Source organism: Notechis scutatus, chromosome 7 (genome assembly GCF_049901735.1).
Source record: "Notechis scutatus isolate UNSWTSFEM ecotype Mainland chromosome 7, rNotScu1.2, whole genome shotgun sequence".
Classification (NCBI taxonomy): domain Eukaryota; kingdom Metazoa; phylum Chordata; class Lepidosauria; order Squamata; family Elapidae; genus Notechis; species Notechis scutatus.
This window is the reverse complement of record NC_142015.1, coordinates 13,953,707-14,080,803: the sequence shown is the minus strand read 5'-3', so window position 1 is coordinate 14,080,803 and position 127,097 is coordinate 13,953,707. Positions and strand designations below refer to the sequence as shown.

The 127,097-nt window shown below is 40.3% G+C and overlaps 2 protein-coding genes and 1 long non-coding RNA gene across 5 annotated transcripts; 1 reads left to right on the top strand and 2 right to left on the bottom strand.

The window, feature by feature from the left end:
• The first annotated feature begins 12,192 nt into the window (after window positions 1-12,192).
• LOC113414410 (interleukin-36 alpha-like) lies at window positions 12,193-19,919 on the top strand. Its single transcript, XM_087969668.1, has 5 exons — window positions 12,193-12,430; window positions 16,720-16,849; window positions 17,601-17,720; window positions 18,560-18,687; window positions 19,317-19,919. The coding sequence occupies exons 2-5, from the start codon at window positions 16,795-16,797 to the stop codon at window positions 19,527-19,529; spliced, it is 516 nt and encodes a 171-aa protein (XP_087825794.1). The 5' UTR covers window positions 12,193-12,430; window positions 16,720-16,794; the 3' UTR covers window positions 19,530-19,919.
• A 44,572-nt stretch (window positions 19,920-64,491) lies between these two features.
• On the bottom strand, window positions 64,492-115,446 carry LZTS1 (leucine zipper tumor suppressor 1). Of its 3 annotated transcripts, none has more exons than XM_087969988.1 (4): window positions 114,704-115,446; window positions 73,594-74,087; window positions 71,699-72,520; window positions 64,492-67,200 (listed from the first exon to the last, which is right to left on the bottom strand). In XM_087969988.1, the coding sequence occupies exons 2-4, from the start codon at window positions 73,942-73,944 to the stop codon at window positions 66,532-66,534; spliced, it is 1,842 nt and encodes a 613-aa protein (XP_087826114.1). In that variant the 5' UTR covers window positions 73,945-74,087; window positions 114,704-115,446; the 3' UTR covers window positions 64,492-66,531. The 3 variants fall into 3 exon arrangements, with proteins under 3 accessions (XP_087826114.1, XP_087826113.1, XP_026527143.1); XM_087969987.1 differs by lacking the exon at window positions 114,704-115,446 and adding an exon at window positions 108,207-108,468; XM_026671358.2 differs by lacking the exon at window positions 114,704-115,446 and adding an exon at window positions 107,563-108,170.
• Window positions 115,447-116,597: 1,151 nt separating this feature from the next.
• LOC148130035 (uncharacterized) lies at window positions 116,598-122,263 on the bottom strand. Its single transcript, XR_015750329.1, has 6 exons — window positions 122,221-122,263; window positions 120,814-120,822; window positions 119,841-119,872; window positions 118,631-118,709; window positions 118,437-118,551; window positions 116,598-117,852 (listed from the first exon to the last, which is right to left on the bottom strand). It is a non-coding gene; the product is annotated as an uncharacterized LOC148130035 (long non-coding RNA).
• Window positions 122,264-127,097: the final 4,834 nt, after the last annotated feature.

Here is a 127,097-nt window from a genome sequence, read left to right as displayed (position 1 = left end):
TACCTCAACCAATCCACCATCACCCAAGACTAGGCACGCACGCCCCTAACTACCTCAATTCCAACTACTGCTGGCCTTAAATGCAAGCTACTCAATGCAAGAAGCCTTGCGAATAAAATACCTGAATTTTTCCTCTTACTAAATATGGCTAAATTTGACATTATATTTGTCTGTGAAACATGGCTCAACGCATCTCTCCCTGACTCCATTACCACAGTAAGAGACTATCATGTTTACCGATCAGATCGTGAAATTCGTAGAGGAAGTGGTGTTGCTATCTTCTATAAAAAGTCCTTACATCTAAAAAATATCCAAGTTACCCAGGAGCTTGCTCTTCCTGAGGCCATCATCTGTGAACTATCCTTAAATACCACATTTCGATTCTTACTATGTTACAGAGCACCTGATTATGACATCGAACATGTAAACAAGCTAAATACACTACTAACATGGGCAGCATCATGCCCAAACCCTTTTATCTTTCTTGGTGATTTCAATCTACCTCATATTGACTGGACCCAAAATGAATGTACAACTGAAACCATACATGCAACCTTCTACAATGCTGTTACAAATCTGGGACTGGAACAAGTAGTAACCAACAACACTAGACTAAACAACTGCCTCAATCTCATCTTCTGTAATAGTTTGAATTTAATTTACGGAATACAAACTAAAGAACCCTTTTCCAGCAGTGACCACAATATGATTGACTATTAAATCTATTAAATCTGTTTTGGTAATGAGATAGCAATAGCAGTAGCAACAGCACTTAGACTTATAGTATATACCACCTCATAGTGCTTTACACTCTGGGCATTCTCTGGGCAATTTACAAAGTCAGCATATTTCCACCAACAATCTGCTTCATCATTTTACTGACCTCAGAACAGAGGTGGTATTCAGCAGTTTCTGACCAGTTCTGGAGAACCAGTAGCGGAAATTTTGAGTAGTTTGGAGAACCGGCAAATACCACCCCTGAATGGAGATTTTACAGTATCCTTCCCCTGCCACACCCACCAAGCCCACAGAACCAGTAGTAAAAAAAATTGAATCCCACCACTGCCTCAGAAGGATGGAAGGCTGAGTCAACCTTCCGCTTATCAGGATCAAACTGTGGGCAAAGTTATAATACTTTACGATGTTATTACAAGGATGTCCAAACTTAGCAACTTTAAGACCTGTGGATTTCAACTCCAGAATTCTTCAGCCAGACAAGTCTTAAAGTTGCCAAGGTTGGGTAGACCTGTGTGATTCCATATTGTTAATCCAAGACCTGTGGATTTCAACTCCAGAATTCTTCAGCCAGACAAGTCTTAAAGTTGCCAAGGTTGGGTAGACCTGTGTGATTCCATATTGTTATGCCACTACCATCTGGTTCATTGTTTAAAAAGAACAACTCATGTTCTCCATTGGATCATTTTGCAGATGATCCAATCTTCCACAATGGGAAAGGGTGCTTAATAAATTGTATAATGAGCATTATTTAGCAACTTCAGATATTGCAAAAGGCTCCTTAGGAAACTAATTGAGTTTAATAAGAGAACCAACCACAGATGCTGCAGTACAAAGTGAGAGGAAGGTTAATTTGCTCCATGCTCTTGTCAAATCCTGAAAAAGTTATTCAGTAGGACTCCCATTAACTTTTGGCTTGATGCACTCCTGATGAAAAAGTTTCCATCATCATCACCTTTATCATCATTATTAGAATTATTATCAAACTACCTTCTAGTTATTCTTCCATTATAGTGTGATAAAATAGAGAGTATATCTACACTTTCTCTTTGGCCCAATCTGCTTTCAAACAGTAGGATTGTTTGTCCATGTGAATTAAGTTAGTTAGCTGAGAAGGAGAGTGATCTTTTGGTAATGAGATAGCAATAGCATTTAGACTTATGTACCACTTCATAGTGCTTTACAGCCCTTTCTAAATGGTTTACAAAGTTAGCATATTGCTCCCAACAATCTGGTTCCTCATTTTACCGACCTCAGCAGGTTGGAAGGCTGAGTCAACCTTGAGCTTGTCAGGATCAAACTCCTGGCTGTGGACAGAGTTACAGTACTAGTAACAGTGCAGTAAGATGTTATTCTAGGAGTGTTCAAACTTGCCAACTTTAAGATTGTGGATTTCAACTCCCAGAATTCCTCAGCTAATCAGTCCAACAAGTCTTAAAGTTGCCACGGTTGGGCATATATCGATTATTTCATACTGTTATGAGAATCAGTTTTCTCTACTACCACCTAGTTCATTGTTTTAGATGAATGACACTTGTTCTCCAGGGAATGGAAGATTTTGCAGAGGATCCAGACTTTCACAATGGGAAAGGCTGCTTAATAAATAATATAATCAGCATTATTTAGCAGCTTCAGATATTGCAAATGGATTCTTAGGAGGCCAACTTCATTTAATAAGACAACCAATCACAGATATTGCGGTACAAAGTGAGAGGAAGATTAATCAGCCTCCAGACTGTCAGTCTTGGGCACTGCACCCCATCCATGACCAAATATGAACTTTCTCCAAGAGCCAAAGAACCCCTAACTCAGAGCCACTCCATATCGTCAGGGTTCAGTTTTAGACTAATGCTCCCCTTCTAGACCTCAACAACCTCCAGGTACAGGTAAAAGGAAAAACAAAGCATTGCTTAACTCATCTTGGGCAAAGATGTAAATACTGATGATATCTGAACCCATGGTGACTGATGACCTCCCCAGTAGTTTCATGTAGGTGTTAAACAGTAGCAGAGAAAGAAGCAAAGGCCAGGGAATCTGACCTCTCTCCCCTGATCAACACTGACTGAGAATGGCCTCAGAGGAAGAAATGAACCAGGACAACACAGTGACCTCCATCCCCAATCCCTGAAGCCATTCCAGGAAGCTGTCATAATTCATGGTATCAAAAGCCACTGAGAGATCAAGTAGAGTGAGAATAGGTGCGCCACCCTCCCATCTCATTTTTATCTGGTTAGTGTCATTAGTACTTTTTCCCATTTCATCATCTCCTGCTCAATTCCCAAGTGGCATCAATAGATTCCTGTAATCTCACACTGCTGGAAATGCATTTGTGTGAAAGAAGGAGAAAACAAGTCAGCCTTTGGGGAAAAGAAAGGTGTGGCTTGTCTATCTGGTTAGGTTGCATTCCACTCACTTTCTCTTCTGCAAAGTGAGAAGCAGAATCTGTGGAGGAGAAGGAAGAGAGGAGGGTAGTTGGCTAACACTCTGAAAGACATATGCCATTGATGGCTGCAGTACCAGGAAAAAATGGGCGTCTCCAGCTGTACCTCGATTTGCATGTCTTGGCTGTTTTCAATATCTAATTGCTATATTGTCATTGGAAGCATGAAAGGAGGGCAAGAATATCCCACAGTAGGTGCAGCATTTTCCATGAGTATCATGAAACTTTAGCTTGGAAGAAATCGGGCAGAATTTGTAAGATGATGCTTGAATAGATATGAAGCCTCTCTTTCCTATTTGCATGGGAGATATTTACCATTAAAGAGAATCATGTATCTCTTGGTGCCCACATTTTATGACTCTTTGATCAGAAAGACATGTTTCATTGTGTTGATAGTTAACTTCTGTTTGATCAATAAAATTCCATTTGAGAGAAAGACTTCTTGCATTGACAAGTTTTGCCCCAGTACAATTGAAGTGTTTGATTTATTAGGACGCATGGAAGTAAAAAGCACTTAGGGAAAAAAGAGTGGTTTGGTAGCAACTGAACGAAAGGGGAAAATTTAGGAACATTTATGAACAAGAAGGTTAAGATGAAGATCTCATGCACCCTAAAGAGTGTCTGCATAATACAAATTGAATTCCTCAAGAAAACACATCTCAGGCCGATAAATTCAAACTCAGTGAATTAAGGAATGCAGTTGGAAGACTTCTACCGATTTGTGACTTATCTTAAGTAATATCATGTCCAGTTCATGTGGAACTTGCAGTTCCCCATGTTTAATTTCATGTGTCAAGGAAAAATTTAACCTTTCCCTCAAATCACTCATAAATATAGAAAAAATAATATGATATGCTCCTTGTGTGTCCTACAATTAAATAAGGCTTTAGGGTGTAGCTTAGAGTGGCATGAAATTAAATACCGTATTTGCCGGCGTATAAGATGACTTTTTTGCCCTGAAAAACATGCCTCCAATTGGGGGGGTCGTCTTATATGCCGGGTCGCCTTATACGCCGGCAAATAGTAATTGGGAAGCACTGCGGCTGCCCGCGGCTGAGGCACTTTGCGCACCGTGGAAACGAATCCCGTGAAGCCGAAAGGAGCAGCCAGCCTTCTCCCAGCTCCCAAGGAAACGAGGTTCGCACCGCCCGAGCTCCGCTGAGGTATCCGGCTGGGGCTGTCAGGAGTTGTTACCGCTGGCGCGGCTCCGCTGCTCCAGTCCCGCGTTGCCTCGGGAAGGGAAAGGCAAAACCAGGAGCTGCTGCTGCCATTGCAAAGCGCCGCCATGGCTCTTCCTTTTTGCCTTTCCCTTCCCGAGGCAACGCGGGACTGGAGCGCACGGAGCCGCGCCAGCGGTAACAACTCCTGACAGCCCCAGCCGGATACCTCAGCGGAGCCCGGGCGGTGCGAGCCTCGCTTCTTGGGAGCTGGGAGAAGGCTGGCTGCTCCTTTCGGCTTCACGGGATTCGTTTCCACGGTGCACAAAAGTGCCTAAAAAAAAAAAAGTGCAAAAGTGGAAGGCGTGCGGAAGAGGGGGCGAGTATATAACAAACTATATTTTGAGTGGAAATGTTGGGGGGTCGTCTTATACTCCGGGTCGTCTTATACGCCGGCATATACGGTACTTGCTTTCAGACTGAATGCTTTCATCATATCAATCCATCCTGACTAAGTTTCAATCCTATTTAAACCCTTCATGGAGATGAATGTTCAGATTTATTGCTTGTGACCAAACCATAACCATAGGAAATGAAAGATTGCTTCTGGACGACAAGAGCTAAACTGAAATATATGAAGCTGGGGATGGTAGGAGTTGGATTGTGACTCTTGACCGCACCTGAGCCTCAAGGGACAGTGGTGTCCTCCATTGTTCAGAAGATGTTGTACAAACCATGCAACCCATGCCAGTGTTTTCCGGCTCAAATTCAGAATGGATGCGTTTGGCCTGAACTGCCTTCATCTTTATGGGTTGATGGTCTCCAGGCTTTTACCACAATCTCTGATTGACAGCAGGGTCCATGCTCATTCTCTGTATTGGAGGGTTCCTATCCTGTGCAGCCATTTGATTCTGGGCTGCCAGACTGTTATGGTCTCTGCTGGATGGCAGTTGCTGTTTTTTGTTAGAGTAATTTTTCAGGTGATTCACTTATGGCCTGTTAAAATCAAAGACCCTTTCTGATGATCCCTTTGTGTTTCTGTCCAAGATGGTAAAGCATGTTCCTTATTGCTTCCTTGCCTAATCTGTAAAGAGACTTTTAAAGAGTCCTGTAAAGATTTCTTCCCTTTGTCTCGCCTTGCCTTGCCTCATCTTGTCTCATCTTGTCTTGTCTTGTCTTGCTGTCCTATCCTATCCTGCCCTGCCCTGCCCTGCCATATCCTATCCTATCCTATCCTATCCTATCCTTCCTTTCCCATTATTTTAGCATGTAACAATTTCCAGAGGACGGTCAGTGTACTGTAAATCTGTTGCAGCTATGAATTAACTCTCTCCTCTCCTTCTCTCTTTCATCTATCTATCTATCTATCTATCTATCTATCTATCTATCTATCTATCTATCTATCTATTAATCTAATCTAATCGTCAACTCACGAAACATTCCTGACCTGCTCATGAGTTGCCATAGGCAGGGGGATGTGGAATTGAGTCTTGCAGCTGCATTGAGGAACTTGCATTTCAATCAAAACAAAGCACATTCCAACCATCAATGTCAAGGTCACCTCCATGGAGATCAACAGTGACCAGAGGAAGTGACTTCTACAACCCGCAAAATTGCTTCGTTGGGGAATGTGACACACCTCATGACACACCTCATGACACACCTCATCAGTTGGGGATGGGGAAACAGGGTCAGAGCCAAGGCATGGATTAAATGTGGTCAGTGGTGATTTAATGTGATTTAATGTGGTCCTTAAATGTGGTCTGTGCTGACATGAAGATCCTAATAAATAACTGGATTTATTTGGAAGCTTGGCCTGAGACTCATGATCTGATCTAATCTAATCTAATCTAATCTAATCTAATCTAATCTAATCTATCTATCATCTAATCAATCAATTGCAAGGTAGAAACATGACTACTATATAAAAGCTGAGCTATTAATTTTCCATGCTATAGACATTCCCTGGATTTACAGAGGATTTCCTAGTCCTTTGATTATTATAGCATCAGAACAATGGCAGGGTGGAGAGCAGAAGAAAGGATCAATGTCAAAGGAGAACATGAGAATGGAAAAGAGACAAAACTCCCCAAACCTTCCTAAAATTGCACATACTGGAATCTACTCTGTTACTGTTATTTTAAACACAGACTTCATTCAAACCATGGAAGCAGAAGAGCACCAACTCAAGCCCTTGAGGGGTGTGCACAACAACTTCAGTGCAACTCCAGGAAACCTCAAAGGTTTTTGCAAATTGCAATACAATGGAGAAATTAGGAAATACATAGCTGGAAAGTGTTCCATATCCATAGACTTGAAACCCCGCATTCCCATTGGTCCGTTTAACCGTTACCTGATTGGACAGCTTGGACAGTTCTGATTGGCTCGCTAAGAGTCTGCCGCGATTGGCTAAAACCAAGCACGGCAGATTTGAAGCGGCCGCCTAGCCGCAGCGAGCTCTATAAAAGAGCCGCCGCGGCTGCTATTATTTTGAGCTTGTTCTAGCCGATAAATAAAGAGCTGTTGTTACTGAGCCGAAGTCTCTCGTCTTAATGAACCCGACCTTCCGAATTTAACACTGGCGACGAAGGTGGGATAGAGAAGACAACGAGACAACCCAGCACGTGGTAAACGGCGCCAAACGACCATCAAGATGGCCAGCAGCGCCACGCCACCCACTCCCTTTAACCTGACCACTGAGGACTGGGAGTCCTACATCGATCGGTTTCAGATGTTCTTGGAATGCAGCAATCTGAAGGACGCCAACGGGAACCGGAAACGGACCGTATTTTTAACACACTGAGGACCCGCCGTATTTAAAATGGCCAAGGCTTTGGCGAAACCGGCAGACGTCAAGGCGACGGACTGGGACGACCTCGTGCCCATCCTCTGAAACCACTATGCTCCAGCCGTGCCCATCCTCATCCGCTGGCACGACTTTTACCGAAGAGACCAGCGTGAGGGCGACAGCATCAGCGAATTCGTAGCTGATCTAAGGGACCTAGGAGGTTTGTGCGGATTCACCGACCTAGAAGAGGCCATGCGAGACCGGGTCGTCCTTGGCCTAAAAGACCCCACACTACAGAGCAAGCTGATGGCAAGGGGCAGTATCTCCCTCGCCAACACCATAGCCGAAGCAACTGCCGCAGAAGCCACCCGCAAATCAGCGGCTCGAATGCGGCAATCAAATGGAGATGACCGCCACCCTGTCAGCGAAACAGCTGCACCAGCAGAGAAACACACAATCTCCACCCACCATGGCAACACTGAATCCCCCTCTGACAGCGACTATGAGGAGGAAGAAATCCACCGGCTCCAGTTGGAACGTGATCGACGAGACCGGCGGGGTCGTAAGTCGGGGTTCCAATGCACCGGATGCGGAGGCAATCACCCCGCTCTGAATGCCGTTTCCTTGACGCCATTTGTCGGCATTGCGAGAAGCGGGGGCACATCGCAAAAGTATGCCGAAACAAACGCAACCTCAGCCCCCGGCGTCGAGGAGGTAGCCCGAGACGACGAGACGGCACCCCCCCAAAGTATCGGGACCACCAGACTGACAGCCGATGGAGCCGAGATGGCCGGACCAAGCGATTCAATGAGGCATCGCGGAAGGAAGAGACCCATCAAATGGTTGTCATCGGCCACTCTTCTACCTTAGACGCCCGAAAAGTACACATAACAGTAAACATCGAAAACCAACTGTGCTCCATGGAAGTAGATTCTGGATCCTATCTCTCCATGGTCTCCTGGCACACCATCAAGCGCCTAATACCCAGCATACGCCGACACGAGCTAAGCGACCAAAAGCTGATCCTCAGAGACTACCAAGGGAACCGCATCGCCGTAACCGGCATTGGGCACTTCAAAATCTCATTCAAAGACTGCACCAACATACTGCCACTCACCATCGTGGACAAAGACCGTCCCAGCTTGCTCAGGCTACAATGGTTCGAGCCGCTAGGGATAGAAGTGGCCGGTATCCACCACACCAACGAAGAAGATTGGGAAGTGGCACTTGCACGGGACTTCCAAGAGGTCTTCGACGACACCTTAGGCAAGTACAAGGGGTCCCCAATCTCCTTCAATCTTAACCCAGATGTCGCCCCTATCCGCCTCAAACCGTGGCGAGTGCCATTTGCACTCAAGCCCAAAATAGACGAGCAACTAAATAAGCTCATCGCCCAAGGAGTATTGGAACCTATTGACCACGCACATTGGGAAACACCTATAGTCACCCCCATCAAACCGGATGGCTCCTTAAGAATCTGTGGTGACTATAAGGCCACCCTCAACCATGCCCTGCAGCAAAGTGCCTACCCCGTACCAGTAGTCCAACACCTCCTGCACTCCCTGGGTTGGGGGGGTCGGGTCTTTGCAAAACTTGAGCTGGCACAAGCCTATCAACAGCTACCGGTCGATGCAGAAACCGCCGATGCACAAACGATTGTAACGCACTGAGGGGCATTTAAATGCAACCGCCTCCAATTCGGCGTCAGCGTAGCGCCCGGGGTTTTTCAAAGCCTCATGGGAAGGATGCTGCCAGGCATTAAGGGAGTAGTGCCATACTTTGATGATGTATTAGTGGCAGCGGCCAATAAAAAACGACTAGAAAAATGCCTAAGGGCTGTACTCCAAAAATTTAAAGACTCTGGGTTGAAAGTTAAAAAAGAGAAATGTCAACTAAGGCGGAACCCTTGCATAGACTACTGGACAAAACCGCTTCCTGGACTTGGGGAAAATGGGAGGAAAATGCCTTTCAACAAATAAAAAACCTTTTAACTTCCGACGCAGTCCTCATCCAGTATAGTGAAATTCTACCATTAACGTTGACATGCGATGCATCTCCTTTTGGAGTAGGGGCAATCCTCAGTCATACCTTACCAGATGGAAAAGAGGCACTCATTGCCTTCTTTTCACGAACCCTGTCCAAGCCAGAAAGAAACTACAGCCAGCTGGACAAGGAAGCCCTAGCGATCATCTCCGGAGTGAAAAGGTTCCACGAATATGTCTACGGTAGGACCTTTTCAATCATTACTGATCATAAACCCCTGCTAGGCATATTGGCGGGCAACAAGGCCACCCCCAACATTCTATCACCTCGCATGACGAGGTGGTCTGAGTTCTTGGCCGCCTATAACTACCAGCTCACACACCGCCCCGGCAAGGACATTTTGCACGCCGATGCCTTAAGTCGCTCACCTCTCCCAGACGTGCAAGATGACCCAGCACCCACGTCCCACGTCCTCCAAATAGAAACCCTACCCAGCCCACTCCTCACTGCGCCAGACATTGCCCGCGAGACAAAAAAAGATAAGCGGCTGGCGCGAGTCTTGAGCTGGGTAGAACGAGGTTGGCCGGAAAATGACAAAGACGAACACTCTAAAGCTTTCAGGAACCGGCAAACTGAACTATTTGCCCAAAAAGGGTGCATTCTTTGGGGAGATCGGGTGGTGATACCAGAAACATTACAAACAAAGGTATTGGACATGCTGTACGAAGGGCACCCGGGCATTGTCCGGATGAAAGCCTTGGCAAGGAGTTACACGTGGTGGCCGGGGATGGACAGACAGATCGAAACATGGGTCGCTGCATGCAACAGTTGTCAACAAACGTGATCCACCCCCCCCCCCACAGCACCCCCCCTGGAATGGGAAACACCCAGAGGTCCCTGGTCGCAAATCCACCTTGATTTCGCCGGCCCCACTCATGGACACACATTTCTAATAACCGTTGATGCCTATTCCAATTGGCTGGAAGTTTGCACCATGAAAAAGACAACCACTGAGGCCGTCATAGCTAAACTCAACAAACTTTTTGCCACACACGGGTTGCCTGATGTAATAGTGTCCGACAATGGGCCACAGTTCACTGCATTGGCATTCGAACAATACCTAGCTGCCCGAGGCATCAGACATGCATTGACATTGCCCGCTCACCCGGCGGCGAATGGGCGAGCAGAACGAATGGTTCAGTTTACCAAAAAACCATTCAAAAAATTGAGGACGGTGATATCCAGGAAAAAATCAATAAAATGCTGCTGATACAACACATCACGCCTAACTCAACCACTAACAAATGCCCAGCAGAACTGCTCATGGGCAGAAAGCTCCGCTCTCCACTAGACCGTTTGCATCCCACCTACAATCCGGAGAAACCCCCAGGCTCCACTAGCCGACATCGCGCATTCAACATCAGCGACACCGTCTTCGCGAAAAGCTTCACTGGGGACCCTCTCTGGGTACCCGCACGCATCACCCAAATAACCGGCCCCCAGTCCTACCACCTAGAAACAACTGATGGGCGTAGCTGGAAGCACCACATTGACCAGCTACAATCAAGGCTAGCCAGTCCAGACCATAATAAAGAAATCAGAGGGGGGGGGAAACCTCAAACATCGAAAACGGAAAAAACTCAATGCAGGCAGAACACCCCCCAGACAAAAACATAAACCAATCATACTCACCTGAAAATGCAGAACCGTTGCAGACAGGTGCTTCACCTGAAAGGAATGGCCGGACAAGCTCGACCAGCCCAGAAAATCCAGGTGGGAGCAGCAGAGCGAACAACTCGACCAACCTGGGCGAACCAGGCGGGAGTCGCAGCTATAGGCCCGGCTCACCCTTCCAGGCGGTTCCATCAGGAGTGTTGAGAGCGACGTGGAGCCCGGCCGAACCGGCCGACGACCAGAGACTAAATGAAGTGTGCAAGTCAAGTAGGCAGGTACGGAGACCTGCCTACCTACGTGACTACGTCGATACCAAGAGGGGAGGGGTGTTCCATATCCATAGACTTGAAACCCCGCATTCCCATTGGTCCGTTTAACCGTTACCTGATTGGACAGCTTGGACAGTTCTGATTGGCTCGCTAAGAGTCTGCCGCGATTGGCTAAAACCAAGCGCGGCAGATTTGAAGCGGTGTCATTGGCCGCCTAACCGCAGCGAGCTCTATAAAAGAGCCACCGCGGCTGCTATTATTTTGAGCTTGTTCTAGCCGATAAATAAAGAGCTGTTGTTACTCAGCCGAAGTCTCTCGTCTTAATGAACCCGACCTTCCGAATTTAACAGAAAGTGCCATACTTCCTTCCTCATCATCAGAATTGTAAACAGTTAATCCAAGGAATAAGAATCAAAGAGAGTGTTGAGTATTTATTATGAATGAATATTACATAAGAATTCCAGCAAGGGCGCTAGTTTCAGATGAGACACTTACACATCTCACAGACCTATAACAAGGCAATTTAGTCAGCCAAACTCTTGCCAATTTCCATAATCTCTTTTGATGCAGAAGGGAGGTGTCAAGTCTCTTGCAAAGGCTCTGCTTCTGTTCCTTGTTATCAAAACTGCTGCACCTTTGCTCTGTAGGAGAAATAACTCCCCAAAGCACTAATCATATTAACCATATTTCATTTGACTTAACTTTACAATAATGAATTCAGGTTTTATGCACATCTACTACTATTTTGGCCTATGACACCGAAAAACATGTGTTTTTCAGAGTGAGTTTTTCTTAATATCAAATAAAGATTATTGAGGCACCCATTACACAAGCTTCAACTTTGCAATGGTGAAAGACAACTTGGCAAATCTTCAGTGTTGAAAAAATAAACAAACCTGTGATAATATTATCCAGATTGCCCTTGTGACTACAGAAAAGGATAGACAGAACCTCCTACTTTCCAGATGAAGCCTTACTCATGGGGAAGAATCCATGACTTACTCACAGATGTCTTCACCTTTAATTTGTTGTAGTTTCATGTTTGTGTGGGATCCCTAAGAAACACAAGAGGTGTGGTTCCCAAACTCTTGTCACGTCATAAGACTTGACTGGTCTTATGTAGTATCTTCTGAGGAGATGACAGGAAACAAACCTTCAGATCAAGGCAGAGACATCTCCAGAGGTACTGTTTTCTGCTGTATCTTTGTAGACTGGTTGTGAAAAAAATATTTTCTTCCAGGGCCAGATTACTGAGATGACATCTGGGTTTAGTCCTATTTGTAGTTGATTTATTCCTGCTGGTATAGGGAGCGTTAACATAGCTATTTACATCTGTGGCTTTGTTCTCCAAGTTGAATAGATAATCTCAACAGAAAAGAAACAGGTGAGTTTTTATCCCTGAAGGGATCATTTTTTTCTTAATAAATCCCCTTTCCCATTCCCTGAAGGCTGGTGTGAGTTTCATGGAAGAGAAAAATACTCAAGAAACTATATAGTATTCCCTTCCATGTATTTTTTTAAATCAAGTTTCTTTGCCTTTTCATCATGCAATAGCACAGGAGTATCAAACTCGCGTTGTCATGGCATCATCACATGACGTATCGCTACTTTCCCCCCCTTTGCTAAACCAGGCATGGGCGTGGCCAGTGAGTGTTGCATCTGGCCCATGGGCTGCAAATTTGACACCACTGCAATAGCACTTCAGGATTCAGAATTTGATTCAAAAAATTGAATTTTTTAAAATGTATGGATTCTTAATTAAATGTATTAATTAAAACATATTTCAATTTTAATTTTATATTAGGATGTCTTTCAAAATATAACATTTCTTTCTCCTTCCAAACTGCCTCTGAAATGTGATCTCTCTGAGTCCTTTTCACCTATCCTTATAGCAAGAGATGCCTAAGCATCAGAAATTGGGACAGTAGGAATAATTGAATATACTGATGAAATACTAGCTAGTCCATACCACATGGAAAATGTTTTGATCCCTTTTGCTGGAAAATACTTCTGGTCAACAGGCTTTTAAAATTGTACACTATACCCATTGTGGTAGTATTTGATAAGAGGAAGATTTAATAAGTAAACAAATTAGGTGGGAAAACTTTGGCCAGTAGATGTTATTCTGTGATGTCTCTGCAGCAATGTCCACATTTTGAGTGAAGATGGCCTATAATGGAAAGGAACGTCTCCATTTCACTTTGTCAGAGGCATAAACCTCTTCATGATTAAAACTCCCAGAGCATGTAAATAAGCTTCTGCAAATGTTACTGGTCTCACCTCAGAGATTTGTTCACCGGTCTCCTAACACAAACTTGCATTATGGTAACTCGCCTGAACTTTGCTGGATAAAATTATTTCTCTGCTGGCTCTTCAATTTGTTGTTTGTTGACAAAATTAGTTGATTTTACCAGTGTAATTTGCTTTCTCACTGTATAGTAAATGCAGAATAAAGTTCATTTGGCTTTTGCTGGTCAGTCCACCAGAAAAGGGAAGTGATAGATAGGAGATTTTAAAATACCTGCAACTTGCGTAGTTTGGTTTGCAGCAGTGAAAATGTATATTGTTTAAAGAATAGGGTTATTTTTTTAAGTTAGAGGCCAAAAAGTGATTTAAATTGACATTAGTCTGACATGGGATATGTTGTGAATCAATAAAAAAGTAACTAGCCCAAATGCAAAGCAGGTTTTGGAAGCCTGCACACCTGATTGGTCCTTAAACAACGAACAAGGATTGGTCCATAACAAGTCCCTGATTGGCCAATATTAGGACACTTCTTATTGGGTATTAGTTGAACTTGTTGCACATATTATTGGTTAATAAGGTAGCAGCCAACCCTATAAAAGGGTTACTGCTGCCCATAGCCTTGCTCTGTTCTGTTCTATCTACTGTTATTAAAGAGTTGAAGTCACTGGTCAGATGTCTGGTCTCCATTATTCTCCAAACTTAACAGGATAATTGAACGTCAGGAAGCAGGATCTATTCTGATGGCAAATAACATTTGCAAAACAAAGCATAATACATAAATTCAAAAGACTATTAGTCAACTGAGAAATGAGGAGTTGATTGGATGACTGTACCTCTAGCTTTAAGATATATGCTTGTAAGTCAAGTGGGAAGTGTCCATCAGCTGTCAAGGTTCCAAGTAACATACCCATAGCAAACAAAACTCCAAGGCAGGTAGATTCCTCAAAGAATAAGTTTATTGGATATGTTATATTGGCACAGGCTGTGAAAACTGACTCTGAATATTCCCATGGTTTTCACCTAATTAAAAGTAAAAGTTTTTTGCCTTTGGGCACGACCACCACATATGGTAATATGACCTGGTATCTGATTACACTTCCAACATTTAGCTGATAAATTTTCATACACCTTTGCTAGTCATGCTGGTGGTAGCTGCCACCTATAAAACATTTTGTATAGATTTTCCTTATATGCTATTGACATTGTTAGTTTCTTTTTTTTTCCACACATTTTTTTTATTTTTATTCTTTAAGCATCTCTTTAAGTGAACAATGTGATTCCAGGTTATAGCATACATACATAATCACAATTACATTTTCAGCTTTCTTATTCAGTTTCATATCATACCATTACCTATTCCATTTTTCTTTCAATATGTTTTTCACTTCATGTTATTTCATTCATTTCCAGGATAAAAAAAACAATTTCATCCAAAAATATATTATCCAATAATTATCCCTTGTATTGTCAATTCAATTTAATTTTGCCACCTATTTTTATTTTATGTATTCTCCCCATTTTACACTCTTAAACCCAATATATAACAAATAAAAAAACTAATATCAATATAGCCATTTTAAATACTACCTCCTGTATTAACAACAATGATTTCCTCTTTACTGTTATATATTCATATATTTCTCCCCCCCAATCATGTTTCACATAGTATTCTTTCCCTATTACACAATAAATATTATATGTATTCCAAAAACATTCATATAACCATTTCATATTTCACATTTTGTTTCTATTTAACCAATTGTAGATGCAAGTAACAACATTATACTTTGATTTTCATATTCTATGTTCTTTTTCTTCATCATCTTACTAATTATGATGTAATACTCTTATTTCAAATTCTTATTTAACAATATAATCATTAATTTCCATACTCTTTGTTATTCCAATAACATTTATATAGCAAATTATATTTTCTATTTCATTCCCATTTAGTCCAGTATAAAAAATTAGTAACAGTGTAATCATTTTTAATTCTCTTACTCCTTCACTTTCCTCATCATATAATTATATCTTAGATAACATTCTTACAATAAATTCTTATTTCCCCTTCTATTCAGATTAAATTTATTTCTTTATTTTTAACAATAATTTCCAATAAACTTTAAGTTCCAAACTCCCTAACCTTTAGATCTGTTTTCTAAAAATACCAAGATACATTTCCATGTGGAATCCCCCTTCTTTCATATCTCTAACCATCATCTCTTGGTCTCTCAGCTATATAATTTCTTCTAATCTTAGTTTGCTTTTCATTTTATCTTTTTTAGGTCCTTCCTCTTAATTCCTCCTTTTCCCCCCTGTTATTCTTCTTGGTTTCACCTCTCATTTGCTTATTTTAACCTCCTTCCTCTCCTGATTGTTGCTTTGTAATTTCCTCTTCTTTAACTTCTTCTGTTTAATTTTGAGAGATTTTTCCCTTTATTTGTTATATCCATCACTGAAGTCTTAGATTTAATTCCTTTTTTGTCCTTTGGTAATGTCTGTTGTTCTCTTTGCTCTTTTAAGCTGGTTTCCTCTTTGTTTAACTCCTCTCCCTTGAGCTTTCTTTGTTCTTCTATGATCTGCATCGCCATTTCTAATTTTTCTGCCATAATGTTCTATAGTTCCAAGCTTTCTTTTATTATTCCCCTCAAGCTTTGCAATTCTGATCTGAGTTTTTTGCATACTTCATTTACTATGACTTTACACTTTACTTCCTCTTTATCTTCTTTAATGTTTATATCCAATTAAATTGTCCTGTAGTTTGTTAAAGCCAGCATCTTTTTACGTTAATCTTTACCAACCATGTCCATTTATCTTAGTTTTCTGTTGTTAGTTCTTCTATTTCTTTATTAAACAATCCCAAGTCCACCAACCAGTCCCATGATGTTATCTTCAATTATCCCTTTATTGTAGTATTTTAATATTCCAATTTCTGGGATTATAGTTATATTAAAACTTTTCATTTCATTTCAAATTCACATCTTTACTAGACCAGAAATTTTCCATAGAGTCAGAGAAAAAAATCATTTTACCATTAAGTGGCATTCTTAAATCAGTTTTCATTTCCACCTTTTAGCGTCCACTTTTTAAAGCTTGTATTAACTCAGCTAATTTCCAATCTTTAGATGTAATTTCTTTTAAATATAGTCAGTTCCTGCATTCTAATCAATGCCTAATCAATGCCAATTTCTGTATAATTATCCAATTCAATTTCTTAATCTGTTATAGTTAAAAGTCTTCTCTGAGTAATATCACTTCCATTTAAGTCTTTTAAAAGATCAAGTGACTTTTTAAATTTACTAAATATTTTAAAACATTAAAAAAAAAGATAAATAAATTGTTATTTAGAGTTTTATGCTTTTAGTCTGCTGGGAAGGAATCGTTTTTTTTTAAAAAAAACCTCTTTCCATGTTTATCATTGCTAAGAACAGAACAACCTGAAGGCCAAGGAAACTTAAACAGCTTGAAAAGGGAAGAGACGTGGCAAATAAATTATATAAGATGTCATGGGAGAAGCAAATGGAAGATTTATTCAATGAATTCAAGCAAACACAAGGTAATTTTTTTCATTTTTGTTGTCTTTGAAGTATTTCCAAACCAAGAATACTCCTTAATAATTTAGTCAATACAGAAGTGAAATGTATTTTCTTGGTTTATGAGACATATTTATTTAATTTATCAAATTTATTTGCCACCCATCTTGCAGTTCAGGTGACTCTAAACTGAGATTAGGGATTAGAGAAGTTTGGTCTTAAATTACTCAGAAAAATTCCTGTGTAGAACTGATACCAAATATGATTTAGGCATGCATTCTGATGTCATCTATTTTTTTCAGTTTGTAGTTCTGAGTTCTGAGTGTAACTGAGTGTAATTCAAAGAGTTCTTTGCAATCAATTTTAAGCAATCAACTGTACATTGCTTAAAACTGATTCCAAAAAATCCTATGAATTGATTCTTTCATCTCTTCGGAAGGAAGCCAATTCAAGGCATCAGTTTTTACAGAGAAAGGGGACAATAGAGAGTTTGCATTCTTGTACATATTAATATCTTGTTAGAAGATTATTTATGAATACATAAATCTGTAGTTGTCAAAGGAATAAAAAGGAGAGGAATTGTGAGAGAATCTATTTTTACTTCTTCTTCTTTTTTTTTTTTAAACATTACTGTTTTTCCTGCAATGTCTCAAGATTCTTCATCTGTATCTTAAGAATATTTTCCTTGGAATGTTCATTGGAATAAGCAGCATCTGGAACATTCTATTTGCTTTTGTTTCATATGTTGATATGTACATATGCATGTTCCCGTAGAATCTACTACAGCAGCGATGGAAAAGCCCTGGAAGTTTAAATTTTGGGATATTAGCAATAAATTTCTTAGTGTGGTGAACAACGTGCTGATAGCAACTCCACAAAATTCAAATTCACCAGGTAACAGTAGAATCTCTTATATTTTGCTGGAATATTTAAGTTCTAATAGTAGCCAATTATTGATGGGACATCTTTGATGGTAGTAATCATTGTAGTCACCAAGATTCGGATTGATCCAAAGGACCATCATAACAATGATGGGACTGTCAGGATTTGCTGTCCAACTGTGAGTTAGTAAAAATTTAAAACCATAGTTTCAAGACTTCCCTGAATGGTCCATTCTCTGATATTTCATCCCCAGCATGACATTGTTGGGCACCCATTTATCCTTGGCACCTGCCTTTCTGCCAACCTGATTCCTGCCCTTAAAAAATAAATAAAAACAAAAGACTTTTTTCAAAAAGGTTTTCATAAGTTTGAGTATTACTTTCAGTAGATTTGCAATATGTTGTAGTAGATTTATTGCTTTCATATAATTTAACCACTGTCTAATTCCTATTAGTTCCTTTCTTGTTCCTAATAAGAAAGATGTTTTCTTATGATCGGCCTTCTCCCACCACTGAGGTGCCTTACACACACACACACACACACACACACACACACACACACACACAGGCAAGCAGTCTAATCATTTTCAGGAGCCTCTACAATATTCTTTGAACATTTCCACTAGGTCTACACTGATCTAAATAATTTGGAACTCCCAATGTTTCTTTGTGTCCTGTCCACCTTCTCCTACTCCACCTCAACTACTTCTATTTATTTTGGTAAAACATATTGTTAGCCTTCTATTAGTGGTTTCTTGTTCAAGATTTCCAAATCACTGAATGGATGAAATGAAGCTATTTCACTTTGCCACAAATGCATGACTGTGTTTCTTTCATATTATTTTTCCTCAGGGAGTTCTTTTGATGTAATTCCTAATAACTCATTAGATTCAAAAAGGAATCCAATCTTTATAGGTGCTAGTAATCATGTTGTGTCTTGTATAAAGTCTGGTGATGGACAGCTTCAAATGCAGCTCAAAGTGAGTATTCCATTTGTAATCATTCTTTTTTTAGAATACAATGAATGAACTAGAAGGAACCTGGAGGTCTTCTAGTCCAGCCCCTCTGCTCAAGCAGGAGAACCTATACTATTTCAGATAAGTGACTGTCTAGGCTCTTCTTAAAACATCCAGTGATGGAGCACCCACAATTTCTGGAGGCAAGCTGTTCCACTGGTTATTTTTTCTAGAAAAATAACTGGTTTTCCTTTTTCACTAGGATTAGTATTGTGTCTGATCTGTGAGATAAAAGGATTTACAATCTGCTTGTAAACAAACATATGCCAGATTATAGAATATGCTACCTTTCTCTGTCATTGTTTCTCCCTGATATAATTAGTGACAGGGGTTTTTTTGTGTGTGTGTTTTACTTTTCACAAATAAATTAAATTGTAGTTCTGGGCTTCATGGCATGGAAAAGCAAAGTACTGCTGCGACTACTACACATGTAATTAAAAGCTTCCTATAATGCCAAGTTCTAAATCAACAACAGTGATACTCTTTTAGTGGGAAGAAGCTTTCTGCAAGGCCGTTCTCCCTTAATCTTGTAGCTATGATGTCATGTGATATAATATACTTTGTTTTGCTAAGGAAGACTTCCTTTTTTTTAGGAGGAAAATATCATGATATTGCATAAAACAACAGAAAAGCTCAAGAATTTCACTTTCTACAGTAAAAGTGATGGCAGGCCAGAGATTTGCACTTTTGAATCGGCAGAGTTCCCAGGTTGGTTCATAAGCACTTCATCTGAGCCAAACAAGCCTATTGGTTTAAGTCAAAAAGGAGGACCTGAAAATGTCTTGTTTTATTTTAGAAAGATATAAATCAAATTTATAAATGGAGAAGAGTTATTTTGGTGTAGGAGGAGGACAGGAAGAGCCTGGAGGTGGAGTCAAGAAAGGATTCAGCTTAGAATTGTTATGTTCCCACAAATGGTCCAAGTCCAACCCCTCTTGATTTTCATTAACTCTTGATAGCACCAATTTAATACTGACTGTTGTTAGGTAGATTCTTGTAAACTAACACATTTTGCACCGATCTAGGAATTTGTAAAAATTATCATGCACAAAATATACTTTGCAACTAATGCCATTTTCCAGCTTGTGGGTGAGATTTTTGCATTAACCAGTGAATTAATTTTTTGCATTTCTTTTGACTCACATTTTGTACATGGAGCTATTGCCATTTCTTATTAATAAAAATATGTTTCACAAGTGTGTTTGGTTCTTTATCTTGCTAATAATTTCCTGTTGAAAAGAAGGATTCTCATTTAGTGTTCACTTGATTCCATTGAAACTGCTAGCTCCTGTTTCACTCATGCCTGTACTGTTTGATGTATGGATGCCAGGACATGTGACAGCTGAAAACAATGCAGCAACATTGGGTTTTAACTAGAAAAGCAAGGTTAAAATGACACAAATCCAGCACACCAAAGAGAAGGGGAACCAGTGGTGGTATTCTACCAGTTCAGCCTGGTTCTAGCGAACCGGTAGTAAACAATGTTACCGTTCTGCCAAACCAGTAGAAAAAAACAGTTACCGATTCAGCGAACTTGTATTTCTTTTCTTTTAGAATACTTTATTGGCCAAATTAAGGAATTTGTCTTGGTGTGAATACTCTCAGTATACATAAAAGAAAAGATACATTCATCAGGAGTCGAGAATCATAAGGTACAACACTTAATAATAGTCATAGGGTACAATAAGCAATCAATCATACTAGGATACAGTCAATATAAATTGTAAGGATACAAGCGACAAAGTTACAGTCATACAGTCACAAGTGGGAGGGGATGGGTGGTAAGGGGTGATGACAAGATTAACAGTAATAGTAGTGCAGACTTTGTAATAGTCGAACAGGGTTGAGAGAATTATTTGTTTAGCAGAGTGATGGCTTTCGGGGGAAAACTGTTCTTGTGTCTAGTTGTTCTGGTGTGCAATGCTCTATAGTGTCGTTTTGAGAGAAGGAGTTGAAACAGTTTATGTCCAGGATGTGAGGGGTCTGTAAGTATTTTCACAGCCCTCTTTTTGACTTGTGCAGTATACAGGTCCTCAACTGAAGGCAGGTGGGTAGTAATTGTTTTTTCTGCAGTCCTAATTATCCTCTGAAGTCTGTGTCTGTTCTGTTGGGTTGCAGAACCAAACCAGACAGTTATAGAGGTGCAGATGACAGACTCAATCATTCCTCTGTAGAACTGGATCAGCAGCTCCTTGGGCAGTTTGAGCTTCCTGAGTTGGCGCAAAAAGAACATTCTTTGTTGTGCTTTTTTGATGACGTTTTTGATGTTAGGTGTCCATTTTAGGTCATGTGATATGATAGAACCTAGAAATTTGAAGGTGTCTACTGTTGAAACGGTGTTGTCTAGTATTGTAAGAGGTGGTAGTATGGGAGGTTTTCTTCTGAAGGCTACCACCATTTCTACGGTTTTGAGTGTGTTCAGTTCCAGATTGTTCCAGTTACACCACGAAGCAAGTTGTATAACCTCCTGCAGATTCATAGTTGTCTCGAATGAGACCAATTACTGTTGTGTCATCAGCAAACTTCAGTATTTTAACAGATGGATCATTTGAGATGCAGTCATTGGTATATAAAGAGAAGTGGAGAAAGCACACAGCCTTGGGGGGGGGGCCCTGTGCTGATTGTACAGGGATGTGATTGGATGTGATTCTGTCTAGTTTCCCCTGCTGTTTCCTGTCTGTTAGGAAGCTTATGATCCACTTACAAGTGTGTTCAGGTACCACTAGTTGGTTTAATTTACTTAGAAGAGTGTCTGGAATGATGGTATTGAATGCTGAACTGAAGTCTACAAAGGGGACCCTTGCTTAGGTATTTGGAGATTCAAGGTTTTGTAGGATGTAATGCAGAGCCATGTTAACAGCATCATCTGTTGATCTATTTGCTCGGTATGCAAACTGCATGGGATCTAACAGCAGATCCGTAATGGTTTTCAGGTGGGACAGCACAAGGCTTTCAAAGATTTTCATAACTACATATGTTAGAGCAACCGGTCTGTAGTCATTCAGTTCCTTGATGGAGGGCTTCTTTGGCACTGGGATGATAGTAGAGCGTTCTTTTCTTTTCTTCTTTTTCCTCCTGACAATCAGCTGTTCCAATGATCAGCTGTGCTGGGATTCCCCTCTCTGTCTTACTGCTTCACCCAGGAGGCTTCCCTGAGGCCCAGGAGGAAAAAAACCAGAGTGTGGGTGGGTGGGGTGCTGCAAAAAAAAAAAAGAAGAAGAAGAAGAAGAAGAAGAAGAAGAAGAAGAAGAAGAAGAAGAAGAAGAAGAAGAAGAAGAAGAAGAAGAAGAAGAAGAAGAAGAAGAAGAAGAAGAAGCCACACCCACCCAGTCACAATGCCTACCTACCCACCTAGCCATGCCCACAGAACCAGTAGTAAAAATATTTGCATCCCACCCCTGAGGGGAACCCTCTAATCAGTGTTTCTCAAGCTTGGTGACTTCAACTCTCAGAATCCTCAGCCAGCATAGCTCACTGGGTGATTCTGGGAGTTGAAGTCCACCCATCTTCAAGTCGCCAAGTTGAGAAATACTGCTGTAACTGAAAGGAATGAGGGTAATTTAGGCATGCGAAGAGTAGCCGACAAAGATGTGGAAACGATAGAGCTCCACTTCTACTCCTTTATATTGTCTTTGACAGGAGAAAATTTCTTCTTCCTGACCTCCTTGTCTATAGCTGAGGTTGAAATTCTGGTTTGAGGAGAGTTGCTTAGCACAGCAACACAGATAAGTGGATATCTTATCTGATTATTTAAGTTCCTTAAATGGGAGTATAAGGAAGGAGAAAATAAAAACGTCCTGGCACATCCAGAGCTAAGGGAGGGATCTAACAAAAGCTAGAAACATCAGAAGCAATGTAAGACCAGACGAGTATAACTACATTCCACTCTGGGAAATGAATGGCTCTTAGTCAGTTATGATACAATGGGGGGGAAGAAGAGATACAAAGTTTTGAAAATGCCTAGTTAATGAAAAGAAGGACTAGGGGTGACATGATAGTGTTGCTAATATCTAAGAGGCTGCCCCAAAGAAGAAGGGATCAACCTATTCTCTAAAGCACCTGAAGGCAAGACAAGAAACAATGGATGGAAACTAATCAAGGAGAAAATCAACCTAGAACTAAGGAGAAATTTCCTGACAGTGAGAACAATTAATCAGTGGAATGATTGGCACCAGAAGTTAGGGTGCTCCCATCACTGGTGATTTTTAAGAAGAGATTGGACAACCATTTGTCTGAAATGGAAAAGGGTCTCCAACTCTTTTATTCTATTATTCTGAACCTCAAGCCTAATCTCTCTCACTCACTCTGTGCATACGTATATACATCCATACATATATACACAGTATATATGAATGATTGTCTGTCTGTCTGTCTGTCTGTCTGTCTGTCTGTCTGTCTGTCTGTCTGTCTGTCTATCATCTATCTATCATCTATCTATCATCTATCTCTGCAGTAAAGTAACCTAATAGAGATATGGGCTCTGAATATGTTCTTCAGATTTTGAATTTTGGTTTGGGTGAAGTCTGACCAGATAACAAAGAGAAGTATTCAACTGTCTTAGTAAAGCCAACTTGTTGGATTGGTTTTGATTTAGTATAGTAGTTTTGACTTTATTGTCATTGTACTTTGTACAATGAAATTAAATGCCATCTTCAGTGTACATTAAATATAAGGAAATTATAAAAATAAAACAACACACATATCCTTCACATTCTATGCAATTGAATTGAAAACCCTTGATATCGCATTAATATTGCACTATACAGTAGAATTCAATATAGTTATTGCTCTGGGATAGAAGCTGTTTTTCAGCCTATTTGTCTTTTTTTTTTTTTTTGCAATATTTTTTAAATTTTTGTTCCAACAAACATATCATTGTGTAAACAGTGTTGTTCTGGAGTGTCTTACATTTTAAAACAAATATGACAATATTCTTCCTATTTAATATAGTTGACAGTTAATATTAATATTAACTACATCTTTTGTTAAATTATCAATCTTAATTATTCAATATTACAATGTCTTATTTTTATGTTAATCTCTATATTCTTGGCATCACTCCTTTTACTTTAGATAATATATTAATAATCATATTTACAGTGTTTAACAAATTATATAATTCTAATAACAATTCACAAATTCATATTGAATTATAATTTTCCATTATTTATCCCCTTCTTATGCCACTATTATATTCCCCTTTCTAGTCACATTTTGATACAAATAAAATAGTGTTCATCATATTTATCATATGTAAATATTCATCATATGTAAAGCATATTCATCATATGTAAAGCTGTTCAATACCACAGACAATACTACTACCCTACAAAAAGACCTAGACTATGTATCTGAATGGTCTAACATATGGCAACTCCAAATCTCAACAAATAAATGCTCTGTCTTACATATTGGTAAAAAAAATCAGAAAATAAAATACAAGCTGAATAGTCAAGATCTTGTTGATGACCCAAGCTCTGTAAAGGACCTGGGAATACTCACCTCTAATGATCTAAGTGCTAGAGCTCACTGCAACTACATAGCCAAAAAGGCATTAAGAGTTGTTAACCTAATCCTACGTTGCTTTTTCTCTGGTAATATCTCACTACTAACCAGAGCATACAAAACATTTGCTAGACCAATACTCGAATACAGTTCATCAGTCTGGAATCCTTATCACGTATGTGATATTAACACAATTGAGAAAGTCCAGAAGTATTTCACAAGAAGAGTTCTCCACTCTTCTACCCGTTGTAGAATACCTTATGCCACCAGACTCGAAATTCTAAAACTAGAAAACCTCGAATTACGCCGTCTTCGGTCCGACTTAAGCATGGTATATAAAATCATACATTGCAATGTCCTACCTGTCAATGAATACTTCAGCTTTAACCATAACAACACAAGAGCACACAACAGATACAAACTCAAAGTAAACCGCACCAAACTTGATTGCAGGAAATACGACTTCAGCAATAGAGTGGTCAATGTCTGGAATACTCTACCCGACTCTGTAGTCTCTTCCCCAAACCCCAAAAACTTTAACCTTAGACTGTCTACTATTGACCTCACCCCTTTCCTAAGAGGTCTGTAGGGGGCGTGCATAAGCGCACCAACGTGCCTACCGTCCCTGTCCTATTGTTTCTCTTATTCTTTTATTTTTCTTATATGTACCCATTTCATATATTCACAACTATGTATACACTTGTACTTATTATCTTGTAAACAATTGACAAATCAAATAAATAAATAAATAAATAAATAAAATATTTATATTTATCAAGTTATGCAATTCTAATAATAGTGCAGTTACTTTTATGAAGTTGTAATCTTTCATTATATTAGAATAGAATAGAATAGAATAGAATAGAATAGAATAGAATAGAATAGAATAGAATAGAATAGAATAGAATAGAATAGAATAGAATAGAATAGAATTCTTTATTGGCCAAGTGTGTTTGGACACACAAGGAATTTGTCTTGGTCCAAATGCTCTCAGTGTACATAAAAGAAAAGATGCATTCGTGAAGAATCATCAGGTACAGCACTTAATAATAGTCATAGGGTACAATAAGCAATCAAATCATATTAGAAAACAGTCAATATAGATCATAAGGATACAAGTGAAAAAGTTCCCTTTCCTACAATAAAATATTAATAAACATATTTATTACATTTAATGATTATATATCTTAACTAATAATACACACATTTATGTGGAATCACAATATTTTTTTAACCATCATCTCTCACTCACATTAAAGATTTAGTTATTCATTTCTTAGCTTGTCTCCCATATTCCTCTCAAGTTTTCGTCTCTTGTCACAAGGGACAGAGACCATTCCTCTTAAACATTCCTCCCTTCTCTATGTTCCATTGTCTCATTTTGAAATTATCTACTCTTTCTCCTGTCCTTCTCCGAAGAAATTCTCCTGCAATTTCAATTCCTGTTTAACTTCCCTTGAAATACACTTCTCTTGGTATGTTACATCAATCATTATCATTTTTATTTTTATTTCCTTTTTGTCATTTCTTTTTGCTTGTTGTTTTGTCTGTTCTGTTTTTCCAGCTATTCTTTCAATTGATTCCTCCTCTTCTTGGACCTCCTGTTTGCTTTTTGTTGTTTGTATCTCACTTTCTAGATCTACAATACATCCATGCTCTATATTTTATTTCCAATGTCCTCATATCTTCTTGTCAAAGTGTCTTTAATATCCTGAATTTCCAATGCAATTTCTTTGCAGATTCCAGTCAGCTTTGTTTTTATTTATTTTATTTCTTTCTGTCCAATTGTCCAACAATCCTTTATTCAAACCAAAGCCACTTTTCAGGCAAAAAATCCAATGGAGTCTTTGTGTTCCAATATTAATTCAATCTGTTCTTTTAAATAATCTTATATTATAGCTTACAGGGATCTTTTAATAATAGAATTCTCTTATTTCTCACTTTTAGTTCTCCATAAACCAGGTCTTATCAGAACCTTGGGATTTGTAGTATCTTTGTTTGACAGCAGGTGGCACTCTTAAATCAGTTTTCACTGTTCTTATCTTCTTTATCAGACTTTACTGGTATATTTGGTATATTCCAAAAATGAATATTATATTCATTTTTATATAGGTTTCAGCATTTTAAAAATCCAGAGCCAATGTTTGTCCAATCTAAAAATCATCTTGGTTGCCTCTTCTTCCTCCCATGGTACAGAGGGCAAAGATAGCCTCTGAAGGCTCTGCAGAGGAGTGTGTTCTTCCCTGGGACCTCATAGGACATTCCTCCTTGGCTTTACTGCCCTTCCAGGGTGATTTTGGCTTCTTCCAAAGCCCACAAGCAAGAAGAAGCCAGCACAGAGAGAGAGAGCTCCGTTCCCTTGTGGCTGGTATCATGGCATATCGTTGCGATGTCACTTCCGGTCCCAGCCTATTTGTCCTTGTCTTTATTGTCCTGTGCCACCTGCCAGATGGTAATAGTTCAAAAAAAGGGTGCACAGGATGAGATGGATCTTTAAGAATGTTTTGAACTTTCTTAAGGCAGCAGGAGCTATAAAGCTCTTCCATAGAGGGGAGAGGGCAACCAATGATCCTCGGGGCAATGATGTTAACCCTCTAGAGCACTGCCCTATCTGCCACTGTGCAATTGGCAAACCACACACAGGTGCAGCAAGTTAAGATACTCTCTATGGTGCAACGGTAGAAGGTCACTAGCAGTTTTTCATTCAATTGTTGTTTCCTGAGAAGTCTCAGGTAGTATAATCTCTGCTGGGCCCTTTTGACCAGGGCTGCAATGTGAGCACCCCAGGTCAGATCCTCTTTTATGATAACACCCAAAAACTTGGGAAAAATTGCCTTAACTACCATACTAAACTGGCTCTTATTATGAATATAGCAGATAACTAGATATTTGAAATAAAAACAACAAAGCTCATCTGTCTATTTAATCTAGGAATGATAAAAGCAATGTCTTTTATTCCCAGCTTCATGCCAACTCATGATTTGTTTTGCTGCAAGAAAGAAAGAAAGAAAGAAAGAAAGAAAGAAAGAAAGAAAGAAAGAAAGAAAGAAAGAAAGAAAGAAAGAAAGAAAGAAAGAAAGAAAGAAAGAAAGAAAGACGAGAGAGAGAGAAAGAAATAGAGCCATCATGGTAAAATATGATAATATATATGTATATGGACTGTAAAATATGATAAGAAAAAAGTTGGTAGGAGGAATGGTAAATTTATAACAGAAGTCAGAGCAGTAAAGTATAGAAAGAACAGAATCTCAGAAATGGATCTACTTTGCCTTAGTTTAACCTCCTTCTTTCTTCTTATGGAAACCTACATTTGTCTGAAATGATATAGATCTCCTGCTTGTTTCAAGTGTTGGACTAGAAGACTTCCAAGGGCCCTTCCAACTCTATTATTCTGTTATATGCAGACATATGGTTCAGCCTTCCTCTTGTCTTGCAAGGTAGCTTGATGCCAGAATCCTGAAGAATTCTGAGGTCCACCAAATTCATTTTTCTCCTATCTCATTTTCTCCAAAGACTACTTTCCCAAAACATTATCTAGTTTCAGTCATAACCATAAGTGACAGTATCATGCATCTGTATCATGCAAATTACATAACATGTATGGGGATGTCATAATGTGTCCAATTCTACCCTACTGCTGAGACCTCTGAGTACAATTTCTTAAGTTCAGGCCTTGAGTCACTATACAGGCAGTCCTTGACTTATGACCACAATTCAGCCCATAATTTCTGTTGTTTAAGTAAGACATTTGTTAAGTAAGTTTTGTCCCATTTTACGACCTTTATTACCACAGTTATTAAGTGAATCACTGAAGTTGATAAGTTAGTAACTTGCTTGTTAAGTGAATCTGGCTTCCCCATTGATTTTGCTTGTCAGAAGATCGCAAAAGGTGACCATATGTTTCCAGGACATTGCAACCATCATAAATATGAATCACTTGCCAAGCATCCAAATATTGTTCACATGACCATGGGGATGCTGCAAAGGTGTGAAAAACGGTCATAACTCACATTTCTCAGCACTGTTGAATGGTCAAATGGTCACTAAACGAACTATTGTAAATCAAGGACTAACTGTACTACTACTGACATTTATGAATTTTTATTTTCTATATCTTTATATCTTATTTCAAAATGGTAAAATTGCTTGCATCCATTACTACTCATAAAGGCTTCTGGGAGTTGTATTTCCATGAAATTTAGAGAACCACTGATCATTGTATTATTCATTTTCTCATACAACGTATCCCATATTTTCATTAGAACTGTACAGTATGTGCTCATCACAAGATGAGACATTCTAAAGTACTTGAAACTTTTCTCAATGTTTTTTGGCAGTTTGGTTGATTTCAGTAAATGTTTTTTGGATTTGCATTAATTTCTTTTTTATAGCCACGAGGGAAAAAAAATCAGGCTGCCCTTAAAGTTGTTTATGTATCTCTCAATAAACCGATGGGAGATTTGGCCAAATTGAAGTGAGCAGCTTCTTCTTTTGAAATGAAGTAAGGGTGGAATGCTACTGGTTCTGCCCAGCTCTATAGAACCAGTAGCTCTGAAGAACAGCGGACACTGAACCTGTTCTGTGTTTGTTGCTGTTTGGCCCACATGCCCTCCCGGGCTCTGTCCTTTATTTCCTGCTTTTTCAACCTCAGCTGCTTTGTGTGGCACAGCTGAGGTTGAAAAAGCAGGAAAAAAGTGGCTTTTCAAACATTGCGCACCTGCGCGCAGTGCTTTTCAGCTGTACGGGCGGCACAGCTTTAGGTTTTTTACACGTGCATGCAAAATGTGGTCACCAAACCAGTAGTAACACCAGTTGAATCCCACCCCTGAAATGAAGACATTTAATAGTAGCAAAGATGAGTCACTTACCAAGCTTACTAAGGCCTAGTTTACTTAACTAAAGTGTGTTGAAGAAATTGCAATTGTGTGGTTTTATAGAATGGCTTTTGCCATTAATTTGACTCAGGGTGATCTTATGTTCTGTTTTGTAGTTCTATACTGTGGGTTTTATATAGTATGTTTAATGTAGGTTGCTGATAGGTTATAAAGAATTTGACTGACTGGGAGTGGGAAGGGAGAAACAGTGGCTGTAATTTGTGGTTCAGAGACAAAAATGTGGATCTTTATGCAGTGCATTTCATGTCACATATGTTTTGGTCCATGATGTTCAGTAGACTGAAGATTTAAATACAGAGAAGAAATTTCTCTTTTGTTCCACAGAGTGGAGGTGTTGTTGAACTATTTACTCAACAAACTGAGAGCCAGTTTGGTGCAATGGTTAAGATGCTAGGCTAGAAACTGGGAAACTGTGAGTTCTAGTCCCACCTTAGGCACATAGTCAGCTGGGTGACCTTGGGTCAATCACTTTCTCTTAGCCCTAGGGTGGAGGCAATGGCGTACCATTTCTGGAAAATGTTGCAAGAAAACTGCAGGAACATGTCCAGGAAGACTCCGAGAATAAGACACAAATGAACAGAAAGGGGAAAAATGATATAATGAGAAGACAAAACATTTTCTGTTGAAATCACTCAGTAGTAGTAACTGCGAAAGGGATCTTGTAGTCCCAGTGGACAATCACTTAAATATGAGCGAGTATTCTATTGACCTATTAAATGTCCTCTTTTACTACCTGTTAAAATGAGCAAAATAGATTTAAAGCAAGTAAGTAACCATTTGTTCTGGCACAAAGCAATTAACTAAAGTATATTTGACCCACTATTAACTCTAGAGCTCAGCATCACCAACTCAAAGGGTTGTAAAATTACCTATTCATGCCAGCTTGATTCAAGAGCTTGAACATTATTTTGGATGGTAAGGCAGTTAGTAAAATGAATACTGGTGAAGTACTATGGAGATCACCTAGAAAGAACCTGAACTTGCTTTTTACTTTGAAAAACACCCTTCCCATTTGCAAATTTAGAAATGTGGACTGCAAAATTCCAGAAGACAGCAAAATGCTCTTGGGTGCCCTAAGGAGATCATAGGTACTTGGTTACCATGGGAACAGGCCTCTATACATACTTGTTCCTATGTAGCAGGGTGAGTAATTGCTGGCTCAGGAATTCTGGGAGTAGACGTCCTTAGGTCATAAAAGACCATAGTTGCCCACCCCTGCGACAAAGCAATGCCAAATATAGACATAGGGTATTGAGTTTAATTGGGTAACTATTTAAGGCAAAGAGGGCAGTATTACTATCTGACAATTTAACTCTCTTGCTCAAGCAGGGGGTTGGACTAGATGACCTTCCAAGGTCCCTTCCAACTCTGTTATTCTATGATCTATAGCTACCCAAAGACCCAACCAATTCTTCAGAAGTAAGCACCACTTGCTTGCCTGATTTACTCTACTCCATTCCTCAATTTGGAGGATGAGGATCATGGCCCTCCAGATCTCAGAAGAAAGGCCATTTTGTAGGATGGGCACTGCAATAGAGAAGGCATATCTTCTACTAGAAGGGCAGTTTCATAGAAGGAAACTGGAGGAGTTGAGTTTAATCCATTTTTGACTCAATAATTCTCCAAGTATGAGTTTGGCTTCTTTAGGGGGCCAATAAACAGTGGCCGATACATTTTTATCTACCTGAATTTCCTCAGCTTTTTCAGCTTTAGAATACTTGAGGCTAAATATAGGCAAGTTATCTGATGAACTTTATAAAGAAAGGATGAAACTGATAAACTTTACAGATAGACCTTGCTTTACTTGTTTAGCAATTGTTCAAAGTTATGGTAGCACTGAAAAAATATTTTTTGAGTTTGGCGTGCGGGAGAGATGAGGCAGAGGTGAAAATAAAACTAACAGGCTTTATTGATAAATTGTTTCTCAGCTGCGGCTAGCTGCGAGCTTGTGGCAGCAGCTGAGAGACAGAGAGACAGCTGATTTCGTTTGACAGCTCCTTTTATACAGAGCTGTCAAACGGCTCAGCCAATCAAAGGCTTCTCTGGCTCCCGCTCAAAAAGCCTTGCTGGTCGCAACAATAATTATGGCCAGTCTTTGGGGTTATGATAGTTGCGTGTCCCATGATCACATGATTGCCATTTGTGTGCTCCATAGCCATCTTACAACTAGCAGTCAATGGAGACAGTAAAATCACAAGTTGTAGTCACATGAAGCCTCCCCTAATAGCTATGCCGTTTAGCAATAGAGTGCTGGTTCCAGTTGTGGTTGTTAAACAAGGACTATCTATATTCATTAAGTAAACCCATTGCTTTCCACCATCTAAGAATGTTTAGATTTCTATCTATACCACCTGCCCACCTAATAATGGATATTGTTTGAAGCCCACATTATCAACTTCAAACTGAACCTGGCTGCAGCCATCTTTCTGTTCCTCAGTTGCCACACAGAGGGGGAAGGGGGGAAAGAAGTTGGAATCAAGGGTGGGATTCTCCCTGGTTGGACCAGTTCTATAGAACCAGTTGTTATGATTCTGCCCAGTTTGGAGAACCAGCAAATCGCACCACTGGCTGGTCCTGCCCCTCCCATCCCCGCCCACTCACTCCTTACCTGGCATGTGTGCCATCAAACTTGCCTGCATTTGGTAAGTTGCTATTTTTCCTCCCCCCCGAGCAGCAGCTATTCTGCTGTGCTGTGAGATTTAGAGTAGCTAGAAAGTAGGAACTCGTTGGATTTCTTGCTTTCTAGCTAATCTAAAAGCAGAGCTGAACCTTCCTTAGGACCGAAGCTTCTATTTTTCAGTGCAGATTCAGGTAGCAGATTGCAGAAAGGTAGATCTCTGAGTGAATGTGTGATTCTGTGAACAACTCAATCTGCCTGCCTGCTTTGCCTGATTTTGGGTAAAAGTTGCTATTTTTTATTAAAAAATCAATATTTACATAAATATTTATAATATTTACACACAAGCCATGCCCAGCCAGTCACATGACCACCAAGCCACACCACAAATTAGACCACGCCCTCAGAAACAGTTAAGTAATTTGAGTCCCACCCCTGGTTGGAATGCATTACTAGACACAACAAAGAGCTTTCTCATGAAAACCAAGGTCATCTCTACTGGCAACAGATAAGGTTGGGGAAGGAGTCCCCGAAGAGCCTGCCAATTAACTCAATTGGTCAATGTGACCTGTGACACTTGGGGATGGGATTATTTCCTTGTTTAATTATACTGAAACTGCATGAAAGATTTAGATTTGGTTTTCCATTGAAGCTATGCCTATATGATGAACTCATTAAAGAAGACCTTTCAGAGTGAGCCAAGTCTCAGAGTTCTGATTTGCTTGAGTTGGTTAATTGGAGCCTTGACATTAAACCAAATCTCATAAACTTACCCCAGGGTGGTCATCTGTGCTGATGTCACAGCAGGACAGTTGTGACGAGTGGCACTCCATGAAGCATAACTGATTTCTGCCTGTCTGGAGGCTCTTCTGAGCCAGAAGTCACCTCGAAGGTGTGACCAGATAGGAAGGGCTCCTGTAGATCACAAGTGGATGGCAGTCCACTTTGCTGGACCCAGGGAAATCTTCCTGACAGGCAGAGAAGAAAACGACCATTAATGGCTGAACCGGAGCTGTGATAGCTGGAACTAAGAAAGCACAGAGAGAAGTGGAAAAGGAAACAGTGTACTGGATCTGGGTGGGGATCGCCTAATTCAGGGGTCCTCAAACTTTTTAAACAGGGGGCCAATTCATGGTCCCTCAGACTGTTGGGGGGCTGGGCTGGATAGGTGGGTGTGGCTAAATGGTCATGTGACTGAGTGGGCATGGCTAGGTGGGCATGGCCAATTTAGCAGTTCATTTTGCCTTTGCCCTTCCTAAGCTGTACTTGATGAATCCAAGGCATTTATTTATTATTTTAATAAGACATCCCCTCCCAAGGGAAAAAGACCAGAAACTTTCTTGCCACTTGCCTAACTTCAGTACAACAGTAGCTTCAGGCTCCTTAAAATAGGCCATTAAAAAAAGAAGAAAACAAACAGGATTTCTTTCAAAATAACTTCTGATCTGTTTCAGAAGACCACACAATAAACCAGACAGAGAACTGCACTAATTAAGACTGTAACTAAAACTCCCAAGATTTGGGGAAGAGAACTGCTCTAAAATCCATTAGCATTGCATTTCTCTGAATGCACCACATACCTTTATCTTATGTATTGTAAATTGATTTCTGATGCATTTAACTCATGGAATGACCTTTTGTTACTACTTCCAGCAATATTAATCTGCATTTCTTAATTTATTTAAAATGAACAGATTTCAAATTACAGTATATAAACCCCATTGAGATTGTCTGTAGGCAAACACAAACCCCATGGATTTGTTCGCTCACATACATACCCAATCTGCTTTGAAAGGTAAATATTATATATAAAGTAAATGTTACAGGCAATATATTAAGGAAATGCTGATTAAATCTAAAAGAGGCCAAATCAGGAGGACTGACCAGAAAGTAACTAAGGACAGGTCCTCCTCAAGTTTCATTTTGTTTCAGGAAATGACAAGACTCAGGAATCAAGAATAGTTGCTTTTATTTGCGCAAAGGTTCAGAGCTATATAGCTGAAGCAACATCTAAACAACTTCCTATAGATCTGACTCTCACATATATACACTTCAGAAGTAGTAAACCACGGAAATGTAACTTGTCATTCATCCATTGGATACTTTGAATTACAGCCCCCTGTTGCTAGGCTAGAGTAGCTAGATGTCACAAGAGCCTTGCTAAAGCATCTAGCTTCCTGCAGTACGTTAGTGGTTTTGTTGCAAATGATACATGCGGTTATCTGTAACAAAGCTTCCTGCTTGACAAATATGAGTGACCGACAGATGAACCTGTGATCTGACATTTTCACTATCTAGAAGAATCATGTTAATATCTCTCTAAAATCAATATATTTCTTCTTTTATGTCCTGCCTCAGTTTAGAATTGGTGACTGAGAAAGAAAAGAGAAGCTTTTAAGTTAAATAGGCTTGCTCTGGTAATTACACAGCTAATCAATTTAGGTTCTGGAACACAGGCAATGAAACAACAACCCCCCCTCCCCCAGTCTTCTCCTTTCCCACATGGCTGCTTTTGAACTAAAGGCTACCAAATGAGCAGGGAAGCCAGAAGATCCTTAGCAAAATGTTCATCTCAGCAACCTTAGTAAATACACGCAGAGGAGATGAATCCAAAGTCAGAGAGCCCCAGTCACTGCCTCCTCCCTCCCACCTCCTTTTCTTCCGACTCCAAAAGAAAAAGCACCCAGCCCAGAAATGACACTCCCAGAGCTGGAGAACTGCATTGTGAAGCAAGTAGGAAGAAAAACAATGCAACTTTAAAAACTTAGGGAGAAACTCCTTCCTCCTGGCTGCTTCTGAACTAAAGAAGGCTAGCAATTAATCAGGGAAGCTAAAGTGGGAGAGATCAAATGCCAGCCAGTCAATGTCAGTTCCAGGGATATCTACCTCATATTGACTGGACCCTAAATGAATGTACAACTGAACCCATACACGCAACCTTCTATAATGCTGTTACAAATCTGGGACTGGAACAACTAGTAACCAACAACACTAGACTAAACAACTGCGTCGATCTCATCTTCTGCAACAGTTTGAATTTAATTTACGGAATACAAACTAAAGAACCCTTTTCCAGCAGTGACCACAATATGATTGACTTTTGCCTCAACATACGTCCACACAAATCTCATCACAATGACGTAATCCCCAATTATAACTTCAAAAAAGGCAACTATGATCTTATAGACAACGATCTCTCATCCCTTGATTGGCAATCTCTATTCACTGGATGCAATACTGCTGAAGACCATTACAACATATTTTTACTTGAAGTCAAAAGAGTCATCAAACTATTTGTACCAACAACTCCCAAAACAAAACAAAAAAAAAAACAGATTACCCATAACAATAAGGAAACTTCAATCCAAAAAGAGATCACTCTGGCAGAAAAACAAATCTGGTCACGTTGCCAATTTCAAAAGCCGATACAAAAATTTATGCCACCAGATAAAGACTGAATGCACCAATTATCACATTAAACAAGAGGAAAACCTTCTAGGCACCAATTCCACCCGCGCTTTTTACAATTTTGTAAACAACAAACTAAAAGACTCAAGGTCCATCCCACCCCTGATAGGACCTAATGGTAAAGACTGCAATGACGACACCATTAAAGCCAACATCTTTAACACATTCTTCAGCTCAGTATTTGTAAACAGCAATGGATCATGCCCAGTATTTCCTAGCCAAACCACAGACAACTACAATGATCTAATACATATTGATTTTATAGAAGACAATGTTGAAAAAGCACTATGCAATCTAAAACCATCTCTATCTATTGGACCAGATGGAATATGTGCCTACTTCTTAAAAAAGCTATCCACTGCCATAGCAGAACCTCTAAGCATAATCTTTGAAAAATCTTTCAGGACCAGCTCCTTGCCTTACCTATGGTCACAAGCCACGGTCATCCCCATCTTCAAAAAGGGAGACCCCAGCCTAGTTGAAAATTATAGACCAATCTCCTTATGCTGCGTCACCTGTAAAGTCATGGAATCAATTATTAACCAATCCATTATCCTCCACTTAGAGACAAACAACCTACTCTCCAATAAACAATTTGGTTTCAGGAAAAAACTATCCTGTAATCTGCAACTCTTACACTGCAAAAACATATGGACTACACAACTTGATCAGGGCAAAGCAATAGACACAATCTACATAGACTTCTGTAAAGCCTTTGATTCAGTGGTACACGACAAACTACTCCTAAAACTAAAATCTTATGGTATCTCTGGACAACTGCATAACTGGATAGTAGCATTCCTGTCAAACAGACAACAAATGGTCAAAATTGGGAGTGTCCTATCAAATTCTGTACCTGTCAATAGTGGTGTCCCCCAAGTGTTCTAGGACCAACTCTCTTCATACTCTACATAAATGATCTCTGTGATCATATTAAGAGCAACTGCGTTCTTTTCGCTGATGATGTAAAGCTGTTCAATACCACAGACAATACTGCTACCCTTCAAAAAGATCTTGACTATGTATCAGAATGGTCAATCAAATGGCAACTTCAAATCTCAACAAATAAATGCTCTGTCTTACATTATTGGCAAAAAAAAATATCAGAAAATAAAATACAAGCTGAATAGTCAAGACCTTGTTGATGATCCAAGCTCTGTAAAGGACCTTGGAATACTCATCTCTAATGATCTAAGTGCTAGAGCCCACTGTAACTACATAGCCAAAAAGGCATTAAGAGTTGTTAACCTAATCCTATGTAGCTTTTTCTCTGGTAATATCACACTACTAACTAGAGCATACAAAATATTTGCTAGACCAATACTCGAATACAGCTCATCGGTCTGGAACCCACATTACGTATCTGATATTAGCACAGTTGAGAAAGTCCAGAAATATTTCACAAGAAGAGTTCTCCACTCCTCTACTCATTGTAGAATACCTTAGGCCACCAGACTTGAAATTCTAGACCTAGAAAACCTTGAATTACGCTGTCTTCGGTCTGATCTAAGTATGGTATATAAAATCATACATTCCAATGTCCTACATGTCAATGAATACTTCAGCTTCAACCATAACAACACAAGAGCACACAATAGATACAAACTCAAGGTTAACCGCACCAAACTTGATTGCAGGAAATACGACTTCAGCAACAGAGTGGTCAATGTCTGGAATACTCTACCTGACTCTGTAGTTTCTTCCCCAAACCCCAAAAACTTTAACCTTAGACTGTCTATTATTGACCTTTCCTAAGAGGTCTGTATGGGGCGTGCATAAGCGCACCAGCGTGCCTACCATCCCTGTCCTATTGTTTCGTTCTTTTTTTTTCTTATATAAGCTTTGGCTTCTCCTTTTTCTCCCTTCCTTCCTTTCCAAGAAGCGGCAGGAACTGCGCTTGGTTTGCAGGGTCTGAAATTTACTTTCCCTTTCCACCTTTGCCCGGTTCCCAGTCAAGGAATGCCGCTTCTTTTGCTTCCTCCTCCCCACAAAAAAAACCCTCTTTTTCTTTCTCCTTCCTTCTTTCCCATCTTCCTTCCTTCCTTCCTTCCTTCCTTCCTTCCTTCCTTCCTTCCTTCCTTCCTTCCTTCCTTCCTTCCTTCCTTCCTTCCTTCCTTCCTTCCTTCCTTCCCTTTTCATTCAAATGGGTGCATTTTTGGTCTTCCGGGACATCTGTGTGGCCCATTTTTGGTCTTCCTGACCCCCAGAAGCCTTCTGCCTGCCAAAAATTGGCATGTTTTTGGCCTCCCCCTGCCTCCAGTAGCTCTCTACCTTACCTTCCACTTCCAGCTCACGAAGGTAAGTCCTGCGCTTGGAAGAAGTGTGAGAGCCAGCTGGTAGGCAGGGCAGCCTTGTGATCCCATGCAGACTGGATGAATGGCCTTGGCAAGCTGTATCTGGCCCACGGGCTGTAGTTTGAGGACCCCTAGCCTAATTTCTACTCAGAAAAGTACTTTTGAGAAGAAGGGAGACTCCAGAGAGAAGGAGGGAGGGAATTTTATTTATTTATTTATTTATTTATTTGGTTTGTCAATTGCTTACAAGATAATAGGTATAAGGTAAAACATAGTTATGAATACATGGATACATATAAGAAAAATAAAAAAATAAAAAAGAAACAATAGGACAGGGACAGTAGGCACATTGGTGCGCTTATGCATGCCCCCTACAGGCCTCTTAGGAAAGGGGTGAGGTCAATAGTAGACAGTCTAAGGTTAAAGTTTTTGGGGTTTGGGGAAGAAACCACAGAGTCAGGTAGAGTATTCCAAACATTGACCACTCTGTTGCTGAAGTCATATTCCCCCTCCAATGGAAAGCAGTGAGTGAAAGTTTTGAGCTGATTATACATCCACTGAAATTGAAAGAGAAATAAATGAATAATTATTTTTAAAATGAGAAGAGAAAGACTTGGTTGAGTATTTTAACAATATAAATTTAATCTAAGTTAAGGATATGGATAATATGTACCTCTACTGAATTATTTTCCCTATGTTTTTCCCCCCTCTTCCTTGACTCCTAAACTTATGGTGGAAAAGGAAAAAGAAAGTAAGGATGCCACCTACTGGTCAAAGATAGTATATAAAAATATTTTGGAACTGGTTAAGCTAAATAAGAGGTTGACAATACTTAGTTTTGAAGACTGCTGCACCTGGTGTTTAGAAATAGACTAAAGACTAATTTTGTTTTGGAAACTATTGTGGGAAAAGCAAGATAGGTGGCAGTTACAGAGAATCTTTGTGGATTATAAATACTTTTGGCTGATGGATGGAAAAAGTGGACATATATTTATTTTGAAAACATGGGAAGAAGACTTTGGGTTTAGTTTGACATTTTGGAACATTGGAGTATTAAGGACTGGGGACACAAAAGGCCTTGTGGATTACAAATACTAATTGATAGAAGACAAGATAAAACAGTATAAAAGACATTCTTAAGGATAAATATTTTTCCTCTTTCCCTTTTTATTTTCTGATTTTCTTCTTATAAAATATGGCCAGTGTGGATTGACCCTGTGAACTACTGGAATATTGAAAAATCAAACATTGTGGTTACAGCACATATCCTTAACTTAGATTGAACTTATCTAGCCTCCTCACATAATTCGTGTGTATTCTAAAAGTTTCATCTATTTCTTCTTCCATTTCCTACTTATCCATCCCCAGAGCCTTCTTCTCTTCTATATTCTGAAATCTTGGTTAGTAAGCACCTTTTTCTGTTTCCAACATTATCATGGTGTTTTCTAGCTCTTTATTCGCTTGTATCAGTTTATAATTCATGCCATCCATTTTTTTCTCTACTTGTTCTGATTTCTCCTCCATTTTCTGAATCCTTTGTTCATTATGGATAATATGTACCTCTACTGAGTTATTGTAAACTTAGTTGATTTTGACACTGAAATACTGAGATACTGAAGACTGATTGAATTTGAATTGGATGGAATTGAATTGGTTCTTATCTGACACATGGCATATTGAAGTGTTGAGGTGCAATTGGTGGTTAGCTTTTGGTTTTGCTCTTAGCTATTAGCAGGACTGGTGGGTGCACCTGTTGCTAGCTTACAAATAGAGGAAAGAAAAGAAAGAAGGAATTAATATTATGCTGTTGAGATGTCAAGCACCTCAAATTTAACCAAAATAGAGAAGAATGTGTAGCTGTGTCACTACTTTTTTTGCCTTCCTGAATTAAAGGATCCCTTTTCTGGCTGCTGGCTTCTCTGTCTAGTTCTTCTCAGCATCAGAGACTGCTTCCCAGCTGGGAAACAAACTCAGGAAATTTATTCCAACACTGGAAATAAGGAGAAACTTGCTGATAATGAGAACAATCAATCAATGGAACAGCTTGCCTTCGGAAGTTGTGGGAGCTCCATCACTGGAAGCTTTCAAGAAGAGACTGGACTGCCATCTGTCAGAAATGGTGTAAGGTGGGCGGGGGTGGTGGTGTTGGACTAGATGACCTACAAGGTCCCTTCCAACTCTGTTAATCCGTTAAAGAAAGCATCTTCTACACCATCATCAGCTTCCTCAAGTGCATCTAATCAGAGGTCAGAAATAATACCTTTTTTTACTACAGTTGATTAAATACAATGTAAACTTTAGATGGCTAATACCTGAGATAATAGTTACTTGGCATGAAAAAAGACATAGATTGGACTCATTGGACAAAGCAATAGAATTTTATGATCACCATTTCAACATAGAAGAGGAACAAGAAATGAGAGGTTAGGGTGATGGTAAATGGAGATATGACAGAGTAGGTTGCTATTTAAAAAGGTACACGACAAGGATGCCCCTTGTCTCCCCTATTATTTATATTGTTGCTGGAGGTATTAAATAGAAATATTAGACAAGATATAGAGATAAAATGTCATGCCCTTGTCAGAATCTGATTCGGAGGGGGAGGCCAAGCAGCTGACAGAGAGTGTGAGTGTAGCTCTGTTGCCTGTGGAAGAAACTGGGGAAGGGCAAAGGCCGGCTAGGCAGAGCAGGGGAGAGGTAGAGCAAGGGAGAGGGAATCTGGAGGAAGACCCAAGCCCACCCCTTCTTCATCCTAGGGCACACAGGGAGGAATGAAGAAGGGAGCAATGTGAGTTGTGTGGCTTGTGGGGGAGGAAAGGGCCCTGATTCCCTTCATTAGCTGCAGCTGGGAACACAGTGTTTAGAAAGGGAAGCTGTGCACAGCAAAGTTGTTGGGAGCAAATTGTGAATTATCTGGTATCATCGAGGCTTATCTGGGTTCCTGGCATCTTCCCAACTATGTGTGTTTTGTTGGTGGGAGGTGGCCAGAGGGATGTCAAGTGCTTTTTGGCTCCTGAGAGGAGCGGTGCAGGAGATTGCAGCATCAGAGCCCTTCCCAAGTGTTCCCTGGCCTGTGAAGGGAAGGCATGATCTCCTGCGCCCCTCCCCTCAGGAGCCGCAAAGTGCTCGCCACTCCTCTGGCAGACACCAAGCCTCTTCCGACTGTGCTTCTCTTCCTCCTTGCCAGAAGCACTCATACACCCAACAGATGAATGCTTTGTGGCTCCTGAGGGGAGGGGTCGAGCCTTCCCCTTGCAATATCTTCACCTGAGGGCATCGCTCAGCCTCCTCGATGCGCAGAGGCAGGAGACAACACCAGTTCAGAGGTTCCTTCCCCCCCACTCCCTTTTAGGCCAGGGAACACCCAGGAAGGGCTCTGATGCCACGATCTCCTGTTCCCTCCCTGTGCGCATCAGTCCATCCACCACCGATATCACCCCTGTTGCCCCACCTCCCTGCCAGCTATCTGGTCTTCAGCACATGGCTTGTCAGCCTCCGGACATCAGATTTCCACCACCCAGCATCATTTCAGAGGTTCCTTTCCCTCCACCCCCTGGAGACAGAGAGAGAGGGGGGGAAAGAGGGGGGAGAGAGAGAGAGAGAGAGAAAGAAAGAAAGAGAAAGAGGGAAAAAGGAAGAAAGAGAGAGGGGGAGACAGAAAGAGAGAGAGAGATGAGAGAGAGAGATGAGAGAGAGAGATCCTGGAGAGAGAGAAGCGGGTCAAATGAGAGTATTTGATTGCAAAGAGTAGAGATGAGACGCCATCCCCAGTGAGTCAGTTTTGTTTTCTGATTTTTATTGACTGTTTCCTAGTATGAAATTGGTTATACAATTGAATTAGACAAATGGCAAATATTGTGGGACAGGAATTATAAATGAACAATGTCAACTGCACATAAAGAAAATTTGTATAAGATGTTTTATAGATGGCATTTTGCACCAGCGTGGTTGGCAAGGATGTTTAAAGACAAATCAGCTAAATGCTGGAAGTGCCACCAGATACCTGGTCATATTATCATATGTAGTAAATTTGCTCAAAAGCAAAAAATAAATAAAAAAATACTGGACTAAAATACATACATGGTTGGAAAAAAATGATAAAACAACACTTTGATTTAAAATCAGAAATATTTCTATTGGAGATTCTACCCGAAAAATACAGTCAGGAAAAGGCATATTCATATATTCATATATATTCACATATACTCATATATTAACTCTGCTAGAATTGTATTTGCACAAAATTGGAAGAGTGAAGAGATACCTACAGATGAGAATGTGATTAGGAAAATATTAGAATTTGCAGAAATGAATAGATTAACACTGGAAATTAAGGAGAAAGAGCAAACTGAATACTATATGGTATGGGATCTATTTTACCAATGATTAAATAATAAAAATGGAAGTTAGAAATAGGGAAACAAAATAAAGAAAATATATTAAAAGAGATAAGTAAATATTATGACTAGTATGTTGAATATTATTATGTTAATATTGTAGAATTAATATGTGGGATATTATTATATTAAATATTGCAGAATCAATGTTAATTTAACAAAGGATGTTGTAATTTTGATCATTGTTTAACATAGATATTTCTACCCAGGCAACACACTGTTCAACTGAAGATGGAATGATTATATTAAAAATAAAAAAAAATTTAATAATAAAAAAGAAGCAAGGAGAGAAACAGTGTATAAAGGACAAGAAGTGCCAATGACAGAAGAAAAGTGCACACAAGATGAAGCAGAGAAAAAAGTACAAGCAGAAAGAGAAGGAGCAACAGCAAAGGAACACAGAGAAATAAGAGCAACTAGGAGCATAAGACCTATATATAAGTTTAACAGATTTAACAGATAATCAGAGTTGGAAGGGACCTTGTAGGTCATCTAATCCAACCCCCCACTCAAGCGGGAGACCCTACACCATTTCTGACAAATGGCAGTCCAATCTCTTCTTGAAAGTCTCAAGTGATGGCGCTCCCACAACTTCTGAGGGCAAGCTGTTCCATTGGTTTATTGTTCTCACTGTCAGAAAGTTTCTCCGTATTTCCAGGTTAAATCTCTCCTTGTTCAGTTTCCATCCATTATTCCTTGCCTGGCCTACAGGCATTTTAGAAAATAGCTTGACCCCTTCCTCCCTGTGGCAGCCCCTCAAATATTGGAAGACCGCTATCATGTCTCCCCTGGTCCTTCTCTTTACTAGACTAGCCAAGCCCAGTTCCTGCAAATGTTCGTTGTATGTTTTAGCCTCCAGTCCCCTAATCATCCTGGTTGATCTTCTCTGTACTTTTTCTAGAGTCTCAACATCTTTTTTATAATGTGGTGAACAAAACTGGATGCAGTACTCTAAATGTGGTCTTACTAAGGCTTTATAGAGTGGTATTAGTACTTCCCTTGATCTTGATTGTATCCCTCTGTTAATACAATTTAGGATTGCATAAGCTTTTTTGGCTGCTGCTGCACACTGCTGGCTCATATTTAACTGGTTGTCCACTAAGATTCCAAGATCCCTCTCACAGTTACTGCTATTGAGCCTGGTTTCACCCAGTCTATATGTATACTTTTGGTTTTTCTTGCCTAAGTGTATGACTTTACTTTTCTATACATTGAATTTCATTTTGTTAGATATGGCCCAGTATTCTAGTCTGTCAAGATCCATCTGGATCTTGAGCCTATCTTCTTGGGTGTTAGCTATTCCTGCCAGCTTAGTATCATCTGCAAATTTAGTAAGTTCCCCTTCTATTCCCTCATCTAAATCATTAATGAAGATATTGAAGAGTGCTGGGCCTAAGATGGAACCTTGTGGCACCCACAATGCAAGAAGAAATAAATATGCTATCAGTTAATATAAATGAACTGAATTCCCCTATGAAAAGAAAAAGAAGTATTCATAAAATTACAAAGATTAAGATTAGACATAATATCACTACAAAAAGTACATATTAAAAAAACACCATAATAAATTATTGGAGTACCCTAAATTGGGGAAATTTTTCTCCTCACTATCGCAACAAAAAAGGAGAGAGGTGGTATTATATATTGAAGAAATAATGTGCTAATCAAAAATTTAAAGATAAAGAAGGGAGAATCTTGATGGTGGAAGTGATCTTAAATTCAAAACAGATACCCTTAGTTGCTATCTATGCAGTATGGACAAGAAGAATTTTATTAAAAACTTCATAAGAAGATACTTGAAACAGAGCATGAAAATATTTGTCTCTTAAGAGATTTTAATGCAATAGTTGATACAAAACTTGACTACAAAAGTAGCATAAACAAAAAACAAAAAAAACAAGAAATATTCTACCCAGAACTTTTTAAAAAAATGACAGAACTATCTATACAAGATACATGGAGAGAAATGAACACAGGGAAAAACCAATACACATTTTACTCAAACACACATCAATCTTGGTCTAGAATGGATATGATTTGGATGACCTTGGAACTAAATACAAATGTGCAAGAGGTAGAAATAGGAACAAAACTATGGGCCAATCATAATCCAGTTAAAATTAGTTAGAAGAGTAAGAGAAGAGTAAGATGGACTTTAAATCAATCTATACTAAAAGATAAAGAATTTATACAGAAAGAGAAATGGGATTTTTTAAAAAAGAGAACAGGAAAGAGGAGACCTCACTACAAAACATGTGGGACACAGCAAAAGCTTATATTAGGGGATTAGCTATAACTTATATAGTGAGGAAAAATAAGAAAAAGAAACAATATCAAAAGACTTTAGAAGAATATAAAATATTTGAAGCAGAGTTACAAAAAAACCCCCACAAAAGGTAAATCTAAAAAAAACCAAATTGAGATGATTTAACATAAGTTAAACATAATGGAAAAAGAAGAACTGGAATAACAAATAAAAAGAGCAAAACGAATTTTTTTTGAATGCCACCTCAGTGAAAAGTAGCAAATCAGCCCAATTGGTTTGTTGGTATCTTACATCGCACCTCAAATACTGCATTCACACCTTCTACTGTCCCATTAATACTCAGATAAAAAGCTGAGCTAAGCCCCTGGGAAGACGCAATTGACTTTATGAACTTCCTCCAGAATTTAGCTGTAAACTGGACTCCCTGATCAGATATGATCCTCTTTGGGACTCCATGCAGTCAGTAAATGTGCTTCAGGAATAGCTTAGCCAGTTTATAGGCTGAATAGGGAGGCCAGAGCAGGTGATGAAATAAGCCTGTTTGGAAAAAAGATCTATCGCTGTCCAAATTATGGTGCTTCCTCCACTTTCTGGGAATTCCACAATAAAGTCCATTGCTATTTCCTCCCAGGGTCTTGATGATTCAGCCACTTGTAGCAATCCTGGGGGTTTCCCAGGTCCTTTTTTCATAGCCGTGTGTGTTGCACATCTTTTACATAAGTTTTAGTGTCCTTTTTCATTGCTGGACACCAAAATTGTCTCCGGCAACCGAGGGAACTTCAGAGGAAATTCCACTTCAGTGGCCTTTGGCATCTACTTATGCCTGGCACCGACCTCTGCTTGATAAAGGTGCTCAGTGGCTAGGGCCTTCTTACCATGTCACTGACTTCTCAGTCCTTTTCACATGGACCTTCATACTGGCCACCAGTGGAAGGGCTGCCTCACCGGAGTGACTTGCCTGCAGCACGACCCCAGCTGGGGTAGTGCTAGGGTTAGTGGTCGCTTCCCCCATCTTCTCTATCTCTGATCTTCCCTGAGTCTTTTCTACCTGTCATGCTCCTGTCGGAGTCTGAATCTGAGGAAGAAGATGAACAGCTGACAGGGAGTGGGAGTGTGGCTCTGTTGGCTGTGGAAGAAACTGGGGAAGGGCAAAGTCCGAGTGGTGGCAGGGATGGCTAAGGGAAAACTAACATATCTGCATCTGGTATTTTCCAGATACTCCTCACTAACTAGTGGGGGAGAACCAACTGTCAACTTCAGACTGGACCTGGCTGCAGCCATTTTTCTGTTCCTCAGTTGCCACACAGAGGGGGAAGGGGGAAGGAGTTTGGAATGCATTACTAGACACAACAAAGAGCTTTCTCATGAAAACAAAGAGCTTTCTCTACTGGCAACAGATAAGGTTGGGGAAGGAATGCCTGAAGAGCCCGCCAATTAACCCAACTGGCCAATGTGACCTGTGACACTTGGGGTTATTTCCTAGTTTAAATATACTGAAACCACGGGAGAGATTTAGATTAGGTTTTCCATTAAAGTTTTGCCAATATGAAGTACTGATTTTTCAAAAGGAGCCAAGTCTCAAAGTTCTGATTTGCTTGAGTTGGTTAGTCGGAGCCTTGAAACACACTTCTTGAACCAAATGAGATGATGTTTTTGTGACTTGCATAATAAGGTGGACAATATCCAAAGGAAACCAGGAATTTTCCATAGGAAAAGGACCTTAAAATAAGCAAAACAAGAGGACCTAATTTATCCCTGGCAGAAATGCAAGGGGGTTTAGCCAAGTAGTAAAGATGCCTTTTTTCCAGATGGATGCTGTTAATCCATCTGATGGACTTAGCATCCCATTAAAGTGCCACACCACTGTGTTTATTCTTCTTCAAGATTACGTGTCAGTATGTGATGACAGCTTCCAGGGTAAATGGAAGCTTTCTCTTTTTTCCTCTGTCTAAAACTCAGAAGAATAGTCTGAGCCTGTTCTGTCATGTTTTGATTGCCTCAATGGACCATGTACACTGTGCACAGGGCACTTAGCTGGGTGCTAAATAAACAGCCTAATCTGTCATGTCATGCAGGCAAGGCAACAGGTAATACATTAAATGGGACCCACAACCCTCCCAGCTGCTGCCCTGACACATTTCCCCACTTTAAGTCTTAATTTTTGCCAAAGTACCAATTAATGAGGACTGCCCACAGGGTCTGTCCTGCTACCATCTGATGTCAGTCCCTCTGGGAGATGAAGAGCAGCTGGCTCTACATTAAAGGGACAGAGCAGAACAAACATTTATTCTTGCCCCACACCTTCCCCAAGGGGGCTGATGGGGCCAAACTGGCAGATGCAAGGCAGGGAATACTGTTGGAGGAAGTGTGCCGAGGGAGGAGATGGGCTGTAGAGGATTTGCATGTCAAAGAGGAATTTGTAGAAGAGGAGAGTAACATCCCCCCGAGTCTCTGATCAAGATGACTTCCCTTTGTGTTAGCTTTTTAAAGCAGCCGTGGGGCTTTCTTGGAATTAGGGATGATAGTTAGGGGGGTCCTGCAAAACTACTGTTTCTTATATTTCAAATGACATCTCATGGCCCACTGAGATGGGGCAGTGAAGAAGACTCTTTTCCAGCTGGACAAAGTTCTGTGTCTCTCACTTTTCCCCAGAAAAGAATCCTTTCAGTTGAATTAATGAAAAAAAAAATATTGAAGTGGCCCATTCAGTTCCAGTATTGCTTGCCCATGCAAGCTAAAACCATGCAAAACAAGTATGCAATATGAGTTCCCTTTTCCCGATCTGTAACCCTTCATGCGTGTTACATTCATTTGGAATTGAGCTGAAGGCTGGCTTTTCATCAGATAAAGCCGAACAGGCATGGGTGGCATCATCTGAGGCTACTTTTTTTAATTTTAATTTTATTTTTTAAGACAAACATATACAGACAAAAACATAGATACATAAAACCATCTTCCAATTATATACATACAGTGTATATATATAACAAATCCTTTGTGCTATTCTTTCATAGTCCTTACTCACAAGTTATATAGATCCTCAAATTGTCAATCTAGGATATGATTTATCAGTTATTAATCATTCATTTGACTAAACTATTATTCCATCATTTTATATGAGATATTCTAGATTTTATTATAAATTTATATTATACATTTATCCAATGGTTATATATTTTATATTATATTCTATATCAATCTATTGATCTTCTATTAAGAAACTTAGTCTATTTCATTGCCATGTCTTTTTATCCAGCCATTGATAAAATAAGTCCCATATCATATCTTCTTGTTCTCTAATTTCAAATGTCAATTTACTCATTTCAGCACAGTCCATAATTTTCTTAATAAATTCGTGCATAGGTATTTTTTCATTTTTCCAATTCTTAGCAAATACAATTCTAGCCACTGTTAAAACATTTACAATCAAATATTTCAATTCTTTGTTGTATATTTCCGGTATAATTCCCAGTAAAAATATCTCTGGTTTAAAGTCTATGTGTTGTTTTATCATTTTTTCCAACCATGTGTGGATTTTAGTCCAATATCTTTTTGCATACAAACATGTCCACCACATATGGTAATATGAACCAGGTATCTGATGACATTTCCAACATTTATCCGATTTGTTCTGAAACATTCTGGCAATTCTCGTCAGGGGTAGATGCCACCTGTAAAATATCTTATACAAATTTTCTTTATAAGCAGTTGACATTGTCATTTTATAATTTTGAGACCACAATTTTTGCCATTTCTGTAAATCAATCCTGTATCCAAAATTTCCCCCCAAGCAATCATCATTTCTTTAACTTGTTCTTCCTCAATTCTAATAAATGTCCATAGAGTTTTTAAATTACCTTTTCATCAGTACCTATCAAAATTTTATCTAAATCAGTCAACTTATCATAGAAACCTTCTGTTTTAAGATCTTTATCAAATCTAGATTGTATTTGTGCATATGAAAACCAATTCATTTTTATACCTTGTTCTTCCAGTGCTTGCATAGATTTAAGTTCACCCTTTTCATTCAATATCTCCTGACCAGCCTTAGAGATTTCTTGTGGTCTTCAGTACTATTTTCTTCAACAATAGCCTAATTCATCTACCTTCCTTTGTTCCTCAGGTGAAGACCCCACTTACGACATTTTTTCCAACCATGTGTGGATTTTAGTCCGGTATTTTTAGCATCCGCACAAGTCCACCACATATGGTAATATGAGCCAGGTGTCTGATGACATTTCCAACATTTTTCAGATTTATTCTTGAACATTCTTGTTATTCTTGTCGGGGGAAATGCCACCTGTAAAACATCTTATACAAATTTTCTTTATATGCTGTTGACATTGTCATTTTATAATTTTGAGACCACAATTTTGCCATTTCTCTAGATCAATCCCATATCCAAAATTCTTCCCCCAAGCAATCATAGTTTCTTAACTTGTTCTTCTTTTAGTTTAATTTCTAATAAATATCCATACAAGTTTTTAATCACCTTTTCATCACTACCTGTCAAAATCTTATCTAAATCAGTCAGTTTATCATAGAAACCTTCTATTTTAAAATCTTTATCATACCTTGAATGTATTTGTGCATATGAAAACCAATTCATCTTTATACCTTGTTCCTCTAGTTTTTGTATAGATTTAAGTTCACCCTTTTCATTCAATATTTCACCATATCTAACTGTTTGTTTCTTTTTATATGTTATTGGATAAGAAAAAGCTTTGATAGTAGATATCCATGATGGAATTTTTAAGTAATATTGTTTTTTTAATCTTCTCCCAGTTTAAAAACAATGCCCCTCGAATATAATGTCCCTGTTCCTTATACCAAAGGAAGGCTTGCAATTTGTACACTTCCTTTTTAATTTTAATTCCTTTTATTTCTCTTTCTTCTCTAATGTTTCTATTCAGCACTTCCAATGTCAACACAAACAACAGAGTCAACAGTGGACAGCCTTGTCTAGTCCCTTTTTTTATATCTATAGAATCTGTTAACTCTCCATTTATCATAACCTTTGCAGTTTGCTTATAATATATCGTTTCTATGGCTAGAATAAATCTTTTACCAAAGCTCATTTGTTCCAGTTGTAATAACATAAATCGCCAACTCACATTGTCAAAGGCTTTCTGTGCATCTACCGTGTTTCTCCAACAATACGGCCTCCACCAATAGGAAGGCCCAGCATTTTTTTGGGCATAAAATCAAATTAAGCCCCTCCCCCCAAATTTAGGCCTATTTTAAAATGTGCAAAATATGGGGGAAGGGCGTTAGGAGCGCAATTCCTCACCACCAGCCGCTCCTAACGGGTGATCATGGCGAAGCGCAGAGAGCTCCCTACTCTCACCAAACACCTTTGCTGCAGACCCAAGACCTTTGGCACCTGCCACTGTTGCTTTCCCTTCTGCCCATTCCGCCGCTACGTTTGGAGCTGCCACTTCCTGTTTGGAGTGCCGCCGCCATTTGGAGCTCCAAACACGGTGGCAGTTCGAAACGCGGAAGCGGCAGCTCCAAACATGACGGCGGGCGATTTTTTTTGGTCCGCGCAAAGTTCAGAGCGAGCAAGATAGGGAGACTGCGATGCCTCCATCCGAGATGGCAACCTCACTAGTGGATCACAACGTGGCTGGAAGCCCGAATCGGTGGAAAACAATGGCGATCTTTTTGGAGCGAGAGGAAAGGGAGAGAAGAGTTGCGAGGCGTAATTTGCAGGAGGAAGTGGGTGTACCCCCGGCAGGGAGCCCAAGGAAGAAGGGCTGGTAGGCAATGGAGAGCATCCCGTAGCTCCGGAAGCAGCCTAGAGACGCGCCCGGGAAGAGGCGCAGATGCTGCCTTGTAGTCCCCAAACCAACTGCGTGCACCATCTTTAGTTATGTGCGCTCCGCGCTTTGGGCATCTCCGTGTGATTGCGACCCTGTCCTTTCCACCTGGCGCCCTTGCTGCTTTCTGGCTCTTTAGCAACCGGCTTCGCGTTTGGAGCACTGCCGCTGTTTGGAGCTCCAAATGGCAGCGGCGGCAGCTCCAAATGCAGAAGCGGCAGCTCCAAACGCGAAGCCGCTTGACATACATCAAGGACTTCCGGTTTGTCGGCTTCGCTAGCGGCAGGGATTTGCGATCCTGCGCGATCCCTGCCGCGCTAGCCGCTTTGGTGTCTCCGATCCGAGGATCTGGAGGCTGGGGCTGCCACGAAGAGGCAGCCGAAGATAAAGGGGAGCTGGTGAGGGGTTTGGGGGTGCTGCAGACCCCCTTCCCAGCCAGCATAACCCCTTTTTCCCAAGACGGTCGAGCAGCGGTCTGCAATGGCCGCCTCAAAGAAGCCGGCAGCTGGGCAAGATTGAGCAGGAGGAAGAGAGGAGAAAGTTGTCAAGAGAAAGTTTTTTTGGCTGACCCAGGATTTTAAGAGGCGTTTAATCCTGAGAACTATGGTTTTTTGAATAACACTTCGTTTCCAGAGGAGGATTATAAGCGGCAAAATTGAGCTCTGAAAGGGAAAGTTCACTCTCCTTCCTTATGGAATCAACAAATGGCCATTGAGAAACCTGTTGTTTTTTTATAAAAGGTAAAAACTTGGCTTCTTGTTTTAAGTGGGAAGGAAGAGGATATATATATATATATATATATATATATATATATATATATATATATATATATATATATATATATATATATATATATATATATATATATATATATATATATATATAATTAAGATTTTGTTGGAGGGGATGCCTTGAAGATTTTGAGACCAGAAATTAATTGCAATAAGGCTTTAAAGTATAGATTGGAGGTTTTTTTCCTCTCCCTTTGATACCTCCCCAGGAAGAGAAAGTGAGAACTTTGTGTATTGTTTGGACTGATTGACTCTCTCTGGATTTTTGGGGAATTGCTCTAATTTTTGAAACATTTTGGTTGCTTTAAGAAGAAGAATAAAGAATGGCTTTATCTGTTGATGAACTTAGAGAATATGAAGAAAGAAAGGACGCTGTGAAAGAAGCCTTTCTCTTTTTAGAAATGGCGCTTGTTAATTATCAAATACAACAACAGATGAAGGAAATGGAAGGAGAAGAAGAAGAAGAAGACGCCATCTTCAATGAATCTAAAAATTTAGTTAAGAGAGAAAGGAGAAAGAAAGGAAGGAAAATGAAGGACTTAAGACTTAAAAAAATACTTAAGAAAGGAAAAAATAAGATGCAAAACCAACTCAATGTTAATGTTATTGAGCAAAAGGAGAAAGGAATACAACAGAGAGAGGAAGCTAAAGGGGGAGGGGAAAAGGTTAGGTGGGATAAGAAAGGAAGGGAAAAGGGAGGGAAAAGCCACAAAGGTATAAAACAAGATGGGAAAAAAGGAATTTTGTTTAGGGATAAAGGGTAATGTATAATTTTTTAAAAAAAGAAGATTCTGCAAGGTACATAAGATGGTATTGTAGTATTCGTATTAGAAATAGAAAACTAGAATGTTATAAGAATTAACAAAAGATTAAAATGTTGAAATGTTTAGTAATGATAGATTTTAAAATTTAATAAAAGATTAAAAGGAATGTTTAAAATATTGAGTTTAATTAAAAAGTTTAATTTACTGTTGTTTTGATCTCATTATTGTAGCACTTGTTTCTTGAAATAGATAATTGGAATGTTATAAGATTTAAAATTTAGATTTATTATTTAATTATATTAATTATTATGGATTTATTATTTTCTCTCTTTAGAGGTTAGTAGGTTGAATGTACTAAGCAGAATCAGATTGGGAATTTTAAATATTTTTAGGGGAGGATAGAAAGGCATCATACCTTGATCAGTGATTTCAGGGGAAATTCTCTTTTTTTTAATTTGCTCTAGGGAATGAGATAAATGGATAATTTGGAGAATGGACAAAAAATATAAATATAATGATTTAAATTAAAATGAATTAAATAAAATAGAAATAAGGAGAGTGAAAAGCGGGGAGAAGTTATATAGAAGATATAGAATGGTAAATAAGATAGGTAATGGTATATAAGATGAGCACGAATTTAATTGAAGTCCATACAAAGAGAGGTAATCTGGGGCCAAACTACTTTCTTAAAAGAAGTTTTTATGTTTTTGTGTTTTGTGTGTCTATGTTTTCTTTGAGAATTAATAAAACCTCGGAGGAATGTTGGATGAGAATAATGTTAAACAAGACAGAGAGGAATGAAGATGATATTGAAATGGTGAAAAACAGAATGATGTTGTATAAAATAATATTTTATTTGACTTGTAAAGTTAATAATGGAGGATTTATGTATTTAAAGGTTAACTATGGTTTGTTTGTCTTCAAAATCAATAAAATTTGTTTCAAAAAAAATAGACATACATCATGGTCTAGAATAGATATGATATGGATTTCAACAGAATTATTTTCTAACATACAAGAAATTGAAATAGAAACAAGTACTTGGGCAGATCACAATCCAATGATTGTTACATGGAAATGACAAAAGAGGAGATCTAGATGGACTTTAAATAATATATTAAAGGAAAAAGACTTTAAAAACAGAAAATTGAGAGAGCATTGGTTTTCTTGTATAAAGAAAATAAAAAAGAGGATACATCTTTACAGAATCTCTGGGACATGATGAAGGCCTACACAAGAGGTTTGATAATAGACTATACAAGAAAAAGAAATATAAAACAGAAAAAAACTTTTAAAACACTGGAAGATGAATATAAAACTGGAAAAAGAGTTACAGAAATTTCCACAAAAAAAGATATTAAAATTAAAATGGACATAACTAAACATAAAATGGGACTAATGGAAAAAGAGGAATTAGCACAAAAAATTAAAAATGCTAAACAGAATTATTTCGAAGATGCAAACAAACCAGGCAGATGGTTAGCTTATAAATTGAGACAGGAAAGAGAATCAAGAAGGATAAACCAACTAACAGATGAACAAGGACATGTCTGCTATGGAAATGCAGAGAAGAAGAAAAATATACAAGATTATTATGGAAAATTGTATTATCAAGAGAATATTCAAGAAGAAAGAATTAAGCAATATTTACAGAAAGTGAATCTACCCCAGATACCCAAAGACATTGAAATAATGTTAGAAGGCAACATAACAATGATGGAACTAACAGAAGCTTTAAAAAACAAAACACTGGAAAAGCACCAGGTCCAGATGGGTTGCCAGTGGAATTCTATAAGACATTTCAGGAAACACTGAATCTTCAATTACTAGAAGTTATGAATGAAATTATTTCAAAGAAGAGAATACCCAAAACATGGTCAGAAGCATACATTACACTTATACCGAAGGAAGATACAGACCCACAGCAAGTTAAAAACTATAGACCTATATCCCTATTAAACTTGGACTCTAAAATCTTTGCTTCAATTTTGGCAGAAAGACTGAAAAGATATTTAAATAACTTTATCCATCCTGATCAAAATAGATTTCTGCCAAAGAGATAAATTAAAGATAATATGAGAATAATTACTGATACTTTGGAATATTATGAGGCACATCCAGGCTACTTTTTAAAAAAGCTTTCTCCAAACATTGCTTTGTTTTGGGATTCTTTTGAGATGGTGGGCTGTTAATTAAAGGACATATTTCTAATCTTTTTTAAAATTTGTTTTATTTGTCTAACATGTAAAAATTCAATTTCAATCAAACAGTGTGTTGTCTGGATTCAAATATTTTTAGGAAATCATAATCAAAATGTTTACAATAATATTCATCACATTGATATTAATTCAACAACAACAACAATAAATAAATAAATAAATAAATAAATAATAATAATAATAATAATAATAATAATAATAATAATAATAATAATAATAATAATAATAATAATAATAATATACCTATCTACTTTAACAAATCTTCTTTATAACATTAGTCCTTTTTGTATCCCCATGTTTCTAACTTCTGTTTTTATTATCTAACCATTGGTAAAATAAATACCATGTCAAGAAATATCCAATTCTTTCTTTTTCCTTAATTGTAAGCATTAATCTGTCAATTTCTGCACATTCTAATATTTTAATTACACTCTCATCTGTCGGGATTTCTTCGCTTTTCCATTGCTTTGCAAATAGAATTCTGGCTGCAGTTAGTACATGTAAAATCAAATACATATTTCTTTTGTCATACTTTTCTGGTAGCTTGACAAAAATATTTCTGGTTTCAAATCTATATGCTGCTTTATCATTTTTTCCAACTAAGTAAGTATTTTTGTCCAATATTTTTTGCCTTTGGGCATTTTTTTGCCTTTGGACATGTCCACCACATTATGATAATATGAACCAGGTGTCTGGTTACACTTCCAACATTTAGCGGGCATGTCTTTAAACATCTTTGCCAATTTTGTTGGTGAGAAATGCCATCCATAAAATATTTTATACAAGTTTTCTTTATATGCAGTTTATATGTTTATATGTTTCTAATCTTTTTACAGTCCACAGTGCAGCAGGAACAGGGGAGCAGAGCAAAGGGTAAGAAATTAATAAGTCTGGAGCTAATTCATACAATGCTATCTTTATCTCATCACTCCAATATCAGCAAAAACTTTAACCATAGATGGAAAACAAATCAAAATAATGCTGGAAAAAGACTAGCATCAAACTTGAAGTATTTTGCACTGTGTAACAGTGCAAACCTGATTTTGCCCCTGATTATCAACTAGTAGGACCAGGAGATTCCAAGTGAACAACAATCTTTGATATAATCATGGTTTCCATGGATATGGAACTTCCAGTTCAAGGCAATTGCTTTCTCTGAAACTGACAAGCCATATAAAAGCATAAATGCAGTAAAGGCAAGCCTTCTGAGAGGGGAGTTTCTAGTCAATTTCACCCTTAGGTTTACTAGATTACAGTACAGGTAGTCTTCCATTTACAACCATTCATTTAGTGACCATTTGAAGTTACAACAGCATTGAAAACAGTGACTTAGGACTGTTTTTTATACTTACAGCCATTGTGGCATTCCCACGTTCACGTGATCAAAATTCAGACACTTGGTAACTGGCATGTGTTTATGATGATTGTAGTGTCCCAAGGCCTTTTGCAACCTTCTAACAACCAAAGTCAATGGGGAAGCCAGATTCACTTAACAACTGTGTCAGTAACTTAATGACTGCAGTGATGAAATTTTGGGCTCAATTGTGAACATAAGTCAATGACTACTTGTACACAGTTACAAACAGAAGAGCTCATACCCATCTTGGGAATAAATAACAGAAAACTTGGTTATGTGAAAGTGTCCCTAATCAGTCTTGAAATCTGGAAGAAATTGCTTCTGGTAGCTCTGAACACCTCTGAACTTTTTGGATCTCATTGCGACAATTTATTCCTTGCTCAAATGATGCCAGTGGAGGAAAAATGATCTGCTGCTTCTCAGGAATCTAGACTTTCTTTAGAACTGTATAGACCTGTCCTCCCTCTCCACTTCTATATCACCTCCTAGGCCAGGTGTCCCCAATCTGTAGGCCACGGTCCACTACCAGTCCGTAGCCTCTTCACAACTGGCCTTCACTTGCACTCATGTCGCAGGTGCTTGCAGCCCCACACATGAGTGCTTGCGGTCCCATTCAGGCAAGCATCACACGTGCTCATGGCTCTATTTGTGTGAGTAATGGTTGCTCACCTGCCTCTCCCACAAAACCATCCTCTTTCCCACCTACCCTTCTTTCTCCAGGCTACCAACCCAGAAAGGTTGGGGAACTCTGTCCTAAGCTATGATACATATGTCACCATTTAAAAATCAGTGCTAACCAGAGAGCTCTCACAATAGGAAAATGGGCCTGTTGATTTTGATCATGCTTGTCTAATTGGGTTACCTCTCACTTCTATAAAGGCTGCTAAATACTTGGATGCCTATCATTAAGACTGAGGAGAAAGACAATGATAGGGTCTAAGCACCATGCAAGTGTGTGTGACAGGCAGCTGTGGCACATGATGCATTTATGCTCATGCAAGTATGCATGATGAATGTCAAAAACTAAACAAACAAACCCACCAACCACCAAATGGGAGAAGTAAATGCAAGCCATGCTCCTGCTTTAGTGAGAGAGCAAGAATGCCTTGCTTGTCCTAAATGTCTATGGAGATTCTCAGTCAGCCAGGTCATGGTTGTCCCAAAGTGCTTTTTCAAGAGGCAACTGGACTTTGTTTTTCCTGCAGGATGTTTCACTTCTCACCCAAGAAACTTATTCAGCTCTTGCTTGTTCTAGACTAGAGTCACTTAGTGATACTCAAGGGCTGAAACTCAGGTGAATTAAAATTTAGCTTAAGAAATTAAGTGTTTAGCCACCAATAAAAAGAAACCCAAGGCTTGGTTTCTTAGCTATGCTGGTTAGAAATAATGAGAATTGAAGTCTGAAGAGCATAAGGTGAAATTGATCTGAATCACATCTTCATTTAGATATTGAACAGATCCCTGAATAAGATACTGGGATTTTTGTTCATTGGTTTGTTTAAATAATGAAATTATTCTGGTTCATCCAGGGCTTATTTCCCTATAAATTGGCCAGAGGTAAAATACTACTGTTCCCTCTGTTCTCCAAGGATTCTTCCAGTCTGATTTGAAAAAAAAACAACCAGAAAAAAATGAAGAAGAGAAATTAGGTTACTCCCCACTCATCATATTGTCGAGGCAGTAATAGCCCAACACAGTAGCAGGTAATCTTTGTGCAAAGGTTTCCCAACATTCTTGAAACAGTTTGCTCATTTATCCCATAATGGTTTTATAGGTAGCAGATGGGCTCCTTGCTTTATTTAGTGTGAAGTTTCTTTTTGTGCTGAGTGATAGTTTCTGCAGGACAGAAAGAATTAAATGAAGGAGCCTGTGTGTGTAGGCATAAGTTATCTGCAATAAATGAGGAATCTGAGCAACTAAAGTATGGGAGAGGAAGGGGGAGGAGGAGGAGATATCTAAAGCTTTTGTCACTTTCAGTCTTATTAGAAGAGCTTGCTAGACTTGTACTGTACTTTCCCTTGCCAAGCCATAATGTCTTGCTAGGTTTCCATTTCCCATTCACACTTAATATGTTAATTCCTGTTCCTTCATGTCTTCCTTGTCCTTCATGCTGTCGTGTAGAACAGGGGTCCCCAACCGCCGGTCCGCGGACCGGTACCGGCCGCGGAACAAGCCTTACCGGGCGCTGGTTGCTGGCGCCGCCATCTTTTTGGTAAAAAAGCAATTTTTTGTCAAAAAGATGGCGGCGCCAGCTTGGTGAGCTTTTCCGGTAGAAAGCCATTTCTACCCGAAAAGCTCACTGAGCGCTGGCGCCGCTATTTTTGATTAAAATCACTTCGGTGATGTCACCGGAAGTGATTTTTCGTCAAAAAGATGGCGGCGCCAGCTGACGCCGGAACCGGGCCGCGGCGCCCAGCTGACGCCGGAACCGGGCCGCGGCGTCGAAAAGGTTGGGGATCCCTGGTGTAGAAGATGAGATAATTAGGCAAACAGATTATCCTGGCATATAAGCATAGGGTCTATTCCAATTCAATGGATGGAACATCTTTCCAACATCTTGACTCTGATTTTTACATATTTATTTATGCATAAAAAACATGAGTCCATTTACATTGCTCACCAGAAATTACATTTTAATACACAAAAAACCAGCAATATATATATATATATTGAAGAAAAGACAGTATGATGAGAAGAACAGTACTGTGTATAGCCTAAATGGTGATTTCTCCCACACATAGTGGAACAAGGCAAGCAAGTGACATGCTAGCAATACATATCGTCACGAATCAAACACAATATTTCTGCAAAGGTAGCAGTCACTGTCACATTAAATGGGGAGGGGTCCATATGGCTCATGAGATGCGCCCCCTAATGCTTCAGAGGACTGGAACAAAGTCATGGAAAGCTGAGTGGCTTCCTTAAGAGCTACTGTGGTGAATTATTTGCCTTTAGTACCATGTAACCTCCCACGAAAGGAAGCAAAACAAGAAGCAGATGGAGATGTCATTAGACATCCATGAAGTCTATGATCTGTGGAAGGTCCATGGCCAATTTTGGAGCTTTCTGGCCATCCTATTTTTCTGCCACTGGGCATCATTGCCCTCTTGCCACATCCAAGCAAATTTTGCATATTTTGTTGCTTCTGTCCAGATCAGTGGTCCCCAACCTTTGCACTTGGCGTCCTGGGTGGGGGAAAAAGGGGAACTGGGCCATGCAAAGAGTGGGCTGGTGCAAGTGTAACTTGACTTGCATGAGCAGTGGCCCAGTGCGCTGAGCTCAATTTGCACAAGTTGAGTTGCACACACCAGGCCATCGCTCGCGCGGCCCGGTTCTTAATAGGCCATGGACCAGTAGTAGGCTGCAGCCCAAGGGTTGGGAATCTTTGGTCTAGATCAGTGGCCACCAATTCCTGACATTTTCCATATTGCAAAAAGAGCAGTCTGGCTAAATTAGATGAACTAGACCACAGCAACCCACAATATGGCTTGCCCATTTTTTGCAAACAGATTATATGATATGAATCCAGCCACTGTGATTTACATTGCAGGGGCCCAACTACTGTGGTTACTCAATGAATCCTAATCTTAGTGTGTTTTATGACCCAGCTCTTGCAACTGTCAACAAAGCATGTTTAAAATAAATTATGGTTTAGCAAAATTGTGTGAACTTGGGCAATTAATTGTTTAGATGGATAAATAGAAGAAATCCAGCTGGTTTGCTGACCAGATTCTGGAATTATTATATGACATCCAAAGGAAGAGGCTCAATTGATTGACTCCATGATGTAGAATGTGTTAGATGATGTTTGTCATAATTATTAAGTAATAATTACTAATTATGTATCCAGAAGAAGCCAATGGATAGGTAGAGATCTTTGTCCACTGCCATGTTGGTAGCAAATTTGTGGGCCTGTTTTATTATCTGCCATGCTAATGCAAATGTGGGAAACTATCAAAATTCCAGTCTGGGACTAAGGACAAGAATGATGGAAAGAAACTAGAGGATGGGGTTTGTAGAGTATTGGAGGATAAGGAAAGGGTTCAGTTCTCTTTGAAGTGGCCTCAGTGAGTAGTACCTACAGAATTAGGTGTTCATGTGGAAATCTCAATGGTATGGAGTAGAGTTGAAATTCCACTCTACTTCGCCAATCACTTCCATATCATGTCAAGAAAATATCATGGATGTGTCCACATATGTCTTCAGGGATTGAGTTTACATATTATCCTGCATATTTTCCCATGCCCTTGTGTTAGCACCATGAAGCAAACAGAGATCTAGACTCTCTACCAGACATTAATTTTTAAAATTCTCATTCATTTGTCATCTTTTGGTGTCTATTAGCACTTTTCCACTTCTAAGGCTGAAGTTATTTACTTTTTCAAAATCCAGGTTGCATTATATCTCAAGTTCATAACATCATGTTATCAGATTTGACAAATTCAATTTGCTAAGCCATCACCACATACATGTAACCAAGCTTAAAATTAACCAAGCATACTGTCCTGTGCAAATACAGGTGAAACTAAAAAAATTAGAATATCGTGCAAAAGTTCATTTATTTCAGTAATGCAACTTAAAAGGTGAACATAATATACGAGATAGACTCATTACATGCAAAGCAAGATGGTTCAAGCCGTGATGTGTCATAATTGAGATGATTATGGCTTACAGCTCATGAAAACTCCAAATCCACAATCTCAGAAAATTAGAATATTGTGAAAAGGTTCAATATTCTAGGCTCAAAGTGTCCCACTCTAATCAGCTAATGAAGCCATAACACCTGCAAAGGGTTCCTGAGCCTTTAAATGGTCTCTCAGTCTGGTTCAGTAGGAATCACAATCATGGGAAAGACTGCTGACCTGACAGTTGTGCAGAAAACCATCATTGACACCCTCCATAAGAAGGGAAAGACTCAAAAGGTAATTGCAAATGAAGTTGGATTTTCCCAAAGTGCTGTATCAAAGCACATTAATAGAAAATTATGTGGAAGGGAAAAGTGTGGAAGAAAAAGGTTCACAAGCAGCAGGGATGACCGCAGCCTGGAGAGGATTGTCAGGAAAAAGCCATTCAAAAGGGCTGGGGACTTTCACAAGGAGTGGACTGAGGCTGGAGGCAGTGCATCAAGAGCCACCACACAGACGGATCCTGGATATGGGCTTCAAATGTTGTATTCCTCTTGTCAAGCTGCTCCTGAACAACAAACGTCAGAAGCGTCTTACCTGGGCTAAAGAAAAACAGAATTGGTCTGTTGCGCAGTGGTCTAAAGTCCTCTTTTCTGATGAGAGCAACTTTTGCATCTCAAAAGAGGAAGAATGGAGAGGTACACACTGCAAGATGCTTGAAGTCCAGTGTGAAGTTTCCAGTCTGTGTTGATTTGGGGAGCCATGTCATCTGCTAGTGTTGGTCCACTGTGCTTCACTAAGTCCAGGGTCAACGCAGCTGTCTACCAGATTTTGGAGCACTTCATGCTTCCTTCCACAGACAAGCTTTATGGGGATGCTGATTTCATTTTCCAGCAGGACTTGGCACCTGCCCACACTGCCAAAACCACCAAAACCTGGTTCAATGACCATGGGATTACTGTGCTTGATTGGCCAGCAAACTCATCTGACCTGAACCCCATAGAGAATCTATGAGGCATTGCCAAGAGAAAGATGAGAGACATGAGACCGAACAATGCAGAAGAGCTGAAGGCCGCTATTGAAGCAGCCTGGTCTTCCATAACTTCTCAGCAGTGCCACAGGCTGATAGCTTCCACGCCACGCCGCATTGAGGCAGTAATTGCTGCAAAAGGGGCCCAAACCAAGTACTGAGTACATATGCATGCTTATACTTTTCAGAGGTCTGATATTGTTCTATGTACAATCCTTGTTTTATTGATTGCATGTAATATTCTAATTTTCTGAGATTGTGGATTTCGGGATTTCATGAGCTGTAAGCCATAATCATCACAATTATGACAAATCATGGCTTGAACTATCTTGCTTTGCATGTAATGAGTCTATCTCATATATTATTTTCACCTTTTAAGTTGCATTACTGAAAAATGAACTTTTGCACGATATTCTAATATGTTGAATTTCACCTGTACAGCAGTTAAATCTTTATCTGAACCAGTTAAAATCTTCTGGTTGGTTTGATTTAGTATAAGATACAAACCTAGTAAACTGATTAATTCAGTAAATACGTTTACTGTGCTGTGTGAACTAGCCACTATATTTAAGGATATGACCTGTTATTAGTAGAATGCCTCAAACTCAAGGTAAGTTCACAAATCTGTTTTGTAGCAGTCTACAGAATGTAAGACAAGGGTCTTCAAACTTGGCAAGTTTAAGACTTGTGGACTTCAACTCTCAGAATTCCTGAGCTAACATGACTGGAGGAGGAATTCTGGGAGTTGAAGTCCAAAAGTCTTAAAGCTGTCAACTTTGAAGACCCCTGATATAAGAGATGACAACTGCTTTGACCCAATGAACCAGATTTTTTCCTAAAGAAAATAGTCACTGATGCAGACAACACCTCATTATGGACAAATATACACACAGTTGGCTGGTCTGGTGAAGACCAGGTGACCTAATTTCATGCAAGTGATGGAAAACATAAATGTGATTTCTCACAATTTGGGTGGCTCTACTTTATTTTGGGCCAGCACATCATCCAGACAATTGAATGTCTACGTTTATCTAAGGCTTATCGGTTATATTTCCCCTAACATGCTTGTCTATAGTTATCCATGGTTTATTGTCTTAGAACTCAAGTATTTCTCCATATCATGCAGTAAGACCAGCTGAAGAAGTTCTGCTCATAACATTGATTTGTACCAGGACAATCAAAGGTGGGACCCTTCTCATAGATGCCAGTCCTGAAGATGTATGGCTGATTCCATCTTCTCAAATGAGAATTTAAGACCCACCAAAGAAATTATATATAGGTCTCAATTGCTCAATTATAGGTCTCTGTCTGTTCAAACAGTTTTGAAAATATGAATCTTGTTTCAAGTTTTGCTGTTTACTGTCTTTTAGATGTATTGATAGCAGTGTCAGATTGAAACTGTTTTAAGGGTGAGGGGTGGGTACATTGCTCTAGAATGCTTCCCAAGGAAGAGCAATCCAAAAATAAGTCATTGTCCCAATTTACTGAGTATACGCAATCCACTGTAGTGTTGAATAATGACACAGCCTAGCTCTACACGCCAGGTTAGGTTAAAATGTGACAGGCAAATTTATACTATTTATTGGGTCATACAAACTGACATATCTGTCTTGTTTAGAGATAAGTAATTCTGCACAAGAAAGAAAATCCACTGTAGAAATGAATGTTATGTAGCTGCAGTCCATACAGCTCCCCCTTTTTTTGCAAAGTCCACTAAATAACCCATTCCCTTCCTTAATAAAGATGTATACCCTGCTTTACAACTTAACAAAGATTAAGAGACAATATGTTCTCCAAATAGAGGATTCTAATGAATCTTGATACCAGGTTAGCAGAGATTTCTTGGGGTTTGACTTGGAGTCTGGAGAAGCAAAGACTTGAGTTTGTTGACAGAATTTGAAGACAGAGACAAGAAAGTAAACTTTATTGGCTACATGAAGGTTTTCTAAAATTTGGATCTGTGCTAAGGGCTTTAATATATGTTTACTGACAAAATCAGATTGGTGGGCAGGGCACCAGCTAACACTTCTTCTTACAATTAAAAGTGATATCCAATTTTTCTTCACTATCCCCAAACAGTTCACCACAGAAGGTGAAACTTTTCACCCAATAGATTATTTGTGGAAAAAACAACATCTCCTTTTAACTGTGCCTATCAACAGCTGGGTTCCTGCCCCAATGGAAAATAAGTGGAAGAGCAAACAGAATGGAGAACTTTTATCAGCTCAGCAGGAAAATGACTACTATCATCCAGACTCCCTCCCATTCAGAAATAATTAACTCCCTGGGCACCACCGGGTATTCCACCAGGGACAGGGCTGGGGTTTAAAACTGCAATTAACAATGCAAATTTTGCTAATCAGAAACATATGTGCACAAACCCAATTAGCTGATTGGCAGGCAGGGGGATGACAAATGTTAAGACTTAATATGCAGTGACACAAGACTGTTTCGCAGTTTTTAACTACATAAAGAAACAGGATTCTTAGTCACTTGGGCAAGTCCCAGGGATGCTGGTTGCATGCAGGACAAAAGATTTGCAAAAACAAATCCAAGATGCATACATGTATTCTCGCTGAATGGAAGAAAGTCATACATTCTGACATTTTGGAAATTCTCCAGCATTTTGGAACTTTGAGTTTCTCAAAGTTCAAAAGGTACAGAGAACAAAGTGAAAAATGCTTTAGGCCTTGTTCACCCAATACAATGTTAGTTAAGGCAAGATTTTGAGAATGTGAGAATCTCCTGAATATGAATAGGATTGGGGGTGCTGCTGTTTGCGTCATATACTATTTCACAGGAACAGTAGAAAAGAATTGGGTAGTCAACTAATGTTTTGAAATCTCTACAAAAGGATGCTTATTGTGTTTCCTCACTATACAGACAAGTTAAATCCACCAAGCTAAACCAGTGCCCCACAATTCTGTATTTCTCTCAAGGACTGCATTTCAAAGAGATGTCTATAAGTCCTACCATAAAATACCAGGGATTGAATTTGAAGCTTGAGACCTTCTGCATGAAAATCATGTCCTGACAATAGATTATAACATTTGAAATGTGGCTTTGTACATATTTTTTTCAGGATCAAAATAACTCAACCATGCATCTTTTCAGGTGGCAGTAAAAAAGCTATTGCTATTTAAGTTCTGAACTCTGTTAATTTCTCTTTGTTTGAAGCCAGATTTTTCTTTTCCCTTTTTGCATTTCTATTTTTGACATGGGATTTTATTGTAAATGATGTTTCATGGCAGGTTTCTCTAAAGGTCACAAGGAATGTTGTTGTGCAACAGCATGACATGGTGGTGGGATGGTCCATTTCTGATGTCACACTAGCATCTAAAATAGTTACAATGGGGGAGGGGGTTGTATTATTATCATAATACTAACAAGGTTCTTTTTTGTGTCAGGAGCCAAAATAATTTGGCTGCCCTTTAGTAGCTACCTGACACAAGTCCTTTGCTGTTCTGCTTTCTTAAGCTGTCATTGGCAAGGCATAGGATGGTAGCCATATTTTCAATCTCTTTTAGTTTTAGATCAAATAACTGTGAAGACCTTTATTAATTCTACAAGGAACATTTCTCCTCAGTGGGAAGGAGAAAGTCAACTACCTAAACAGAAATCAGGTGTCAAGATAACTATTTTTCAAAATTATCTTCCTGGCTATTTTGTTTTGGGGCTGAAGGTAGGGAGTCTTAAGTATCCAAAAATATTGAACACAGAGTCAAATAAATACTTGTTTATTAGGGTTTACCACGTATAGTAGCAGTTTCAAAATTGATAGAGAACAGGACCTTATTCCTGGTCACCCCTTTAAAACTTCTAGAAGTAAGAAATAAACTTTTCTTTTTAGTAAGACAGTCTATTCATATATTATTGTTTTACTGTAGTTATAACAATTTTACTGATGTTTCTTCTTTTAATCATTTCTCTACAGTTCTCTTAATCCCTCAATATAATAAGAATTGACATTGTTCCCTGAAAATACGACTGACGCCCCCCCCAAAACAAGCCCTAGCTCAATTTTCACACCTTTGCCTACTATAAGCCCTACTCCAAAAATAACCCCCAGTTAAGCCCCCCACCCACCTTCTGGTTGTACAAGGTGGGACAAAGTGCAGGCATAAAAATCAAGGTAGGGTGACGGTGAGATGGAGCTGCCCTATATTCCCTGCACCTGCTTACCTTAGGAGTGCTGCAGTCAGATTTCTCATGCTCTGACACCTCTCACACCACTGCACAACTTCTTCTGCAACCACTTGCAGCGGCTCACGGCCTGACTCCATATGGCACATTGCAAAACACCGCAAGGCTCATTGAGCCGGTGCCACAGCTCATGGAAGAATTCCACAATTCAACAGTACAATGCACCCCACTGCCTCCTGCCATGAGCAGCGGCACTGGCACAACAAGCCACAGATCTGGCTGCGAGCGGCTGCAGAAGTTGGGCAGTGGCATGACAGGGAGGTGTGGCTGCAGTGGTCCTAGGTGAGCAAGTAATACATCCCCCGAAAATAAGACCTGGTGCTTATTTTGTGGCCGAAAAGAAAATAAGGGTCTTATTTTGGGGGAGAGGTGGTATTTGAAAATTGTTTACTAATAGTTTTAGTGTTGTTGTTGGCTGCTTTGAACTGGTGTTGATTTTTTGCAAGATGTATGTTTTAAATATATAAAGTTAAATGCCTGCCAATACAGTATACTCCTTGGTTCCATCCAAGCTCTTTGCATGACCTCATTTACTTTTTAAAAAAGGTTTTGATTTTTAAAACACGGAATGGGAGCTAGCTTGTTTCTAAAGAAAGCATCACTTTGAGGCAAATCTATATTTCCAGTAATATCTATAGACACAATGGGTTTAGAAGACCCAATATATTTCAGGTCAAAATAGGTAATGTGGAAAAATAAATGCCAGATATTTGCAAAACAATAATACATAGATACAAATATTCACATTTTAAATAAACAAGTTTGAACATACCTGTTCAAAAACACAAGGGCATTTCAAAATCCAATTCCCATCTCCATTATAGACATGTGCACTCACACAATAAATAAAAATATACCTCTCCCAAAGTTCAGCTTATTCAGAAAGGGAGGCAAATGCTAAAAGAAGGGTAAAGGATGAGGAAGATCCAGTGGTTGACTGACAAATTATGGCTTTCAGGACTCTAGAATATTAGCCCATCATTTCTGAAGGAGGCAGATCTTTCACAGACAAATGATGGTACAATGCTATTATCTGTTCCATCTGATGCTTAAATATTCCAGTAGAACACACCATGTTCAGCAAAGATGGAATGACTGGTTACCTTTGAGGACCATGATGACCAACTCTTGCTGGATGTGCAAGTCCTTAACTAGTCTTAACTTCCTTACCAGTCTAATGGGTATGCTCTCATGGGGGAATTAAGAGTCCTCTCATGGGGGAATTAAGAGAGTCTTAGAATACAAACAGGTCTTATCTCATATTATTAATGGCTCAGAGGTTCTTGCATCTTTTCTACCAAAGCTGCTCCTATGTTGGATTATGCCATGACAGAAAAAGTCAGTTGGGAATTCTTCTGTTCCCTTTTCTCAGTGGGTTGCCCTACAACAGTAGTCAGGTACACCTGGGTACAGAAGTTGGGGGTGAAAATGCCTGGACAATGGCCAATGACTTGTTCTGGCCAGAGAAGGACCTACATTAAAAATGCTCTGTGAAGTTACACATAACCCCAAGTCAGATCTTTCGGCAGTGGGCAGGAAAACACAGCACCCTTCAGATTCAGATTTCAGTGGCAATAATGTCCTCATAAGGGACATCAGTTCCATGGAGATCAAGATCTAAGGGGTCTTTACCATCCTCCCCAGCAGCCAGCTGCTGAAGCATCTTCTCCAGGTTTTGATTTCTTTTGTACAAATGAAGGTAGCTTTGCTGCAGCTGCTTCTGGTACTGGATCACTTTCTCTTTCTCCTCCTTCCAGGTTTGTCGTTCTTGCTGAAAGCTGACTGTGATCTGCTTGTTGCTGTCCTGTTCCTCCTGCAGTTCTTTTTTTAGCTTCTCTATTTCCCTCCACAGGACTTGGGCATCCTCCATTAGGCTTTTCTCAAGGCCCATGGAAACCACACCACATTTCATCTCCTCCCTGAGGATGGTCAGTTCAGTTCTCAACTCTGCAATCTCCTGTTCCAGCAAGTTCACTTTCTCCCTTAGTAGCTCTGACTCATTCTTCTTATGTTGGAGTTCATTCTCACATACCTCTAGTTCCATGGCTTTGGCATGCAACGAATCCTCCAAATCATGAATTTTAATCTCCAACAGTTCCATCTTGGCCCGGAGGTCCTTCATCTGAGCCTTCAGATTGAGGACCTCATTGGTCTTGCTGTTCAGCTCTGTCTGGGATTCTTTCAGTTGCTGTTTCAGGAGCGATATCTCACCGGACTTCTGACAAACCTATTAGGAAACATAAGACTAGAATCAGGATCACATCCAGATATCCACCTGCCAGAGATCTAGATTGTATTGCAATTCAGTCTGCTGCACACAGCAAAATGGGTGGTGCTAAGTATAGAGTATCTTTATTTCAGGTCAAAGACTGCTTCTCTTCATGGATCAATCATGAAGATGAAACTATCCTCGCAGGCAGCTGAGGGAACAATCTCATTGCATGAGAAGGTCTCTAAAATCAGAGAAAGAAACATAGATTGCTCATGCTAGAAAAAAATCATTCAAAGGAAACTTCCAATTTGTTTCACTTTTATCTAAAATATCACTGCAGATGTCAGCCTCAAGAATTCTTCCTAAAAAGTATATTCTGTCTTCTAACTATTGCATATCTGCTGCTATGCTAATTTACTTCTTTCGGCTGTCATGAAACGGTGGGAGGGGGGAATCTTGGAGGGAAGAAGGCAGGAGGTGTTTTGCATTCCTTTGCTGGGTTAGCAAGGGGAGGGGGGATTCTTTTCTTTAACTTTCCATTTCTTCGCTAGTCTCTGTCCCTTTTTGCGCAACTGCGAACTTTTATCAAAATATGTCAAGGTCAACTGACAATAGCCTCATCACCACCTGGAGATGACCACATGATCATATTCAGAAGTTTTAATTGGAAGAATCATCTGAACTTTGGGGGGTGGGAGCAATTCTATTCCTTTGTATATGTGTTCTACCCGCCAATTTCTTAGTTTCGGAATTGGCTCTGTCGTTTCCACTTTATCTTCCAGTAAAAGAATAATTCTGCTCTACACCATGGAGTCTGAGTATTTTTTTCTTGGGATTTAGAGGGAGCACAGTCTGACATTATTTCGAAACTCAACATCAACCCACCCGGAGAAAACAGCAACTTTTCTTCCGAGGGGGTTTCATCTCATATTGTCTCCAGCCAGCGATGAAGATGACCAGGGAGCTGCGGAGGGGCAGCCGATGCTACTACCAGAGATGCCGGCTGCTGACCTACTGGCCAACCTGACTCTGGAAGAAACCCCAGCTGAGATGCCCAGATGGTCGTTGGGGGTTGGTTGGAGAGATCTTGAAGACCCCCCTCCTCCCAGGATCACTGTAAGACGAAGAGGTGCGAGGGAACGGCTGTGGCAAGAGGGGGAGGAGATGGAATGCAGGCTGGATCAAGGCGGCAAATTCCTTATGGACGTTTCTGAAAAGCCCGGCACGGCTCCAAGGTATGAGGGGGAAGAGGGAGCAAGGTCAGCCCGGGGAAGTCGAGCTACCCCCACCCCCCTAGCCCAGCCTACGCCGGCGCAGCCGCCTGCCGCCGCCCAGGGAGCCCCAGCAATAGGTGTGGTTCCTGGAAGACGCCACCTGCCTCCCTTAGATGTGAAATTTGGAGGAAATCCCAGAGACTTGGGTTTTTTCCTGGTACAAGTTGGAAGTTATATGGCAGAATTTGAAAGGGAGTTCATTTCTGAAGCAGCCAAAGTGAGATGTGTTACCAGAACCCTGGAAGGGTTGGCAGCAGACTGGGTGGTGACTTTGTTCAATGATAACTCCCCCCAACTGCGAAACCTCAATGTTTTCATGACTGCATTGAGGAGAAGGTTTGAAGACCCCCTGGCAGAGAGAAGGGCTAGAATCAGAATGAAGACTCTAACCCAAGGGGGAAGATCGGTTACAGACTACACTCAAGAGTTCAGGCAGCTGGCATACCACCTCCGAGGTTGGTCCCAAGGGGCCCTAGTAGAAGCCTACAAAGATGGCTTAAATGAAGATGTATACCACATGTGCATCTCCCGAAGGGACCCACGTGATTTGCAGTCGTGGTACTTGCTGGCGGAAGAGGTGGATATTGATCTAACTCGAAGCAGATGCAGAGGAGGTCCAATCTGGAGAAAACCACTCCCCCCACGTTTCCGAGAGACCTCCACCTCCCAAAGGGGAGGGATGGTGGCAAGGGCCAAGACCACAGCCTGTTTCTGTTGCGGGAAGGAGGGCCACCGGATGGCGGATTGCCGGGTCAAGTCGGACCCACCAAAAACACGGGGCCCAGGGAGGAAGCCCGAAAACCCCTCAGCCAAGCCTTGCGAAACCGGGCTGAAGACGAGAGAGGTTGTAGAGGTCGCTTTTCAGGCAGGAGAGGAGCTGGGACCTCCAACCCCACTTGATGAGAGCAAGACCGACTCGGAAGATGACGTCCCGGTAAGTCCTAACCAAGGGCCCATGACCATCCCCATAAAGTTAAGGGAGCCTACCTCTGGGGCCGAGGGAGAGATGTTGGCCTTATTGGACTCGGGGTGCACGAGGTGCGTAATTAACATGAAAGTAGTTAAGGATCTGGGCATTGGACTGATAACTTTAAGAACGCCCATAGCTTTCTGTCAACTGGATGGATCTGTGGCGGGAGGTTGCCCAGCACGTTTTATAACGGAACCCTTAGAGATGACCATGGGAACTCACCGCGAGATCCTATGTTTTATTGTGGCCCCTGGGATGGAACAGCCTCTAATATTGGGATTACCCTGGCTTCGGAAGTGGAATCCCCAGGTGAACTGGAGAGAGGGGTGGATACGCATCCGCACCGATCGGCCACCGGAAGGGGAGGAGCAACACTATCCAGAAGGGGAGGAGAAATGCCATCCGAAACCGCAAGTGCCGGCCGAGGCAGCTTCCGCAGGGGCTCGAACGCGTGGAGGGGGAGGAGAAAATCCCAAGGAGTACTGGGACTTAAGAAAGGTGTTTAGTGAAGAGGCTTCCAACGAGCTCCCTCCCCATCGGTCAACCGATTGCAGTATTGAATTTCTACCGGGGTGACGCTCCCAAAACCGAAGCTGTATTCGATGACACCGGGGATCTGGAAGAACTGAGAGCGTTTATCGACAAGAACCTGAAGCGTGGTTTCATCACACCTGCCAGACCTCGAGTGGCGGCCCCTGTGATGTTCCGCGAGAAGAAACATGGTGCCAAACGCCTGGTGGTTGATTACAGAAACCTGAACGCAGTGTCTGTGGAGAACGTGTACCCCCTCCCTCTGATGAAGGACATGTTAGCCCACTTGGCAAAAGGGAAGATTTTCACAAAGTTGGACTTATGGGAGGCGACATCGAATCCGGATTAAAGAGGGGGACGAGTGGAAGACTGCAGTTCAACTGCCCGATGGGTTGTTTCCAGTTCAATGTTCTTCCTTTCGCCTACAGGGGCGCCTGCTGTTTTCATGCAAATGATCAATCAAGTGCTTCACGAACATTTATACAAAGGGGTTCTAGTCTACCTTGATGATATTCTCATCTACACGGAGACCAGAGACGAACATGTGAAATTGGTACGCTCTGTGTTGTACAAGCTGAGGGCAGCCAAATTGTACGCCAAACTGTCCAAGTGTGAGTTCCATCAAGAAAAAAATCGACTATTTGGGATATCGATCTCCCCGAGGGCATTGAGATGGACCCAGAGAAAGTGCGAGCTGTATTGGACTGGGCCCCACCGAGAACCCGTAAACAACTTCAAAGTTTTCTTGGATTTGCCAACTTCTATCGGCAATTCATCCCGTCTTTGCTAAAATAGCCATGCCCATCACCAACCTCCTGAAAACAAAGGGGGAATTAAAACCAAAGCCCAGCCAACCGTTGAATTGGACCATGGAGTGCCAAGCTGCATTTGAAAAGCTTAAAAGACTTTTTGCTGCAGAACCAGTACTGAAACACCCAGACATGGACAATAGCCTCATCACCACCTGGAGATGACCACATGATCATATTCAGAAGTTTTAATTGGAAGAATCATCTGAACTTTGGGGGGTGGGAGCAATTCTATTCCTTTGTATATGTGTTCTACCCGCCAATTTCTTAGTTTCGGAATTGGCTCTGTCGTTTCCACTTTATCTTCCAGTAAAAGAATAATTCTGCTCTACACCATGGAGTCCGAGTATTTTTTTCTTGGGATTTAGAGGGAGCACAGTCTGACAGCAGGCAACATATGGCAATTCAAAGGCTGTGACATCTCTGTTTTGGGAATTACATCTAGCATCACCATCATACGTCTTTGTTTTCTACTAAAACATTTTTAGACCGGTATTAATTTTAACTAAGGGAGCAGGATGGCTCAGAGTTTAAAGACGCTGAGCTTGCCAGCTGGAAAGCTGACAGTCTGGGTTCAAGACCTGAGCATCACATGAGCAGGTGAGCTCCCATCCTTGCCCCAACTCCTGCCCACCTAGCAGTTCGAAAGCATGCAAATGTGAGTATCGAAATAGGCACCACTTTGATGGGAAGGTAGCAGTGTTCTGTATATTATATATCCTTCAGCATATAGTCATGTTGGCCACATGACCACGGAAATGTCTTTGGACAATACTGCCTCCCTCAGCTAAGAAATGAAGATGAGTACAGCCTCCTAGAGTTGGGCATGATCAGACAGGGGAAACTTTTACATTTATCTTTAATTTTAACTAAACAATACAGAAGACTGGAACAGGTTTCCCCTTTACTAAAGTGCAGTAGAGTCTTACCTCCCACTGTGTTTCTTCTAGTGCAGGAGCAAAGGTGGTCTTCTCTTTCTCGTAGGTCCTCAGCTTGTTCTCCAGAAGGTCCTGCTCCTTCATCAAGTTGGACAGCTCCTCTCGCAGCTGCTTCTTCTCCTGCTGCAGCTGGAACACCTGCAGTTGCAAGAGTTGTTGCGCCCGCTGGTTCTTCTGTGATGTCTGCTTCAGTTTGCTGTTGCATTTCTGCTTCAACCCTTCCATCTCCTCCCGGCAACGCCTTTGCTTCTCTTCGTAGCTTTGGCAGGAGGTGATCTCTTTCTCTTCAAAGCTGCACTGGAGCTCCTGCAGTTCACCCTCCCGCTCCATCAGCTTCTGCTCCAGCTCCTGAATGGCGGACTCCTCTGTGGAGATGGGTGAACGAACACAAACATTGTTCTCAGTCATATGGGGATGAGTGGAAGACTTGCCCGGGTTGAGGATCTTGGTGCCCCCATCGGAGAAAGACAGAGCTTTCAAGCTCATCATGTTACTCTCCTGAAGGATGGCACACTGAGTAATGTTGTGAGCAGAGCCTCCAAATCGGCTAATGGGGCCAACAGGAGTAATCAAGGGGTCCAGCTGGTAGCTGCTGGCTGTACTGTGTGTAGGCAGGCTGGACATAGAGTTTCTCCCCGAGTCTGAAAGTCCTCCAGAACAAAGAGCATGCTTACTCTCCAGATCTTTGGCTTTGTCTTGGGTTGGGAACTGCTGAGCAGCATTGCTGTGATCAGGAGAAGAATGGAGAACTGTATTTGAGTGAGGGATAACTGATTTGAAAGCAGTGGCCCTTGCCACACTCTTCTCTGTAGCCTGGGGAGAAGGAGAAAATAGTTAATGCAATTTCCTCTATGTGACCAGTTGCTTAGCAATGGTTTGAAGTTACAATGGCCTTTCCTAAGAGTACTTCCAACCCAATTTTGAAGCTATGATGGTCAACCCTGCCGACTCCAGTCACATGCAACTGCACTGAATTTATGGCTATTTGTAGAGTTCCACAGCCATGTGACCATGTTTGTTAAAGGAATATTTCTGATTTTTGAAAAAAATGGCCTATGGAGAACTACTGGTTCATTTAACAAATATGGTGTTTGCTCACCAACCACACAAAAAAGTTCACAAAATCAGGTTGATCACATGGGTGATCTGATTTACGGCCATCACAAATTATGACCATGATAGACAGGCACCATTATGGTTGTAACTTGAGGACTACCTGTACTACCACTGGTTTCCTACGTGTTAAAAACAGGTGGTGCTTGATTTTGATTGGATGAGAATGGGGAAGCACTGCTGTTTTCTTTTGCATTTTTAATTTTTTCATCCTTACATTTTTGAAAGTTTTCCCCTCCAGCCCTTTATACCTCAAATCCTGTTTGTAGACTTCTCAAATGAAGCAGTTGTTGTGTTTACACAGCATGCTGGGCCAAGTAATTTTAAAAGTTTTTTTAACTGCCTAGAATATTATATTTGAATCTAGCCCATCTATTTAAATTAAAGATTCAGATTATACAAATTCAGAAAACTAGTTAATTCAATAGTCAGCTTGTGTTGTTTGAATGACTGACTGACCCATGGGATAAATATGAGGATATTACCACATCATAATTTGATTAAAAAGACCAAAAGAGGTCCTTATACAGAGGCTGCCCTTAATATAGTTTGAAGAGTAAAGACTACAATTTTTTTTTAATGTTGATATGGCCACTTTAGGTCATATAGTTTCCATATGCGTCTTCAAAATACTTGGAAATTGGTTTTCCAATCAAGCTGATTAACGAGGGCTCTGAAGTCTACAGAAGGGATGGGAGACCCTGGAGTCTTACATATGTTTGGGCTACCAATTTCCTGCTCCTTAATTATAGTGATCAAGTTTAACAACTCACTAGTTCCAGCTGATTGGAACCTGGCTTCAGTTTGGAGGGTGTTGGGGTACCATAATCCACACTACTTGTCCCAGCCTGACCTTCCAGCTCACCACCGGAGAGTGGTGCATAGTCTGTTCGGTGTGCCTTCTGGTTCACTTTGATGTAAAAGAAGTCCTCGTTCTTATTGCCTTTGGAGCTGGACTTATTGCCTTTGTGGCCAGTTTCTTGAGAGAAGCTGAACTTCAGCAGACCATCAGAGTACCTGTTCAGCTTCTTCAGCTGGGATGACTTACGCAGCTTGTACTGAGAAGCCCGACAATGCTTACTGTGGAAGTTGTGTCCAGAGATAAGGCTACTGACACTTCCCATGATTATAACCTTGAATAGAGAAGGAAAGAGACTGTCCGAGGGATATTGTCCAAGGACTGGTTTTTACAAGGCTGGCCTGACTGATGGGAGGCAAGGGTGGTGTGGTCATAGCCAAAGTCTTGCTGTGCCAAAAAGCCGCAATCCTGAGAGGATAAGAAAAGAACATGAAACTAAATGAGAAAAAGGCAGCTAATAACTCTCCTTAAAAACAAGACACTGTGGACTTGCCTGAAGTTAGGATAGAAATTGCAATGCCTTCAAGCAAGAGTAAAATGATTGCAAATTTGTAAATTCAGCAGGCTAAATGATGAAAAATAATAAGAAAGTGATGGAACCCACAGAATCCTATTCAATTGTGGTCTACAACAGTGATGGGGAGCTACTGGAGCACTTAAAAGTTTTAAGTCGGTAACACCTGGAAGTACCAAAGGTTGTTTCAAAAGGCAATTGGACTTTGTTTTTCCTTGAAGATTACATGCTTCTCATCCAAGAAGATTCTTCAATCCTGACACTTCAGAACCTACTTCACTTTAGTCAGAACTGAAGAAGCTTTTTGGATGAGAAGCGAAACATCTTTAAGACAGTGGTGGAATTCAATTTTTTTTACCACTGGTTCTGTGGGAGTGGCTTGATGGGTGCGCTTTGCATGCATGCATGCAGAGGGTTTGCTACTAACCTTCTCCTGCAATCCTGCACTCTCCCTGTGTCTTCAACAGCTGACGCGCAGCAATCCACTGTGTTGTGTGAAGCAGCTGAGCTTCAAAACCAGGAAAAAAACGTCAGAATACAGATGGGGCAGATGGGCCCAGCAGCTGATTGTCAGAGTGGACTGGTTTGCTCACAGATGATCCTCAGAGCTACCGGTTCAGCTAAACTGGTAGAATACCACCACTGCTTTAAGGAAAAGTCTAGTTGTCTTTTAAAGCACCTTTGGGACAACCATGACCTGGATGACAGAAAATATCCAGACATTTAACAACTGGTAGGTTCTTATCCCTGGTGGGCAATAATAGTTTCTGCATACATGTCTCCTGCCATGAAGCAACTCTTTAAAAAAGTATTTCAGGCCACCATATTATTTTTTTATCAATTCTTTAATTTATTAGATTTATATTCTACTTGGGCTATTGGTCTGAGCTCTGAGCTTGGCAGTTTGGTTGCAAACATTTCATCACCATTCAAGGAGACATCGCCAGTGTGCTTTGAATTGTGCTCGTCTGTCAGAGCACTGGTCTTTAAATGCCTTTTTTTTTTTTTTTTAAAACAGTTTTATTAATTTTAACAACAGACAAAAACACATAAAACATGAAAACATCATCCTTTCCTTCATGAGTTTACAGACAGTGTATCGGTTGGTTTACCACTTTTTTTTGTGCATCCATTTCATAGTCTCCATTGTAATTATATTACATAATAGCTCATATTATCAATCAACAATTATATAGCCTGATATCATTATTAAACAATCATTTGACTATAATTTATTAATTCATACTTTAACGAGATAACTATAGTTTACTTAATTTATTTTATAGCAAATCATAAAGTCATACCAAGTCTATCTTAGTAAAATTTTATAAAGATAGTATCAAAGAAAAAAAGGAAATATGTATTCATTGTTTCCTAAAGTTCTAAATATTCTATTATTATATTTTATTATCTAGCCATTGATAGAAAAGGTCCCAAATTTCATAAAATTGTTTATCTTCTTGTTCTCTAATTTCAAATGTCAATCTACTCATTTCAGCACATTCCAATATTTTCTTAATAATTTCTTCCTGTGATGGTATTTTCTCACTCTTCCAATTTTTAGCAAATACAATCCTAGCCGCTGTCAACACATTTACAATCAAATATTTCAAATTTTTATTGTATGTATCAGGTAAGATTCCCAATAAAAAAATCTCTGGTTTTAAATCTATATGTTTCTTTGTCATTTTTTCCAACCATATGCGAATTTTAGTCCAATATTTTCTAGCATCCTCACAAGTCCACCACATATGGTAATATGAGCCAGGTATCTGATGACATTTCCAGCATTTTTCAGATTTATTCTTGAACATTCTTGCTATTCTTGTCGGGGGGGAAATGCCACCTGTAAAACATCTTATACAGATTCTCTTTATATGCTGTTGACATTGTCATTTTATAATTTTGAGACCACAATTTTTGCCATTTCTCTAAATCAATCCCATATCCAAAATTCTTCCCCCAAGCAATCATAGTTTCTTTAACTTGTTCTTCCTCTAGTTTAATTTCCAGTAAATAACCATATAATTTTTTAATCACTTTTTCATCAATACCTGTCAAAATCTTATCTAAGTCAGTCAATTTATCATAAAATCCCTTTATTTTAGAATCTTTAACATACCTTGAGTGTATTTGCGCATATGAAAACCAATTCATCTTTATACCTTGTTCCTCTAGTTTTTGTATAGATTTAAGTTCACCCTTTTCATCCAATATTTTCCCCATATCTAACTGTTTGTTCCTTCTTGTATGTTATAGGATAAGAAAAGCTTCAATAGTTGATAACCAAACTGGGATTTTCAAATAACATTGTCTCTTAATTTTCTCCCAGTTTAACCATAAGGGAACTAAATCGCAGGGCTATTTAAATGCCTTTTATGATGCAAATTAGTGTAGATGTTGTTTGTTTGCTACTTCTGAGTCATGGTCTGACTTTGGACTGTTTGATTGGCTAGCTGTTATTACTGAGGCATGGTCTTTGGTTTTAAGTACCGTCTGTGTGATGTAAATTAGTGCTGTTTGTTCGGAAACTGCTGCGTCATGGTTCGGTCTGTTTGAATGGCTAGTTGTTGTTACACACAGTCATGGTCCGATTTTCTTATGAACTGATGGATTGTGATTTTGGTATTGTGTAGTGGGGGCATTTGTTCTTTAAAGCACTTTAGACAGCGAGCAATCTTGTTCGTGGACTGGATCGATGTCAATATTTATTGACTGGTTTTCCACCAATAAGTCAATAAACAGACATATTGGTGGCAAACATCACACAGACGGTATTTAAAACCAAAGACTATGCCTTAGTAACAACAACCAGCCAATCAATCAAACAGTCCAAAGTCAGACCATGATTCAAAAGTAAAGTAGCCAAACAAACATCTACACTAATTTGCATCACATAAAAAAGCATTTAAAGACCAGTGCTCTGACAGATGAGCACAATTCAAAGTGCACTGATGATGTCGAATGGTGATGAAATGTTTGCAAACAAATTGCCAAGCTCGGAGCTCAGACCAACAGCCAAGCTACCAACCCGAGCTACTTATATTAAAATACATTTCAACATCCCACTTGCCTATGACTAAGGTAAAGAACTAATCACTGAGTGCAGGATATGTATCATGAAGCATACTCTCTCTGCATATCTAGGGAGGGCTAGTAAAGATTTCGTTCTGCAGACCTGAAGAGCTGAAGATAACGCTCATGGGCCTGTATAGCACTGAACTTTGGAAAGAACTTAGTGAAGCATGGTTCTGCATATTAAATACTATTGCATGTTATTTCTCTCAGGGAAGAGAAAAGGAGTCCATTGGAAGTGATGGAGGACCATATCAGTCAATATAGACCATACTGAACCAGGGCTGCGGTAGCACAAGAGCTGTGGTGGTGCAGTGATTAGAATGCGGTATTGCAGGCTGACTATGCCCACTGCCAGGAGTTCGATTCTGATTGGTTCAAGATTGACTCAGCCGTCCATCCTTCCAAGATCAGTAAAAAGAGGATCCAGATTGTTGGGGCCACTGTAGAGAGGTCTGTAAAGCACAGAAGTTCAAGTTCCAAGGAGATAAGCACAGGTATAGGAGCAAACAATCAGAACAGAGGACAGTCTCAAGCAGAAGCTTTATTGTTAGTCACCTGTTTTACAAGAATCTCACTAGATTGAATGCATTCCCCTGGGAATGGTCAGATAAGTGATTTTTGGATGAGGTCAGGCCTGTGCTGCTTGAAGGGACTCTAAGCTTGGCCCCCTCTTAACAGCACCCTCCAAGTCTAGCTGGAAATTCCACCAAGATAACCACACTTGACCATTGCTTTCTGCCACTGAAACTACACTTCCATCCTTCAGTGTGATAAAAGATGCTGCCTATGAAAGATTCATAAATGAATCTTTAATCAATCTATAAATGCAATGAGTTTGTGATAGGCAATATGTAGTTCAATCCATGAGGTGAACTATCTTGGGCTAGCACTCATCATAAGGCAGATTCATGAATTCATATAGAATACAAATGTTTTGCAAGGCAGATAATACATAATATTGATGGACTTCCATGGGGGGAAGTAGCCCAAGGATCATGTAGACACATTAGCCATATTTGCAATTAACATGTAATTTTTTTAAAAAAAAAGCAAACAAGCAAAATGAGAGGGGCTGATAACAATCAGGTAATTTCAAGAAGGAGATGGGGCATTGAACCGTTTTCCTCCAGCAGAAACAATTTCCCCCAGCTTTTTGAATTTTTTGTTTTTGTTTCAATAGATCTTGTAAGCTGGGCTCAACCAAGTTAATAATCCCCTTGCTTTCCTTATATTTTCCTGCACTTTTTTGACCTATCTCAACTACTGAAGTGGGACCTAATTACAAATAATGTCTGGAGGAGCGATCTTGAATGCAAGTGGTATGAAAAGCACACAGTATGTTATTATCATTCTCATAGTTCAGAAAATGCTTGGAGCACAGGTAATATTATTTTCTTGGGGTGAAAAAGATAGTGTTCCTTGCAATTCCAACGTGTCTTGGCCTGAAAGTAGAGGAATGTATTTTTCCTGATGCATACGTAGAAATCTGGAACTGATGCTACCATTACATGGTGATGGATCATTAATGTGCCCAAAACTAACTACTTTAGGTTCCCTAGTTTTTGCTGGCCATGGAGGTGAAAATTGAGTGGTCCTATCTTCCTAGTGGATTCTTAACCTGCTTTCTCCACAGAAGCAACATTCAAGTTCCAAGGAGATAAGCACAGGTAGAAAATATGAGCTTCCTCCTCTTCCTCCTCCTCCTCCATGCCTTCATCCACCTCCAGTTAGAAAACAAACATTTTCCAGCCAAGCAGCTGCAGAGGTCTGTGTGGGAGAGAACAAAGATTGCATGGAGACTTAAAGGAAAAGGGTATCTGCGACTGATGGCAGAAATAACATTATGTAGAGGAAATGGCAGGGCACAGATTCTGCTCGCCCACTTGTGAAGACAGGTTTTCAGCTTCCAACCCAACCCAAGCCTCTGTTCTGCTTTTCACTGCTGCCAATTAGCAGATTCTAATAGATAGTTCCCTTTAATCTTCAAGTAACCAAATGCTCCATGAAGTCTAAAAATGCATGCAGGCAACGAATGGTCTGGAAAGCATCCACCAGGATTGCAAGAAGGTCCTGGGGAAAAAGGATAGATCTGTTAGGCTTTCAGCTGAACAAAGGCATGGAGATAATTTTGAATGGATGGACATATTTTTGAGTTGGATGGAGAAGAAAATAAAGCTGGAATGCTGGATTGGGTAATTCTTCATTGGGGATGTTGAAAAAGCAACAAAATTTGGCTTTAGTCAGCCAGCCACATCAATTATTTTATAAATGCTTCATTACGTCAAAATGCATACACAGCAAATATTTATATAGAAACCAATATGTATCACTCAATTAAGAGGCAACTTTGGCTATGCTGAAATCATTTGTTTATTCCTCTTAATATCTGGCTTGCTTCTCATAATACTGGTTATGGGCTTTCAGGGTTGATAGCCTTCCTTTTATTTGGATTTGTTTTATATTTTGTTTTTTAAGTTGTATAAATATATGTTAAGATTTTATGCTATACAAAAAAGCCTAGCATAGAAACGAAAAAGAGATGCATATCTACACAATGAACAAAATGCAGCCTGGTACACTTGGGATAAAGATAGTCCTTGACTTATGATCACAACTGGGATCAGGATTTCCACTGCTAAGTAAATCATGCCTGATTTTACAACCTTTTTTGTCACATTAGTGAGCGAATCACTGCAATTCTTAAGCAAATCCAGCTTCCCCGTTGATTTTGCTTCTTGGAAGCAGCTGGGAAGGTCAGAAATACCAATCACGTAACCCTGGGATGCTCAACCATCATAAATATATGCCAGTTGCCAAATGTCCTACTTCTGACATGACCATGGAATGCTGAAATGGTTGCAAGCCACTTTTTCAATGCCATTGGAACTTTGAATGGTTGCAAGTCGAGGACTACCGTACAACATATGCTGCCTTTCAAGAGACTCTTCCACTCCCCTCCCCCCATATACAATTCTATCTTTCCTACCACGGAGATGACCTATGCTGGTTTCAGATACCATAGCAATAGCAATAGCACTTAGACTTAAATACCACTTCACAGTGCTTTACAGCCCTAAGTGGTTTACAGGGTCAGCATATTGCCCCCAACAATCTGGATCCCCATTTTACTGACCTTGAAAGGAAGGAAGGCTGAGTCAACCTTTAGCCAGTGAGAATCAAACTGCTGACAGTTGGCAGAATTAGCCTGCAATACTGCATTCTGACCACTGCGCTACCACAACCATGTTGTCTTTCTACTCCGGAACAGATATGGTTCTTTTTCTTCCAGTCTTTTTCTTTTTTTAATAATGGTGGACTTTAAACATTACACAATATGGCTTGGCCCGATTGGTGGGATGAAATTCAATTAGACAGAAACTTGTTCATTAACTGGAGTGAAGAGCAAGTGGATGGTTGCTTTGTGCCATCTGCTTGAGGGACTGGCGAATCTCCAGGCGGTGGAATATTGACCTTCAAGAGTGGTCCAGAATCTGGAGAACGGTAAAGGAAATGGGACACAGCCCAGTTATTAGAATGCAAATGGGAAAGGATGGCATGTGGGCATCCATGGGCCACTTCTGCCCCAGAGTAACAAACAATGCTCAGATTTGCAAGCATTTTTTCCTTGCCTGGCAGGCAAACACAGGCTGGCTCTTAGCATATGGGAGTCTTGCAACTCGAGAGGCACTAATGCCAGGAAAGCACCTGGCAGTGGAGCAAGCCAGTTATTACAAAAGGGGAAGGCCTGGAACCATTCTCTGGGTTTCAAGACGAGAACTGCCTCCAGCTGGATGAGCCTTAACAAGATATTAAAGAGCTTGTTAACTAAATTAATCAATGGGGGAGGGGAGGGGAACAGGATAATGGGGGCATATGAGGGACTTGTTAGAAGGTCACTGGAAGCCCCACTGCTCATTTTTGTGCAGCATCACAAATGCCAGAATGCTGATATCTCCCCAACTGGAATGACACATATAGAGTAGAATTTCAGGGCAGATGTCCTGTGTCTCACTCAGAGATTTTGAGGGATTTTGCTTGCTTAGAGAATCAGCTTATATTACATTTTGCAGTTAATGAAGTAATAACCATTAGCATCTCAAAGGGAGAAGATGCAAAACCATGAACTGCAAGCTATTAAACTTAGATGACTGAGTGGGAACATTTTGAGAGAGCTCATTTTCCCTCTGGCTCCAGCAAAGGGGTAATGAGTGGGCTTAGAAGGCTTTGTTGGAAAATGAAAAGACCCATTTATTCCCAACTGATTATCTTTCTTGCCAATATAGGCAGTCCTTGAGTTACAACCACAATTGAGCCCCAAATTTATGTAGTTAAGTGAAACATTTGTTCGGTGAGTTTGCCCCATTTTATGACATTTCTTGCCTCAGTTGTGAAGTCAATCACTGTATTTGTTAAGTTAGTAACATGGTTGTTAATTGAATTCCCCATTGACTTTGCTTGTCAGAAGTTCACAAAAGGGAATCACATGACCCCGGGACATTGCACCCGTCATAAATATGAACCAGCTGCCAAGCATCTAAATTTTGATCATATGACCATGGGGATGCTGCAATGGCTGTAAGTATGAAACATGGTCATAAGTCACCTTTTCAGTGCCACTGTTACTTTGAATAGTAACTAAATAAAAAAATTTTTTTCCTTTATTCCTTATTTCCAAGGGCACTTCAACATACCTATTCAAATTTACCTCATTCTGTAAACTCTTGTTAAAATTAAGTGGGCAACATCACCACCAAATTGGTCCTATGCTTGCACAGAAAAAGCACTACGCAATCTAAAACTATCTCTATCTATTGGACCAGACGGAATATGTGCCTACTTCTTAAAAAAGCTATCCACTGCCATAGCAGAACCTCTAAGCATAATCTTTGAAAAATCTTTCAGGATCAGCTCCTTGCCTAACCTATGGTCACAAGCCACGGTCATCCCCATCTTCAAAAAGGGAGACCCCAGCCTTGTTGAAAATTACAGACCAATCTCCTTATGCTGCGTCACCTGTAAAGTCATGGAATCAATTATGAACCAATCCATTATCCTCCACTTAGAGACAAACAACCTACTCTCCAATAAACAATTTGGTTTCAGAAAAAAACTATCCTGTAATCTGCAACTCTTACACTGCAAAAACATATGGACTATACAATTCAATCAGGGCAAAGCAATAGACGCAATTTACATAGACTTCTGTAAAGCCTTTGATTCAGTGGTACACGACAAGCTACTCCTAAAACTAAAATCTTATGGTATCTCTGGACACCTACATAACTGGATAGAAGCGTTCCTGTCAAACAGAGAACAAATGGTCAAAATTGGGAATGTCCTATCAAATTCTGTACCTGTCAATAGTGGTGTCCCCCAAGGCAGTGTTCTAGGACCAACTCTCTTCATACTCTACATAAATGACCTCTGTGATCATATTAAGAGCAACTGCGTTCTCTTCACTGATGATGTAACGCTGTTCAATACCACAGACAATACTGATACCCTTCAAAAAGATCTTGACTATGTATCAGAATGGTCAAACAAATGGCAACTTCAAATCTCAACAAATAAATGCTCTGTCTTACATATTGGCAAAAAAATATATCAGAAAATAAAATACAAGCTGAATAGTCAAGACCATGCCACAGAATAAATGGGAATACATTTGGCATCAGAGCTGGCAAAAACAAAAAATAGCAGGGGAATGCTTCAGCTCCTTTGGACACTTAATAGCCAACCTCAAACGACCATGTGGGAAAAGAATGACAAAGGCTGTCATTCAGAAAACTAAGTAGGATCAGACAAACAAAAAGAGAGGGAGCTTGTATTGTCTGGCACCATATGAGTAAAATAGTTAACCAGTGCAAGACTGTCTGTGGCATCCATACAATTGTTTTGTAAATGGTCATTGTTGGTAAATATTGTTGGTGTTTCCCCAAAAGTAAGACCTGGTTTTGTTTTGTTTTTTGCTCCAAAAGATGCATTAGGGCTTATTTTAAGGGAAGCACCATATGAGGGTAATGGCGAGGGATTAGCTCCCGCCTCCCTGGCCCTGGTCCAATCAGGAGCCCCACCCTGAAGTGCACACAAGCAGCAAGCGCAAGGGGGCCAATGGTGTCCGGCAGCAACTGCTGTAGCCCACACAGTGCAGATGAGTCTGAGCATTGCAACCGCTGGACCAGCCCTCCGAGCAGCAGGCAGAGGTGGGGAGGAGGCACAGGAGCCCCACACACTCACCACTTCCTGTGGTGGCCATGCCCACCCTACCCACCGAGGGCTGATGATCTTAACTGGGGCTTATTTTTGGGATAGGGCTTATATTAGTTTGACTCAGCCTTCCATCCTTCCAAAGGTCAGTTAAATGAGGACTCAGATTGCTGGGGGCAATAGGCTGACTCTGTAAACATCTTAGAGAGGGCTGTAAAGTACTGTGAAACAGTATATATGTATAAGTGCTATTGCTATTACGAGCATCCTGAAAAATCATGCTAGGGCTTATTTTCTGGTTGGATCTTATTTTGGGAAAACATGGTAAGTATCACCACCCATACCTGCTGTATTTTATTTATCTTTTGACCCAACTCTTTATTATTTCAAGTATTTACATATACATAGTTCTCAACTTACAACCACAATTGAGCCCCTACATTTATGTTGCTAAGTGAAAAATGTATTAAGTGAGTTTTGCCCCATTTTACTTTTTTTGCCACATTTGTTAAGTGAATCACTGCAATTGTTAAATGAGTTACACGATCATTAAGTGAATCTGGCTTCCCCCTTGGCTTTGCTTGTCAGAAGGTTGCAAAAGGCGATCACATGACCCTGCCACAGCGCAACTGTCATAAATGTGAATCAGTTGCCAAGAATCTGAATGTAAATCATTGACAAGGAGGATACTGCAACAGTCATAAATATGAAAAATGTTCATAAGTCACTTTTTTCAGTGTCATTGTAACTTTGAATGGTCACTAAGCGAACTGTTGTAAGTCGAGGACTACCTGTACTCTTGCCTAATTTCAGAAACCTAAGTAGATCTGGTTAGTTTTTGAATGGGAGATCATCCAAAAGGAATCCTGCTAGGATTGAAATAGATGCAGGGAAATTGAAAAAACAAACCGAGAAAAAGCAAGTGACAAACCATCTTCATACTGTTAAGAAAATTACAGGGACATGTCCATGAAGTCCCTTTGATTCAAGCTTTATCCAAAGAAGACTTTATTTTTTATTATTCAGGATAATCCTCCTTTGGACCTAAAGATTCTGAAACATAGGAGGTTTTAAGAAAACTTTTTTGATTATATAAATGGATACATGGCCTGGGCCTAAGTTTTTTTGAATGATCATCTGATCCCATTTATATCTACCCAACTCAACAGAGCAGGGAGATAGGGTAAGTTAGCAGTACCTTCTCTTAAAAAAGGTCCATCTGGTGGTACCAAGAAGAAGCCCTTTTCTGTGATGGTGCCCTCCCTGTGGGACATCATCCTTGCAGAAATAAGATGCTTTCAAGAGACCCTGAAGATGTGGTTTTGCCAATGGGCCTGGGAGTCCAAAGTGATATGGAACCCATAAAGTGGTTGGCTTGATTGTTGTCACCAGAGCAGTGTGAATGTATTGGATTTTACATTGGACTTTTATTTCTGTAAACTAGCTGGAGTCAGTATATTCATACTGACTCCAGCTAGTTTACAGAAATAAAAGTCCAATGTAAAATCCAATTGGGTGGCCATATACATTTCCGTAATCAATAAATACTAAAGGTTTTTTTCAGGCCTTAGTATGCCTCCCCGCCCCATTATTGTTTGCTTTAATGCAACTTTTACATAATAAATAAGTCAACAATCTCTGTGCAGGCCAAAAGGAAAGGAATGAGAGCTTTCAAGGTGTCACCAATTACTTTCCCAACATCTTTGGAACATCTTGGAATCTCTGCAAGATTCATCCTACATCTGTATATTTGAACTAAAGGGATGACAAGTAATTTCATCAAAGTGATAAGAAATTGAAGCCAAAACAGACTTCACCTTGGCAACTGCCAAGATAGACTTCTCTCATCTTCTTCTGGTGGGGCATTCATGAGAAGAATATACAGCCAAGCTCGCATTGAAAGGGCAGAGGCTTAATTGTTTCTCCACATGGACAAAGATCTTCGTTACACAAGACCGCATTCATTCTAATTCATCATCTCCATTCATTCGGCTGACATCCTCTAGAACAGGGGTCCCCAACCACTGGGCCGTGGACCGGTACCGGTCCGTGGAACATTTCCTACTGGGCCGCCGGTTTGCTGGGCACCGCCATCTTGTTTGACGAGAAAGTGCTTCCGGGTGAGCTTTTCCGGTTGGAAAGCGGCGTTTGGATCCTGAAGGAATCCTCGCACCTTAGTTTCATCGAAGTGGGGGGGGGCTTCGAACGAAACTAAGGCACGAGGATTCTTTCAGCACCCAAGGCAAGGCGAGCCGAGTGACCATCCCGAAGCCGTCCCGAAGTGAAGCCCATTGACAAAGGTACAAAGGAGGAGTTGAAGGTGGCGGGGAGAAGCGGGGGACGGCTGGCTGGTCGGTCGCTCGGCTCGCCTTGCCTTGTCATGCGTGCTGATGCCGGTACCGGGCTGTGGATCATTTTGTGATGCCGGTACCGGGCCGCGGCACAAAAAAGGTTGGGGGCCACTGCTCTAGAAGGATGTTGAGTATGGGAGTAAAATAACATCAGTTGTGGCATTATAAAGCTTGTGCTTCTGCTTGCATGCCTGCACACACACACACACACACACACACACACACACTACAAACTGCTGTCATTTGTTAGGGAGAACACTTAAGACATGATTATATCTTAACAGCTGGAAGTTTATTGTACTTCACATTCTCTCAACTGTGAGCACTGAAGAGAATTTGGCCCAGGACAAATAGGGAAAAATCCCACCTACCACTTCCAACTAAGCTCAAAACACTATTAACATAAGCTTTTAAAAAGTAAGTAAATCTCAAGCACTCTGGGAAGATAGGAAACTGTATCTCTCTCACAGGAAAAGGCAAATTCTAAGTAGCAATAGTAATAGCTTACTTAGCCAATACTTAGACTTAAATATCACTTCACAGTGCTTCACAGCCCTATCTGAACAGTTTACAGAGTCAGCATATTGCCCCTAACAATCCGGGTCCTCATTTGACTGACCTTAGAAGGATGGAAGGCTGAGTCAATGTTGCCAGTGAGTATCAAATTGCTGGCAGTCAGCAGAAGTAGCTTGCAATACTGCATTCTAACCACTGTGACACCACGGTTCAAGTAATTGAAAGAGAGATTTCATCATGACATTAGTTCAAATTACCTCACATGCAATTACAGCCACAGTGAATTTTGCACCTATAGCATTGTGTGGTGGTGCCCTGCATGTTTCAGCATCAATTCACAATGTTCTCATTGGGTCCAACGATGCCTCATTTCCCCCATTATCACTAGCTATCATGTTGCTTGCTTAGTTCTGACTCAGTATCTTTGCAAATCCAGCCACAAGGGGCTTTCTGTCCGCCGTTTATGGATTTATTGTGCAAACCCAACTGTTTGTGGATTATTTGACCAATCTTAGTTATGAAAGTACGAGACAAGGAAATTAAGCTGGGACTTGCACATCCCTCACTGTGGTATCAGTTGAAAAGAGAAGATGCCCACTGTTGGAAACAGAAATGAAAGAAATCCACGTGGACAGCTGGATGGATGCAGCTTTCTCAAGGGAACTTTACTCCCACTAACTCCAACTGCGAGGGATGCTCCCCTTCTTATCACTGTAGAGTTCAGAGTGCATTAAATCTCAGCTTTGTCACTAATTTATCCCCAAAGCATTTATAACCCATTTCCATCAGTTGCATTCGCTATGAGCAGGGGGAAAAAAGCATGTCTGGGAGACTAAATCAAATGCTCCAGAGAAAGGAGCTGTTTTCCATCCTATTTAATTACAGGGAGCCTTGCCCTGTAATTGTCCAGCCAGTGTACTAACAACTAAATTGGCACTTACTATATGTTTTTCTCCTGTTACAGAAAGTAGAGAAAATACTCTGCAACCTCAGACTGCATAAGTTCCTCTGCCCTTTACCTTCCACACCCTTCTGAATAACAGAATAACAGACTTGGAAAGGACCTTGGAGGTCTTCTACTCTAACCCCCTGCTCAGGCAGGAAGTCCTCAGGCCTGTTCCATTTCAGACAAAGGGTTATCCAACCTCTTCTTAAAAACTTCCACTGTTGGAGCATTCACAACTTCTGAAGGCAAGTTCTGGGCCATGGCTGCTGAAAGAGGTCACCTTAATTCATGGCATTGACATCCCATCACATCAACTGGACTCTTGAAATACACAAAAGCCTAGAATGGTTGTGTTAGGGTTTGGAGATTAACCCCTAGCATAGTATTTCAGCAGTAGTCAAGCCAGGCAACCAAAGGAGAGCGGAAGGGGCCCAGGTATACACACACTGAATACAAACACTGTTTGTAGTTTAAATAGTTTTTAATCCAGTTAGAGTTTAAGCATTGTCATTCAGTCCATTAAGTCATTCACAGTATTTCCATCCAGTAAGACTCACTAGTATAGTCCAAGTTAAGAGTCCTTGCAATATCTTTATCAGCCGATAAAGATATCTTCTCCTCCTCCGGTTTCACTCTCCAGAGAAACAAACGCTGGATATTCAGTAGAGTTACGCAGTAAATCAGCAAACAGTAGCAAACAATAACAGTTCAGTCACAGGCACTCACAGACAGTAATCACAGTTAGTCGCAGCAGCACACAGTTACAGCAAGTCACAGTTACAGACAGTAAGCTTTCCTGCTTCTAATGCTTCCTTATATTGTAACTTCTAACCGCACCCTTAATCGGCTAATTGCCTGCTGCATTGTGCTTAAAGTGATAAGCACTTAAACCATGATATCTAAGTTTTATATATTTATTCACCCAAACCATATTTGGTATCAATGTTATACCTAACATACTCCCCTTTTGGGTGAAATAAATATATAATACCTTTACAATCTAACCCCATAATTTTCACAACTCTCCTGGTGCTTAATGGCACCTTGGGCTTTAGTAAAATTATCAGCTAAATTGTCCTCCGACATACAGTACTCTAGTTGAATCATCTTACTTCTTACAGATTGTCTCACGTTTAGGTATCTTAGATCTGTATGCTTGCTCCTTGTTTTTACTCCAATATTTGTGGCCATTTGAATTGCTGCCTGATTATCTTCATGTATAATTATAGGATAATCTACAGTTATACCTATATCAATTAACATTTGTTTATACATTATTAACTCTGTACATAACAATGATAAACAGGAGAATTCTGCCTCCATAGTAGACAAACTTATATGCTGTTGTCTTATTGACTTCCAGCCTATTAATGTCTTACCCAGCATTATGGCTGTTCCTGAAGTCGACTTTCTAGTGTCTCTTTCTGATGCAAAGCTAGCATCTGCATATGCACTTAGAATTAAATCACCCTTTGGTTCTAAATACAATGAATAATTCATTGTCTTTTTAAGATATCTTAATATCCTCTTAGCTGCAATCCAGTGTCTTTCACATGGTGCAGAATTGAATCTAACCAACTGATTCACGCAGTACGATATATCTGGTCTAGACCAATTACTAATATAACTCAAACTACCAATTAAAGATTGATAAATCACCTTATCAAACTCAGGGCTTTGTTCATCAGTGTTGCTAAACTCCTGACTCATTGGAGTCTTAGCTGGCTTACAAAGCTCCATCTTGTAATCTTTTAGCAATTTGCTTATCTTATCTTCCTGAGATATCTTAAAACCTTTCCTTGTTTTCTTTATATTCAAACCGAGATACTTCTTTATCTCCCCTAATTGCTTGATCTTTATACTCTTTCCTAATGATGCTATTATTTTATTTGCTTCATCATTAGTTTCAGTTATCAATGCAATATCATCTGTGAATAGTAATAATAATGATACTTTCCCATTTGTCTCCCTCTTAAACAGACATGGATCGGCTAAACCAGCTTTAAATCCTATATTGTCTAGTTCCTTTACAATATACTGGTTCCATTCATAGCCTGATTGTTTTAGACCATAGAGGCTTTTCTTTAACAACCAACAATCATTATTATCCTTATTTTCACTTTTAATACCAACAGGTTTATTCATATAAATAGTATGTTTTAATGGGGCGTGCAAGTAAGCAGTTTCCACATCTAGATGGTTAACTATATAGTTTTTACTAGCTGCCCACACTAAAGCTGCCCTCAAGGTTGCTGCCTTAAGACTAGGTGCAAACACCTCATCATAATCATTAGCATTCTGCCTAAAACCTTGGGCTACTAACCTTGCCTTATGGATTAAATTACCATCTTTATCTATTTTTACCTTAAATATCCATTTGCAGCCAATGGATTTCTTTCCTGCAGGTAATTTGACATTTTCATACACCTTCATATCTCTTAATGAATTCAGTTCCTTATTCATTGCTGCATACCATTTTTCTTTTTCCTTATTAGGATACTTTTAATTTCTTCTACAGAATTAGGAACTTGATTAATCTGGCACACTGTGTTAGCCTGGTACCTATCAGGCGGTCTAGATATACGTGTAGTTCTTCTGGGAATTACAGGGCTTACAGGAGGACTTTGTTGAACTACTACTTGTTCATCTTCCTCATCCTGTTCAGCTATTGAATCTGTTTCTTCCTTTATGGGCACTATTTCATCCTGTATTTGTCTCTTTACTTTATTTTTAAAGTTACAGGGATAACTAATGGGATTTCTATAGGGATTCAATAATTACATCTTTATTGGCATCCTGTTCTAATTTCTCCCATCCTTCATGTTCTAGAAATTGGGCACTAGCACTACATAACACTTTAGATGTGCCTTTCTCCCAAAATCTATATGCCCTATGGTTTGCCTGATAACCAACGAAGAAAAATCTTTTAGCTCTATGTTGCCCTTTTTTTCTGAGTTGTGCAGGAATATGCACCCATGCTGGTGCACCAAATGTGTGCAGGTAACTTAAATCAGGTTTCCTGCCATGCCATCTGGTAAATGGAATTTCACCTGTTGTTGTATTAACAACGTTGTTCAATATGTTATTAGCACACATTGTAGCCTCCCCCACAAAGAATCAGGTAACCCAGAATCATTTAACATTGTTCTAACCATTGCCTGTAGTGTTTGGCCTCTTCTTTCAATAAAAGCGTTATGTTCTGGCCTGTATGGAGCAGACTTCTTATGCTCTATTCCAGCTACCTTAAGTCTGCTCTGGAATTTGTTATTAATAAATTCCGTGCCATTATCTGTCACCAGGGTTATCAGTTGTCGTTTAGACTTTCTTTCAGCAAACCTAAGCCAATTGAAAAAATGTTGATATGTTTCAGTTTTGCTTTTCATTAAATAGCAAAACCCATATCTAGAATAATGGTCCATAATGCTCAGTATATATCTAGCACCCCCATACTGGGTTTCTTTGGACCTATTATGTCTGCAAATACTACTTCTAAAGGTTCTTTTGTTTTGAAACCATTTAGCCTATTTGCAGGCAATACCTTGCTCTTATCTTCACAGCAAACATTACAACGCAAATATTTATCACAAGGTTTTAACCTTATTCCTTCAGATAACTCAACTGTACGTTTTAGCATTTTAAAATTTACATGCCCCAACGCCTATGCAATAAATGGATACATTCTTCATGAGGCTTTATATTATTAAATACAGTTTGAGCCTCCCTTTCTTACTATTATCTAAGACATATAATGTTCCATTTAAAGCTGCAGTTACCCTTTTGTTATCTTTTCAATTATGCAATTATTATCTTTAAAAGTAATTACATAACCTAATTTATCTAATACCCTTACTGAAAGCAAATTAAACTTTAGTTGCGGTACATACAACATTTTTATATCCTGGTTTATGTACGGACAACGTGCAAAACCTTGACCTTTCGCTTTCAGTTTCCAGCCATTAGCAAGAGATATATGTTGAGAACTTGTAGACATTTTTATAAATTTTGTCTTATCTCTTGTGATGCAGTGGGATGCGCCACTGTCAACCACCCATAAATTATTCTTCACATCAGAGTTGCCAAACGTGGCTAGTTCAAATGCTTTCTTTGGCTTTTTACATTCTGGCTTTTTCTCTTTTTGCAGAATCTTGCCAAATGTCCTCTGCCTCCACAATTAAAACACTTTTTAATTGTGTATGCCTCGAAAGATAAATTCTCTTCTTCCAGGTGCTTTACTTTGCTTTGCTGGTTTCTTTCAAACTTTGAAGATAATTTCTCTTCTTTCTTATCTTCTCTCAGCTCGTCACGCTCACGCCTTCTTCTGGCTTCTTCTAGTAGCCTGCCTGTAATCTCGGTTAATGAGAGGCTTTCTTTTGGCAATACTTCCAACGAAGTCACATAGTCATCATAGCTTTGATCTAATGAAGATAATATTATGTAGACTTGTTGCAGTTCATTAAATATAAGCTCTTTTTCTTGCAATTCTTGAAAAATGCTCTTCATACAGTTTAAATGAACTAACATATCTCCATTCCTCTGAAGATGGGTTCGAAAAAGCTTCCGTGTAAGATTTATATGTGCTCCTACACTGTCCCGAACATAAATCTTCCTGAGGTTCTCCCAGCAGTTTGCAGCATTTTCTTCTCCACGAATATGGACAAGCTGCTGATCACAGAAAGTCAGTCCTATGATGCATAAAGCCTGCTCATTCTTCAGTTTAAAGTCTTGTAACTTTTCTTTATCATCATCATTAGCAGGATCCCAGCTACTCACATCTGGTGGGTTTGCTATAATGTCCCACAAACCTTCTCTGCGTAGAAGTAAACTACATTTCATTGACCATGAAACATAGTTTGTTCCATCCAGCCTAGATATCATGGACAGTTGTGACAAATTTACTTGTGCCATTGCTCTTCAGATATTTTGACTATTTTAAACTAATTAAAACAGTTTGTTTTTACAGTAATGTGCAACTCACACCAACTCTCTCTGCTATATCCTGGTTAGTTAGACTATGCTGCTGGGCCCATAACCAATGTTAGGGTTTGGAGATTAACCCTAGCATAGTATTTCAGCAGTAGTCAAGCCAGGCAACCAAAGGAGAGCGGAAGGGGCCCAGAGTATACACACACTGAATACAAACACTGTTTGTAGTTTAAATAGTTTTTAATCCAGTTAGAGTTTAAGCATTGTCATTCAGTCCATTAAGTCATTCACAGTATTTCCATCCAGTAAGACTCACTAGTATAGTCCAAGTTAAGAGTCCTTGCAATATCTTTATCAGCCGATAAAGATATCTTCTCCTCCTCCGGTTTCACTCTCCAGAGAAACAAACGCTGGATATTCAGTAGAGTTACGCAGTAAATCAGCAAACAGTAGCAAACAATAACAGTTCAGTCACAGGCACTCACAGACAGTAATCACAGTTAGTCGCAGCAGCACACAGTTACAGCAAGTCACAGTTACAGACAGTAAGCTTTCCTGCTTCTAATGCTTCCTTATATTGTAACTTCTAACCGCACCCTTAATCGGCTAATTGCCTGCTGCATTGTGCTTAAAGTGATAAGCACTTAAACCATGATATCTAAGTTTTATATATTTATTCACCCAAACCATATTTGGTATCAATGTTATACCTAACAGGTTGAATTTCAAAATAACAAAGAAAACCTCAGCCTTTCCTCCAGATGGGCTGTGCCTTATTCTCTGGGGCCCTTAAAATGTTTTCCCTTCATACCTTATGGGCTAGCTTGGGGTCTAGAGATCTTGAAAGACATGTGCTGGGTTGCAGCGTCACAATCTCTTAGGGGCCAAATGCAGTTGGTGGGTGTGAGGAGATTCTTTCTTGGGGAAAGGAACCAGAAACCACTACTTTGAATCTGAGTTCCTTTTCCAGGAAATGACTGTCATTTAATGTTGTTCTAAAGGGAGGAATTCTACAGCAAAGCCTGCATTTAGGACTTGGAAGTTTCCTGGGCCACCGGTTCACAGGGAGCCGATGGCCCATTCTCCCCCACACGTCATTACTGCAAATTACCCACTTGAAGTATAAAAGAGGTAGGTGGGTAGGGAGAAAGAGCCTTTTAATTTTAGATTTGAGAAATTAGTAGCTGAGCCAAGTTGCCATGGAAACTAGGTTCTCTTTGGCATGCTCTCCCTTTCTATCGCAAAGTAATTTGACAACCACCTTTCTAGAATAGGGAGACAGGCCTTGAGCTATAAAACACATTCAGACCATGGAAACAGTCTACGGAGGAATCTTCCCACAATCCAATTCAGGTTCACTGTCACTATTCACATGTTCTACTCTTCCCACTGGAACATTCACCATATCCCCATGATCCAATGAAGACCACTCTGGCATAGAGATGGGACACCAATACTTTTTTTTACATGGGATATGGACAGGGTAATTGTGGCTGGATCCTGCTATGTGTTTGGCCTATTTGATTTGGGTTGAGCATACTGTGAGAACCTCATCAATGTGGCTTATTGGCTAGCAGAGCTTATTAATTGATAAATTAAGAAATCAATTACATTATTTATAAGCTGCCTATATCCTGACCCTGGACTTTTAATGCCTTGCTATTGTGATTCATTAAGAGATGCCTTAAATAGACATTGTGGGCTTGATAAATTAAAACTAGTTTCTTTAATTGTGCTTGGAAAACAGTTAGCAAATACTTCAAGTCTATTAATACCCTGGCATCTGTTAATATAAGATCAATTACTTCTTCCCGTGAAACAATTATTTAGATGGAATCAGGATAACAATTGAGTGATTTCCCCCTCAGAATTACTTTAGACTTTGATTATTTTTCCCCTGCTAGCTTGGTCTATTAAGATATGTGCATCTTCCTTTTTCAATTGCTTACTAAAGTGAACAATTATTGTGAAATTCAGAAGTGCACAGTGACAGAGGAACATTAACCGAGAAGGTTAATTCCAGCAGTACCCTGTAAACCATTTACAGTTAAATATGGAATTAACTTACAATGCCAGTTAACCTCCTGCTAAAGCAGCAACCTTCTGGCTACAGTACTACTTCCATTAATGGCCTATAAATATCATGTATAAGTTCTAAATGGACTGTGCAATTTTCATCCTGAATTAGAATCAGTGACAGCATTTACTTGCTTATGTAATATGTATCTGGGTGAAATATAAAATTAATTCTCCTTCAAGATATTATCTGACAGGCAAAGTCTCTGCATCATTTTGTGGTGGACAGGTTGAGCTGGGCATCTATACAAGAGGAGAGAGAGAGGGCACCACCGAGATGGTTTGTTCTGGTTGATTAGATTGCACCAAAACAGAAACATCTACCACTGGTGTATATTTTGGAAATATAACACAACCACTCCATATCTGCCAATAGGAAATTAGCATCGAAATGATACGGATTAACTGTTCTTGATATGCCTCATTTTAAGGGAATCACACTGCTCATTGGCAAGGAAACTTAACCGAATCTAGGCTTCTGCATTGAGCTGTGGCCAGAGGAATGTTTAAGAGTCTGAACCCCACATGGAATTTTAACTTCAACTCTCAATAATTTTCAGAATCAGTTTAACATAATGATTAAGGCACCAGGCTAGGACCCTGGAGACTGTGAATTCTAGTTCAGCCTTAAACTATATGAGAAGAGTAGGCAGAGCTAGAGGAGGTGGAGTTAAGCCTGTCATAAGCTTAGAATTTTACGTTCCCAAAACTGCCCCAAGTCCAACCCATCCTGAATTCTGCTGACCCTTATTTGACGCCAATTTAGTGTTGAACTAGATTCATGTGTATAGGGTTGAATAAATCTTCTAGGCTGCAATTTAACAGATAGTCCTGATTCCTTGAACCTGATGAATAAAGCCAGCTGTGTGATTTTGGACTATTTCCTCCCTCTCAGTCCTAAGGAAGAAGGCAAGGGCAAACCACTTCTGAAAAGTATTGAAAGAAAATTGCAGAGGCTTGTCCATTTAGTGCCAGGAATCAAGACTGACTTGAAAAAACCACCACCACGCTTTTAAAATATAGTTATCAATACAATATTAAGGAAGAACAAATGTAATTGCCACTACAAAATAACTAAGGAACATAGCAGCTTTTTCTTCCCCTGAGCTCTAATCCAAAGCTGGTGTTCAGCATCCTCCCATAGCTTCCTAGTTCATGGTTGAGCCCTTAGGGCAGTGTTTCTCAGCCTTGGCAACTTTAAGATATCTGGACTTCAACTCCCAGAATTCCCTAGTCAACCACACTGGGTGGGGAATTCTGGGAGTTGAAATCCAGACACTTTAAAGTTGCCCAGGTTAAGAAATACTGTCTTAGGGTCTAATATCAATTTATTATTGCTTGGTAGATTTAGACATCAGGATTTTTTTGCTTATAAATGGCTTTTCAATTTTCTCTTACCTGCCTTACTATTTACTTCTTTCCCTGCAAGAAATGAATCTTTGCTTGCCAATTCTTTCACTTTTCTCTCTACTTAATAATAATAAGAATGAGAACTCTAAAAATTAAAAGCCCTGCTCACCATAGGAATAGAGATGGAGAGTGGGGCAGGTCAGAAACATTATTCAAAGAACAACTCATTAGTAATTGTCTGCCTGACAAGAACTGAAGACTTGCAATGAGCAGATCTAGCAAGCACTGAATCTTTAATATAAAGGCTCATAAATCCTTCAGATAGATCTAGTTACACAGAATATTTATATTCCACCTTTCTGTTTCTTGGTGGTTAACATAGTTTTAGAAAATAGATTAATCAATGCAATCATTTTAAGAATTAACCCAAAGCATGCATTAAAATTACATTTTAACAAAAGGACAAAAAAAGATAAAAATAAACTTGAATCATGCCTGAAACCAACATATTTTCCACAGAAAATGGAATGCTATTCAGAATGCAGGCAACTGTTCTCATTTAATTTTGGGAGTGACAGATTGAAAAACATCTGCTGAATGGTGGATTAAATCTAGGAGGCAGTGCTCCCTAAAAGGAAGTCTTTGGACTATCTCAGATTTGGCATCTTTAAGAGAGGTGGACTTCAACCCCCCAGAATTCCTTAGCTAGCACATGCAGCCTGTACCAGCTGCACTACAGTTACATTCTATTGAAAGCAATAAAATAAAATGGATCCCAAAACCCAATCTTTGGGGTGGGGGGAAGGATACATAGAAGAACATAGAAAAAGAAATGTAACAGACTGAAACTGCATCAGGATAAAGGACAGAGAGACTACCTGGAGATTTTATGGATGCATCCATATAATTTCCTTATTAGTATGGTAATAGCAATAGCACTTAAGACTTATACACTGGTTCAGCCCTCTCTAAGTGGTTTACAGAGTCAGCATATTTATTTATTTATTTTGTCAAGCGATTATAAGATAACAGGTATAAGTATAACATAGTTATGAATACATTAAATGGATACATATCAGAAAAATATAAAAAAACAATAGGACAGGGACCATAGGCACATTGGTGCGCTTATGCATGTCCCCTACAGACCTCTTAGGAAAGGGGTGAGGTCAATAGTAGACAGTCTAAGGTTAAAGTTTTTGGGGTTTGGGGATGAAACCACGGAATCGGGTAGAGTATTCCAGACATTGATCACAATCAAGTTTGGTGCAGTTTACCTTGAGTTTGTATCTATTGTGTGCTCTTGTATTGTTATGGTTGAAACTGAAGTATTCATTGACAGGTAGAATATTGCAATATATAATTTTAGATACTATACTTAGATCGGACCGAAGGCGGTGTAGTTCTAGATTTTCTAGGTCTAGAATTTCAAGTCTGGTGGCATAAGGTATTCTACAACGAGTAGAGGAGTGAACTCTTCTTGTGAAATATTTCTGGACTTTCTCAACTGTATTAATATCAGATACGTAATGTGGGTTCCAGACTGATGAACTGTATTTGAGTATTGGTCTAGCAAATGTTTTGTATGCTCTAGTTAATAGTGTGATATTACCAGAGAAAAAGCTACGTAGGATTAGGTTAACAACTCTTAATGCCTTTTTGGCTATGTAGTTACAGTGGGCTCTAGCACTTAGATAATTAGAGATGAGTACTCCAAGGTCCTTGATAGAGTTTGGATCATCAACATGATCAGCTTGTATTTTATTTTCAGCTTGTATTTTATTGTCTGACTTTTTTTTGCCAATATGTAAGACAGACCATTTATATGTTGAGATTTGAAGTTGCCATTTGTTTGACCATTCTGATACATAGTCGAGGTCTTTTTGATATTTTTTGATTTTTTTATATATTTTTTTATATTGCTCCCAACAAGCTGGGTCCTCATTTTACTGACTTCAGAAGGATGGAAGATTGAATCAACCTTGAGTCAGCATGTATAAGCGCACCAACGTGCCTACCATCCCTGTCCTAATGTTCCTTTTTATTCAGATCCATTTCATGTATTCATAATTATGTTTATCCTTATATATGTTATCTAATACATGTTTGACAAAATAAAATAAATGAAAATAAAAAATAAGAATAAGAATCGAACTCCTGGAGTGAGCAGTGAGTTAGCCTGCAATACTGCCTTCTAACCACTGCACCACCACAGTTCTTTGCTGAATAAGTTTACTTTCTTTTCTTAAGGTTGATTTTTCCTCAATTTTCCAGTTCAGCATAAAATTCTGGTACAAACTGATGGTCTTTCATCCAGAGCCTGACTAGGATCCCTCTTAGTATTGAGGAATTAGCCAACATTAACAAGGTACTCTCACTTGGCTCAACTTTCCAAATAAAAAAACCATAGGAAACATAGCCTACTAGAGAAACCTCCAGGACTGAGGAAAGATTTCATTGCTTTGTGGTACTTTGACTCTAGTTCAGTCTGCAAGATTAATGGAATAACAGAATAATACCAGAATTGGAAAGGACCTTGGAGGTCTTCTAGTCCAACCCCCTGCTCCAACAGGAAACCCTATACCAGAGGTGGCGAACCTATGGCATACATGCCAGAAGTGGCACGCAGAGCCATTACCGCCAGCACACAAGCCCTCACCCAGAAAATGTCTACTCACATGCAAGTGCGCTGCCAGCCCGACAGCTGATTGTCGGGTATCTGGTGAGCATGCGCAGTGGCGCATGGGAGACACGTGTGCATACGCAGAAGCGTGCGGCACACAGGGTAGGTGGGTCATGCGCACATGCACAGAAGTGCACAGAGCAGGTCACACAAGCATGCGCAGGGGGCATGGGGCCACACACATTGCCTTCTGAGTGATGGCACGCGAGCACGAGTGCACAAGCGCATGTACAATTATCGACATGGGAGCCCAAAAAGGTTAGCCACCACTGCCCTATACCATTCGAGACAAGTGACTATCCAGTGTCTCCTTGAAAGCCTCCGGTGAAGGAGCACCCACAACTTCTGATGGCAAGCTGTTCCACTGGTTAATTGTTTTCACTGCTAGGAAATTTCCCCTAAGTTCTAGGTTGCTTCTGTCCTTGATAAATTTCCATCCATTGTTTCTTGTCTTGGCTTTTGGTACTTTGAAGAATAGGCCAAACCCCTCTTCTTTGTGGCAGCCTCTCAAATATTGTAACACTGCTACTATGTCTCCCCTAGTCCTCTTTTTCACTAGACTAGACAAACCCAATTCCTGCAGCTGTTCTTTGTATGTTTTAGTCTTCAGGCCTTTAATTAGTTGCTCTCTCTTATTCTATCTTCTCTTCCTTGCTACCCACCTAATTCCTCTCTAACCAGTAGCTTTTCAACAGCCTGTTTCCAACCAAGAACACTAGCATTCATCAGCCTCCCACCACGCTCCAGTCCTGCCTGCCAGAATGGAGTGACTAAGGTAGTAGGCGGAAGCGTGGTGAGTTACAAGCCAAATTTAGCAGCTTGTAAGTGCCAAATTGGAGTGTATCTTGTCAGGACTGGGCTGCCTCATGCATAGAGCTGAGTGGTTTCTACAGTGAGCAAGCTGCTAGGATAAAGGGTACAGTACAGCAGTTAGGATGTGCAAGACAGAGAGGGGCAAAGTGTGCCATCTTGGTGCAGATAGAGTCGGGAGGCAGCTTGCAACTAACCAACTTATATGTGCTTTGAGCCTTGGATTTGTGCTCTGGGGAAAAGTCGACTCTGTTTTGTACGGATGGGGAGACTGGTCATGTGCTACGATCACATTATCATGCCAGTTAATTTTTGCCTCCTTCTGCCTATATCTTCTGCCTACCTCTCTCCACCCCATGATCAATTCCATTTGTATGTTTGTAAAAGTAACAGCAGCAGGAGCCAGATAAAGACCTGGCTGCCTAAAAACCTATCTGTGGATGAATGAGAAATAGGTTGAAACAACGGTTGCACGGCAGATATCTTCTAAAAGGATACCTGCTTCATTCAGCGCTCCACAAACCATTCATTGTTTTTATTCATCTGACTTACTTTATTCGTCCAATGCATATGGCCGCCCATCTTCCAAACAGGGGGCTTTGGGCCATGTACAATGAAGCTAAATCTATATATAAAAGCGAAATACCACTCCCCACACATCATAACAAAATCTCCAGAACTGTAAAGCCTATAAACTTGAAATTTGGCACGTATGTTCCTCTTGGCTTCTAGGTGTTCACTAAGAAAGGATTTTTTGAAATGACATCAGAGTATTAGTGGGCATTAACATGCTCTGATGCTAAGGAGTTCTACTCCCCCTCCCCACCTGAAAAGGAAGTTTCAGTTTCAGTTTTACTTTACAGCACCAAGCAAAGTACAGAAAGTTGAGCTAAGCCACACCCAGGCAACTTGCTGTCTCCTTGCTTACACAGCAAAAACAGCTCTCAACTCACTTTGACAGGATGCTAGCCAGATGAATATCGATGGATGCTGGTAAGCAGAGGCAGAATTCCCCCCCCCCCCCTTATTTTCCTTCCCAAAAACTAAGCCCGACCATGTAGTTTCATAGCAAAGTACGAGTATCGAGCTAGTAGCAATATATTGAAAACCGTTATTATTATTTAAGATTTAATCTTCAATTCAATTCACAGTCTGGGGCTGGTAAAAACTTAACAGTTCAAGTCCTAACCAAGGACCTAAGAGCTGTTAAGGTAACCTCTGAGTATATAGACAGTTCCAAATAAGGTGGTTTTTTGCAATGTCAGAATATTCAGGTCTAATAAGTTCAAAATGTCCCTGTATTTAGGCAGCCTTTCGGGTATTGCTCCAAGGGCTTCTATTACTATTGGAACAACCATTGATTTCTTCCTCCATAATCGCTCAACTTCAATTTGCAAATCACAATATTTTGATATTTTTTAGCTGCTTCTCTTTTATTCTTGCATCACCTGATATTTAAATATCAATGAACTTTTACCTTTTCCACAATGATGAAATAAAATATGTTGTGGGCCAGTTTGTTGTCGTTGTCATTCTTACATTATAGAGAAAATAAAACTAAAATAAAAAACACATAATAGTAATAGGGGAGCTACTCAATATTTCACCAGTCCCCAGAGACCTAGGATTAATGGCACAACCAGGTCTTGAGCTACTTCTTGGCAAACAAAAGGGATGAAGCTAAATTTACTTTGGGGAGAAAATTCAACAAAGCAGTCACCACAGAAAAAGCACATCTTCCTAGGATTCAACAAGTGTAGCTTCCTAATCAATGGGACCCAGCAAGCTTCCTTCCCTGGATCTGGAGGGACAGAAAGATGTCACTGGGAAGAGGTAGTCCCTATTTCCAAGGCTTAGGCTGGATTTGCCATTGCAAAGATGGCTGTACCCACAGAGAAGCTGTGAAAAAGTGCAAGGGACATATCAGTTAGTCACCCAACCATCCTCATATTTTTAAAAAGAAAAAGGGGTAATTCAGTGAAAATCTCCTATTGAGATGCTTTGTTAATATTTGAAACTTTTCAGTGGAATGCAATACACAGAAGTGCCAAGTTTATTTCTTTATTAAGAAAATGTATATGGCTGCCCAACTCACTCATGGTGACTCCAAGTAGCTTTGAGTGTTATAGATTGAGCTGTCAAGGTTCTGACTAACAAGCCCAAGCAAATAAAAACTCCAAGACTCAGATCTCTCTCAAAGAACTTCTTTATTGGGCACATCATATCAGCACAATTAAATGTAATACTAACTCTACATGTTTCCCATGGTTTCAGTATAATTAAAATGGAAATAACTTCCTTTCCAAAAGTCTCAGGTCACATTGACCAATTAGGTTAATTGGCAGGCTCTCCAGGCACTCCTCCTCGTCTCTATCCATCACCTGTAGATATGACCTTGGTTCCCACAAGAAAGCTCTGTGTTTTGTCTAGCGATGCATTTCATTCTCCTTCCCTCTACCCACTCTGTGCAGCAACTGAGGAATTGAAAAATGGCTTCGGCCAGGTTCGATTTGAAGTCAACATGAGTTAAGGTCAAATCTTTAGAGATCCACAAAATATTTTCAAACCTAATAGAGGAACACTGCATGTATTGTACATGCATGTTCCCCAGCTAAAATGACTGCATGCTATAGGGCCATGCTAAGCATTCATAAGTCACCTTTCACCAAGCTAGTTTTCATGAACAAAATAGCCCTCCTAGAGATATTAAAGCAGTCATGTCCTCTGGAAGGCTCATACAGCTCCTTCAAAAACTTACCTTCCCAAGTATGGCTTTCTACTTGGATTCCCAGCGAAGAGAATAGCAACAGCACTTAAGATTTCTATAGTGCCACATTAGTGCTTTACAGAACTTTCTGGGAGGTTTACAGAGCCAGCATATTGTCCCCAACAATCTGGATCCTCATTTTACTGACCTTGGAAGGCAAAGTCAACTTTGAGGCTGTCAGGATTGAATGCCAGGCTGTGGACAGTTTGCCTGCAGTACTGCACTTTAACCACTGTGCCACCGGGACTCCTAGAGAAGGGATCAGTCAGCCGCACAATGTGCAGGCAGTTGAGGAAAGGCTCTGAAGCAGCAGTGCAAGCCATACTGAGCCAATCAGAGGGACTGAAACATGGAAACCTAGTTTGGCAAACTTTATCCTAGAAAGCATGTGGAAGTGAGAAACTATTCATCTAGTATGACTGTGAGAAATTCTAGATGGTCTGGTCTCCAATTAGCAGTGTTGCTCTCAACTTTTATCATTGACAGTGTAAGCTCCATTCCTGCAGTTGGCACCATCAGTATGACTGGTAATCAGTGTTTCTCAGCCTCAGCAACTTTCAGGTGGGTAGACTTCAACTTCAGAATTTCCCAACCAGTATGCTGGGAGTTGAAGTCTTAATGTTCTTAATGTTACTGAGATGGAGAAACACTAGCTTAGACAATTGAAACCTCCTCTGGCAACCTTCAACTCCATCACCAGAGCTATTGGCATCTTAGATTGAATTGTCTGCATTTTGTTGGCATTTAAGGAGGAGAGGAAAGCCAAAGAAAAATATACAATTAGCAAAAACCCACACAATTTTGCTAAGATCTTGGGTAGAAGCCGCAGCCAGGCTACACAACAAAATGAAGTGTATTATGAGACACTTTGATATTTCCAGTAAAAGTAGGTCCTCTGCACGGCAGAAGCTCCAAGGGAGCCCCTTATAGACAATGCAGCCTTAGCTGTCTTTTTTCTCCAACAGGGCAAACTGAAAGCCCAGCACAGATCTGAATAGAAAGCTTCAGTTTCAAATGCAAACCATATATTACATTACAGATATGCTGAATGTCAACGTTTGCTACAGCTACTAATATTTAGGTAACTAGAGTTACCAAAGGTAACTAAAGTATTCCCCAAAACCAGGGGTCTTCAAACTTAACAGCTTTAAGACTTGTGGACTTCAACTCCCAGAATTCCTCTTCTAGTCATGTTAGCTTAGGAATTCTGGGAGGTGAAGTTCACAAGTCTTAAACTTGCCAAGTTGAAGACCCTTGCCCAAATCTCTTTCTTATGGCTCTCAGTTGCTAAGAATAGGTAGTTCCGCCCCCCTAGTATTTCAGAAATATGGTAATCTATACCTTGAAAAAGATTTAGCATAGTTTGGGGGCAGGGGTGGGATTCAAATTTCTTAACAACTAGTTCTGTGGTCGTGGCTTAATTTCTGAGTGTAGCTTGGTGGTCATATGACAGGTGGGCGTGGCTTGCTGACTGGGTGTGGATTGGTGGTCATGTGACTGGCTGGGCGTGGCTTTATGTAAATATTGTAAATATTGATTTTTTTATTTAAAACAGAGCACCTTTTACCCAAAATCAGGCAAAGCAGGCAGGCAGATTGAGTTGCTCACAGAATCACAGATTCACTAACAGATATCTTTCTGCAATCTGCTGCCTGAGTCTGTCACATAAAATTTGCTTGCAAGCAAACTCATAAAATTTGCTAGCAAGGAAACTCACAAAATTAACTCACAACACACCATGTATGTAAATATTGATTTTTTTTTTATAAAAAAGAGCAACTTTTACCCAAAATCAGGCTAAGCAGGCAGGCAGATTAAATTGCTTGCAGAATCACAGATCTACCTTGCTACAATCTGCTGCTTGACTCTGCACTGAAAAATAAAAGCTTCAGTCCTAAGGAAGGTTCAGCTCTGCTCTCAGGCCACTTCTTCTCCCCAACCCCCTGAATACCACCCCTGACTGGGCCTCAGGGAAGCCTCTGGGGTGAAGGGAAAGCAGTACAACTTACCCTCACCACTAATTCCTTGCTTTAGTGAATTTGCTAATCCACCCTGATCCTGTTGACCAAAAAATGCTAAGCATATTCATTGGCCACCAAAGTTTGCCTGTGCTCCAGGTGAAGATGCTTAGCAACCCACTGTTGGAAAAGCCCATCAGCACAAAATACAGCAAGCTCCTTTCCCAAATCCCAACATCTTGCTTGGAGTAGAGCAGGGGTGTCCAACCTTGCCAACTTTAAGACCTGTGAAATTCTACTCCCATAATTCTCCAGCCAGCATTGTCCACAAGTCTTAAAGTTGCCAGGGTTGGACAGCCTTGGAGTAGAGACTTTTGTAATGATGATTAATTTCAAAAGCAGGAGAAGCACTGATAATGTAGAATGGTATTAATTTTGCAAAACATTTTGTATTAAAAATGTTTCATGTCTGGATTGAACATCTAACCATTGGCAAGAGTCCTAATGCTGTCCTGACCTTGCTGGAGGCGTTCAGCACTCAGAACATGTCTGAGTTGTCTGGAACAGTATGGAAGGCTTCCTGTGAATTTGCCAGAACCCAAAACAGGGTCTTTTGATTGCAAAATGTTTCAAAATCAAAATGTTCTGTATACTCCTGGCTCTAATCCTCACAAATTAGTTCAAGGAAAGATGCAACGTGACCATTGCATTCTGTACTGTAGGGATAAGTAAATCAAGTCGTGAAATGGAAAGCCATGCTACAAAGAGTTGGAAGATTCAGAATAATTTGGAGATATTACTTGCACCTCTTATTTAGAATACAGAATAACAGAGTCAGAAAGGACCTTGGAGATCTTTGGTAGTCCAACCCCCTGCTCAAGCAGGATACCCAATACCATTTCAGACAAGTGGCTCTTCTTAAAAGTCTCCAGTGATGAAGAACCTGCAACTTCTGGAGGCAAGCCATTCCACTGATTAATTGTTCTCACTGTCAGGAATTTTTTTCCTTAGAGTAATTGGCAGGTTCCATTACATTCATAACTCAAGGATTACCTATATTTCTAGATTGGTTCCTTCCTTGCTTAGTTTCCATCGTTTCTTTATACTCGTTATAATGTGATTTATATGGATAAGCATTACTTAAGCTTTGTTTTGATTGGCTGGTTGCTTTTGACCAGGGATGTCAAACTTAGGTCGTCATGGCTGCATCACACGATGTATTGGAACTCCCCCCCCCTTTGCTAAACTGGGTGTGGGCGTAGCCAGCACGTGACGCATCCGGCCTGCGAGTTTGACAGCCCTGCTTTAGTTGTGATGCTAAGATTATGCCCCATAAGGTATTTTTTCCTTATAATTGAAGTCACCATGAAAAATGTAACCCATTCAAAGGTGTTTTATTTGTTTGCTGAACCATTACAAGAGAAAGAAGCTACCCAGGACGCCTTCAACCTCTGGGCCCCTTGATGATCAAATTACACAAAACAAAAACATCCTGCCTAAGAACAGTATGAAAAAAATCACAAAAGTAAAACTTTCCAAGGAGTTAATATTTTAGAAATATACCTCTTTCCATAGTGTTCCAAGAGGCTGCCTCAAAGATGAAGGGGTCATCCTATTTTTCAAAGCACCCGAAGGCAGAATAAGAAGCAATGGATGGACCAAGGAGAGAAGCAACCTAGAACTAAGGGGGAATTTACTGACAGAACAATTAATCAGTAAAATGATTTGCCTCCAGAACTAATTTAAGTGCTCCAACACTGTAAGTATGTAAGTGCTCCAACACTGGAGATTTTTAAGAAGAGATTGGACAGCCTTGCCTGAAATAGTATAGGGTTTCCTGCCTAAGCAGGGGATTGGACTAGAAGTCCTCCAAGGTCCCCTCTATTCTGTTATTCTGTAGTAGAATTGAAGGCCCCCTTCTCATGGACTAGGCAAGATGTCACTGCTTAGGAATGAGGGCTGGCAATGGGAAAACTCTGGTACCAGTCCCTCTCTCAGCCCAACCCACCTCACAAGGTTGTTGTTCTGGAAAAAAACAGGAGAAGGGAGTGCTGTATATGTTACCTTAAACTCTGTTAGAGAGGAAAGGAAGAATATGAATCTGTTAAAAAAAAAACCCCATACTCTCAGAAGCCATCAACAAGGGAAAAACCCACCCCCACCAAAAACTGGCAGGGCAAGCTACTGTGTACCGGGAGCAAACCCCACAATCCTTTGCACTGATGATAAGCAAACAGCTCAGAGCACCATAGATAAAAATCTATGAGCCACATAAAAGGTGTCTTTTAGCCACTCCAAAGATGCTGAGGAAAACCCTGGCTTTCCCCCTAAAGGCATTTTTTACAAGAATCTCCACTTTTTTTTTTTCACAATGAAAATCAAAGGGCCAGCAATCTGGGCCCTCACAATAACCATAAATGACATTATTATTTTTTTAACAAAATAATCCAAATTTCGCAGATATCTGAAAAAGTTGCCAAGCTCCAAGGTTAACAGGCTCTTTGCTAAAATTCCCACCACCACCACCACATATCTGATCATTGCTCATGCAAAAGTAAATTCTATGGGGCTTATTCAGAACCCCATCAATGAAGGAGCTCTGGTCTCTGTTCAGTCACTAATCAATGCAATAAGTTTGGTATTTATGTAATGGTTTTAAAGTCCTGGAGAATGGAGGGGGGGGGAATATAAATTGAAATATCCTTTCAGAAAACCTTTCCAAATTGAGGGCCACACTTATTTTGCTGGGGGGGAGACACTGTTTTTTAAAAAAAGAAGCAAGATCAAAATAAACTTGAAATTAAGTGTCATGTCATTAGCATTTCCATCTCATTAACCTAAATCAAAATGACTGTTCTCCAATGTTTTCTCTGACACATTCAATTTTATAATTCGGGACTAGAGCCTGTTTGCACTAAGGAACTGTGTTTGAAGAAAGAAACTGAAAAGTGTTTAGGATCCCTGAAACATGCCATATGCAAGACCAGAAGTGATGCTTCAAGGTGCATCATGCAAGCAGCCAGCAGCACTGATTCAGTTTCTGTCACTTGGGACACACAAAGCAGCAAAAAGACACACAAAGAATCCAATCAGCTATTCTTTAATAAGGTTCAGATGGTCATTGCTGACCACATCAGCAGCTATGTTCCAGGTGCATTATTTCTGGCCGCACTGATATGTGAGCTTTTCATTTCCTCTGGCATATAAGACAGGCAGTCTTGCACAGAACAAGCCAACTGGCTTCATGTTGGCATGCACATTTACCAGAAATAATGCCCAGGCACATGGAGGGAAAAGTGTGAAAGCCTCACTTGAAACCAGCATGCACAAATCTCTCTCTCTTTCTTTCTCCCCCCCTCTCTCTTTCTTTCTTTCTTGCTCCCTCTCTCTTTTCGAATTTAAAAGCTCAGTCTGGTTGGGCTTTTAGACATCCAATGGAGTAACACTGGCCGATCTCTTTTTATAGCACCAAATATATGAGTTTTTAAAAAGATGCCTCAAGACAACTTATGGCAGCATCCTATGAAAGTACAATGTACCCAATTACATTATTTCTTCGCCCCCTCAGGACTTTCCATTCTGCCAAAAGCTCTCCAAAAGTTTGAGCATGGAGTTTTCAACTCCCCTGCTACCAGAGCCTTTCAAGTGGAGATGATTACAACTGAACACACTCATACATACAAAATAGATGCTCAGTCACTTACCTGTAATTTTGCCCCTAGCATCAACCCTGAATAGCGTCCAGCACTCACACTGCAACATGTGCAGACTTGTCTTGTGAACCCTTTGAAGTCAGGAGGACTAGCTGAAGCAGGATCTTTGAACTTTGAACAAAACAGGAGCTTTGGATATCTCGGATCGCAACTCCCTTAATCACTGGATGGGTGACAATGCTGAGCGGGGCTTCTGTCACCTGTCCCGGGTACCCCCGTCCCACTCCCAGCAGCTGGAGGACCATCCCTGCAGTGCAAGAACTTAGCTGCAGTCAGACAACCCTTCACCCTTTGCTGACTGAGTTAACCCGCTGCTTGGTTTCGGATAACGTCCATAATAGTCCATAACTAACAGAACGGGTTGTATTCGGAGCATACAGTAAATCAGGTTTTAAAAAAATACCGAGCAGGTTTACCACCGACCAAACTTCCTGTGTCAGGAAAGCAGCCGCACAACAATGCGCCCGACCAAGCGTGCTGTGTGAGCGCCCAACCTTTTGTTTTGCACGCACTGATTTTCCGGGCCGTGGCCAAATCAATTCCGCGAGCGAGAATTCCTGCAAGGAACGTCGGTTACCCCAGTCCCCCCACAATAGCCCCCGAATTAGGCATCCGTAAGGAACGGGTTTGCTTGCCTGTTTCCCTGTCCTGCGCTACTTTTGCACGGGGACCGCCGGGGCGCAGGAAGCGCCCGCTCCTCACACTGCGCCCCTTCCCCGAATTGCCGCCGGGACGCTCCTCTGGCGCCGCCCTCACCTGGCTCCGGCTTTACCCCGCGTCTTGCACGACGATCTCCACCCCCCCCCACCATCACCACAACGGGCGCAAATCCGGACCAGCGCCACTCGCAGCAGTCCACCACAGTCTGTCCGCCAGCCGGGCTGCTTTAGCGCCGCGCCTCGTCGCCCGCACTTGGCAAGGCGGCGGAGCGGGGCGCGGGAGGAGAGGGGGGCGGGGCGCGGTTGGCCATCCCAGGCGCTAATTGGCTGCTTATCTCAGTTTGGGCACGCAGGGAAAGCGGCCCGGCGGCGTGGGGGGGCAGCCAAAACTGGCTTTGTTACGCCGCTCGCTGGCAGCTGCCAGGCGGGTGGAAAAGACGGGGGGGGAGGAGGAGAGACAGCTGTAATGACATGTGTCGCAGAAGGACGGCACGCGCCCCTCCCCACGTCCCTCCCACCACGCGGGTCGCCTGAAGGGGTGGGAGGAGGGGGTGGGAGAGGAGCTGAGCTAATTGCTCCGAAAGGCAGGAGGGGCTTTTTTCAAATTGCACGCCGCCTTCCTGCCTCGAGTTCTCCGCGCGTATCCGCCCCCGTCCCGCCTTCTGTCCCAGTCGGCGTGAGAGGACTATGAGTGGGTCTTCAGCAGATGTGTTTGGGGGGAGGGTTGTCAGTTGTGCAAAACAGCCCCGAATCCTAAGATTCCTAGACTTCAGGATGCAAGTACGCGGCTATCGATATTCTGATCAAAGATTAATAGCGAAGCTTGTCGCGATGTTTGGGGATAATTCAGACTTGGGGTTTTTTTTGGGGGGGGGGAGGACGAGAGAAACGTGCGAATGGGGGGTCTGCAAAATAGAGCCCCCGTCCTACGGAGGCATTGCATCTTGAAGGGGGGGAGGGGGGGGAGAAAAAACGGGGGAATCAGGTCTGCCGCCTGCAAGCTCTGCTTCAGATTTATATAATGTCCAGACAAAACACGACATCAAAATCACCATCTATTAACTCAGTCTGGAATATTTTGGTAAAGCCACATGCGAACAACTTTTGAGATCTAGCCAGAAATAATTTAACTTACAATATCTTATGTTGGTAATTGGAGTTGGATTCACACAACCCTTCTAACCTGTTTACTAAATCATTTTCCAGGTTATAGCATAGCCTATGTTTTGCATAACCTATAACATTTAAGGAGCCTCTGTGGCGCAGTGGTTAGTGTGCAGTACTGCAAGCTACTTCTGCAGCCAGTTGCCTGCAATTTGGTAGATCGAATCTCACCAGGCTCAAGGTTGACTCAGCCTTCCATCCTTCCGAGGTGGGTAAAATGAGGACCCAAATTGTTATTCTGACTCTGTAAACCACTTAGAGAGGGGTTAAAAATAAAGCGGTATATAAGTCTAAGTGCTATTGCGATAACACATTGAACTGGAAACTAATGAAACAGTTTGGATTCATAAAACAAGCAAGCTGCAAAACCAACCCAACTCAACCCAACTAAGGATGACACTAGCTACACATGCTTTGTTAAGTCTTTTAACTGATCTACTGTTATATATTGTGTGAACCACTTTTAATGTTTGGAAACCTGTTTCTACATTTATTTTTTAAGACAAGTTTGGAGTGCCAGAAGTATCTTTGCTTTTGCTTATATCGTGGTTGCTAGAAGACATACAAGATGAAAACAGTCTTTCTAGAAGGATTCTTCCCTCTCATTTTCTATTGGAGTCTGTAATATTCTAATATGGAAATTTTGTACCTTGAGGTCCCAATGCCATTTGAAGTGTCTTAAGTACTTAAAAAGAAGAATCCTGCCTTAGGCCAAGATTTCTGATAGCAATAGCTCTGATTGATAGATTTTTCTTCCCTGGATTGGATTTGTCCAATCAGCTTTCAAAACCTCTGCATTTTTTTAAACAAAAATAAATAAATAGAAAAAGGCAAGTTTGGTACCACCACACTATGTTAGGACTACATTTCCCACAATTCCTAGCTGCCATGGTAAACAAAATTCTTGGAAAACCAAACTCAAAATGGGAAAAACTGCCAAAAGTAAACAGCCTGTGAAATGATGAAGTCACTCTTGTCTGCCTTTGGTTGGTTGGTTGTTATTTTTCCCCTGGTGAGTTTTGCTTCGCTCTTCTTAAAATGCTTACTTTCCATAAACAACTTATGTTTTTGTTCTGTTCTGCAGAAAGGTGGCCCAATCCCTTTCTCTCTGCACTCCTTTTTAGCTCTTGAGTGACGTAGGTATAAAAAAATGAAAGGAATAAAATTGGAACATTTACAGCAAACGTCAAATAAAAGAAGTCTTATCTGCTGAAGATTATCTCTAGTTCAAATGCACAGGTAGCAAGGCGTAAAGGATATTCCACTGAATGCAAGTCCCAAGGAACAATTCCTGGTTAAACAAAGACATTTTCATCTTAACCAGATATCCAAGTTCTAGTTCAAGGTTGACCAACTTTGGCAACCTTAAGACCTGTGGACTTCAACTCAACTTAAAGTCCACAGATCCTAAACTTGCCCAAGGTTGGACATTGCTGCTCTAGGTCAGGTTAACCACCTGTCTCTTCCCCAACGTCTTTTGAAATTTATCCAGATTTATCCATATTCACTACCATTTTGGTTTGCTTTCGCCCCAGGCAGATGATCAACAGGATGTCCCTTGCATTTCCTCTGCTTCCCACGTGGAGGACTTATTCTACAGTAATATCGGGTGCCAAGCGCAACACTTGGGGAGAAGGTAGAGAAGATCCAGAGTACCAACTTCCTGCTATATTCTGTGGAATTACTACTAAGAAGTTTTGTCTGACTATGCCTTCAAAGATCATGCCAACAAAACCATGCAACTAGTAAAGTCATGCAAATGAGACTAGTAGAAGCTCAAATAACTACTATCGCTCAGTACAACATATCCTGCAAGAAATACGCCTGCATGCTTGATTCCACATGGAGAAGCACCTTACAAAACTATCTTACAGGTAGTCCTTGATTTACAACCATTCATTTAGCAACAATTTAAAGTCACATCAGCACTGAAAAATAAGACTTACGATCCGTTGTTGTGCTTACCACTGTTGCAGCATCCCCACAGTCACGTGATCAAAATTCAGGCACGGTGTCTGTGTACGATGTTTGTAGGATCTTGGGATAATGTGATCACCAATTGTGACCTTTCCGGCTGGCTTCAGACAAGCAATGCCAATGACTGGATTCACTTAACAACTGCATGATTCACTTAATAGAAGTATTTGCTACTGTGGCAGAAATTGGGTGTGGCTTCCTTAACAACCTTGCTTAGCAGTGGAAATTCTGGTCCCAGTTCTGGTGGCAAGTTGAAGACCATTTGTATACCAAGCCACAGCACTCTCCCCTCTAGGTTAACATTTTATACTTTGGTTGCCAGCAGCTCTTCATGATCTCTCTCCCTCTCATTTATCACACCCCATTAATTCATCTGCTCCTAATTATGCAGTTGGTTCCCTATACCTTGTCCTGGAGCACTTCAAGTTGTTTTTCTGCCTCTCAATCCTTCTGACGCCAGCAAAACAGGCATCTAAGGCTCATCGGGGCTGTTTTGACTACTTTCAAGCCATCAGCATTGGTGCTGGCATCTGGATGAGTCTGTCGCGTGCAGGGAACAGCCAGCCAATCAGCGATTGCTCTTTCTGGCCAATTGTTCGAGGCAGAAACTGCCAGCCAATGGAGGCTTCTTTGTGGGCTGGTAGCTAAGTGTGTTCTCTTCCCCCACCTTGAGTTCAGTGCTAAATAGACCACCTTCCCTCTTGTTCACAAAAACAAAAGGGAATACACTGCTATTGTTTCCTGCTGATTGAATGCTCACCATGATAACAAGCCACCATTGTCTTTTAAGCAAATGGTAGTGTGCTGGCATCTAAGTAACGGGGATCTCTTAATCTTTTACCAGTGCGAGGCTATGATGGAACAGAGTAGGTAGCAGAAGTCAGAAATCCGCCCCCTTCCAACAAAGATACAAGGTGCCCCTTCATTCACAAAGCCCTGTGCATGAAAATAACATCTCTAGACTTGCACTGCCATTTCCGTGACCATGGATATAATATTCCTGGCAAAGGGATACCTTGACACTGCAATATTCAGCCCCATCCCACTTATCAAATCATGAGATTAGAAGAGGATACATCTTGCAGAAGTGGCAGATCTCAATTTAGAAGATCCTCTAGGAAGCCATTGCCAATGAATACAGCTAATATTACTGTGAACAAAATGGACCAACTACAGGCAGTACTCGACTTAAAACAATTCATTTAGTGACCATTCAAAATTACAGTGGCATTGAAAAAGTGACTTAATGACCACTGTCATACTTACGACTGTTGCTGTTCTGACCCAGCCTAAGCAGAAGCAAGAAACAGACTCCTTGTCACACAAAAAAAACCACCCTTTATTTACCTCTTGTGAATTAATTGTATTTCACCCACTGAAAAGTCCGGACAATAGTTCTTCAAAGAATTAATGGCAGCAACAGGCCTTATCAGTTCCTTGCGATAATTGCAAGGTCATGAGCTCCCAGCCAAAGGCTGCAAATTAAGTTCTGGCAAGCAGTCTCTGTGGCATGAAACACCATGAGCAAAATCTTCAGAAAGACGAACTCTTGTCTCCTACGACAACCACCCCCCTTTCCTTCTGTTTATTCCCCAACCAGGGAGTGGCCATTCAGCGTCCATGTGCGCTTTACTTCCCAATTTGACTCCTTGGCCTCCGTTGTTCCTCTCTCCTAACTGCTCTGCACATACGTGCATCTGAAATAGGCCCCAGCTGTTCTTCCTCCTCACTCATATCAGTCTCCAAAGGCCTCCTGTGGCTGGGAAATGTTGGACGGCCCTGGCTCTATTTCTGCGTCTGATGCAGAACATCCCTCAGAGCCTTCCCCAGGCTCCCGAACTGGCCCAAGTTCCTCCTCAACTTCCTCATTGTCCGATTCTGCCGTCAGTTCTGCTGGCGGATCACAACAGTTGCAGTATCCCCAGGGTCACATAATCAAAATTCAGATGCTTGACAACTGACCCATTTTTATGACTTGTAGTGACCTGGGGTCATGTGATTCCCTTTTGCAACCTCCTGACAAGCAAAGTCAATGGGGTAGCCAGATTCACTTAGTAACCTTGTTACTAATTTAACAAATGCAATGATTCACTTCACAACTGTGGCAAGTTGTAAAATGGAGCAAACTCACTGAACAAATGTTTCACTTAGCAACATAAATTTTAGACTCAATTGTGGTCGTAACTTGAGGAATACTTATATTTGACTTGGAACACAATTCTTTATGACCTCTTATGCTTTCTGTTGCTGCAGCCTGGCTAATTTCCTGATCCATTGGTGGCTGAGGTGGAATGTGTGTACAATCTCATACAAGTAAGTGTGTACAACTTACAACTGATCCCTGTATAATTAGTTCAACAGCTGTAGACAGGAAGGCACTAAAGAGTGATAAATTCAGCAGAATAAACCATTGGTTGCCCCCTAACACCCCTGGATGACATTGCCAGGTCTGGCTGTTTCAGCAGAGCAAGGAAGATACTTAGGGATGATTCACACCCTGGCCAGTGTCTCTTTTCACTTTTACCATTGGGCAGAAGACACCAAAGTATAGCCAGCCAGACAAACAGGTTTAAAAACAGCTTTTATCCATAGGCTGTCAGACTCCTAAATACAACTACAATCACTTCATGCTTACATGGAAACATATGACTGGTTTCTCCCTACAAACTTGTATAGGGATTATTTTCTATATTCATGTTGTATTGTATTTTTATTATGGATAGCACCAGTAGAGGCTACACGAATTTCATTGTATATATGTACAGTGACAATAAAGGTTATTATTATTTGGTGTCTTGAAAGTAGCCAACAGGGACATGCTCTTTGGAGCTGTAAAACAGATGGAACAAGATGACAGCTCACTCTGTGGGAGGAGCAGAGGAGCTAGTGGGACTTGGGAGGGAAAAAGAAACAGAGAGGAGGCAGCAGGCAAGGGTTGTGTTTTCCTCTTTTTGAGGGAAAGATAGCCATGTTGGATGTCTGAGAATGGCATCTAAGTATGGTGTATGATGTTGTTCCAGGAGCTTCATACTTGAGAATTGTCCAGTGTTGGAGATGTCCAAGCTCTCTCTTGGCCAAATATAAGCCCTCAACTTATAACCAGTTGCATATCAACTATTTGAAGTTATGAATTCCTCACAAAGAGACCGTCCCACTGAGTACAAGAAGCACCACCCCATGCTTGCATGACTTCAATTTATGAGGTTTTTGTCAGAAACCATCAGTTGCTTTTTGGTTCCAGCAAAAACTGCCCTATAGTGAACAATGGATTCACTTAATGACTCCTGAAACAAAAGGTTGTAAAAAGGGGTCCAACCATGTGGTGATCCTACCTGGTTTCTCCAAGCAGCTCTTTTAAACATCTCTGCAATACCGCGGTCCAATTTGTCTTCTCTTGCTGGGCTGAGCACTTTTCTCTTTCTCTTTCCCTGTTTCTTGAGAAATGGTCAGATTCATATCTGCATTCCTCCACTCTTGCTTTGCCTCCTCCTTGAAGTTCATTCCTTTCCCAAAGCTGCAATTCACAGGTCAGAGCTTGCCCTGTCTCTTGAGTCTCACCGCCTCCTCTGCCTTGCCTATTCTAGGTATGACTTTGTTCTGTAAACTACCTGCAGGATTTCTCAGGGAGCGGCAAGTCTTCAGCTTTCAGGTAAGAAGGCAGCCCAAGTGAAAGAATCAGGACAAGTAGGTCCTTGAGATCAGTGAGCAGTTTCGGAGCTTTTTTAAGTTGACAATTAAATTGACATAAAGAGTCAGCCCCATCATTAGATAAATGAAATTGTCTCCAATGACAACTACTAAGGATGGCATTCCAAAACAGGTAGTCCTCAACTTACAACTTTTCATTTAGCAACCAAAGTTACAATGGCACTGAAAAGAGAGACTTATGATTGTTGCAGCATCCCCACAGTCATGCAATTAAAATTCTGGTTCTGTGCTACCAGCATGTATTTACAGAGTCCTGTGGTCATGTGATCACCCTTTCTGGACTTCCCAGAAGTAAAATCAATGGGGGGAAGCCAGATTTGCTTAGTGACTACATTATTCACTTATCAATTGCAGTGATTAACTACAAAAGCTTTGTAATCAACTGACACACTGTATGTATATAAAATGGAAGATGGTTTTATGTTTTTATGTTTTGTTTGTATGTTTGTCTTAAAAATAAAAACCTTTATAAAAAAAACAATTGCAGTGCTTCACTTAATAACCATGCCAAAAAAAGGTCGTAAAGTCAGGCACAACTCACTACCTTGCTTGGCAACAGGAATTCTGGTCTGTTCCTAGGAATTAAATTTAAACTTGACATTTTTTCTGAACAATTTACTATAGATTAACATCTAAATAATGGTTCCGATGGTTTGCTAACTGTTCAGTGCCTTTCCCTTACCCATGAGACATTTTTACAGCATAAGTCAGCTGCAAATCTTACAGAGGTTAAACTGCAGGATCCCTTTATTTTGGGATAATATTTATTTGCTGTTAATGGGGGAATACACAGGTTGTTCCCCTTACTGATATATCAGATTTCTGAACATGTACAGAGATGTGCAAATGGACTTTCCCAAACCATGAACTTCATGAATTGCTATGTCATATATTGAGTGTGAGGGTCCGTGATGGCTCAGTGGTTAAAACAAGCTGAACTTGTCAGCCCAGGTTCGAGACCCAATGGAATGGGATGAGCTCCTGTTACTTGTCCCAGATCCTACCCACCTAGCAGTTCGAAAGCATGCAAATGCAAATAGATAAATGGGTACCACTTCAGTGGGAAGGTGACAGCATTCCGTACGCCTTTGGCATATAGCCATGCTGACCACATGATCATGGAAATGTCTTGAGACAATGCTGGCTTCCTCAGCTAGCAAATGGAGATGAGCACTGCCCCCTCAAGTCAGACATCTGGGTAGGGGAAAGCTTTACCTTTATATTGAGTGTATATTGCTATGTGTACTGTAGCTTTAAGTCCAATTTATATTAATCACAAAGGCTGATCTTAAAGGGGCTATTTGACATTTGAAGGACCCGGGGGTTTCCATTCTTATGGTAGTCAAGCTACAAGAATCCTCTGCTCATCTTGACTTTCAGGATGTTACTCCCAAGAATTTAGATCATCCTTTCTCAACCTTTTCACTCTGGAGAACCCCTTGAAATAATTTTCAGGTCTTAGGGAAACCTGGATAAAAATAAGACACATATACAAAATTTCACAATACACTTCTAATCTACATTATGCATATTCTCCAACATTTACAACAGCAGTGACATAAAAATTCCCATCACTGAGAATACTAATGCTACACAGTTTTTAAAAAGTGTATTGTTTTCTCCAGTCATTTTACCTGTGGGACTCCAGTTGGGAAAGGCTGGTCTAGGCACACAGTAAGAAGGAAAAAATGGCAAAAATGGCTCTTTGAAAACTTAACTGATTCTCATAACCTGAAATAGGCTCTTAGAATCTTAAAATCAACTTCATTTTTCCATATTGTACGCTGAAGACTTACTGTGTTAAAACAGCACCACTGTGTGCCCAGTTCCTGAATAACACTTATACAGAATATATAGAAAGTAACATTATTTTGAAAAATGATTTATTAGTAAAAGTGTAAATATTTGTCCTATTTTACGTTGACAATATAGGAAACAGTTTGTTATTCTTTCTAATTAGCTTAACCATTTAGCATATCTAAGAAAGGAATATAACATTCTACATATGCAGTTCAACTTTGCTAATAGTGCTAAATATTAAACAATATTTAAGCTTACCACCACCATATCCCATTCTCTTACAATAGGTACACAATTACTTTAACTGTCAGCACATTTCCCTATTAAATCCAACAAAGGTGAGAGTAACATTTAAATTTTCAAGACAGGTGTCATTTGATGGACAGCATTGTGATCAGTTTATGGTTTCTGTGGGTAACAAGGTAGGGCTTATGTCTTCAGCTTTCATCAGGATGCATTGCCCTAAAGTTCATTTCCCTGGTTAAATCTTTGCTTTAGTGGGTAAGATGACAGAAAGGATTCCATATTTTTTCAAAAGAGAGACATTTTCATAGTGGCAGCAATTCTCTGGTGTGCAAATCTAAGATAGGAACTATCCCCCAAGCTCATTTTCAGTAGAACGGCATGAATCATGCTTTACAGAGATCTATGACTCATCTTGTGCTTCACTAACCTTGGATGCACCTTTCAAATAGTTTGTTTTCATTTCTGAGGAATTGATGGAAGTGGACGGTAAGTGAACATTTGCTTCATTTTTCTCCAGAAAAAAATTCCTCCTCCTCTGCCTTGACTGGAGATACTGGAGATTGCTTAGACACAAATACAGCTTTTTCTGGTTTTTTTTGGAAAAGACCAAAGCTGCGTGGTGTTTCCTCGGCAGGCAAAATCTGGCTGATTATTGGTTTCAGAGCCACTGGGTCATCACATTTGTAGACAGTAGAAAAGCTCAGGCTATCAGCTTCCAGAATTCCCCCTACAACAAGGGAAATTAGTTGTGGGTTTCTGGTGGACTTTGTTGTCCCAGCAGCAGGCTGTGGAAAGTCTATTGGAACTTCTGGCTTTTGAGAAATGTTGTGATCAGTGGAATCTGTAGGTTTGTTAGTGACACATTCATGACTCTCATTTTCCTTGCATTCCTCTCCACTTAACAAAGATGCATCATTTGATGATCCACTTACGTTTTCTACTTCAAATTTCTCCAATATTAGATCCTTAATATTAGGCTCTTGGTTGACTGAAGGGTGGTCAAGAAATTCATCAGGATTATCTCTGCTTCTTAAATTCAGTGGGACGATCATTGAAAGAGTACTGGCTATGCTCAGAGTATCTTCTTCTTGTACTCTAGTAAATATACTTACATGTATTAAAAAAAACAAGCTATGTAGAACATTTAAGCTGATATTATTGCTCTATGTGCATATGTAAGTATATGGATAGAAATACAAATGCATGCACTTTTATCATGTGGCAGAATAAAAATCTTACATGCTATCTTTCCTCTCACTAAAGCTAATAGACCTGTTTTAAAACATGAGAAGCCATCCAGTTAGTAATTACTGCTTATGGACATGGTCATCATCATCATCTTTATGAATGGATGCATGTTCATCACCAGTAGCTGCACTTCTGTGATTCTTGTCAGTCATGGAAGCTTCAGGAAACTGATGGGAATCTGAGGACAAAAATGATAATGTTGATGTTCTTACAGTATATTACCTCATTATACATCCCAAACCATCCATCATTCCTACCTGCTTCAGGACTGTTCGTAGTTGGGGATAAATCTTGCTTGCATTCATTAAGTTGTCCTTCTATCTTTGACAAGCAAACCTGCAAAGGCAGGAAGCAGAGTTACACTGTGAAAGAGCAATCAATTTTCAACACAAGAGTAACTTTGAGAAGACTGACAAAAAGGATCTAATAACAGTTTTCATGTTCTCTCCAAAGGAAAGTCACACAGAAGCAGCCACAACTTGAACTGTGGTCTGAGTCCAAGATATGAGATAATGCTCTTAAGTAACTGGGAAGATTGAAGTTGATTAAAACATCTTCTGAAGAATCAGAACAGTTTGACAGTGAACTACTTAGAGTGTTTATGGACCAACGCATCTATTCAAGCAGAAGCTAGAAAGTCATTTGTTTTAATATTTCTGTAAGTCTTAGCCTTTCATGGGGACAAACTGCTCATCATGCTAAGATGTTCCTTGATATGGAGCTGTGTGGTTGTGCAGTGGTTAGAATGCAGTACTGCAAGCTATCTCTGCTGATTGCCTGCAGTTTGATTCTAACTGGCTCAAGGTTGACCCAGCCTTTCATCCTTCTGAGGTCAATAAATGAGGACCCAAATTGTTGGAGGCAATATGCTGATTCTGTAAACCATTTAGAGAGAGCTGTAAAGCACTGTGAAGTGGTATATAACTCTGAGTTCTATTGCTAATAATGATAGCATATTGGGGATAAAGGCTGTTAAGAGTGTAAAACCCCTATCTTTCAGCCTCACTAAGTAGACTAGACCAGGAAATCAGCTTCACAGGAAGACAAGAACTTCCCTTTATTGAGATTGGCTACAGGAATAGAATCCTGCAAATTGTTCTGCACACACTCCAATAAATGAAGCCAATAAATGAAGCCTGATAACTTTCTAAATGTTATCTCATGTTTTTTGGACATAAAAAGTCCCATTAGCCTAAGTAATGGTTCTTGCACATTTCCACCAAAGACAACTTCTTTTCTTTGTACACTACTTCATAAACCAGTCCAGAGAACTAGGTATTTTACTCCTACAATTTTTCATTTGATAGTGTTTGCAAGGATATGGTCACATGGAGGCAAAATTAAGGTAGATAAACTGAATCCAAGAAGACATCCGGAATTGTCATTGGGGTGTATAGGTCTATTCCAAGTGTGACCATCCTGATCTTCTCTGCTATATGTTATTTGGAGAAGTAAACAAACGCTTACCTTTCTAGACTTGGTTGCTGGTTTTGACAAAACTTTTTTTTTTTAAAACAAATTTTATTAATTTCAAAGACAAACAAATCATCATCAACCATTACATATTTGAACCTTTTTCCATTATAAGTTTTACAAGTCAGATAAAACCTTATTTTATACAATATAATTCTATTTTAAGCCATTTCCATATGAGCATAAAAATACCTCTTATCCAATTTTTCTTTACTTCTCTTTACTCTTATTCAATTTCACTATTATTATTTCATCTATTTCTTTCTGACTTGGTTACCATTATTCTCATTCTGTATTTCTACAAGGTTTTATTAATTCTCCCAAAAACATAAACACACAACAAACAAACATATAAAAAATCTTTTAGAAAAGTAACTTGGCTCCAGGTACCTCTCTTTACATGGGCTTCAATTATATTCATGCTCATCTTACATATCATTACCTATTTTATTTACCATTCTATATCTTCTATATAAACTTCTCCACACATTTCACTCTTCTTAATTCTATCTTATTTAATCCATCTTAATTTAAATCATTATATTTGTATCTTTTGCCCATTCTTTATTATCCCTCTATCTCATTCCTTATAATAAAAAAAAAAAAGAATTTCTCCTGAAATCACTAATCAGAGTATGATGCCTTTCTATCCTTGTTGGTGTTGGCTGTCTTGTGACTCACTACATTATTCCTTATGGAAAAAAAATGTTTGGTATTCATCATTTTGGTACTCATCACACCTCCCAGAACCAATTAACAGTGAGTGCCAAAGTACCACTGTACAATCTTAGGTTTATATGCAAGGATCTTATTTCACAAAAACAAAGATGCAGCATCCTAATCTTGTGTTTTCAATAGAAATCCCCAATTCAAACAGCCAGCTCTACCTCTGGTAACACAAGTTGATCAATTTCATTCAGCAGGCAAACCAACTTGCAGTTGTCCTTCCTGGCATTTTCCAACTCACGCTCAAGTTCTAAACAAACAAACAAAAAGGGATATCAGGCAGTGGTGGGGTTCAAATTTTTTTACTACTGGTTCTGTGGGTGTGGCTTGGTGGGTGTGGCAGGGGAAGGATACTGTAAAATCTCCAGTCAGAGGTGGTATTTGCCGGTTTTCCGGACTACTCAAAATTTCTGCTACTAGTTCTCCAGAACTGATCAGAACCTGCTGAATACCACCTCTGATATCAGGTCAGCATCATTAGATGTGTGATACCATTAGAACAGGGCATTACCTCCAGAATGTCCTCAAAATTAGAGCTGTGACTTAATCTGCAGCATATCTCTAATTTGATCAACTTCCTCCTTGATAACATAATAAATTTGCCCTTTAGAATTGTAAGCTGCCCAAGAGTTACTTGGTGGAGTTGAGTGGCTACAAAAATTGAACAAATAACAATTTGTCTCACTTGGGTGGCACATGGGGCCCTTCCCAATTTGTTAACATGATGCTATTTTACTCAATATTTTCTCCCTCCCAAAATTTTTAAGTGATTTTTTTGTAATTGTGACTTTTTATATATTACCATATTCCAGTCTAATGACATTACAATTCCTGTGTTTGTTTGTGTGTCATCTTCAAAATATTTTCTCTAACCTTACCTTTTGTTGAATTAGAAAGGGGGAGGAAATTTTTGTTGGACCTCCATTTATTCTTTATTATTGTTGGGGAAAATTAAAAATTGCTACTCATACTTCTCATACCTGCAGCTTTAAAGTCAAGAATGTTTTTGTTGTATTCACAGAACTGACGGAAGTCCCCACTCTGGTCCGCCGTTCTGGCGGGAGCGCCGATCGCTCCCATTGGCTGATGCCGTTTGACAGCCGGCTATAAAAGGAGCTGTCAAACGGCATCAGCTGTTGCCGCCAGCTGATCTGCCTGTTAGCCCCGGCAGCCGCGGCAACCCTTTATTCTTTGAATAAAGCCTTTTACTGTTAGCTCTGATGTCTGCCTTGTATCTTCCGCCGCTCTACAACAGTTTTTCTTCAAAACAGCAATGTTGTAGACATTTGGATTGCAACTTAAAGCAAACTATCAGTAAATATCACTGAAAGCAGTAGAATTTACTTGAGCCAATGTGCTAGTGATGAACTGATAATCATCTCTCTTATACCAAGGTCTGGGTATTTGCCCAAAGAACTTTATGGAACAAATAGACCATTTCCCTATTAATAACACACATTGACTTTATAATATTAGATATACACTATAGAGCACTATAGAAGGAATATTCAAAACTGGCTGGGATTTGAATATGTCTCTTAAATTTGCCAAGTTTGAGAAGCAATGCTTTTAGAAAAGGCTGTTAATTGTTAGTGGAGAAATGATTGTAGTCTTCTTCCATCAAGTTTCAGTAGATAAATCAATTTACCTCTGATATGCCTTTGATATACTTCGGTATCTTCAGTTGCCATATCTGTGGCCCACTGTTCTCTTTGGGATAGAGAACCTTGGTCTTGCTAGAAAGGGGGTTTTTAATATAAAAAAATAGCCATCTTATGTTTCCCATTTATAAGAGATCATAGCCATCATTTCCATGAAAGATCCTTCATCTATGTATATATTACTAAAATACTTGTTGAAATACCTTTAATTGGATGAAATAGTGCATTATAGGGGAACAATTTTTGAACCAGGGTCACCTCAAATGGGCTAACTTACAGAATACATCCTAAATCCAGGACCCACAACTCCTAAAGGAATACAATTTGGGGAAGTTGTAGCTGTTTCTGTGCTATTGACAGTTGCTGCACTGCTGTGCTGCTGTTGCGGTCACATTTTCTTCATTTTCAACCTTCTATGACAGTTTCCCAGCCACTCTTGAAATCCCTCACTGCCTTCTTCGCTCAGAAAAAAATCACTTATCTATCTGCCAAATTCCCACAAAGAAATTCAATGGGGAAGCAGGTAAGAAGTCATTCCTGCTCCCCTTGGTCATACTGTTTTTCTATGTTTGGGTAAAAAAATATCTCTGAACCAATGACACAACATGGCACATGCTGTCTAGTAATCTTTTATTACTTTTGGTAAGGTGAGGCATCCCTGCTGAATAGTATCTCCTGCCATGTTTGTTAACCCTATATTTTTTGGAAATCAATACCTTTTAGGTGCACATCCAAAAGGGACAGAAATTTATAAGATGGTGCATTTTTCCCTTTAATTTCTCATGAGCTAATTGTCTAATTATATTTGCTACTGGGAAACTAGTAGTGGTATAATTTTATAGTGATTTCCAACTGACTGCTTTCCTAACTCAGCTTCCTCTTGCTAGGGTTCAGAATTTCCTACCTACTTGCTTGGAATTTTCAAAGTTTTCTTCTCACTATCCAACATTAGCTCAGAGAAAATTTGTGTTGCTACCCCATCCCAGTAAATGAGAAACCATTTTGCATCGGTCTTTTTCTAAAACACTAGTAGTCAGTAGTTCTAAAATACTAATTTTCAGTGGAGTGATTATTATAGTTAACAAACTATTTTCTCTTAAACACATTCCACTTGCACCCACAATTACTATGGTACTGAACTCCAGTGACAATATTTCCATATTTCCATATCTTTCTGCCCTTTGACAAATCTGATTTTGACCATTTTTAAAGCACGGTTTCAACAGAATCAATGCATCCAGTTTTGGATCTGACCATCATAAGTGGGCAAAGAACCTGACATCAACAGGTCACAAAATCATTAAATAGTTTTTCAAATTCTCCAAAACTCTTCATCAGAATAGAAGTTGGACAATAAGGATGTGGTTAAAGCCAGTTTGATGTAACAATTGCCAAATACTGAGTAGTTAATGGTTTCATTTCCTCAGGGAGTATTTCAGTATCAGCAGCTATTAGCAATGATACTAATAGCTGCATAATTCACCTACAATATTTACTGCAACCTACAATATTTACAGGTTTCAAATAACAAACTTTAAGTTTAAAACAAGTAGCTTAGCTTGTCTTGCGTAGCCACATATCTTGCTGTATGTAACACCTAATGGAGATCTTTAGAAATCTCAATTCTTACTTAGTATTTATAGCATTTGGGGTGATGCCAAAATGCATAGATTAAGAATATAATTCAGATTTACCTGGACATCTCTTCCTGGAGCAATACAGCCATTATCATTTGTATGGTATTCTTCCTGCTGCTGTTGCTGTGGTGGATCAAGCACGCTCCCTGAGGAGAATACAATTCTCGGAAAACTGAGAACATGAAGCAGACACCCTGTTTTCCATCATAAGTAGCACCCATAATGTTTTTGCAATAGCATAACAATGAACATAGTACATTCTCCTCCCTTCCTGTTTCTTTCTTTCATTCCCTCTCTTTCTCTCTTTCCCTCTCTAACTTTCTTCTGTCTCTTCCTTCCATCCCCCCTCTTTGTCTATCCCTTTTCTTCCTTTCTCTTCCTTTCTCTCTCCCTTTTTCTTTCTTTACTTGCTTGTCTGTTCCTTCTCTTTTTCCCTCTCTTTCTTTCTCTTTCTCTCTTTTTCTCTCTCTCTCTCTTTCCCTCTCCCTCTCTCGTTTTTCTCTCTCTTTCTCTCTCTTTCTCTCTTTCCCTCTCTCTCTTTCCCCCTCTCTCTATCCCTTCCCTAACCTATTTACCCATTTTCTGCCCAGGCAGGTGTGGCCTAATCTGTCAAAGGCCTGGGCTAATCCTGCATCACCCTGTTTTCCCTTTCAGAGGCCCCGGCCCTTAATCTCCCCATTTCCTTCCCCACAACTGCCTCTCTCATCATCCCATGGCCATGACTTTACCTTCCTCCCATGGCTGGCTGCCAGGGAAGGCAAGCCAGGGCTGAGCCATTGTTGTTGCTGGGCTCCCTGCCAGCCCACGTCGCCCTTGTCATGAATACCTGGAGCCGCCGCATTTTTTTCGGTGTGGCTGAACTGCAGCCACAACAAAAAAAACACATGGCTGCTGGAGGTTTTTTGCAGAGAAAATTACTGACCTCTGGCTTTGCTCTGCTTCTCCAATGTGCCACTGCGTCCGCATTCTAGGCACCAGCCCTGCAAGTCCACCCCATTGAGCCCGCTGCACTGGAGGGACTTGCCCAAGCAAGTCCGAGCGGAGTGGTGCAGCAGTCAATGGGATGTCCCTGCATGGCTGGTGCCTAGAACGTGGCGGTGGTGGCGTGTTGGAGAAGCAGAGCAAAGCTGGAGATTGGTAATTTTCACTGCAAAAGAACTCCAGATGCTGCGTGTTTTTTTTCGGTGCGGCTGCAGTACCAAAAAAACACACGGCGTCTGAAGGTTTTTTGCAGCAAAAATTACCGACCTCCGGCTTTGCTTGCTCCGCTTCTCCAACGCGCTGCTGTGGCTGTCAACGATTGTTGCGCATGCGCAATGAGGACTGACTGGCAGAGAACGGAGGAGCAGGTGGAGAGGAGCAGGGCAGCCAGGGGCCTGTTTTACCGATTCTCCAAACTACCAGGAACAGAACCAGTAGAATCCCACCCCTGAATTGTGCCTTGCGAGGGGCCTACCTCCAACACCCCCCTGCCACCTCTTGGCGCCCCCCTGCCAGCTCCCTTGCCTCTTAGTGCCCCCCTAAGGCATCCCAATGTCCCCCAGGGGGCGGTACCTCCCACTTTGGGAACCACTGCCCTAGAGCAAAAATCAAGGATGTGGCTGAGAACCTAACTGAAAGAATTAGGCCTACAGATTACTACCCTTTTCTACTATTACATGTAGGGACAAATGACACAAATAAGGACTTGAAAACAATATTGACTGATTACGAGCAGCTAGGCAAGAAAATCAAGGACTTAGGTGCAGAAGTAATTTTTTCATCTGTACTGCCAACGAAAGGACAACATCCAGTAAGAGAACAAAGAATTCTAGAAATGAACTATTGGCTAAAGCGGGGGTCCTCAAACTTTTCAAACAGGGGGCCGATTCACAGTACCTCAGTGTTCTGACCCAGCCAAAGTTTCTGAAAGCAAATACAGATAAACTCCAAAACGGAAACATTCACGGCTTTATTCCACAAATAACCCTCTTTGTAGATAACAGATGGCGTGCAGACAATTAGTCCAATAAATCAGAGTGTGTAATCATCACACTAACTCCTTCGAACTTTTGCCTTTTGCAAAGGCAAAAGCCATTTGCAACCAAGCTTATATTCCCTAGAAGGGCCATTAATTAGCATTCTTACTCCCGAGTCGCCTCTGCTGCTCTTCCATGAATCATCCTGCTCTCACTCACACCTAGCACAAACTTCTCAGGAACAACCTCCTGATTGCTGCCCACGAACCACAACACTCAGACTGGTGGGGGGGCCGCATCAGCTGGGTGGGCATGGCTAGGTGGTCATGTGGCTGGGTGAGCGTGGCTAGGTGGTCATGTGGCTGGGTGGGCGTGGCTAGGTGGTCATGTGGCTGGGTGGGTGTGGGCAATTTAACAGTCCATTTTGCCTTTGTCCTTGCTGTACTTGCTCAACCCAAGGAATCTATTTACTTAATAAGACCTCTCCTCCAATGGGAAAAAGAGCACAAACTTTTTGCCACTTGTCTAACTTCATTACAACAGCAGCTTCAGGCTCCTTAAAATAGGCCATTAAAAAAAAGAATAAAACAAACAGGATTTCCTTCAAAATAACTCCTAATCATATGTTTCAGATGACCACACAATAAACCACACTGAGAACTGCACCAAGAGAGACATTGAGAGACATTGGAGGCAGGCAGAAGAAAGTGAGAATCAACACAATGCCCCCTCCAGCCTCCAATGGTGAATTAAGGAGGGATAATGGTCCCTCAGACTGTTGTGGGCTGGACTATAGTTTGCAAAAAACATGAACAAATTCCAGGGAAGGGATAGCAGACCAGATTACTTTTTTGAATTATTTGGGATTACAGGGCTAAAGATCTTTTAAGCCTGAAAGAGAATTCACAAACTGATTTGCTTTTTGCCACACCTGTGCATGTGTATACAAACACACACACACACATGAATATCTACCAAAATTGTTCAGCAACCAAATTGGTGGATATGCTTTATATATGGTGTAGAAAATTAGCACTCTCCCCTCTCCTAGAAGAATGAAATATTATAGGAAATATTAAAAAGGCAGAATATTATATTTCCCTGGATAAGAAAAGGAGAAACATGTATTTAAAGACAAAGCAGCTTCCTGCAGCTCCCTGCCCTCTCTTCAGCACCAGGGTGATGGGATTAGGGCATGATAGGATTAGCCTTCTACCCATCCCACCACACGGCACCTGGGAAGATTGCATCACCCAGCAAGATTCAACC

Excerpts from the sequence above, each read along its gene's own strand:
- LOC113414410 (XM_087969668.1), top strand. The coding sequence starts at position 16,795 with ATGTCATGGGAGAAGCAAATGGAAGATTTATTCAATGAATTCAAGCAA. Across the intron at positions 16,850-17,600 it reads TGAATTCAAGCAAACACAAG|AATCTACTACAGCAGCGATG; the intron begins GTAATTTTTTTC and ends ATGTTCCCGTAG. Across the intron at positions 17,721-18,559 it reads ACAAAATTCAAATTCACCAG|GGAGTTCTTTTGATGTAATT; the intron begins GTAACAGTAGAA and ends ATTTTTCCTCAG.
- LZTS1 (XM_087969988.1), bottom strand. The coding sequence starts at position 73,944 with ATGGGAAGTGTCAGTAGCCTTATCTCTGGACACAACTTCCACAGTAAG. Across the intron at positions 72,521-73,593 it reads GTTCCAATCAGCTGGAACTA|GCTACAGAGAAGAGTGTGGC; the intron begins GTGAGTTGTTAA and ends CCTTCTCCCCAG. Across the intron at positions 67,201-71,698 it reads TAGAAGAAACACAGTGGGAG|GTTTGTCAGAAGTCCGGTGA; the intron begins GTAAGACTCTAC and ends GTTTCCTAATAG.